The sequence below is a fragment of the Amblyomma mixtum genome, chromosome 4 (assembly GCF_055824585.1).
Source record: "Amblyomma mixtum isolate Tamu chromosome 4, ASM5582458v1, whole genome shotgun sequence".
In the NCBI taxonomy this organism is placed as follows: Eukaryota; Metazoa; Arthropoda; class Arachnida; order Ixodida; family Ixodidae; genus Amblyomma; species Amblyomma mixtum.
In genome coordinates this window covers 132172456-132316634 of record NC_143015.1, presented here as the reverse complement: position 1 = coordinate 132316634, position 144179 = coordinate 132172456, and the positions used below count along the sequence as shown (strand labels likewise).

At 48.1% G+C, this 144179-nt stretch overlaps 4 protein-coding genes across 4 annotated transcripts in view; 3 read left to right on the top strand and 1 right to left on the bottom strand.

The window, feature by feature from the left end:
* Positions 1-27521: 27521 nt before the first annotated feature.
* LOC149348252 (uncharacterized) lies at positions 27522-41038 on the top strand. Its single transcript, XM_089585776.1, has 3 exons — positions 27522-27677; positions 39080-39300; positions 40972-41038. Exons 1-3 carry the CDS (start codon positions 27561-27563, stop codon positions 41036-41038), a joined length of 405 nt encoding a protein of 134 aa, XP_089441902.1. The 5' UTR covers positions 27522-27560.
* Positions 41039-60134: 19096 nt separating this feature from the next.
* Positions 60135-74625, top strand: LOC149348251 (uncharacterized). Its single transcript, XM_089541711.1, has 8 exons — positions 60135-60309; positions 65850-65879; positions 66094-66111; positions 66997-67026; positions 67357-67370; positions 70104-70267; positions 73700-73797; positions 74564-74625. Exons 1-8 carry the CDS (start codon positions 60135-60137, stop codon positions 74623-74625), a joined length of 591 nt encoding a protein of 196 aa, XP_089397837.1.
* Positions 74626-76633: 2008 nt separating this feature from the next.
* On the bottom strand, positions 76634-123358 carry LOC149348250 (uncharacterized). The gene is made up of 11 exons (XM_089588033.1): positions 123194-123358; positions 120190-120396; positions 117790-117852; positions 116827-117028; positions 111279-111420; positions 103726-103823; positions 96679-96826; positions 90338-90517; positions 88479-88508; positions 85872-86018; positions 76634-76846 (listed from the first exon to the last, which is right to left on the bottom strand). Exons 1-11 carry the CDS (start codon positions 123264-123266, stop codon positions 76634-76636), a joined length of 1503 nt encoding a protein of 500 aa, XP_089444159.1. The 5' UTR covers positions 123267-123358.
* A 20401-nt stretch (positions 123359-143759) lies between these two features.
* Positions 143760-144179, top strand: part of LOC149348249 (uncharacterized) — a 20866-nt gene continuing 20446 nt past the window's right edge. Inside the window, exon 1 of the mRNA XM_089541709.1 lies at positions 143760-144174. Within this exon, the coding sequence (XP_089397835.1) occupies positions 143800-144174 (375 nt within the window). The 5' untranslated portion in view covers positions 143760-143799. The remainder of the gene's footprint in view (positions 144175-144179) is intronic.

Below are 144179 nucleotides of genomic sequence, written 5' to 3'. Positions count from 1 at the left end.
CTCCTGCGTTGTTGAGGTCGCCCACCGTCTTCAACAATAGCGACGTCGTGGTATTCACAGCAGTCTCCAGTTCAGCAACACCAGGTCCTGTAAAACTGCGCCAGTTAAACAACCCTGTACTCGCTACCTTGCTCTCACCCGCGGGGCTTGCTTTGGAGGCGCGACAGTCTCTTGAGCCGCTCGAGTGGTTGATGTTCTTTGCCCCCACACCCGCCGTGCTGGTCAGAGGGTCAGGCGGTCTGTTGGGCTGTGTCTGCTGGCACCATGGAAGCACAGTGGGAATAGCAGGTTTCTTCCTTGTTTACTGCATCTCGAACATCCATCTCCAAAGCATACCAATAAATAACGTTCCAAAACAAGGAACACCAACGGCAGGTTCTGATGTCGCCACAAGGTCAGATGACCTAGGTGGCCCATAACGCCAACGCCATATTTTGTGCGTAACGGGCCTTTAACGCTCTAGCATTGAATGTGATAGCCCCTTTTGGTTTGGTTTACGAGGGTTTAACGTCCCAAAGCAACTCAGACTATGAGGGACGCCGTAGTGAAGGGCTCCGGAAATTTAGGTCAACTGGGGTTCGTTAACGTGCACTGACATCGCACATTACATGGGCCTCTAGAATTTCGCCTCAATCGAAATTCTACCCCCGCTGCCGGGCTTAGGCGTAGAAGAGACATTTATGCAACGGCCTCTTAAGCCTTGCTCTCAACCTTTCATAGAATCGACATATGGAAAATTGGTGGTGCTCTCATACTGCATCGCTATGTTTAGAGACTAGCCGCGATTGTATATTTGCTTGAAAAGCATTGTTTCGGGTTCTGCGATCCTGACGCTATTGTACCGCCATTGTTTACGGACGGGCGTAGAAGACGAAGTTGCTCGAGTGCGAGACAGGATGCAGCTGGGCGCATTGCTCGCCGCCATCATTCTCAACTCCTCAGCGGTAACCCCAGCGTTTACAATGTCCGGGCCTACTCAGCATTAAATGTAGTGGTATCACTCCCAACGCTGCACCGTGCCACAGCAGAATCCAGAGGGTCGGTGTAGCTCCAAATGAAGAGTTAAAATTTCGTTTATAACGATATCTCAAAAATAATTCTAAAGGTCAGATTTTTCTCCTCCACATCGCATTAATTAACTCCACTAAAATTCAAACTTCCAAAAAAATTTCCCGCGTTTTCGAAACAGTAATGAACTACTTCCTATTCTCTCCCTGAACGGCTGGCATTAAGTTCGTACTCCCCTTTACGCTGGACACGAAGTAGTAAATTCCTTACAGTGACGATATCATTTGCCCACAGAGCTCTCAGTGAATGAAAGGCAGAAGACATCTAATACAAGAACTGCTTGCGACAATACAACGTACAAGAACATCATCTTTTATTCAAAACTTGTTCGCGCACTCGAAGCGAAGCGTGAATTTTCTCTTGACTGTTTTTGCTTTCTCAACCCATGTACAACGACCCGCAGAGCCAACTCTGTGATCAACTGATTAAAACGGTTCTAACTACTGCCCTTACTTTTCAAGACGAACAATTTGTTCTTAAGGACACATAGCCTTTCTGGAAATCACTTGACAGTTCATCTATTACGGAACAACGCTTTATCTTTTGAAAGACTACTGCACAAGGACCCTGAACATAAGGTTCGCTGAATGCCTAAACTAAGCTCTCTTCTTTTTTCTTAAGCGCCTAATGGCGAGGGCAACATATTCCGCCGATACTTGCTCTTTCGAAGTGTTTCTTCTTGAGGGCTCTAAGTGAGCGCAGGCGGTCCGGCCAAAACTTCCGTCGCTATCACGAGTTTATGTCAGCCGTTAGCTTGCGTAGCTGGGCTTGCGGCCTAAGGAACCGTAAAAAAAGAAGCCGCGTTTTCTAAACGACACGCACATTTAACGGACCAGGTTTTCCTTGATGACTCATGTTCAAGGTGGTCTCCCGTAAACACCAAAGTTATATCGCCACCACGATGCCTTTCTTAACATTCCTTCCAAAACCATTCATGCTTTAAAGAAGGGGCCTTTATGGAAACACTTAAAAATTTAGCCGTTTTTATAAGTACAAAAACTCCATTCTCAAACAACCTACAGCAACAATCGCTCTTTTCCAGCGGTTTCAAAGATATCAACTTGGCTTTCCCTCATTGAGGGCAGCGTTTATCCAAAAAAAAAATAAAGTTGTTGGATATTTATATCTCGACAACACTCCATATAGCGCGTTTAGGACTATATTCCAAAGATTCCATGCCCACGTATACGCCGGTCCACAACAGCATTGTCTACTGCTAAACCGCACAGATCAAAGGATCGGTTTTGGTTTTTTTGGGGGGGAAGGAAATAGCACAGTATTGATCTCACATATCTCTGTGGACACCTGAACCACGCCGTAAGGGAAGGGAGGAAGATGGGAGTGAAAGAAGAAAAAGAGAAGCAGGTGCCGTAGTGGAGGTCTCCGGAGTAATTTCGACCACCTGAGGATCTTTAACGGGCATTGACATCGCACAGCACACGGGCAACGTTTGCGTTCGGCCTCCATCGAAACGCGGCCGCCGCGGTCGGGTTCGAGCCCGGGTAGTACTCTGGCTCGGTAGACGAGCGCCTAAAGCACTGAGTCTCCACGGCGGGTACGAAAGGGCTATCTAGTTCTAAATAGCGTATTTTTTAAACAAAAACCAAACGCTGCAAGTTTTTCCTCTTGTGCTACGTCTTGACAAAACAAGTATTCTAATCTGCTGTCCCGAACTCCTGGCAATCTCATTTTGCATTTTTACGACTGGCGATATAAGGGTGACCGTATGTAAATGTTCCGCTGTGTAGTGTTCCAAATCTCTACAAAAGTTTGCCCGCTACAGTAGCAATTGTGTGGCTTCCGGGGCACACGGGGGTGGCAGGGAACCAGGAGGCCGACAGGATAGCTCGAGGATACATTACTTTTCGAGCATCCGACGAGACCACGGAACTCGCGCCAGCACCCTATGAATACTCGGCCATACTAGAAAACAACAGACACAGAAGAAGGGGATACCCCACGCCGCACAAATCGCTCAACAGAGAGGAAGCTGTCACTCGAAGACAATTAAAGACAGGTTCCTACCCAAATCTACATACACTATACAAAATGCACCCTACAATATACGCGGACAAATGTCCCTGGTGCGACGAAAAAGCCAATCTATATCACATTACATAGACCTGCCAAAACAATAGACGTGGTCCCCAAAATACAGCACCCGAGTGCAGAGCAATGGGAGACTCTCCAGCGGAGCCCTGGACTGAGAGCAACCGACGACTGATTAGAGGTGGACGACGTCGACAGAGAATACTCCTGGAAATACAACCGCGGAGAGAACGTCTCTGAAGATGCCCTAAAACCGCAGAAAAAGCACTACAGCAAAATAAAATTTTCCCTTCCTTCCTTCCTTCCTTCCTTCCTTCCTTCCTTCCTTCCTTCCTTCCTTCCTTCCTTCCTTCCTTCCTTCCTTCCTTCCTTCCTTCCTTCCTTCCTTCCTTCCTTCCTTCCTTCCTTCCTTCCTTCCTTCCTTCCTTCCAGGACTTTCGCGCTCTATTGGTGATCTGAAGGTTCCAGTTCGATGGCAGTCTCGGGAACCGTATTTTGATGCAGGTGAAATGCACAAACGGCGGTTTGCTTTGCAGTGTTCGTTCATGTTAAAGAAGCACAGAGAGTCCAAGTAAATCTCTAGCCCTCCGCTTCGACGTCCATCATGGCCTGAGACACGTTGTTACGTCACACGTCCAGATCAAGAGTTGACAAAACCATGCCAGAATAGTGGAATGACTAACTAAAACGTGGAGGTGTGCCTTATGCATTTATTATTTTATTTTGTATGTGATACAGAACATGCACACCATGTCACAATTTCTCATTGCGCAGTTCACATGATCTTGCCACTTTCGGAATCACAAATGCTTTTTGCCCGTCTCAGGAATTGAAAGACTGCTGGTTTTGCTTTTATCGCTCACGATACTGCAAACATAGGGCAACCCCATTTATTCCTCGACCTGGAATTTTTGAAAACTGCAATTGAGTTCCGACCGAATCTAAGAGGAAAAGATAGTTCAAGACATCTTAGTAAAGCATTTGTTCAGGCTACTTGGTTCATGAGAAGGCCAATATGAACATATCTTGGTGTTGTTTTTTAAGGTTTTAACGTTCCAAAGAGACTCAAGCTATGAGACACGCCGTAGTGAAGGGCTCCGGAAATTGCAACTTCCAGGGGTTCTTTAACCTACACTGACATCGCACAAAACACGGGCCTGTAGAATTTAGCCGCCATCGAAATTCTACTGCCGCGGCCGGCATCGAACCCGCGTCTTTTGGTGTCAACAGCCGAGCACCATAACCACCGCGGCGGCCCAATACGAGCATGACAGGACCAACGTTAGCAGAGTAGGCGCAGTTCCTCTCGTTTTTGCGTCTTTCCTGTCCGCGTTGCTCACTCCATGAGCTTATTGCTTTCAAAATGTTCACAGCCGAACTTATCATGTTTAGCTCTTCTAAACCGCACTTGCCCCCATTAAGCAGCGCTATGAAACCTACTTCTACATCCTAAGATTCAGCTCAACGATGAAGCTGACAAAACACGCAGAAAACGTAGGCAGCTTATGCGTCAAGAGAGAGGAACGCCATTTCGCAATTGTTTCTTTTTGGCTTCCAGCAGCGGCGTTCAGCCTGTAGAGTGCATTTATGCGAGATAAAAACAAGGAATGGAACCCTGTTTCTTTATACCAAAACGAATCAATCATTACAGCTCGTTCTTTTTTAGGCCTGGCGGCTCAGTTCTAGCCATATACAAAAGCTAACACGACAAAAAAAAAATCGCGCCTCGCTTTTTCTGCTTCTAGCCCCTGCACTTTTGTTCTCTCGCTGGCCGGTCTCGTATCAACGTCGCCTCCCTGTGCGGCGCTATCCTGACGTCCGCCTGACTCGCCCGCAGACGCCTGCTCCACACTCCCCTACCTTCTACTATCTTGGCCTTTCCTTAGCACAGTCGCTCAAAATCCTGGGCTTTGACCCAACGTGCCCTCGACGGAAAACAAAGGGCTACTCTAATGATCACCAGGACCTCCTTTGCGCGCTGCCCCTGTGTCTTGGCTGGTCAAAGGTTGGCCTCCTAGGTTGCTCTCGGGGCACAACCTGCCAAATCCATGCTCGCCATTTTATTGCGAAAGCAATACTACTTGCACTTTCACGCTTTTGCCGTGCCGCGGCGGTGACCACCATTGACCTTCATTTGACCTTGATTGCATTAGATTGGATTAGATTGGATTGGATTAAATTAGATTGTATGAGATTACATTAGATTAGATTAGATTAGATTGGATTGGAATGGATTGGATTGGATGAACTGGATGGGATTGGATTGGATGGATTGGTTTGGATTGGATTGTATAACCGATGCATCACCACAAGTCTAACCACAAGCACCACCACCAGCTACGCTACCAGCTGAACCACGGCGTAGGTACGGAAATTGCTTTCGCAATTACCGAGCTTAACCAAGCTAAGCCACAGCGAATTTCTTTTTTTTCGATCACAATGTCGACGCCAGATTTTCTGTGTAAAGGGGCCTTTAAAGCTTTCGCACTAAAAGTGTTGGCTTCTTTTATGTGACTTAGGCCTTGAAAAGACGTTTATGCAACGGCCTCGCGGACAACGTGAAAACGCCGTCCCGGACAACGGCGACGGCGACACCGCGAAACGCAGGAATGGGCGCCGAAGAGCTACACTCTAAAATAGTTCGAAAGGTCACATTTTATCCCTCCACATCACATTAGCTCCACTAAAGTTCAAACTCACAAAAAAGGCAGGCGCGTTTTTGTATCAGTAAAATTCAGGGGGCACTTTGACTGCCTAAAGTGCGTAGAGGCGAAAGCGTTTTCCCCACCACTTTCCCTGCTTCTGTGGCACTGGTGGCGTCACATACAATTGAGTACTAATTACTAAGTGATGACAAATCACTAATTAAATGTTAATTACTGATTAATGCCTGAATACTAATTAACTGCTAATTAATGACGCTTAAGCTTAGCCTTTACGAGTGGAACGCGACAGCGAGTTGTAGCGCTGCCAGGGAGTCTACGGAACGCCACCACCCGTTCGGCGCGATGCCTTGCCCTTTGAACGCAACGCTTTTTGAGGAAAGGAAATGGCGCTGTAATTCTCTGTAATTCTCTGTTCAGGTGTCCACCGAGATGGTGGACACCTGAACCGCACCGCAGAGGAAGGCAGGAAGTGGGAGTGAAAGAAGACAAAGAGGGCCCGTAATGAAGAAAATGAAAATTGTATTTGAGGAAAGGAAATACGCAGTAACTTTCTCACATATCTCGGTGAACACCCGTCAAAATTCAGGGGGGCCCCCTGCTGAACAAACTGATACGCGGCCGAAGCCGCGCTCGCCGAAGCGAGAACAGATATTTCCAGTCGATCCTTTTGACTTGAACCGCGCGTAAGGCGCGTAAGGCCCTTAAGGAAAATGAAATGAAATGAAAATTGATTTTAAGGAAGGAAATGCCTCTCTCTCATATCTTTGTGTACCCCCCCCCCCCCCGAAAGGAGTGACGTCACACGCTGCACAAATAAAAAAATAGAGAAAAGACAAGCAGTGCGTGAGGAACCTCTCATATCTTGGTGGACACCCGAACCGCGCCGTAAGGGAAGGAAAATGAAAAGAGAATTGGTTTTAAGGAAAGGAAACGAATCCTGCCTCTCTCATATCTCGGTGGATACCCGAACCGCGCCGTAACCTTAAGGAAAATGAAATGAAATGAAAATTGCTTTTAAGGAAAGCAAATGCCTGTCTCTCATATCTTGGTGTACACCCGAGAGGAATGCACGCCACAGTACATGTCTCTAAAGCAACCTTCTAAGACAGCCCGTATTCACTACACGCGCGGCTCCTCCTCCGCCTTGCCACAGCTTTTCGCTTCGAGATATCCAGGCTTAACCTTAGCTAAGCCGAAGTCAATTTTTTCAGTTCACGTTTAAATTCCTTGGACCCAGATCTGAAGCTCCGGCTTCCATCCGGCCTACCACGACGTGAAGAAGTGTGCTGTGTCGCCTCTGGCTTGGTGTAACTTTTACCAACCATTACTCTTTCTTGGTCGGCATGGCTGATAGCCCTGCATGGGCCATTTGCGGGCATGACGAGACTATATCGCACATTCTTTGTGACTGCCCTGCCTACAGCGCCGAATTAAGAGAAGTTTATTTGGACTCTCGATCAAAAAGGGACATCCGTCCGTCTACAAAAACAAAGATACATTGCGGCAACTGATGTCGCCCTATGCACACACACTCACAGGGAACGTAAGTGTCCAAAAACAAAAAGTGTCCAAGGAAGTTCTAGTGGGTCAATACGTGGGGGAAGCACGCCAGGTTGAAAACCGCACACAAAAACCCGCGCGCAAAAAACGCGCACGAACAACGCGCGAACAACGCGCACCACACACGCGCGCCACACAATATGGCAGGGGCCGCACCGTAACACGGCCCCTGCGTACGACGAAGAAGCGGGCAGACCAGCGCCGAAGGAACTGGTGCTTTTCCAGCGACACGAGGTCCACGCACGCCTGGGCGAACATGAGGCAGTCTCTCAGCCGTGCGCTGGAGCGTCTAGATTCACGCCCACTGATGGAAAGGAAGATTCTCGGCCACTGGCCGCGGCGATCGTCGGTGGTGGTGGTGGTGAAAACTTTTAATTACTGAAATAGAGTTTAGGAGCCACAGAGTTGCCCCGCTACATGGTCGGCGTCCCTAGTCCGGAACACCGCATGACAATGCCCCGTCTCTAGCCCGTTTCACCAGAGCCATTTGGGACTCAAGCGAGGAGCAGTTGAGAAGGGCAGTCTCCCATGCCTCTCTGGAAGGGGTAGGGGAAGGGGGGAGGTGGGGATTTTGAGTACGTGCCCACACCATGTGGAAGATGTCACAGGTCTCCCCACAGTGTGGGCATCGTCCATCCGTGTTAGGATCGTAATGCTTTAAGATTGCAGGACAGAATAGAGTACCTGTCTGCAGGCGCCTTAAAGTTCGCTCCTCCGTCTTACTCAGACCCTTTGCAGGGGCCGGGAAAAGGCGGTGGATGTCGCTATAATGCGTTATAATTTCCTTGAATCGCAGCAGCGGCAGGTTAGTCCCCGAGCCAGAAGAGCTGGGATGAGGAGCCCGGTGAGTAAGCGCTCGGGCAGCCGCGTCAGCGGCCTCATTACCTCGTAAGCCCTGGTGGCCAGGAGCCCAAATGATTATTTTGGGTGTTGGATCAGTGGCAGTCCGTCTTAGAATACAAGCAGCTAAGGGGGAGATCTCCCCTGCCAAGTAATGATCACCTGCTTTTCGGGAGTCCGTAATGATGATTCTCGAATTGGCGTGGGCGGCAGCAAGCGCTATCGCTACTTCCTCGGCTCGCATTGAATTCGGGGCTCGAAAAGAGAGTCCATCAACGTGCATTTCCTGGTGAACGACAGCGGCCGTGTAAAATCCCGTGGGCGATGGGCCTGCTACGTCTACATAATATACACCGGGTCAAGAGCCGTGTTGTCTCTCAAGAGCCCGAGCCCGCGCTTGTCGCCTGTTTACGTGCATGTCGGTGTACATGTTACGGGGTAGCATGGAGACCCAGAGCATATGGCGCCACAGTACTGGGGTACGCTCCGCCTCCTCCGGAGTGCAGTCGTGTTGGATGTGTAAGCGGTTTAGCAGACGGCGCCCAGGGGCCGTCTGCATGAGCCGCGTGTATTGGTTCACGAGGTGGGCCTCCCGCAGCTCCTGGTAGGAGTTTAGCAGCCCCAATGCCTTGAGTTTGGCATTAGAGGTAGCCACCGGGAGATCCAGGGCTCGCTTAGTTGCCTTGCGGATGACGGCGTCTATTCGCGCCTCGTCTTGCTTAGTAGTGCGGAGATAGGGCACGGCGTAGAGGATCCGGCTAGTCACGAAGGCATAGACGAGCCGAAGCGCGTCCCTGCCCCGCAGACCACCTCGCTTGTTGGAAACGCGGCGGATCATGCGCCCTACCTGTTTCCCTACTCTCTTGAGTTTCAGAATGGTGGAGTCCGGTCTGAGTCTGTGGTGAATGAAAAGGCCCAGAATACGGAGCACCTCCACCTCTCTAATAGGACCTCCTGACAGAGAGATGTGAATTGCTGTCCTATCCTTTGGGTTCGCTCTGACATGCAAAAGCTCTGATTTCGCTGGAGCACATTGGAGCCCACAGTCAATAGAATACGCATCGACTATGGAAACGGCCTGCTGAAGGCGGGCCTCCATGTCCCCAAGGCTCCCCTCAGTGGTCCAAATTGTAATGTCATCTGCATATAACGCGTGTTGAATGCCTTCCACCCGGGCGAGTTGGCTTGGGAGGCGCATCATAGCTATGTTGAACAGGAGCGGTGATAACACCGCTCCCTGAGGGGTACCCCGTGTTCCCATCATGTAAGGGCCGTATTCCTCGCCCTCAATCCGAAGAAAGGCCTGGCGATTAGTCAAGAAATCTCTTGCATACGCGTAGGCCCTAGCCCCACAATCGGTAGAACTCAAGTTGGCCAGGATGCATCCGTGTTTAACATTGTCAAAAGCCCCTTTCAGATCAAGGGCGAGGATGGCTTTGCCATTGTGTTGCATAGTTGTGGGTCGTATTACATCCCTGTGCAGCTGGAGAAGGACATCCTGTGCAGACATGTGGGGGCGAAACCCGAACATGGTGACTGCAAAGAAGCCCTTACTCTCCAGGTATGGAGAGAGGCGATCCCGAACCATCGTCTCCATAAGCTTGCCCGCACATGAGGTCAATGATATGGGCCTCAGGTTGTCCGTATTCGCGGCCTTACCTGTTTTAGGGATAAACGTCACAAGTGACGTTTTCCACTCGGGAGGGAGTGGACGCCCGTCCCAGATCTGGTTGATGTATTCTAATAAATGGAGGTAGGCTGAGTCCGGTAGGTTCGCCAACAGGTTCACAGTTATGTGATCCCGTCGCGGAGCCGTACCCCGGTGCATTTTTGCTAAGGCCGCCTTAAGGTCGTACAACTCAAAAGGGGCATCAAGTGTTTCGTTAGGCCTGCCAGAGTACATGTACTCAGGCCCAGGCGGGTCCTCCGTACGACAAAGATATCTGTCGCACAGAGTGTCCGCAAGTTGCGCCGTCGTACCTTGATACCCTTGCAGAGCCCGCCGGAGCTGCTTTTGCGTCTCCCCTCTCGTTTGAGAGGGGTCGATTAGACTGCGAAAGAGACGCCACGTCCCCTTCGAGCTCATCTGATGAGCTGCGGCGTCGCAGCGTGCTATCCAATTTGAATCTGAGAGTTCGGCAGCATACGCTGCAGCTTGCTCTGTGAGTTTGACTATGCGGTCGCGTAATTTGCGATTAGTTTTCTGCTTTTCCCACCGTTTAGTTAAGCTCCGGCGCGCCTCCCACAAATGCAGGAGATGGGTGTCCACTGCGGGGATCTCTTCGGTGGTTTGTAGTGTTGTGACGTGTTGTTTCTAAATTTTGTATATGTGGTTAGCCCACTCCGCGTAGCCGCCGGAAAATAGTACGGGAGGGATAGTGTGATTTCGGAATTTGTGCCAATCGGTCAGCTTGGCCTGACCCCATTTTTTGCGCGCTGCCTTCGCCATGAGTGTAATCCGGAGAAGGAGGTGATCGCTGCCTAGAGAATCTCCTAAGTTCTCCCAAGCAGCCGCTCTAGCATTTTTAAGGAGAGAAAGGTCTCGACACGTGTCGCGGGTTACCGAATTCCCCACTCGGGTGGGATACGCCGGGTCCGTGAGCAACGTGAGGCTGAGGGTGGAGATGAGCTCCGCCAGCTTACGTCCTCTTGCCTGTTCGAAGTGGTAGCCCCAATGAAGGCTGGGAGCATTGAAGTCTCCAACGATCACTAGAGGCTCTTTGGCTGCCATTTTTATCGCGCGAAGGAAGATTTCATTAAAAGTTACGCGCGGCTTACGCGGAGGGCAGTATATGTTGAGGATATGTATTGACGGGTCGCGGCGTCTGAGAGGCAGTACCCGGACCATTGTATATTCTTGCTCGGTACTCAAGTCTAAGTCGACCTGAACCCCGGTGTAAGCCTTATTCACCAGGATGCACGTAGAGGGGCCCCCCTGAAAGGTGCTGTAGCCTGATAATTTAGCGTCTATGCCGGGCTCCTGCAGGGCAACGAGTGCGGGCATGTCACCTAGGGACTGCAGGTAGAGCTGGAGGTGTGACCGTTTTTTCCAAGCCCTGAAACCCCTGCAGTTCCATTGGATGATTTGGAATTTTTCAAGGTTTTTATCATTCCTATTAGATGTGCTAGCCATCTTGTTCTATTTATTTACGGGGGAGCGGTCTAGCTCTGGCCGGGAGCCAGCGCAACCACAGCGAGGGGCCGCACCGACCCAACAGCTGCCGAGCCTGAACCGTGTTCCTTCGCTGCCTGGCGGGAGGCTGTCTTACCTTTGAGGTGAGGGGAATCGGAGCTAGTGGCGTTCTGAATTTGGGTGCTGACCCAGAGCTGCACGGCTTTAAGGACCGAGTCAGTGACCTGGGCCATAAGGTCGGGAAGTGCTTGCGTTAAAGCTGCCTTGAACATGTCCTGGAAGGACTCGCGGACTGCTGACATGATTTGATTCGGGAGGGCCGCCACTTGCTCCTCCAGTTGCTCGGTTTGGCGCTGCAGTGCCTCTAGGCCGGCGACGCGACCAGCTGATCCAACTACCGTGTCCCCGCTCTGCCGCGAGACGCTAGTGAGGCAAGATGTTACGGATGATCCGTCATCCTCGTCATCTGGCTCAGCTTCTTGCATTGGTTCGGATGACCCGGCCTGTTTGGGCTCTAATTCCTGAATTTTGCGCGCTAGAATTTGGTTCTGGCGCCTGAGCTCCTCTACCTGCTGCTGTAGGGCGGTTTCGGTAGGGGAGGGACGGGTAAGGGAGGGACGGGTAGGGGGCCCAGAGACTGCCCTACTCCAACTGCTCACCTGTGATTGGACGGGTGCCAAGGGCGGGAAGTCCCTGGCGTTGAGGACCGGGGGCACCGCCTGGGTTGCGGACTTGACAGGTTTCGATGTGCCGGGTTTGGCCTTGACTTCCTGATCGGCTGGCGCATTCTTGGCCTTGGGCGGAGGAGCCTGCTTGGGCCCCGTCTTTGTCTTCGGTTTCGATCCGGATGGGGAGCTCGGTTTGATGGCTTTCCGGAACCGCCCAGCACAGCCAGGAGCTCCGGTAGGGTGGCCGCCTCCGCAGATGAGGCAGCTCGGAACACAGTCATGTTCCGCTAGGCCGTCAGGAGTGGCATCGGGAACCTGGACTCCGCAGCGTTTGCAGCGTGCCGGCTGCGGTCGCGGGCACGCATCGGCCCGATGGCCCACTGTGCCACAGCGGTGGCATGCTGGCACTGTTTTCTTGTACAGGCGAACAGGGAGCCGTTCGTAGCTGTACAACACCGTCCGTGGCACCTTGGTCCCCGCGAAGGTGATCACCGCAACCGGGGTTCCCCCTAGCTTGCGCACAGACACCACATTTTGTTCCGCACTGAGTTTACTTTTAACGCTTTCAGACGTTTCGTCTGGCGAAAGTCACGACGCCTCGACAGAACGCACCGGAGAGTTTAGGGTGTCCCCGGAACGGTAGCTCGCGTTCCCCTACCGGCAGCACAATATCCCGGAGTAGCTTCTCCGCGGCGTCGACTGATTTCAGTGCACATACAAGGATGTTTTGGTCCCAAACGGGCCACACCTCAAGTCCAGCATTTGCGTCGGCCCCGAGGATGCTGCGGACTGCAGCGCCGGCTTGTCCAGGACCAAATGTTGCCTTGAGGTCGACCGTGTTTCTTGGTTTCAGCACCACAACGATGTCATCTTTTTCAATGTGCGGCGTGTTCTGCGGCCGCCACCGGAGTTGCTTGGAGTTCTTCGAGGCTGCGTTCAGCGCACTCCGGCCCTGCGTATGCGCAGAGCTAGCCGGTGCCTGTTGCTGGGTGGCACCAGCACCAGCGTCCCTTGATGCCGCTGCCGCGTTCTTCTTTCCGCGCCAGACGCGGACCATATCTTGTAGGTAGTCGTCCTCGATTGGTAGAGGATCTTCGCCTTGAGTCGTATCCGGTGACTTGATTTGGAGCCGCCAGAGCCGAGGGATCCCCGACCGGGGCCATCGCAGGCCCCGGCGCCGTTAGGCTTAGCACCACCGCGGCGTGACGAACGCTTCAAATGACCGAAAAGTGGTCAAAAATTGGCCCCACCTTAAAAAACGTGGTGTAGACGGGTGCCGCTGAGGTTCCTGGAGACGATAATACCAGGCTTGCAGGGAAAAAAGTTGGTGTATCGCAATTGATTGCGATTTGTCACGGAGCCGACGCTAGCGCCCCCCCGATCACCGGCGGTAAAGGCCTCCAATGCACTGCTCCACTGGCCGGCATGATAGGCTGTGACTTTAACGAACGCTGACTTTTCAATGTGACCAATTTTCTGCTACTCTCCTTTCTCTTTAATTTTTTTTTATCGCCTCACCCCTTTCCCCACGTGCAGGGTAGCAAACCGATTATCCTTCTGGTTAACCTCCCTGCGTTTCCTTTTTCTTCCTCCTCCTCCTCCTTCTGAGAAGTGTGTGACCAGCACAAAAAAATTGGCTGTGGTTTAGCTCTAGTTAACCCTAGTTGAATTGCGAAAGCAATTGAGCGCGTTTTCTCTTCCTCGCTTCGATCTTTCGTTGTTGCCTATTTTTCGCGCTCTCCATAACGACTAGAATCCACTGAGGCGAAGCGCATATATATGTAGACCGTTTACAGCGCGCAGTTCTTCCTCTTGACATTAGATGGCGCCACAGGTGCGCTCAGAACACGGCGCCATTACGGGCCTCGTAAGTCGCCGGCGTGTATGCTTCGACGCAGCAGTGGAAATGTCGCGAGTGGTTGCCGGATGTGTTCTTGTAACAAAGATTTGAAACGGCAGAGAACATACGTGCTGTGTTGTGGATTGCAAGAATTGCGACAGAGAGTTACAGGTGCGGGATGCGATCGTTTGCGAGCGTTACGGAACCGAAATGCACAAGGATGTAGTGCCCCCGTTCGCGTCGGTTCGCCATCCACCCTTTCCGAACGGGCGAGCGCAACAGACGTGTTCGCCAGCGCTAGACAGACAATATAGAAAGAAAGGTTTCGATCTTGGAAAATCCGTAGGTTAAGTGCACAACAGAGTCGCATGAACAAGCTGTTCCAACACCGAAACCGTCACTTCGTGCTTTAATTTGCTGTGCATTGTGTTGTGACCCCATTGTTCGTAAGTTAAGGTGTGTGACCATTCATAAAAGGAGCGCCCGAGGCCGAATTTGGAACAAAATAAAAAGACGACTTACGATCCTACATACCGCTACTGCATATTGTGCAGTGCATAGCCGTGTGAGCGGACAACGCTTACCGCCAGTCCATGTATTTCACGCTATCTTGGTGCTACTGTTGAACTTCGCTCCAAGTAGCGCCATTTTCGTGGAGCATAATCAGAATAAAGCATTTGCGTTACGGCTGCTGTGCTCGGTGGTTGTCACTTCCTCGCAGTCAGTGCGAGACAGAAGTGACTCCGGCTGATTCTTACAACCAACGAGACCTCGAGCATTTTCTTGTCCGCAAATCAAGCATGGAGCGTGCCACAATTTTATATGTGAGGCTGACATAATTGTGAACTTTGTGTGGTATGAACGCATTGCCATGCGGGTTATAACAATTGTAGCGTGAAATCCTTAGAAACGATTGCATGCAAGCTTGTGAAGGCTGCTTGATGCATGGTGATGCTTACATGATTAGGTAACCTTTCTGTGCTTATTTATTTTTGTCGCCTTCCTGTGTTTAGCAAACGAGCAAAAATGTTTTAGGTCTTCCTAAGCACCTTTAGCATGTTGTAAAAAAGCGCACGATGCTAATGTGAGGGTTTTAGGCCGGTGTCTTCCTGCATGTACACTATACGACAACGCCCTGTGCTGCCGCAGGAGCATTAAACCTTGCCATTTTAGATTATAACAAAAAAAAAAACAGTAACCAAAGCCTTCAACAGATGCAAAGACAAGCATTGAGGCGATGTTATACAGATGTTATACTGAAGCTTCAGCCTAACACTTGCGAACTATAGGACCAGTGAACATACAGCACGTTCTTATCTAAAGCTTTAAGGATCGAGCTTGTACATTTTCGAAATTCCGTCAAGCTGCATGCATCTAGTAAGATTTGATTTCGAGCTCCTTTCAATACTCAAGTGCTAAGAGGTGACGGAACTTAACTCGTCAATGTGGGCAGTGATCCTGGCCGTGGTGTCAGCAAGGTTCATCTTGGTTCTGCACAAAAGAAAACAAATCGAAATGAGGAAAGGGAAAAAATTTCAACTTTTCCTTAACCACCACTGGAAGCAGGGGCAAATGAAAAAACAGCAATCGAGATTAATTAGTAATCGGAGGCATGAAATTCTCCGCGCTCCGTCTCCACCCCTTCCGCACCCTCCATCGAGATTTGCCGAATACATCTTTTGCGGCGCCATTTTCAACCTCCATATTCGGGCATGCTAAACAATTGCACAACAGGCAACATATACGTTTATATGTACTTTTATCGTTTATTTAAGGAAATGAACAAACCATGTAGAGCCGAAAGAAGAAAGCAACTTCGTAATGCTAGGTGTTCGGACTGTTTTTGTCGGTGTGGCTCCTTTTCAGTGGAGCCTGTTTTCGGTGTACCTAACTCATGTCGAAGCTTTAGGCAGCAGGAGGACGCTACGAAGAGATGTATGTCTATTTTCATGATAAATGGCGTCTTGAAAGGACGTTTGTTAGTTTAGCTTTTGCCCGTGACGTATAAGCAGTTTTCTTTTTTCTGCGGCAGGCTTTCTTCTTTGCACAACGCTATTGTATATGCGGTTCAAATATTTGGAACCGCCTTTCTGAACGCGCATATTTTCGTCGCATCTGTGGGGGGCGTGGCGGCACTGCAGTTGAGGCCGCCTATAGGTCGATGCAGGGCTGCTCGCCGTCGAGTGCTGTGGAACGGTGCGCTTCGTCTGCTGTAACATATTACATGACTTTCACATGGAGAAGAGCTAGCGGCGGTGACGCTGTCGTGTGCTGTGGGAAGCTGACAGTGGGTGTGGGCGGCTCGCACATCTGCTCGTTGAGTTGCAGTGCAGTGAGTTTCTGAATAAACTCAGGCATTGCAGAGTATAGGGGTCAGCAATACAATGGCAGCGACGGTAAATCATTGCAAAGATCCCAACGGTGGATTCGGGCAAACTTTTGCAATTTTCGCGTAGCTCTCTTCCCCGAAGTATTGCAGGAGCTGCACTGAAGTCCAAATCCACTTTATTGTCCAACCTACAAGTTGGGGGTCCCCCAGGCAAAAAGCTGTCTCAGACAGCTTGACTGGGCCCTGGGGGCCTACAGGCAGCATCATGCAGTGGACCTCACAGCACTATAAAAATGAATATGAACATGGAAATGCAGTGCTTACATTTCCTAAAGAATTACACACACAACAGATATCAAGATGAATATGAACATGAAACTTACAAACAGCATATACAGGGTTTACACTTCCTGAAGAGGTATACAATAATATTTCAATATAATATATTTGATTTCAATACGTTTAAAAAGAAACAAACCAATGCATGCTAGCACATTATGATGCAAACAAAAGTTAAGGCAGCGTCATGCAGTGGACCTCACAGCACTATAAAATTGAATATGAACATGGAAACCGCACTTCCGGGAAAGTCTGTCAGCAGCACCACAATATTAAACTTTGTAGCAAATTATGAAAACAGAGACCCTGTGCTTTCAGAATGCAATGCAAGGCAAAATAAATTAATCAGAAAAAAAGCTTCTCCCGCGTGAATATTTGGTCCCGGTTTCAGTCCTAATTATATCTTAAGAGGTGCAGGACACCTCATACAGGTATATTATTAGAGGTGCAGCCTGACGGCGGTCAGTCTGACTTTTCATTTGAAAGTGGAGGTAAAGTATTAGTAGACTGATAAAAACAAAGGAATATAAAGTCGTGTGGAAAATGGATGAAAACTCGACGCCTCGCAACTGCCTCACTGAGCATGGCAGCGGAGGTTCTCGAAAGGAGGGGTGACGTACAGGTGCCTTCAGGAGTAAATTAAAGGCAATATTAACGAATAAAATTTATCACTGCCCCCCCCCCCCCCCCCCAATTCATGCATCCTTGAATACATATGTGCAACCTAATCGTGATTGTGCGAATGGCACTGTGCACCAACAAACATGGACCATTATGCTTTGTATTTAAAGAAATTAATTTTTTTTTTGACAAAGTCGCCTTCCATTTAATTTGACGGTGAGTGTACATGGTCGCGAAGGACCTCCTGGCTGCAGTTACTGTTGTACAGGCGGGATAAAAAGTGGAGAGACCACGGCTCCGACGGCAGGAGCGACTGCGGGGCCGCACCGCAGAGCTGCCATCCTGCGCCGCGTGCTCTCTGCGAGAGCTCCCACATTGTAGACAAACTACACCCGCACTCTGACGTGGATGCTTATCACACTTGATAAGATTCTAGCGTGGGTACTCTGCTGCCGACGGCTGCGATGAAGGGTAGCCGCGCATCGCAAAGAGCGCGTCCAGCACACGGGGCTGTGGTAAAACTGCGAATCGAGAGGACGGCAACGTGTCATCGAACCATTGCGCTCCTGAGTGCTAATAGCCGGTTTGATTTTAGCTGCACGGATGTACCGTATTTTCTCCAAACTGAGGAAAAAGTGATTTGTCTGTACCTCGAGTTGCCAACTCGTCTGCACGTTCTAGTAGCGTATTCCAGTCCGTGATACGGAAGAAGCGCCCCGCCGAGGTAGCTCAGTGGTCATGGAATTCGGCTGCTTACCCGAAAGGCGTGGATTAGATCCCGGCCGCGGCGGCTGAATTTCGATGGAGGCGAAATTCTAGAGGCCTGTGTACTCTGCGATGTCAGCGCACGTTAAAGAACCCCAGGTTGTCGAAATTTCCAGAGTCCTTCACTACGGCGTCCCTCATAGCATGAGTCGCTTTGGGACGTTAAACCCCCAAAAACCACTAAACCATACGGAAGAAGCTTTCTTTCTCCGCGAACCGGAAAGCGCGTTTCAAATCGACTTTCAATGTAATGGCCTTCTTCTGTACCTCTTTTTTATTGAAATAAACCGTTAAATTCAAGAGGGTAGGACTTTGGACAAATTGGGACATATGTTAAGGAAGGGAAGCGCGGCTTTGTTGAGGACACAAGATAATGGGCAGACGAGACGAGCTCTTTTGCAACATCCACTTTCGCACCACAATGGCAAGCGAGGTCTCAGCCTAGGTGAGGGAAAGGAAGGACAGGTCAGCTATCGCCACGCAGAATTCACGCAGCTGGACCTCCAACAAACCTGCCCGAAGTGAAGTGCCCGTAGCCATGGGGAGAGAGAGAGAGAGAAACTTTATTGTAACAGGAATTCAGGGCACGCCCCAGGGTCCCCGCACGACCCCACTGCACTCAAGTGTTTATGTTCCTAAGGTCCATAACACTGGCAGCTCGCGATTTCGATCGAACCAGGATATATGAGATTGACTGATGAAGAGGTCGATGAACGCGAATTTCTCGGCGTGCGCTCCGCTAAGGCGTTAAAGAAGAAGAAATTGAAGACTGAAGGGCACTATTTTACTTCGCTTTTTTCCCGCTTTTTTTTCCCCCTTGGCATTCACCACCGTACCTTGGCCAATCCCCCCGCGTGGGTATGTGCCATTTTTGTGTGGTGAAGAAGAAGAAGAAGAAGGGCACCACGGAACTCCCCGGGCATCCACTCTGCTTGGCGTTGAATTAATACTACTATGTTGCAGGTACGAATTCGTTCCATTTGCATACTCGTAAATTACAGAGCGAACGTCTTTAGGGACGGCAGATAATTCTGTGTTTCTCTATCTCCTTCTCGCACTGGCAGAACCAGGTCGGACTATTTCACGCTTAGCCTATGGGTGGCAAGTGGAGGCCAGGGTGAAATTCTTCATGGGATGCGACCGCGACGCCATATTTCGTCAAGTTAAACACTGAAGAAATATGTGGTGTAAATTCTCTGGCAGTGATTGCAGTTTTCGGGCTCTCGCTTTGCATGTCATACAATCTGAAATCTTGAACGGCCATGATTTCAAGATATGAAATAATCACAGGCGGCCAATCTGCTCGCGTTGCAAGCGTCGAGAGCTCGGCTCCGTATTGCTTCTCTCTTTAACACCGCCACCTCCCAAAATTCTTGCAAGAGGAGAAGCAGTATTAGTGACCAGTAAACTGTCTTACCTCGTGCCGTTATGTGTACCCATCCATCTTACGGAGGCATTGTGTACGCCGTGAGTTTGAGCCTTGCTTACGAGCCGAGATCCTCTTGTGCGCTCTGTGAGGATTATTTCTTAATCCCGTAAGCCTTGTCACCTTCCCTTCCACTGCCAGCATGATCCTTCTCTTGTCCCTTTTTTTTTTGAAAACTAAACATTTTGACCCATTTGCCTGTCTGGTTGGGTTTGATGACTTAGACCAAAAACTTTAATTTGAAATCCAATGTTTCGGAGCCGGCTCGGCTCCGCCTACAGGGGTGACTGGGGGCTGTAGCTAGCGTCTTTAACCCTTTCCGGTCAGGCGTAATTTCCCCACTGACTACAGTACCAGTCAGCATTCTTTTGAGCCTTCTAGCCCCTCGCAAAGAAAGTGAGTGCCAAGACATAAATTGGTGATAAAAATTTACTGGAACCATTTTTCTGGATCTGGGCTAGGACTTCAGCGGTACTTCTTTGAAGTGTGGAGCATCTCGAATCAATCTCCTGGATGAAGGCCAGGCTTCCTCACTCACGTCTTGCAAAATAATGGTGTCCCTTCTCCTTCCGTTTATCGCTCTGTCACTACAGACAGCGCAATCCTTGCTGCTGCGGCCTTCAAGCCTGCCTTCAAGTCATTAGAAAACATTCCGTAAAACATGCCTCCCGGAATGGAACTCATGCCGCGAGCTATTGACGCCAATTCAGGGCCTCGATACCACGTTCTCAAAAAATATTTTTCCAGCGGTATGGTGCTGTCATCACTCGAGAGAAAAGCCAATTGGCAGGATGCGACAAATCCAACCAGATGGCGCGCAAATTTACCTACAGAAATAGTAGTCAAATAGGAGACAAATATTAGGCCACGCCCGACATCTGACCGGACGGGTACTTTTCGGCTGTCGGGCGACGCCCAGCAGACGACCGGGAAGGGTTAAGTATGAATGGAGGGGAGCAGGAGGTCAAAAGAACGAAAGCTGTGATGCTAAAGGTGCGGGGGGAGGGGGGGGGGGGGGGGTTAAGGCTCTGAGTCACGTTGTCGGACTGTGAGGAGGTGGTCGCTGTCGATTTTTCTTCTTTGAGCTGCAGAGGGAAGTCCCTGTGCATGTACTGGGGGCAGTTTTCTCTTTGTGCGGGTGATGTTATTCGGGGTAGTTTGGATGTGCCAGGATTCCAGTAAGAGCCTTTAATCTGCCCTTCCTTTTCGTTGAGCATGTTACCGCTTCTCTATTGAACAGCCCGATGTCCTGTTTCCAGTAATATTCAAAGCAAATGCGCGGCACTCCATGGTCCTCACAGATACTGCAAGGGCTAACCTCAGGACGTCCATATGTTCTGCGATTTCCCAACGTTCAAACCTCCCTACCTACCCCCTGACAAAAATACCAGCTCTAAACCATATTTGCACATATATAAGGCAATCTGGCTTACTCCCTGACATCGAACATTCCAAGCAGATTATTGGAAGTAATGGAGAGTTCTTCGAAATTGCAAGCTGCGAACTCAGGGCCAGATCGAAACTGTTGCCTCTCTTACCTGTAGATTACTTTACGTCATCTACGTCTTGTCTCGCTTTCTGCTTATAACGTTAACAGTCTTATCTGCCCTCCTACGTTAGCAGAGTTATTTTATTTCCAGAAAAATCACTTCTGTAACTACCTCCCTATCCTTCCGTCCCACTTGGGGCACGTGTTTTAGGACGAAAGCCTTTAATGGCCCATGCTCGTGGTGTACGTCCGTGCTCACGGTGTCCATCCGTACTTGCGGTGTCCCTCCGTGCGCTGGGATCGTGCGAACTGCGGCCTCTCCTCCGCGCAGCGACGCAACCTCCTCCGAAATTTCCTTTTCTCAATTTTTTTTTTCATTACGGCCCCTCTTTATTTTCCTTCTTTCACTCCCACTTCCTCCCTTCCTCTACAAACGAATGACGGGTGTCCACCGAGATATGCGAGACAGTTACTGCGTAATTAATTACCTTTCCTCAAATACAATTTCCATTTTCTTCACTACGGCCCCTCTTTGACTTTATTCTTTCACTCCCACTTCCTCCCTTCCTGTACGGTGCGGTTGGGGTGTCCACCGCAACAGTTGCTAGGCAACGGCTCATACGGCCCCATCAACAACACAACAGCGCGATTCAGGCGTCCACTGACCGAGGGAGCCAGTTTGCACACTTCCTTTCCTTAAAATTATCGGAGTGTAGAACGTCAAAGCCAACGCCAATGAAAACAGTGAACGCCGAATGGGCAACGGCGACGGCGACGCCGCGAAACTGGCACCGAAGCGCTGCGCTCTCAAACAGTACAATAAAAAAAGCGACTGCAGACGCCAAAGACAATAAAAACCGCACATGCGGGAAGCCCGCCACGCGCCAAGCGGTTCGGGAAAGCAGCAGTGGGTTGACCACAAGGCTTTCGCCAAGCACACTTTAGAATTTCCAAAGCGTCTTCGGTAATTTATTATTGGATGATATTCCTCACGTACATGTTCCTAAAGAAATGTACGCTCTTTAGCATGTTTAAACAGGTTGCTCGTTAATGTTCCCAGTTAATATAGAAAGTTCATCAGTAAAACTCGCATTTCTTTGGCCACGTAAGGAGATATAGGGTTGTAAAATTTGTTTTGTTTAGAGCACGAGCAACGGGCTGGGGGTTTATGTTTGTTCACTGAGCAAAGTGCAAAACTTTACTAAAGGAACACTAGTCCTCTTCTCCAGACTGTTAAACAGACCAAGGGTTTCCTCCCATCCTTTATTCATGTTCATGGAAAACGTTCTCCCCTTCCCCACGATACCCTTTCCTCACTTTTAAGGGTAGTTACAAACTTCTAGCGCGAGGAGAAAAAAACTCTATTGCTCGAGCGTAAGTCAACAGAGCAGGCCAAACAGTGGAGAGGGATTGCACGCGGGACAGACTAAACACCTACAATGAAATCACGCTACACTATAGAGAGGAAAGGCTCACATATCCACCACCACACCACACCCTCACGAAGGAACAACAGACTATATGCAGGCAACTCCAGTCCAGAACGTTTCCTTCACCGGCCTATCTGGCACTAATACACCCGGATCAATACAAGCCCGAATGCTCTCTTTGTGGGGCTCCGAGAGCAAACTTTGAACACATACTCTTCATTTGCCGAGAACTCCAACCACCATCTCGCTGGAACCTCACAGACCTAGAAGGTTGGGAGATCGCGGTCTGTAGCTCCGAGCCGGCCTCACAGAAGAGGCTGGTGGAATGGGTGGAGAAGGTCGCCAGAAGTCATGCACTGATGGCCGCCAACCGGGATTAAGAACCAAGCCAACCAAACCTCCCCCACTTCCTTCCCTTACTTGGTTCATCAATAAAGTTTTTACCTACCTACCTAGTGATGAAATGTGAACGACAGACAACGGTTAGCATTTAAAAGCGCCTGATTTCAAACAAATAAGGCTAAGGGCCAACTATCCCGTCCATGTAAATAATCCTAAACCATATTTTTCCTATATCGTGTCCTTTTATGTCATGCGAAATCACAGCGCCCGTAATGCATTGCATATTACCTCGTTTATGTCTGTGTGTTTCATCGTTCTGCGCTGAAAGTGCGCTCCATGACCTACAATTGACTAGTCCATCAGCAGGCATTTTTTAGCTTTGCTCTCTCAGATCGCGACTTCTTAGTATATCTGATCTCTTCGCCACACTGGAAGTCGTCACTGAGGGATTGTTTCTCGCAGCCACCGCAGGGGGGTGGCACTAGCCGGAAAGGCCAACATGGCAGCCAGCCTCCGTCGAGAGAGAGAGAGAGAGAAAACTTTATTTACAAAGAAATTCGGGGCATGCCCCAGGGTCCCCGCACGACCCCACTGCACTCAAGTGTTTATGTTCCTGAGGTCCATAACACTGGCAGCACGGCCGGTGGCGATGGTCTGCACGGCCGGGTCCTCCAAGCGCAGCAGGGTCTCCCAGTCCTCCCAGGTCTTGAGGTTCTGTAGGTCCCGCGGGGGAGGGTCCGCCGGGCAGAGGGAAATGATGTGGAGGGAAGAAGCGAAGGGTTCTGGGCATAGGGCACATGCGGGAGTGGGAAAGGATGGATGATAGTGGGCTAGGGTAAGGGGTGAGGGGAGAGAGTGTGTCTGTAGTCTGCGCCAGAGTGTTGCGTGCTTGTTATCTAGGGAGGGGTGGGGCGGGGGGTAGAGCTGGCGTGAGGCTCTGTATGCCTGGGTCAGCTCACTGAATGTGTGCATGCGCTCCTTCGTGAATCCCCGATCCGAGGCCACCTGAGCCCGGTTTAAAGAACCTCGGGCTAAAAGGTTGGCAGCCTAGTTTCCGGGATTCCCGGAGTGCGCAGGCACCCATATCAGCTCCACATGCCTCCGTCGAGGAACCGCTCCTTGGAGGCTCTGCCCTCACCCAGAGTTGAGGTAATGCGAGACGACAAGACTCATGTCTTCCCAGAGCGGTAGCCATAGGAATGGTTTTGGGCGCTTAATATTAAGGCGGAAGCTTTTAATGCCTCATCGTTGTAAGCAGGAGTTGTCGACAGAAATGTCACGCTTTTCAATTGGTCGAAATGGTCGTGACGTTAGAGTGCGCGAATTTCAAACGGGGCCAATTGCACTTTGGCTAGTAACCATGCAACCAATTAAAGGGATAGTTTAGTGATGACCCAAATAAGTGGGACTGAGTTTAGTCAATGGCTTCATTAACCAATCAGCCTAATTAACCTTTCTAGTCACGCCAGATGAATAAATAAAACCATGTAGGAAATTGGTCGAGTTGGGGAATCGAACCAGGGTCTCCGGAGTGCGAGACGAACACGCAACCACTCCGCCATGCCAGCTCGATGCTTTGGAATGAACAAAGGCGCGTCTAGTGAATAGGACAAAAGCATTTGTTGGGCGAGTTGGTGTTTTCGATGATCCATAACTACAGCGCAAACGACAGGACAGAGATGAAGATGGTGTCCCTTCTTCATCTCTGTCCTGTCGTTTGCGCTGTAGTTATGGATTAGTGAATAGGGTGTCTTCGTTCACTTCCATCTTCCTCCCTTCCCGTTACGGCGAGGTTCAGGTGTCCACCGAGATATGCGAGAAACATTTCCTTTCCTCAAAAAATAGTTTACCGACGAGCAAGGCGTAGAGCCGAACGGGCGATGGAGTTCTGTGCTGTGGCAGCGTTCTAAGACGCTGTCGCGTTCAACTCCTAGAGGCGAAGCTTAACATCTTAACCACACATCAGGGACACAAGCAGCAACACTGCGTTTAAGGCTTTCTCCTAACCGCACTTTAGATCAACAAAGTGCCCCCATGAAGTTTTTGCTCAGCTTTACCAAATTACAGAGCCGCCGTTTGTCCAGAATCGCAACGGTGGCCCGGAGGTTTCAGTTTTCGCCATGCGCTCGGAAGGCCCAAGGTTCTATGCGCAATGCCTGCGGGTGCTCAGACAGTGGCGCATTGAAGCCGGCGTGCTGTTCAAATCCGCTGAAATTACCTCGCGCCTTTCCAAACCGAACATGGACGCATAAGTTGCGAATTATACATCTATGAGGCTTGCAGGCGTGCTCCCCTTTCCACTTTGGCGAGGAGGTGGTAACAGTAGCTTTACTGCGTCATTCGCTTCGCAACGTTGCCCTCTGTTGAGCCCACCTATATCAATATAGGCAAGCATAGGCGTGGTATTATTCGACGCACTCTCCATCGCCGTGACGAAGAGGCGGAATATAAAGAAATGCTCGCAAAAGCTAAGAAATTATTCGTTACCAAACTGAATGGCGACACTCTTCGCATCGTACGACGCCTCTAATACGGTCATCGCTTCTTAAAAAGAAACCTAAACAAAACTAATTTTTGTCAATGACTTCTTTTTGATTCCAGCGGTTTGTCCACCCATGCACCTCAGCGCCCTTTGTTTGGCACTCATTTGGGAGCCCCATTTTGAAAAACACTGTTTTATAACTTTTTCCTTCTTGATCTCAATCGTGTCGAAAAAAAAATTACCGAAGACATTTCGGAAGTTCTAAAGTGTGCTTGGCGAAAGCCTTGTGGTCAACCCACTGCCGCTTCTCCGAACCGCGGTATCACTGGGCCGCTACGGAGCCATGCGTCTCACTTAGTCGACTGCAACCAGACGTCTGGCGAAGGAGCGGCGGTGCAGCTGTTACCGCCGACGCGCGCGCTCGTTGTACCGCTGCTGCGTGACGTCACGGTTGCTATGCACAGCTGCGCCCCCCACCGGCGAACCGGTTGCTAAGGAGGGGAGGAGGTTGCACCGCCGCGCGGAGCAGAGGCCACAGTTAGCACGATTCCAGCGCACGGACGGACACCGCGAGCATGAGCCATTAAAGGCTTTCGCATTTAAAAAAAGTTGGTTCGTTTTATGGGGTTTAACGTCCCAAAGCGACTAAGGCTATGAGAGACGCCGTAGTGGAGGGCTCCGGAAATTTCGACCACCTGGGGTTTTTTAACATGCAGCACTGACATGCATTAAAAAAAAGTGAATGTAGAGAAAGAAACGGTCAACTAGAGGCTCATGTTCAGGCTGCTTCTTGTCGTTTTTTTTTTCTTTTTGACGTACATCAAATTCGTCATGCCCACTCACTCGGCAGTGTGCGTACCGGTTGACAACAGACCACAAACGAAACGCTACCCCGGCTGGCCCTAGCACCATAGGCACCGGCTTATTTAATTCTTTCAAAATGAACATGCCTGTTATCGAGTGAAAAAAATAATTCCGTACCAATAAATACGATCATTACAACGGCCAAATGCGCGTGTTGTCGCCAACAAATGGCGGTATGGGTGGGTATAGAGGAATAGATTGGCAGCTGGGTCGGGTTTCTGCAACTATAAGCGTGACTAGCAAACAACGGCGGATATACACACTTACGGACTAAAGAAGAGAGGGAGGCAATTCTTAGATATGAAAAAAACTGATTTTATTGCCGCGAGTTACGTTTTTATGTCCCTCGATTCCGAAGAAAACCCCCCGGGGGTGCAATGCAGGTTGGACCGAGTTTCGCAGACCTTGGGATTTCCCCGATCTTTGGCGCCACCTTCAAATGAATGAACTAATGCTATCAAAACAAAAAATCCATCCCTCAGCACGTCTGCAGATTCATTGGTTATCAGGAGTTCATTCTAGTTTACCATCTCATGTGCTTCTCCTTTTCTCCCGTATAAGGCTAGTTACAAACTTATAGCGCGAAAAGAAAATAGTTTTAATGAAAGAATGCGAAGGACCCCCAAAGCACGCGGCACAAAATCATTTAAAAGCACCTGATTTTAAAAAAAAAGGTTAAAAGCCATCTATCCAGTCCATGTAAATAATCCGAACCCATGTTTTTCCTATATCGTGTCCTTTTATGTATTACAAAATCGTAGCGCCCGTAATGCATTGCATATTACCTCGTTATGTCCCTGTGTTTCATCGCTTCGCGCTGAAAGTGCGCTTCATGGCCTGCAATTAAATAACTACTCCACCAGCAAGCATTTTTATGCGAAGCATACTACTTTAGCTACCAGTTCAGCCCTTCACCGTGGTTATGCGCCTCCAAATAACGTGATACATGACGTCACACCACGTGACACGATGACGTCACGACAGTGGAGAAACGGGGGCCCACCTCGCGCCGTCGCTGTGGTTGTGCGCCTCCAAATCACGTGATACATGACGTCACACCACGTGACACGACGTCACGACAGTGGAGAAACGGGGGCCCACCTCGCGCCGTCGCTGTGGTTGTGCGCCTCCAAATCACGTGATACATGACGTCACACCACGTGACACGATGACGTCACGGCAGTGGAGAAACGGGGGCCCACCTCGCGCCGTCGCTGTGGTTGTGCGCCTCCAAATCACGTGATACATGACGTCACACCACGTGACACGATGACGTCACGACAGTGGAGAAACGGGGGCCCACCTCGCGCCGTCGCTGTGGTTGTTCGCCTCCAAATCACGTGATACATGACGTCACACCACGTGACACGATGACGTCACGACAGTGGAGAAACGGGGGCCCACCTCGCGCCGTCGCTGTGGTTGTGCGCCTCCAAAATACGCGACACGATGATGCTTCGCATTCTCCAGGCTTAACCAAGTTAAGCCTCAGCCATTTTTACCTTTGCTCTCTCAGATCGCGACTTCTTATATATTTGGTCTTTTCGCCACGCTGGAAGTGGTCACTGTTGGATTATTTGTCGCAGCCACCGCAGCCACCGCAGGGGCAAGCCGGGGCTTTGTCCCCTCAAAGGAGCCCCATTACCTCCATGGGATCCACGGCAACCACCTCGCCTCACGGTGGCACTGGCCGGAAAGGCCAACACGGCAGCCAGCCCCCGTCGAGGAACCGCTCCTTGGAGGTTCTGCCCTCACCCAGAATCGAGGTAATGAGAGCCCACAAGACTCAAATCTTCCCAGAGCGGTAGCCATAGGAAATGTTCAGGGCGCTTAATGTTTGCTCAGCTGTATCGAATTTCAGAATACTGTTTGTTTAGTAATGTATAATACTTAAACGGTGGCCCAGTGGTTTGAGTTTTCGCCTCGCTTTCGGAAGGGCCAAAGTTCGATACCCAACGCTTGCAGATGCTCGCCTGTTTTTCAGTTGGTACGCGTTTTCTCTTGGCCTGGCATCCGGTTTATCTCAACTGTACGGCTCGGAGAAAACGGGTCTTCGACAGCGATTCATGTAGAAGAGAAACGCTTTAGCCAAAGCCATGTTTGACAAAACTAGAAGTTTTCCTTTCAGTTGGGTTAACACGTTTTGGCGGGCTAGTTGGTTAAGCATGTTGAATAAACAGCGGGAACGACGACAAGCACAAGAGACAAGGGAACGGACGACACTTCGCTGACTAAAAACTGAGGGTTTATTGTATGATCAGCAATGAACCCTCAGTTGTTAATCAGTGCTGTGTTAATCAGTGTGAAGCAGTTGTGATATGCACTCTACTGCATCCCTTTTAAGCTGTATTGACAAGGCGGACCGCGGCGCTGAGGGATGTACATGGTCTCGCGTCCCGGCGGAATTCCCTTTCCAGCGCCGCATTTACGCGCCAAGTCGGAAGCCGATGGGGACATCATTGTTACCAGAGAACAAACGAAGACGAAGAGCGCTGCGAACGGCAGCTTATCTTGATCGAGCTCCTGCTTTTTCAAAATAATTTGTGCTTCTGTGGCCTTCAAGGCAACCTCGCCGTCCCAGGCGATGGCGGATGACCCGCCGCCTCTGCTGCCTTCTGTGGTTAGCAGTGTGAACCGCACAGATCAACCTGGATGCAGTATGGATCTCCCCTCAGAGCTCCCGGGGTCGTCTAGTTTCTCCGACTCGGATGACATGGAGTTCGACGGTGGCTACACCGAGATTGTGAGTCGGCGCCTGAAGAGGAAGCTTTCCAAAACCCCGACTGAGTGTGGGCCCAGTGTGCGTACGAAGCGGGCTAACAAGTCCATTGTGACCACGAAGATGCCTAACCAACACAGTGTGAGCAAGAAGACTGCTAACGAGGCCAATGTAAGTGAGCAATCTCTCACACAATTTCATACATGCCTGTTGAGGATTTAGAGAATCTCAACTCCATCAACAGGCAGACTTTGACTCTTCTTCTTGAACGACTGGTTCCGGGCCAAGTCAAAGAAGTGCGTATTAATGCAAGAAGGAATATCCTCTCTGTTGATGTCTCTAGCCAGGCCACCCTGGAGAAGTTGAAGACCGTGTCTGTCCTTGGCAACATACGAGTCCGCTCGTTCTTCGCTCATGGACTTAACACTACTGCTGGTGTGATTTCTGACGTGGACATAGAGATCAAGGATATGGACTTGGTGCAACTGCTATCAAGTTCTGTTCACATAACTGACATCCACCGTTTCGGCCAATCACGGTGTGTCAAACTAGTGTTTGAGGGTACTACTTTACCATCCCATGTGAAAGTGGGTTTTGTGAGGCACCCAGTGCGTCCTTATGTGCCCCGACCGGTGCAGTGCCGAAAATGCCAGAAGATTGGACATGTACGTGCTGCGTGTACGAGCACTAAAGCATGTCCGCGTTGTGGTGGCGTGCACGAGGGACCTACATGTGCGATTGAGCCTCCAGTTTGTGCCAACTGCAAAGGTCCTCATGAGGCAACGTCTAGGGAATGTCCGAAGGTGAAAACAGAGATGAAGATCTTGAAGAAAATGGTGAGAGACCATTCTACTCACCGAGAAGCAGCAATCGCGGTACGTCGCTCCAGGAGGAGGACACGAAACCGGCAGAAGAAATTGAGCTCAGTAAATGACGTGTCAATACATCAGGAGGACCGAGACCACTCTGCCGCGCAGAAGCCACCGCCTCCAGCTCCGCAAGAGCCAAGACTGTCAACCACCCAGGAGGACTCCGCAGAGTGGCCACCTCTACCATCGCGTACTCTAAGCTCTGTGACACGTCCGCCTGTGCGTCCGCCGGATGTGTCTACAACAGATGATCAAATCAGGGCGATGCTGAAACAGCTGATAGTCACCTTACGGCTGATAATTGCTGGAGTGGACACGCCAATTGCTAAGGCTGCTGTCCAAATTTTAGACGCTATTGAACCGGTGCTTGCCACCCTTTAATAGCAGTCAAAAATTATGGCTCTACCGTCGTCAGCACCCTCACTACAGGAGAGAATCTCTCGATCGGCAGTATTACAATGGAATGCTCGAGGTCTGCGAGGCCGCCTAGCAGATTTTAGGCAGAGGATTTTCAAGTACCGATTTCCAGTGCTTGTAATATGTGAGCCTAATATCACATCTCCTTTTCGACTGTCTGGTTATGAAAGTTTCCTCTCTGAAGCGGCTGGGCATCTGAGCAAGGTACTACTATGCGTCCGTCGTGACCTCACTTACATTCGGCATCAAATTCCTGGGGGCAGTAGCAACGAGTATGTTGCAATCACTGTGACTCTGAATGGACGCACAATCTCTATTATAGGTGGCTACATACCACCAAGGGGTCGATTTGATGCCCTACGACTACAATCGCTACTCGACAGCGTTTCGGAGCCCCATATAATAGTAGGAGATTTCAATGCGCATCACCACGGCTGGGGAAGCGCCATTACGAACGTTCGAGGACGGGATATCGCCACGTTCATGGACAATGCAGGTCTTGTTTTGCTCAATGATGGCGCGCCGACATTTCTACGAGGGACTACCTACAGCAGCTGCCTGGACCTTGCATTTGTATCCAGGCGCCTCTCATCGTTCGCAACGTGGTGTGCTGATATTGAAACTTATGGAAGTGACCACATACCAACGTATGTGCAGCTACGATGGTTTCACCGTCTTCCAAATGCCAAAATACGTTGCACCGACTGGAGTGCTTTCCGCATTGCTCTAGAAGAAACCTGTGGTAACCTCGCTGATCCAACAGATGTGGAACAGCGTATTATTTCGGCCATGCAAGATACAACGCGCAACATCTCAGCGCCCAATTCCACAGCTCCAGTGGATGTGATCTACGCGCAGCTTCGGGCGATTCGTTGGCGCGCAGAAAGAAAATACCGGAGGACAAAGGATGTCTCGGATCTCCGGGCCTCTCGACGTGCCCAGAAGCAAATACAGCGCTATTTCGAGAACCTAGGCAAACAACGGTGGCGGTCATTCTGCAGCAGATTGGATCCCCGCAAACCACTCTCAAAAATCTGGCACGTCGTTCGAGCACTGCCGACATTTCCCCAGCAGAAACACCCTTTCCGTGCATTGGCACTTTATGAAAGACGGCAAGAACTAGAGGTGGCAGAGGATTTCTGTTCGAGAATTGCCGGAAGCGCTTCTTCACCTCGGCAGCATCGATGTGCTCCCCCCACGATGGACGATCGACTGGACATCCCCTTCACAATTCAAGAACTGAAAGCGGCTCTTTCTGCTTGTACGCATCCTTCGTCCCCAGGACCTGATGGAATAACATACAATGCGCTTCGTCATCTAGGCCCACAGGTAATGAAAGCCCTCTTAACATTGTTCAACCACTCTTGGGCATCTGCCACTGTTCCACAGCAGTGGAAAAGAAGCCGCATTGTGGCCTTGCTCAAACCAGGGAAATCGCCACTCGACTTAGCATCCTACAGACCAGTAGCTCTGGCAAGTTGTATTGGCAAGACGATGGAGCGTATGGTGCTAACCCGTCTAGAATGGTTCCTTGAAAAACGTGAACTGTACCCTTCCACAATGACGGGTTTCCGCAAAGGCTGGTCTGCCATCGACAGTGTAATTGATCTCGTGTCAACGGTAGAACATGAAAAACGCCGTCACAGGTTGACTGCTGCTCTTTTCCTCGACATCAAGGGCGCATTCGATAATGTTCAGCATGATGCAGTACTAAATGCACTCGATGAATGTGGCATAGGCGGACGTCTACATAATTGGATTGCAAGCTATTTGACAAACCGGACAGTCTACATGGAGACTCTTGAAGAAGACACAGCAGATCATCATGTTGCTTGTGGTGTTCCTCAGGGAGGAGTGCTTAGTCCAACGTTATTCAATCTCGTGCTCATTGGCCTTTTCAAACAACTGCCGAAGACTGTTTCGATATCCGCCTACGCAGACGATATTTGCATATGGACATCAAGTGTCACGCGTCCCCAAGTGCAAGCAAGATTGCAGCGTTCGGTTTCCATTACGTCTGCGTACTTGCGCCGTCAGGGGCTTGAACTTTCGCCAACTAAAAGCGTAGCATTGGCTTTCACACGCAAGTTAATGGCGTGGTATCCGGTCACAATCGACGGGCAAATTGTTCCATACGTAACACATCACAAATTCTTAGGTGTTACGATAGACCGTGACCTGTCCTGGACGAAGCACATTTCTGTGCTCAAGAAAAAGCTCGACAGCTTTGCAAGCATTGTGCGGTGTATGGCAGGAAAATGTTGGGGTCCCTCTGAGCGATCTTTACTACATGTGTACCAGGCGCTGGTAGTCGGTCTTCTCAGATACAGTGCACCCGTTCTCTCGGGAGTCAGACTATCAGGCCTGCATGTGCTTGAAAGCGCGCAGGCTCGTGCTTTAAGAGTATGCTTGGGTTTGCCATGTAAAACATCTACATGGGGCACATTTTATGAGGCCCGAGCCTGCCCAGCACGAATTTATTTTCAACAGGAGCCACTTCGTGTGCATTTGCGGCATCTGACCAGGCATCGTCATCACCCCCTGACCAACATTAGTGCGGCGCGTCCAGATGCAGCCTTTTCCAGAGCCCTTAGGATGCAGCGCAATGCGGTGCCTTCGAACTACGCGCCACACCAGATTGCGGAGGTGCCACTTTGGGCAGTACCAAAACCATCTATACGGACAACAATCCCAGGGATAACAAAGAAGACGCACATTCCAACAGTCGGACTGAAACAGCTGGCGCTGTCATACATTACATCTATGTATACTAACACCCAGCATGTTTTCGTGGACGGATCCGTGACGACCACTTCTTCAGCTGCAGCGGTGATAGTGCCAGGAAATGCCTCATGTCACCGTTTCAGGCTCATGCACAAAACGTCCTCTACGGCAACCGAATTGGCAGCCATACGAGAAGCCGTCCTTTATATTGGTCACCAGCCAGCGCAGCAATGGACTATATTCTGCGACTCGAGATCGGCATTGCAGGTCGTACAAACTTATCTAAAACCAAGGGCATGCGAGCAGCTGGTTCAACAAATTGTGGTTTTATTAGCCGAAGCTTTCCACCGCGGCCATATCATAAAGTTTCAATGGATACCGAGCCATTGCGGCATAGCGGGAAACGAGCGTGCTGACGCCGAGGCTCGGATGGCACATAGTGATGGTGCTTTCATTGAGATAGCCTTTTCTAGATCAGACATTGGAGCCTTGTTGGCGCATTTAATGCAAGCGGCAATGCAGTCGCACTGGCATGATTCGAGTCATCAACAGGACCGCGTCTGTATGCTTGACGCTGGCTCACGATTACATTTGCCATCTATGGTGGTGCGACGTCATGGGACTTCACTCCACCGGCTACGGCTTGGCGTTGCCTACACCAAACACTATTTTCACAAGATCGGCATCGAAAGTAGCCCAAATTGCGCACAGTGCCACACTCCAGAGACTATTGGACACCTTCTTTGCGAGTGCCCGAACTATACTGCTGAAAGAACAACATTGGAGGCGACCGTGAAACGACTGGACTCTCGCCCTCTCTCTGAGGAAACTCTTCTGGGCGCCAGGACGAGACGTTCTGATTGGTGCCGTGTGACAAAGGCCCTGCTCACCTTTTTGTGTGAAACAGGCCTGGATACTCGTCTGTGACCGCCTGTGCACAACCTACATGGTTAATGACATGTGTCGGTGTTTGTATTGCTGACACCAGTTTTATGAGTTTTATGTGCGTCTACTCACCGCGATGCGAGTGCCAGCCAGTGTGGTGTGTGTGGTGTGTGTGTGTGTAGACATCACCCGAGAAACTCATTGTATTATGCCATCATCAGCCTTCATTCGCACTTTCCTTTTCCTCCTCTTCCCTTTCCCCTGAGTGGAGTAGCAGGCCAGGGCCATGTTACCACCGGCCGACCTCTCCACCTTTCCCTCATTAAAATTCCTTTCTCTCTCTCTCATTGTTACCATTCGAACTACCTGCCAAAAAAGGCGACGCAGCCAAGCACTACCCACAGGACACAACTTGTCAGATGGTAAAAATACACGTAAAGCACTGCACGAAAGAACATGGACAAGAGTGAACACTCAACACAGGACAGGCGCTGACTCTCGACTGGCAGGCGGTTATGGCAGTAGGTTAACCAGGGTTATCTGAATCGTACTTAGTTGGTCGTTATAGAAAAGAGCCGAATGTAGGAGCAATACGATGAATCAGAGACTTTTGTTTTGTAGTGAATAGCTGTTCGAAAGCAACAGCTATAATAAAGTTCGATATTTTGTCAGCAGCGGCGCATTTTCCACTTTGCCCTGACTCGAAATTAGAGTATCGATGGAACATCAACGATACAGCAGCGGAAAGCAGGCACGTACTCGTAGGTATTACTTACTATTAAAGTTCGAAATCTTACAGTACGCTCGTTCGCCTGTGATCATCCCGCTTAGTATTTTACTCCGGTTCGCTGCTCTTGAGGGGCAAGATAGGAAGCTTAGGTCTCGTGCATTTCAATGCATTTTAGACTATGTCAAGAGAAATGCGGTTACTAAATATTAAGTATTGCTTGACTAGAACCCAGTTATAAGCTGGCATTAGTGATAATTATAGCTGAAGGCCACCTCGTGTCTGAAGTTTTTTAAACTCATTACTGCTCTAACGCGCACCTATATTTGAATTTAAAGCAAAACAGCGACAAGTAGAATCACAGGATATATCAGCGATTCATTTCAAGTCAAATCATCTCTAAATCAGATTCTAGTTAATTTCCAGGTGCCTACCCTCATGCGCTCTTGTCTTGGGGCTCAAATTTATTTAACAAAACACCTGTTCTAAGCACGCATTTCAATAAAAAAAAATGCACAGCAAACCTAGAAACACTGCAATAAGCAAACCAGCGTTTATTCTTGCTTATATTCGCTGTCAGAGTTCCAACTCTTTTCTGTTTTAAGATGAGCTACCCGAAACTTTAACTGCCAGTTAATAGCGCGCGTTTTTTAGTTTCCAAGTGTTAGTAAACGGGATAATTGATTGAAGTTTTGTTTCTGTGTCTATGCATCTCTCAAATAGTTTAGCGAGTGAACGCCAGTAGTTGTCTCGTAGTTTTCCTGGCTCGCACGAGATAATCTCGTTGATTCCTCGCACATGTCTGGGTTAGATTGTGAAAGAGCCTTTATTTCAGTAGATGTGTCGGCAATCCATCCCACTACGTCCGTGATGCTGGTGCGAAGAATGAATCACGTTCCTTAATATAAGCCCAGTCAGTCGTAGCCTTGGAAAAATCAAGCCACCACATCTGTACAGAGCATCGGAGGAGTCATACACCGAATCAGAGTAGTCTGATGACATCCAATGTGCACGTCTCAGGCGACGCTTTCATTTAACAAACGGCACAGAGAACTTGCTCTTTGACTGTGGGCGACTGACGCCCGCTATGCAGTCTCCGCACACGTGGGCCTACGACGTACTTGTCGCAAAGCTTAGGATTACTGGGTTTAACGTCCCAAAGCGACTAAGGCTATGAGAGACGCCGTAGTGGAGGGCTCCGGAAATTTCTACCACCTGGGGTTCTTTAACGTGCACTGACGTCGCACAGTACACGAGCCTCTGGAATTTCTCCTCCAAAGAAATTCAACCGCCGCGGCCGGGATCGAACCCGCGTCTTTCGGGTCAGCAGCCGCGAGCGTCATAACCACTGAGCCATCGTGGCGGCTGCTTGTCGCACAGCCCTCGCACCGACGTTTTCAATAGGGGAAAGTGAACATGAAACTCTTCGTCCGTTACAGCATTAGGCGGCTCCAATCGGTCATACTGACATTAGCAGCCGCTCGAAGCGAAGGTTCAAGCTACTGCTGATGCCGCCGCCATGACTCTCCCGCGTGAATTCATGAGTGTGGCCCGAGTTCGCGTGTCCACCAAATCCAGATTAACGCGAGGGCGTTAAAGGTACCGGTTAGATGAAAACCCGGAGTCGGCGTCGTTGTCACCGGTAAATCATGATTGGTCGAGGTGAAAAAAAAACGTCGCTCAAGGGGAATGGAACCGCTGACCTTTGTTTGGGTCGGGAGCCGAGCATTCTACGTCTGCAGCACTGAGGAACGTTAGTTTACTTCGGTTACTTGCGGCCTCGTACGAGCACCTCACAACAAAGAGTGGGCGAATTACATTATGAGAACAGCTAGTTATTTAGAGTCAGTGATTAGCATTACCAATCAATATTGACAGTAATTAGTAATAAAGCTGTATGTGAAGTATGCGACGGCTGGAGGCTAACGAAAAGGGTTAAACTTAAGGGCAGTGCAGCGAGCTACCCCAACAGAAGGCAAGCGTAGCAAGGGGCGGCAGAAAATGAGCTGGGGGGAATGGATAAAGAAGTTTGCGGGGACAGGGTGGCTGCAGTTGGAAGAGGACAAGGCTAATTGGAGAGATATGGGAGAGGCCTTTGTACTGCAGTGGGTGCAGACAGGCTGATGATAATGATGATGTGATGCCAACAAGCGTGTCGATGTCGGCGCGAGGGTGCGCCATGGATCCGCCGAGCGACCGTGGCGACCGTGACGTTCTCACGTCATACAGTTAAGGTGAGCTTGAGCGTTCCCCAGGTGTTTTCACGCCCCAGGAATGGCGTGCAGTTCTTATGCTTGCACACGCTACGGTTGGGCCACACCCAACTTGCTTTAAATCGAAATATAACAGGTTCAACCGACGTCCTCGCTGAAGAACCTGAGCATAACAATAGAAAGCACAGGACGCGTCGTCTGTCATTCATTTCTTATCTCGAATTGCGACAGTATGCACAGTATAACCTGCACTGCAACCACATATACTCCGTTTCATACATAGCTGTCAACGCTGCCAAAGGTACGGTAGTAGTCCGCTGCAAAAAACAAGCAAAATGTATCCGTCCGCCTCGCGTCGTGGCTGAGTGGTACGAAGCGCGCGCCTGTGTGTTCATTTTACAAAGGGCCTAGGTTCGGCTCCCGGCTCGGGTGGTTTTTTTCATTATTTTTTAATTTTTCTTAAAAGATTCATTAGGTAGAAACTCGCAACTGTCACTCTAATACCTACTTTGAAAAACACAGCGCTGTTTACTTGTCTCGAAGGGAAAAGGCAGTGTAGTGTACGGCATACATACGATGTAACTTGAGTTGGATGGCGTTGCCTGCAAAGCTGTCATATTTAACACTGCGAGAGCTAGATATGGTCACCTTGCTAGGTCGTTTTTGTGGTGATCTTATTCCAGTAGCGAGACCTTCCTTCTTGAACCTCGCAACTGTCCGAGGGCACACCCCGGTCATCTCGCCCACAGTTTCGAGAACTTCACGCACATTCTTCTCCGGGAAGCGCTTCCTTACGCTAAAGTAAACGTTGACAATAACCTGCTTGGAGTCTTTCGAAATTTTCGGAGACTTCAGCTTGGAGAACAGGCGAGCAGGAGATGTTTTTGAAGCCGCAGTGGGCGAAGAAAACAAGCCAGTAGGCGATAGCGGTGCCATTTTCGCATACTCGGAAACCGAAAGACGAAAGCAGACGACATCGCAGGCCGGCCTAGCTGCGAAAACCTGATACAGGAGGAGCCGAAAAAACCCAGAAAACTAAGGCACTCTGTTTTGTACAACATAAAAGAAAAAGCAATCTTTTTACAAAATAAAACACCATTATCATTATACTGCATTATCAACCAACATTTACTTTAATTTTGAGTTCATTACTCTTCTCACTTTCGACGCACTACATTACGATGCGGACGAGGAGCGCGAACAGGCGCCGCAGCCTTGCCTGCGTTGACAGCTATGTATGAAACGGAGTATAGAATACAGCAAAAACCTGGCGGCACTTACTGCAGCTGCTTGCGAAGCATTAGCCACGGATGACGACGATGAAGACGCAGTGGTCTGGTCGTGCACCGTTCTCCAACAGCATCATACAACAGAGCTCTGCCAGGTGTTATGGTCCTGCTGTGATTGAAAGAAGAAAAAGAATTGAGGAAAGAATGCGCCGCGTGTGCATAGCTGGCTTCAGGCTGTGGACAGACAGATAATGCATTTTAATATCGTCAGCTTTCACGCGTTCCGCGCTGTCTTCGTTCACTGACTGCCGTTGTTCAAACTCGCAGAAAACTCGGCGGGGCGCAGAACTCGGGGTATCCAGCATAGAAGCCCAGCACTGCTTTAAATATGTAGAACCAACCATACCGCCAGAGCGCATTGAATAATCGTGATGTCACCCATCAACGGTTGCGTCGCTGGAAATCATTGGTAAAGAAGACAGGCCAGAAAAAAAACAACCGGTCTGCGTTGCGCTGGTCTTTATGGAGCAATGACTTTCAAGGTCACAATGCGAAAAACACAGACCCTTTTTTGTTAAAACACGAATTTTTTTTAAGTGTCAGAACTTGTTTAAACGGTTTGCTTTTCTTCAAACAGTGTTAAAAACGTCAAAATAATTCGGACAGCGAATTTTTTCCCAGGGTAAAGCAAGGCTGTAATGAGATGCACTCAGGCAATTTTCATCAAAGGAACGTTTTTTCCCCTTAGTTGCGCGAGTTTTTTTTTAATCAAGACCGAAAACAACAAAAAGCTTTTCGTTGAGTTCGAAGCGTCTGCATGACTTTCATTCCTCGAGGACTAGGTTAACTAATTAATATTCATCATCACCATGATCATCATCAGCCTGACTACGCCCACTGTAGGGCAAAGGGCTATCCCATGTCTCTGCAATTAACCGTGTTCTTTGCCAGCTGCAACCAATTATCCCCGCAAACTTCTTAATCTCATTCGCCCACCTAACTTTCTGCCGCCCCCTCATACGCTTGCCTACACTTGGAATCCACTCCGTTACCGTTAAGGATCAACGGTTATCTTGCCTTCGCGATACATGCCCTGCTCAAGACGATTCCTTCCTCTTGATTTCGACCAGGATTAATATTATTTGCCTAAAAAACAGCCTCATTTAACATACCATTTAGCCCTCATTTTATTCCGTGCGAAGTTCAGAAAGGAAACCTCAACGGAACGCTGAAAATTTCGACCCCACACCCGTAAAAATTTCCTCTGTGAGAGATTGCGAAAGTAGCTTGCCACATTGCGAGAAAAATTTCAGTTTATTTCAATGTCATGGAATCGGTGTTTACGTTGGACCTGTTTAAAAAAGAGCGATGTTTTGCTTTTGCAGCCAACTGGGACGGCCTCGGCGGCGCAGATGGTTCTGCAGGCGCTTCTGGCTGCGCAGAGAAAGAAGGAAGAAGAACGGCAGCAGGTGAAGTTGCAGAAACAGCAGGAAAAGGAGAAACGAAAGGCTGAGAAGAAGAGTGCAGGAGAGGAGATTGAGCCGCCGGCGGAGTCACCTAGCGACCTGCTAAGTCCGGGCGACGTGTCTCCAGGTGAACGCAGACGGTGAGCTGGATTGCATTTGGAAACCCCGGCTCATGCAAAACAGAAAAAAAATTCGCTGTGGCTTAGCTTGGTTAAGCCCGGTAATTGCGAAAGTAATATCCGTACCTACGCCATGGTACAGCTGGTAGTGTAGCTGGTGGTGGTGCTTGTGGTTGGACTTGTGGTGATGCATCGGTTATACAATCCAATCCAATCCAATCCAAACCAATCCAATACAATCCAATCCATTCCAATTCAATCCACTGCAATCCAATCCAATCCACTCCTATCCAATGTAATCTAATCTAATGTAATCTAATGTAATCTAATCTAATATAATCTAATCCAATCCAATCCGATCCAGTCCAGTGCAGTCCATCCAATCTAATCTAATCCAATCTAATCCAATCAAGGTCAAATGAAGGTCAATGGTGGTCACCGCCGCGACACGGCAAAGGCGTGAAAGTGCAAGTAGTATTGCTTTCGCAATAAAAGATGGTTCGAGGCTCGCTGTTCAAGGTCAAGCAGTATTCAAAGATCGACGAAACCGGTGATTGGCGCCCGTGTACTACCCGCCGCGGTGGCTCAATGGTAAGGCGCTCGTCTATCGAGCCGGAGCACCCGGGTTCGAACCCGACCGCGCCGGCCGCGTTTCGATGGAGGCGAAACGGAAGAGGCGCCCGTGTGCTGTGCGATGTCAGTGCACGTTAAAGATCCCCAGGTGGTCGAAATTATACCGGAGACCTCCACTAAGGACCCTCTTTCTCTCTTTCTTCTTTCACTCCCACCTTCCTGCCTTCCCTTACGGCGCGGTTCAGGTGTCCGCCGAGATATGTGAGACAGATACTGCGCCGTTTCCTTGTCTACAACCCATGTCTACAACAGGACTCATCGAAGCAGAGAGAGAGTCGTGCTAAAGAAGCAGTCAAAGTCGGCAGTCTGTGTGTAGTTGTAATGTGTAGTCAAATAAAGTACTAGTACAGCACAAACAGTCTCGCAGTCAATGCCAAACATCCGCCAGGAAAGGTTTTCATCTTTCAGAAGTTTACAGAGCCAAAGAGCTCCCTGAATTTTTTTTATTAGGAATGCTTTTTTTCTGCTTTGATGATATTAATTGGAAGCTTAAGCAGTTTCCAAAATGAAGCAGCAAATGTGTAAAGTGTGTTGTCGATCTGTTTCACGGGTTAGGGATAAAAAATATAATGATATGCGAATCGACAAATGTCAAAACATTACTTTCGGTGCATAAGTGTAGCCTCATTATTCATACGAGTTCAATCATGCTGTAGCATGCCATTTCGTATCACTTGCAACAGACCTGCACTCTCTCCTACAAACAGGTAAACGATGGATAGAGGAAATGACATCAGAAAAAAAGTGTCGTCCTTGAAGGTGTCTAGTTTTTGCCGCTTCGAATCATTTTTTGGTTCAACATGCATCAAAACAAAGTGGCCGCGGGCATAAAAGTTGGCGCACACGGTATCGCAAATGCAGGCAATTTGTTTTGTCAGGACGTGGTGGTATGATATTGTCATTTTTTGACTAAGCGTACAATTAACAGTTTGTGAAGCCTCCGTACTGGCCACTACTGTTTTCCCCTGGTTAGAACCGTGCGAGTTGTTCGAATGTTCCGTTAGGTCAATATTGTGGGACTGAGTGTAACCATGTACACCCCACGCTTCTACTTTCTAGCCTTGCGGCCTACGTACCACTTCCAACGCAAGTATCAACGTTTTATTACTTCTATTGCCTTCGCTAATTGGGCAGCGAAATGATCACCTGGTTGTGTTTTGTGCCTACTAATCTGCGGGCACTGATGCGAAAATTGCACCTGCTAGAAAGCACGGAGTTAAACGCTCCTCACTTGCTGCCGACTATGATCTTGTTATTCAACTGTACCTATCAGGAAGCAGCCAATTTTTGTGTGTGTGGAAGGCGGGGGGTCACAGTCACTTCCAGTGGCCGCTGTCAACTATGTAGTAGGCAGGTACCACACCGGTCTTAAATATAGTCTCAAACCTAGTGACCCGTTTCGACCTCTACCTTCTAATATCGTTTTTTAAACACGGAATTTATGTTCATATTAATTAGTAAGGGGTTAATTTCTTGTAAACGGTCACAATACTCTGCCTTCCTCGCCTATGCGGCAAGAATTTCAGCCATCAACATCAAACCATAAGCAGCAAATTTTGCTATAGACGATGTGTCTCTACTGTGATGGTAGCTATGGCTGAATTAGTTTTTGAGGGAAATGAACAGTCACCGAAACCAAGGAACGTGTAAGAGAATGCTTTGTGGTATTGATCAATGAAAAGGAAGAGTAATGTAATCATTTCCCCCTATGTGGTAATTGATCAAAAAGCCGAAGAAAACAACAACCACTTGCTTCCAGTGGAGTCAGATTCCATTCAATACTCGTACCATACCAGCCCCTCATCTCTGTACATTTGTCCGCATACTATGTGCTGTAACTGCAACTCTAAACTGAAATCCTTGCCAAGAAGCTACAGTGCAGCATACACATCTGTAGCTGCACAATATGCAATTTAACCATCGCCCAATGCTCAGTGTATTGTTAAAATTAAGAGTTTGTAAACAGCGTCTTGAAGCTCCAGTCTTAGGAGAATATACCAGGTGTCCCAGCTAAATGTAACCAAGCTTTTAAAAAACACGATGTCCTAGCCGTCTGAAACCAAATGAGGGTTCTTTAGAGTCACCTGACCTAGTCTGCAGTATTTTTTTTCGTTCTTCAAGGTTGACTAATTAGTTAAGCTTAATTAACTAACTTTTTAATTATTGACTTGAGGAACAAAGTGTTAATGGAAAAGTTGTAGATTGCTTCGAGAAACAGCTTACTGAGACATTTGAAGCAAAGTAATATTTACGTAGAGTAGTTTTTTCCTGGCCTTTAACCATAATCCGCACAACAAGAAAAAGCTTCCACATGACAACTGTGCCACTTCCACGTCCCAAGACGCGCCTTAAAGAATAAAATCCGTTTTTTTTTTCTGAAGTCCTCTCCTCGGTGAGACTTTGCATCCACATTGGTACAGAGAAGTGAGCGAACAGCTGGTCACGTGATAACTTTCTTTTAAGGCCAATAAATGAAGCTACGTAAATCGTAACTTTACGGAAACAGCACTACTAGCGGTTTTTCGAGGCGATCTAAAACTTTTTCATTGACACTTTCTTTCTGAAGTCAATAATTAAAAAGTTAGCTAATTAAACTTAACTAATGAATCAACTTTGAAGAGGGAAAAATACTCAAGACTAGGCCACACGACTATGAACAACCCTCAATTGGTTTCACTGGACTAGGACACTTCGCCTTTTTTAAAAGTTTGTTTACATTTAGCTGGGACACCCGGTATGCGTGCTTCCGTTTCACTCTGCTGCCGTATGCTATTTCAGCGTTCGCTCTATTTACATGTTTGCGTTTGCTCGTGAGCAAAAAACTATCAGTCTCGCTTCTCGTGCAGGGAAAACGCCCCCGCTCGTGAGAGGTGGGTGGTGGCGCTGATGAGCCTGTTCCTACTGAGTCTGAGTCTCGTGCTCTTCGCCATACTCGTCTTGCTCGTCAGCCAAGACTGTAAGTGAACGAAACATCTCGGCCTGCACGTAAAGGTGCGAAAGCGGCTTTTCCTCTTCCGCAAGAAAATGATTGCCGTTGAAGTGTCGGCTGCGGAGGAAAGAATAGAACTAGCAGGGCAATGGACAACTTGGAGCCTTAATAAGCAAATATTAGAGAAAAGTATACAACAGCTGTATTTTACCGGTACTCACCTATGGGGCAGAAACGTGGAGGCTAACAAACAGGGTTCAGCTTAAGTTAAGGACAACGCAGCTATTTACGGAAAGAAAAATGATAGGTGTAACGTTAAGACATCGGAAGCGGAAGCAGTGGGTGAGGGAACAAACTCGGGTTAATGACATCCTAGTTGAAATCAAGAGGAAGAAATGGGCTTGGGCAGAGCATGTAATGCGAAAGCAAGATAACCGCTGGTCCTTAAGGGTAACGGAGTGGATTCCAAGAGAAGGCAAGCGAAGCAGGGGGCGCCAGAAAGCTAGATGGGCGGATGAGATTAAGAAATTTGCGGGGATAGCGTGGCCGCCACTGGCAAAGGGCAGGGTTAGTTGGAGAGACATGGGAGAGGCCTTTGCCCTGCAGTGGGCGTAGTCAGGCGGATGTTGTTGATAATGAAGATAGTGCGGGATAAGAGTCTATATTTCGGAATCGACAACTGCGCAGAAGAAAGGGGTGCGTATGCGCAAATAAAGCTGTGAAAATTAAACTGGCACGAACTGACGTTTATATTCAATCAAGGAGGCGACCATTTTTATGTTCATCGATGAACGAAAGTTAGAATATTGACCGAGTTTCAGAAACAAAGTTGGAATTCTAGTTAGAATCGAGCCTTGGGGCGCTGGTAACGGCTGGATATCCGATCGCTTGTCATAAAACGCTGCGTTGCAGCGTTGGCATAGCAGTTAAACAGCGGGTTCAGCATTTCGGTCTTGGAATCCCTGCATGTTCGGAATAATTTACTCCGGAGGCGTAATGCTGCAGCTCATAGGCATAAGTTGAAAGTGTTGTTTCGGTCAGGCATCAAACAACGTACTATGACAACAACAGGCCTCCCTTGTGGTCTCTAATTAACACACTTGAATTCGGCTTAAAGTCGACATCAAACCCGAGAAATAAGAGTCAAATGAGATGGTCAGGTATTTGCAAACAAACCGAACGCAAAAGCACCCAGCCGAAAGCAAACCGCTTACCACAGTAAAACCGCGTTATTGCAAAGAATTTCAGAAATTGCTATCATATTAACCACTTATTACTTGTACCACAGAACAACCATCACTTCTTGTTCTCCCACCAAGAACACGGAAATATCACTGCGCGGAAAAGCACCAAAAAAGGAATAAGTGCCGGCCGTGAGTGTGAAAGAGAATTTCATTTTATTGCTTGAATAAAAAAAGAAACCCAGATCGTTGGCCGAAGGGAAGCACTGCAGAAAAACGCTAGGTCGATATTTTGGTTTCCGCATTGATGGTATTCATAAAATCAGGACTGTTGCAATGATTCTTACAAAAACGTAGAAATTGACTTACATGTATACATGTCCGTTTTTTCCTTGCTAGTGTAATACGTCAGGTATAGCTATCTTGGAAAGAACTTTCTTATACTTTCATATGCACCAACTAGTTGGAAAAGAATTCTATCCGCCGGCATAATAAGCAGGTAATGCCTTTCCATCATGTAGTAGCGATACTTAGTAACTGTGCGGTTCTGTTGCCTTTTTCATGCTTTGCAGCATATCTACACCGGTTCTGTAAGTACCTGATCTTCACAAAGAACGCGGTTGTTCTAGGCTGGAGCATGAAAGGCGGTTTAATCTGCTCGCTTGTATAAAATGTGTGACAGCTGATTTGCATGGGGTCTCAAACAGCAAACATTTTGGGCTGGATCTAGCCCACCTATTTCGTCACAACTTCTACCCTGCATTACTATTAGATTTCTTAGCCGCGGTTTTTTAGTTTCAAACAATGATGCCTAGGTATTCTTTCTGCCTCAGTGGGCAAAAGGAGGGTTAGGCGAGTAGGAACACTCAGAATGTTTAGGGAACAAGCAGGCCACAGGTGTGTGGCGGTCAGTGGGAATGAGCCTCCTGACGGCAAGCGAAAGTCTTTAAAGCACTGAAAAAAAGTACGAAGGACTGCGTGCCTAAAAAGTAAGGGAATGTTTGCACCACTACTCTCCGCCCAGATTTATCACACAACGCAGATTAAATCAAGTACTAGAGATGTAAAAAGTAAACATGGGGTATTCACGGCACACGACCTGGTCACCTGGGTCACGATTCTAAATGGAACTGGCATGAAAAGTTGTTCGAATTTAGACTTATCAGCAACGAAAGTGTCTTCTGGTTTCGAGAAACCATCAACTCATTCAACCCGATCTATCACATACATATACATACATATATTTGGTATGCAGATATATATAAATTTATGGATACGAGGGGGTACCCAAAAGAAACCGGACTAAATTTTTTGGTCGGCAAAGCTTCTGCGGTACCGCATTTTGCCACTAGGAGCGCATAGAACGAACATTCCAGAGTCAGTAAGCCGAGTGCCGTCGTTGAAGGAGGTCAGACTAGTTTAGGCAGGCTTTTAGAGTGACGACTGTTTTGTGTGAATGTCGTTTTTGCAATGGCTGATTTTCGTGAACAGCTTGCGCCGGTGAAATTCTGATTTTTGCTCGGAAACAGTTGAATGGAAACTCTTGAAATATTAAGAAAGACGTACAAGGACGATGCTATAGGGACAACTCAAGTGTTCCTGAATCGAATCCTGAATCAAAGCAACAATCATGCCAATGGAAAACTTCAAATTCACCTCGCTTCAAGAAAGCTCGTCAGGTAAAACCAAACCTCAAAACAATACTGATTTGTTTTTTCGACGTGAGAGGAGTCGTCCATTGAGAATTTGGTCCGCAGGGTCAGACAGTTAGCCAGGCTTTCCACTTGGATGTTTTGAAAAGATTGGGCAACAGTGTGCGGTGGAAGCGGCCAGATTTGTGGCGGTCGGGTCACTGGTTTTTACATCATGGCAATGCCCCTGCTCACACAGCCCTGTCTCTACGACAATTTTGGACCAAAAATGGCATGACCCCTATTCCTCAACCCTCATACTCTCCCGACCTTGCCCCGTGCTACTTTCTTTGTTTCCTAGAATGAAAAAATAGGTGAATGGAAAGCGTTTCGCTGATGTTGCTGAGGTGAAGAAAAAAACGACTGTCAAGCATCACAAAAGATGAATTTAAACAATGTTTTGAAAAATGGAATGAAAGATTCGACAAGCGTATCATTGCAAGTGGGGAATACTTTGAAGGAGATTGAAGGTCTGTGCTTAAAATGTGAACAAATAAGTTCAAACAAAAATAAGTCCGGTTTCTTTTGGGTACCCCCTCGTATATATTCTATCCACAATATGAAAGATGTGCCGCACAAGGCTGCAGAAAGGAGCACAAGAGTATTTTCCCCCTCTTGTCTAATTCTTCATGCATGGATAGAAATCAGGGAGATGGGTGGAAGAGTGGTGACATCTGTCGGAGTAGCGGCCATATGTCATGCCCAGCCATGTAGTGGCAATGGAACATTAGTGACTACGAAACAGCAAAAATAAACTTAACATGTCATTTGTTTAATTGAAAAGATTTCGCTTGAAAGAATGATTTGAAGGAATGTTACGAGTAGGCGAGACACGTGCGAAAACACTGCCCCTTTTAAGCGGAGCTGTTGACAACTTGCATTGGGCTTATATCGAATAATGACTGCCTTCTAATAATAGACAAGCTACTTGCACTGGGAACGGAGGCTAATAAGCTAGAAAAGCCAGAAAATGAGCTACAGGTGTAGCCGCCCTGGCCGCTTCCTGTAAAATGTCTGATGATGTCAGCTGTTTGTTTTTAGAGCGTTACCTTGTGCTAAATCGTTCTTCAGTTTCGCGCAGTGTTCGGCGTTGGTTTCCGCAGCGTTACCTGCTACCAGCCTTGGTTGGCAGGAGGCGGGGGTCAGAATCCCCTTCTCCACTAAAGTGAGAGAGAGAGAAATGGACGGAAATGCACAGAGGTTAACCAGGCGATGCCCAGTAGGCTACCCTACACTTGGGGAGGGGAAGAAAGGGGAAAAAAGGAAAAAGAGTGGCAATGAAATGAGTTTTTTCAAGTGACCATCGACCACTATGTCAAGGGGACAGAGGGCGCGCACTAAAGTGAATTTAGCGCAAAAACGGGAGACAGAAGGAACAACAGATAACAAGAGCGCTACTAACAACTGAAGCTTTATTGCAGACAAGGAATAAATAGGATCCCTATTTATTGCCCCGTCTGCAATAAAGCTTCAGTTGTTAGTAGCACTCGTGTTGTTTGTTGTTCCTACTTGTCTCCCCTTTTTGCGATAAGTTCACTTCAATGGAAAACCGACTAGCCCAACATCATGTGCTTGCCCCCTATCTACGTTTAGGGGAGGGGAGAGAGAGAGAGACAACATAAAGGGAGGCTTCGGGAAGTGAAATGGAGAGAGGGTAATCAACATATCCACTTTCGGGTGACTGAACACCGTTGCTGTTGGAATAGTTCATGGGAAGCATTCACATCGAAAAAAAAGTGTCAATCATATCTGCACTGTAGTATAGTCGAAGAACACTAAGGCAGTATTAGCATAAGCATATTGTTATGCGGCGGCCAGCCGAAGGAATAGAGATGATGAAGGATGGTGATAAGACAATCTAATAGCTGCTGGCCTACCGCAGACACTCTACCCTGGGCTACTGCCCATTGCGTCATCCTCTAGTGCATGACTATGTATTAGACGACCTGGGCGTATTGACCTCCTGGCGTATTGACTACCTTGAGTATTGACTGGGCGAACCGTCGGCAACGTCGCAGAATGCAAAGAAAGGTGATTTTCATCTTTATAAAGCAAAATATCTTCCTTGCATTTAATACGGGGCATATTTTTAAAACTAGTGGTACAAATACAAAACCTTACAAAAACAGAAACTTAGGAGGATTTTGACTGATTTGATGTATATGCGACGTCTTAATCATCGATGATTTCAATTGCAGATGTCACTACTACAAAGAAGACCACACGTAAGTTCAGTAAGAATGAAGAAGGGTATGGAACAGGTGTTTGTCCTTGTCCAGGAGGTGAAAATTAGCGCGGCAGTACTCGTTCGCTGCTGCCGTGTAGGGTGGCAAACGTGTAACCGAACATCTATCGTTTGTAAGCATTCGTTTCCCTTTTTGTCTCTTGGAGCACAGCAACCACCATTGATTAACTAATTTTTATTATCACAATCTTTTGTTTTGGGATGGGCCTTGCATGAACTAAATGTGTGCGAGAAAGAACGCTTATCTAATCCGGAGAGCGCTTCGGTGGTCCCTAAAAGTTTGTTTCTCGTTTGGATATGTTTAGTTGGCATTACCATTGTTGCTGGTATTGTACAGCCCTGTCGTAAGTGGGGCAAAAAATAAGCCTCTGCGGAATACGTCCAATTTTGTCTTGGAGAGCCAACATTTATTTTTTTGAGTAGCGGAATGAAAGGTAAGCACGACCGTTTGAAGACTGGTGAATACGGGAGCAATCTGCAGGCCGTTCTCAGAGACAACTCTGCTTCAGGAGAATGAAGCCAGCAGAAGTACACATTCCACGCATTTCCTAGGTCACAAAAGGCAGGTAAAAATGTTACCTTTCATTATACTGTCATTTTGCGAGCAAAGTAGACTAAAGCTTTTCTTTTGCGTTTCAGATTTATTAGCATGGCATGAAGGAAGACACGGAAAAAAGGCCGAAGATTCTTGGTTAAAGATTTCAACATTTGAACAACGAACATGTTTTTTTTTCTTGCATAATAAGATTGCATTCGCTGTCAATTGTTTTCGCCTTAAAATACTTCCGTCACTCTTTTGATGCTGGGGATTGACCCTGCTTTGAAATGAATAAAATATTGCGTGAAATGTGCGTTTATTAAAGCAGATCGAAATATTTGAACGGTGAGCCTGCGTGCGCCCATGATGGCATCTGTTTCCTAATGGCGTGTACAAGGTGTGTAGTACATGAAATTTTTAGGCCTTCCCATTGCCGAGATGATTCTCTGTGGCCATCTTTACAGTAGTTCCTTCGCCGTAAATTCATTCTGCGAATACCTAAAATCATTGCTTCCAGTGCCTCTACTGATACCCTTTTTGCTGCTGCCTCTAGCGTTTTGAAAGTTACTCACTGCTAGTTTAAGTCGTTGAAGAGCAGATACTAATTAAACTATATGCTAAAACCATCTTCTGTGGCTGTTTTGAGTACGATGAGTGCACCGCCACAAAAGCGATTGTGTCATTTGGCCTAGCTCCAGACAGATTGTTAACGCTTGGCTTCGGAGGTGCATTGGTAGCCTTGATCTTTCCTTTTGGCCTTGCAGGCCACCCTCAGCTACACTGGAAATATGGTCTGAAATCACGCTTTGACAAGGACACCGCGCTTAGATGCTGGGTTTAATAAAGCAGATGCAGAGAAAAAGAGAAAAAAATCAACATTACCGAGGGATTAGCGCCGTTTCTCAGACGCGGTGCTGTAAATTTTGATGTCTCCCTTCCTAGGCCACAAGCTGACGCCACTATGGGCTCATGACGGTGTGCGCAATGTTCTTTTTCTAAACCGAATCGAGCAAAATTGCTTTTATTTGCTACCGAAAAGAATATGAAATGTGTAGTAAAAAAATTCAGGAGGGCGCTTTGTTGACCTTAAGTCGGTGGTGAGGCCATATGCGCGGTGTTGGTACGTCACTCAGTGTGGTTAAGATGTTATTAAGGCGAAAGCCTTTAATGCCTCATACTGTTGTGACCAAGACGTGTTAGCAAATGTGTCCGCGTTTCGGATGCATCCCTTATATGGGCATATGCCAAGCAATAGCCAATCGATACTTAATCGGGTGCAATCGAAATACATCCGAACATGATAGAGATTTCGTGATTATATCATTGTACTTAATGACTATATGACTAATTGGTAATTAGTACTAGTTAAGAAGCGGCATCGCGAAATTTCAAGTCATGCTTAACTATCATTAACCATCATTAGTAATTAGATGTTTCTACGCGTTTCATAGACATTGTGTCGAACATTCTGACAGTTCCATCACTTGACAGGTGAGTGACAGGACATGATGGATGGCATTAGAGAATGGTAAAGACCAATTAGTCTAATTAATCGTTCTATTCAGACCACATAAATAAAACCGAATAGGAAATTGGTAGAGTTGGGGAGTCGAACCAAGGTCCCCGGAGTGAGAGACGCTAACCACTCCGCCATGCCAGCTCGATGGTTTGGAATGAACAAAGGCGCGTCTAGCTGATACGGCGTCTTCTTTCACTCCCATATTCCTCCCTTCCCTTACGGCAAGGTTCAGGTGTCCACCGAGATATGCGGGACAGAAACACTTCCTTTCCTCAAAAACCAATTTACCGTCGCAAGGCGCACAGCCGCATGGGCGATGGCGTTCTATGGAATCCCTGACAGCGTTGCAAGACGCTGTCGCGTTCCACTCAGAGGTGAGGCTTAACATCTTAACCACACATCAGTGACACAAGCAGCAACACTGCTCTTAAGGCTTTCGCCTCACCGCACTATAGGTCAACAATGTGCCCCCCCTAAATTTTTATTGCGAAAGCAATACTACTCGCACTTTCAAGCCTTCGCGTGACCCGGCCGCAGTTACGTTTGACCTTTAGCGGAGTGAAAAATTCATGCAGTGGCACTTTGGCTCTCTAAAGTGCTGCAAGGCGAAAGCGTTTCCTGGCGCACTGTTTTGTTTTATTTACTTTGTTATTTTTCATATTTTGTTTCTTTTTATTTTTTATTCTTGCTCCTTTTCGTATTTTTATTGTTTTTATTTTTATTTTCATTTCTTATTTATATTTTGTTTTTATTCTTTTTTATTTTCATTTCCTCGACTTTATTTCTTTTGCTTTATTTATGAAGCCCATGCATTCACTAGATGCGCGTTTATTCATGCTGGAACCTCGAGCCTTCGTGGCGAAGTGGTAGCGTCTCTGTTTCAAATGCCAAAGGCACTGGTTTGATTCCCATCCTCGGCGCAGTTTCTTTTTAAGCAGTGACGCCGAAAGGCGAATTCTGCCGACGCGTCTGTTGACACGGCTGCCGACGCGTCTGCTAACGACAGTATGAGGCATTAAAGGCTTTCGCCTTAATATGGGCGACCAACTCGCTCCTTGAGATAGCCCGGCTGCAGTTACGCCGCGCAGCCCACCTGTGGCGCTACTGCCGCTGTGACGTCATACCAGCTGTAGATTATGGGCGACCAACTCGCTCCTTCAGAGAGCCCGGCTGCAGTTACAGTGTGTGTTTGCCGCGCTGCGCACCTGTGGCGCTACTGCCGCTGTGACGTCATACCAGCTGTAGATTGTTTTTTCTTTCTCTCAGTCGCAACAACATCAGAAACAAAATATATAAAAAATCACCGAACACGCTTTGAGTCGTCGAGCAGCGGCGGCCGGTAGCCGCGCGTGAACTGTAGACGCGGCGCACTGCGTTCCAAAGCGCTTTCAGTCGTCGCGCAGCGGCGGCCGGTAGCCGCGCGTGTACTGTAGACGCGGCGCACTGCGTTCCAAAACGCTTTAAGTCGTCGCGCAGCGGCGGCCGGTAGACACGCGTGAACTGTAGACGCGGCGCACTGCGTTCCGAAACGCTTTCAGTCGTCGCGCAGCGGCGGCCGGTAGCTACGCGTGAACTGGAGACGCGGCGCACTGCGTTCCAAAACGCTTTCAGTCGTCGCGCAGCGGCGGCCGGTAGACAGGCGTGAACTGTAGGCGCGGCGCACTGCGTTCCGAAACGCTTTCAGTCGTCGCGCAGCGGCGGCTGGTAGACACGCGTGAACTGCAGACGCTGGCGCACTGCGTTCCGAAACGCTTTCAGTCGTCGCGCAGCGGCGGCCGGTAGCCACGCGTGAACTGGAGATGCGGCGCACTGCGTTCCGAAACGCTTTCAGTCGTCGCGCAGCAGTGGCCGGTAGCCGCGCGTGAACTGTTGACGCGGCGCACTGCGTTCCAAAACGCTTTCAGTCGTCGCGCAGCAGTGGCCGGTAGCCGCGCGTGAACTGTTGACGCGGCGCACTGCGTTCCAAAACGCTTTCAGTCGTCGCGCAGCAGTGGCCGGTAGCCGCGCGGGAACTGTTGACGCGGCGCACTGCGTTCCAAAACGCTTTCAGTCGTCGCGCAGCAGTGGCCGGTAGCCGCGCGGGAACTGTTGACGCGGCGCACTGCGTTCCAAAACGCTTTCAGTCGTCGCGCAGCAGTGGCCGGTAGCCGCGCGTGAACTGTTGACGCGGCGCACTGCGTTCCAAAACGCTTTCAGTCGTCGCGCAGCAGTGGCCGGTAGCCGCGCGTGAACTGTTGACGCGGCGCACTGCGTTCCAAAACGCTTTCAGTCGTCGCGCAGCAGTGGCCGGTAGCCGCGCGTGAACTGTTGACGCGGCGCACTGCGTTCCAAAACGCTTTCAGTCGTCGCGCAGCAGTGGCCGGTAGCCGCGCGGGAACTGTTGACGCGGCGCACTGCGTTCCAAAACGCTTTCAGTCGTCGCGCAGCAGTGGCCGGTAGCCGCGCGGGAACTGTTGACGCGGCGCACTGCGTTCCAAAACGCTTTCAGTCGTCGCGCAGCAGTGGCCGGTAGCCGCGCGTGAACTGTTGACGCGGCGCACTGCGTTCCAAAACGCTTTCAGTCGTCGCGCAGCAGTGGCCGGTAGCCGCGCGTGAACTGTTGACGCGGCGCACTGCGTTCCAAAACGCTTTCAGTCGTCGCGCAGCAGTGGCCGGTAGCCGCGCGTGAACTGTTGACGCGGCGCACTGCGTTCCAAAACGCTTTCAGTCGTCGCGCAGCAGTGGCCGGTAGCCGCGCGGGAACTGTTGACGCGGCGCACTGCGTTCCAAAACGCTTTCAGTCGTCGCGCAGCAGTGGCCGGTAGCCGCGCGTGAACTGTTGACGCGGCGCACTGCGTTCCAAAACGCTTTCAGTCGTCGCGCAGCAGTGGCCGGTAGCCGCGCGTGAACTGTTGACGCGGCGCACTGCGTTCCAAAACGCTTTCAGTCGTCGCGCAGCAGTGGCCGGTAGCCGCGCGTGAACTGTTGACGCGGCGCACTGCGTTCCAAAACGCTTTAAGTCGTCGCGCAGCAGTGGCCGGTAGCCGCGCGGGAACTGTTGACGCGGCGCACTGCGTTCCAAAACGCTTTCAGTCGTCGCGCAGCGGCGGCTGGTAGACACGCGTGAACTGTTGACGCGGCGCACTGCGTTCCAAAACGCTTTCAGTCGTCGAGCAGCGGCAGCCGGTAGCCACGCGTCACCTGCAGACGCGGCTCACTGCGTTACTTCAGTTGGAGGCGCTGCGGTTTTGCTTTCGCAACCTACCAGGCTTAACCGAAGCTAAGGCCCCGCCAATTTTTTTAACCTTCGCCTGTGTGTGTGGAACGCGACAGCGTCTTGCAACGCTGCCAGGGAGTCCACAGAACGCCATCGCCCGTTCGGCTGTACGCCTTGCGCACGGCAAATTGGTTTTTGAGGAAAGGAAATGTATTTGTCTCGCATATCTCGGTGTACACCTGACCCTCGCCTACGTGAAGGGAGGAAGATGGGCGTGAACGAAGACACCGTATTCCCTAGACGTGCCTTTGTTCATTCGAAACCATCGAGCTGTCATGGCGGAGTGGTTAGCGTGCTCATCTCGCACTTCGGAGACCCTGGTTCGGTTCTCCAACTCAAAATTTCCATTCTCGGTTTTATTTATTTATTGTACTTGCAGCCCTTTAATTGCTTGCGTGGTCGCTAGCCAAAGTACAATTGGCCGCGTTTGAAATTCGCGCACTGTGACGTCACGACCATTTCGACCAATTGAAAAGCATGACATTTCTGTCAACTCCTGCTTACAACGATGAGGCATTAAAAGCTTGCGACTTAAGAGGAGTGAAGTGCCGTAGTGGTCTTCTCTAGGATAATTTCGACCACCTGAGTATCTTAACGTGCACTGACATCGTACAGTACACGGGCCTCTAGAGGAGAAATTCTAGAGGCCCGTGTACTCTACGATGTCAGTGCACGTTAAATAACCCCAGGAGGTCGAAATTTCCGGGGCCCTTCACTACGGCGCCCCTCATAGCCTGAGTCGCTTTGGGACGTTAAACCCCAGAAACCAAACCAAACCAAACCTTTAACGTGCGCTGACATCGTACAGCGCACGGGCGCCTTTCGCGTTTGAATTGGTTGATGTTTTAGAATTGAACAGGATTCAATACGATATCTTTTAGCATAGGTCTTCAAAATTAAAGCTTCCTGTCTCTAAACGCCAGAGACAGGCCACTAGTGATCCCATGTATGACGGCTAACCTCACTACAACAGGGACCCCGACATTACCCGTCATATCGTATTAACGCGAAAGCCTTTAATGCCTCATCGCTGTCGACAGAAGGCTGTCAGCAGAAGCTTGTCAGCAGAGGTGCCACGCTTTTGACGGGTGTCCACCGAGATATGTTAGACAGTTGCTGCGCAATTTCCTGTCCTCAAATACAATTTTCATTTTCTTCATTACGGCTCCTATTTCTCTTTCTTCTTTCACTCCCACTTCCGCCCTTCCTGTACGGTGGGGTTCAGGTGTCCACCGAGATTATTTATTTATTTATAAATACTGCTGTCTCTGAGGAGAGACATAGCAGGAGTGGGTGAATACATGAGTAAAAACAAATAACATGGGTAGCATAGAAATAGATAACACAGAAATATTAAAAACAGATCAATGGGTCAAATTGTCAGGCAACTGAAGAACAAACTCTTCAATTGGCAATGAACGAAGTGAGCCGTCCAATCCATTCCAAATTTCAACGGTTAGGGGGAAAAAAGAAAATTTAAAACAATCTATATTTGGTTTGAAGGGAACAATGTTTAATGGGTGGTTCCGTCGGGTTGCACGTGCGCTTGATGACACAAATGTGAAGGGTGCCTGAATGCCAGATGATGTGTGAACGATCTTGTGCAGCATAATGATGCGTTCACGTGTGCGCCTATGTTCTAAAGTTTGTAAAGATAAGCTGTGCATATGGGAAGAAGGTGAAAACTTGCGATCATAACGGCTGAAGATGAATCTTATTGCTTTTTTTTGAACTGATTCTAAACGGTCAATGTCGCGCGCGTAATGAGGGGACCAGACAATTGAGGCGTACTCCAGGATGGGTCGAACTAGTGATTTGTAAGCAGTTAATTTACATTCCTTCGTGGCATTTTTTAAGGTTCGTTTGAGATAACCAAGTTTGCGAAGTGCTTTCCCAGATATGTTATTTATGTGAGCATTCCATTTTAAGTTATGCGAAAATATAACGCCCAGGTATCTGAACTCGCTGACGTGGGTCAAGCAGTTACCGTTGTTACTGTAAGAGAAATGCAGCGGATTCTTTTTGTTACCAAAGGTCATTGCAACTGTTTTAGTGAAATTAATTTTCATTTGCCATGCATTACTCCATTCACAGAACAATGAAAACACTTTGTTTAGTTCCTGTTGATCATCGGCGTTAGCAACGTTGCGGTAGAGCACACAGTCATCGGCATATAGGCGTAACTTCACTGCGGTGTCGTTAGTAACATTAGCTACATCATTAATAAAAATTATAAAGAGTAGAGGCCCAAGCACCGACCCTTGGGGCACACCTGAAGTTACAGTGACTGACGATGACTGTGCATGGTTAAAAGTGACGAACTGGGATCATCTTAAGTGTAAGTAGTCGGTTATCCAGTCCAGTAACTTATTGCCGTTAAACATGGTGCGTAGTTTACGAAGAAGCTTATTATGGCAGACCATGTCAAATGCTTTGGAGTAATCTATAAATATTGCATCGATTTGATCACGGTTATTTAAAGCGGAAGCGATGTCGTGAGTAAATTCAATGAGCTGAGTGACAGTGGAAAAACCAGATCGAAAACCGTGCTGACAGTGTGACAGTAGATTATGGCAAGTTAAGAACTGAACAAGGTGCTTGTGAATAATGTGCTCAAGAAGCTTGCAGCAAGTGGAAATTAGGGAGATCGGTCGGTAATTACTAATTCGTTGTTTATCGCCAGATTTAAACACCGGGGTGACATTGGCAATTTTCCAAGCCCGGGGAACGGAGGATGTGTCCAGTGATTTGTTGAAAATCACTGTAAGGTAACGGGCACTCCATTCCGAGTACCTCTTTAAAAACATGTTAGGTATGGCGTCTGGTCCCGCACTTTTAGTTGTGTCAATTTTTACTAACAGATTGTGAACCCCAGGGTAACTTACTTCGAGGTTGGGTAACTGGTGTTCCGAGCTATGAATGAAGGGAGGATTGGTACCATCATCAAGATGAAAGACAGAGTGAAAGTAGCTATTGAAGGCTTCAGAAATGGTTACGGGATCAGTGCAAGGCTGCTCGTTGATAATGAAAGATACAGAGTCATGGGAAGAGGGTAATATTGTTTTCCAAAATTTCGACGGGTTCTCTTTCATGAATGTTGACAGTGTTGTGTTGAAGTAAAAGTGTTTAGCTTGTGTCATTTTTGTCTTTAGCTCCGACTTGAGTGAAAGTAGTAGTGAATCGCGGCTTTCGTTTCCTGGCCGGCTGCGCTTGCGCAAGCGCTTGATGCGTCTTATGAGATGAATGATGTCTTCTGTGTACCACGGATGCTTCAGGTTATGTTTCACACATTTTGTGGGGACGAAATGAAGCACACAGCTATGTACTAAATTATAAAACTGCTCTAACAAAGCATCAACACCACACGTTTCACTGTCTGTCACGAAATCTCCGAAAGACGACGCTAGCAGTTCAGTAATAGCGCGGTCGTTGGCACGGGTAAAATTTTTAACAATATTGAAATTCGGCTTATGGGGCTCACAAACCACATTAAATTGCATGAAAACACTCTTGTGATCTGACAGTCCGTCGACTACATCACACTGCAATCCGTATTGCAGCAACTGTTCATTAACAAAAACAAGGTCAAGAACTGAGTTTACTCGAGTTGGACATTCAACGACTTGTGTTAAATCATATGATATAGCCATATTAATTAGGGATTCACAAACAACCTTCTCACGACCTGTTGAAATTAACAACTTCCAATCGATACAAGGAGCATTGAAATCACCTGTAATGGTCATTTTATAGTTGTGGTGCCTGTGTTCCGCTATGTATTCTGTAATGTGCGAGAAAATATTTTCCGAACCGGGCGGACGGTACACAGCACCCACGACTGTCACGAAACCAGAAATGTTTAGCCGGCACCAAACAGACTCAGTATTCGGAAGTTCTGGCAATACAAAAATTTCAATGCCTTTTCTAATGAACAGAGCTACGCCCCCTCCTCTAGCAAACTGCCTGTCGTTTCTGATAACCGAGTAATCTGAAGGCAAAAATTCTACATCTGATATGGAGTTGTCCAACCATGTTTCTGTTACGCAAATAACTGACGGAGTGTAACATTCTACAAGCCAATTGAAATCTTCAATCTTATTAAGCAAGCTTCTAGCATTTAAGTTCAAAAGAGTCAGTTTCTGGTTTTCTTTCTGCTCATTTCTACCTTTCTGCTCATTAACGAGTCACTCTGTGTCCCTAGGCACTGCAGCACGTGCATCCTTGACAAGCCTTTTGGAAACATCATCCCAAGTGTAACGAACACTGTTGACTATCAGGGAATCGTATTGCAACCTATACTTATCTGCTTCTTTGCGGATATCAACCGAGTTGTCCCAGAGAGCCTTCCTAATGTGCCGTACACGCGCAGAAAAGTCTTCGCTAATGTGCGTATCAGATCCTTTCAGTTTTCTGGCGTTTTTAAGGATGGAAAGCTTGGTTCTAAAGTCTAGCAGTTTAAAAATGACAGGTCACGTCTTTTCAGTTGTTTGCTTGCCAAGCCTGTGACAGCGTTCAATACCTTCACATTGGATTCCAAGTTTGGAATACAGTAACTCCGATACAGAAGCCAATAGCCCCTCAGAAGTTTCATTTGATGGTTCCTTCAAGCCATAGATGATTAAGTTATTCCTACGGGATCGGTTTTCCAGGTCATCATTTTTGCGGTCAAGTTTGGCAATGACATCTTTAAGATTCTCAACAGTTATCTCAAGATCATGAACACGCTGAAGAGCGTCGTTAGCAGTTGAAGCCAACGCCTCTATGTGCGTAATACGCTGTTCAAAGGTAGCCATTCTAGAGTTGAGCGCGGAAAGCTCTGCGCTGATTCGTGCTTGTCCAGCTAGCAGCTCCGTTAGCATTTCCTCTGACTTTGGGCCTGGATTTGTCTCGACATCGCCGGACAGTTGCAAAAAAATTCTTAACGAATGCAACAGGCAAGAAAATATACACGCAAAGTGCTGAGGGTCTGGCAGCAGCAATAAGAAACGATTATCGCTCCTATAACATTTGAAAGCGTATTTGTGGCCTACCTGCAAAATGAAGCACACGTGTTTGCAAGAACCGTTCGCCATGCCGCTGCCAGACCCACTGAAGAGGATTGGCCGGTGTGTTGCTTTTATATCCCGTCGGGTCCGTGTCGATGACGTTCCGGGGTTGTGCCATGCGTGGTCGAGACAAGCGAGATCGACGGAAGATGAGGTTATGGTTGCATTGCCATCTATCGGTTGACAGCAGGAACTGAATGGAGGGCCCGTGAGCGTGCATTTTCCATGAAGGAAGCTTGAAGAAGAAGCATTGCTCAGGAAGTATGGTCCAGCGATGCTTGCGGCTATCTGCAAAATGAAGCACACGTGTTTGCAAGAACCGTTCGCCATGCCGCTGCCAGACCCACTGCCGAGAATTACTGCGCCATTTCCTTTCCTCAAAAAGCGTTGCGTTCAAAGGGCAAGGCATCGCGCCGAACGGGTGAAGCCGTTCCACGGACTCCCTGGCAGCGCTAGAAAACGCTGTCGCGTTCGACTCCTAAAGGCTTGGTGTATTGGGGCTTAACGTCCCAAAGCGATTCAGGCTATGAGGGACGCCGTCGTGAAGGGCTCCGGAAATTTCGACCTAGGGTTCTTTAACGTGCACTGACATCGCACTGTACACGGGCCTCTAGAACTTCGCCTTCATCGAAATTCAGCCGCCGCAGCCGGGATCGAACACGCGTGTTTCGGGTCAGCAGCCGAGCGCCGTTACTGAGCCAACGTGGCGGGGCGACTCCTAAAGGCGAAGCGTAAGCGTAATTAATCATAATTACTATTTAGTCATTAATCTGTAATTAATCATAAATTAGTAATTTGTCGTTACTTAGTAATTAGTACAGAATTATGTGTGACGTCATCACGTGCTGACGTCACCGTGCCACAGAGGCAGTCAAAATGGTGCGGGGAACGCTTTCGCCTCAACGCACTTTAGACAAAATGCCCCCTGAATTTTCGCTTCAGGCTATACATTTGTAACGTTCTAAATTCCTGCTGGTATTGTAACCAACATGATGTGAAAGTTGCTTCGCAGGCTGCTACCCAAGGCGCTAGGTAAAGATCATAGCCGTGGCCAGCTTCGTTCGCGCCTTCTTACTCGTCATTCTCGCACTGCTCGCTAACGTATGGCAGCTCTCGCTCTTCGTGAGCACCGGACGTCGACTGACGGCTCTAATATCCACCATGGGGATCAAGAGCACCGCGCTTTCCGTCTGCTGCTTCAACGCCGCCGCCTTCGCTCTCGGTAACGCGATTCTGGCCCGTGGACGTCCGGACGTACACCGCAAGCCACCACCATCCCTTGGGAGGTGGAAGGCGAGGGGAAGACATCCGGGCATCCAGACACTGTCTGGGCAAGTCGGCGCCGGCGCGTCTATCTGTTGTCGACCAGCCACACGCGCAGGGTCGCTTACCGGACGCGCGTTTCTTACGCGTAACCCGACGCAAACGCCTCGGCGTACCACATATAGACGCCGCCGCCTGCTGCGTAGAAGCGACCAGGAATACGTCACGCGCCCACCTGGCGATAGCTGCCGATGTGCGAGCGCGACCGACGAGTCGAAGGATTCACTTGGTGTAGTGCGCACTTGCGGAGGCGGCCTTGTCTTGAAACGTGAGGTACCATAGTTCCTGCTCTGTGTTAGGAAAAGTTTGTTCACCACTGGAGACATCAGTAAGCATCCTTGGGGGACTGCGCGAACGGATTCAGGCTGCAGTCAGGTGTTGCTCTGAGGAGAGCGTTCGTCTGAACATTGCCCTGCTGTGAAGGGGTGAAGACGCGCCAGTTCCGAAGAAGGTACTACGCCGTAGGCGACTGGTACTGCTAACCCATCTTCCGACATGTCGGCGCTGGTTCCGTTGGAAGACGTCGTGTTGGTGTCCGTGGCCCCGTGTCAAGTCGTGTGGGTACCGATCTGCTGCATTGAGTATACGCAGCTCAATTCCTACTCCCTCGCCATGGACGTTCCGCTCAGCGACTACGTCGCCTGGTCGCACAGCATGGAGTGGTACACTGGTAACCGGATGCCGCGGTACAACATCGCCTGGCCTGAGCTCACCGCTGGGAACGTCCAAGCCGTGACGACTCATCGAGAGTGCTGCTTGTGTCAACTTTCCGAAGCCCAGCGCACTAATGGAAACACCTCGAGAATGCCCCAGACTGACTCCGCGTCTAGCCAGAACGCTGCTACGCCACTGCGAAGCGCAACGGGCATCATGAATGAAGACAGTATCCGGGATCAAGCTACAAGAGGCGGCGATTTTTCATTTGCCCGCGCTCGTGATGCAAGACGATATTAACGCTACTCTGGAGTCACGTGTGTGCAGAGGTGCCAGCAGAAGTCGTCTTGATGATATTCTCTTTTCGATGTACCAGTTGTTTATAGCGCCCTGTTCGTATTTTACCCATGGTTGCTCACACATTTTCAACAGCGTCGCCTTTGCCTCGCGCGTTTGAAGCAACGTCGGCATCGCCGCTTTCTCAGAATGTGGAGGCTGTGGTTCGCTGGCGATGCCAGCCAGATGTTCATATTATCTTCTGACGTATTGGCCTTTAAAATCTTAGAAACATGGGTGTGTACAAGTTGCAATTACAGCATAAATAGCCAAGTAACATTGACGTTCGCTCCCTTCATGCGGTTTGATTCTTCGCAATTTTGCTGTAACTGCTCGTTCCTATCCATAAGCTACAGGTGCCATACAGAGTCAGTATTTTTTTTGTATTAGGGTTTTTAACTGTCAGACACTTTTGAGAACTGCAGGCCAGCTTTACTTCTTGTGAGGCAGGAGCGGCTTAAGCCGTGAGATGTCGTATGCTCGTCCTACATATAAAGTGAATAGTGTTAAAAAAAAAACGTGAAAGTGCTTATCAGGTACACGCATATTCTTTAGTAAATATAGGTGAGCTGTGATGTTGACGCCCCGTTTTGCTATCCGTTTCGCTGAACAAAAAGGGGGGGGGGTAGGAGAGGGGAGGGGGCAGTGGCTAAGAACTTAGACGCGGAAGAGAAATCTACATCATCTCACTGTCGCGTGTGAAGCAAATGACGGGCCCTGTTCAAGATTTGAATACATTTTTAAATCATTGTTGCTTTTTTGTTACCTCGTATGCGTGTTCGTTTTAATTTTTCCTCCCTTTAGTGTTACCACCATTCCAACCAGGCATTCTCCATTTTATATTTTTTCGCATTGCGTATTCAGTGCCAGCAATGCACATGTGTAAACCATTTTTAGACTTTCTTCTTTCACTCCCACCTTTCTCCCTTCCCTTACGGCGCGGTTCGGGTGTCCACCGAGATATGTGAGTCAGTTACTGCGCCGTTTCCTTTCCTCAAACCCAATTTTTATTTTATTTTTCGTTTGTGGGAAAGTTACTGCGATATATTGTTGTGCCTTACTTTGTTGCTGTTTGACTTTGTATCATGTTTTATGGTACCCTGCACTTGTTGATTATCTGCTTCAAGCTTTTTGCATTGTAATATTTGCAAACACCGCTCGTTGCTTTGTTAAAGCTAGCAGTATACTCTCACTGCACACTAGCATAACGAACTTTGGTTCCTTCAAACTGCGCTTTTGTAATTTTTTTTTGCTTTTTGCCTCAGGCAGCCACTTTGATTTGTACGATGAAAAGTAATAAAGCATTTAGACAAAAAAAATGCCCAGGCTTAGCTTAGTTAAGCCAAGAATGCGCTGCATATTGCGCGGTCTTTTTGCGCGAGGTATTGCTTGGCGGCACTCGATTTTCTCCGCAGCTTTTCCTCCGTGACGTATGGATGGATGGATCGATGGATGGATAGGAGCGCCCCCTTTGAAACGGGGCGATTGCAACCGCCACCATGCTCAGCCGTCCTTTCTTTTTCTTATTTTTTTCTTCTTTTCTTTCCTTTTTTTTTCCTTTTTATTTTATGTTTTTTCGTTCCTTTTTATTAACTTGGTTTGGTGGCGGCCCGGCCGCGCCCAAGGGCTGAACTGAGTGATTGCAATATGCTACGCATAAAAGGAGGAGTTCTCTCAAAGTAGGCGGCATCGGCGGCAGTGGTATAATATGGCGTTACAGAACGCTTCAGCGTTCGACTGCGGCACAAAAAATGGCTGAGGCTTAGCTAAGCTTAAGCCTAGTCAGATGCGAAGCATATTGATGGCTAGGCTTGGTAATACATGGCTTTCCTTCGTTGAATACTTACTCATTTTAATACAACCACTAGAAGTGTAGCAAGGATTGAGCACGCCGCTTAGCCAGACGTTCATCCCGCTCTTCATCGGTCTCTGTGGCACGCTGAAGCTTTCGCTTCTCGTTGAAATCAGCCCTGCTTCTAGGCGGCATCCCAACACCTGGCCGCCTCGTAAGTGTACGGAGAGCGAGGCAAGCTCAGCTTTATACCGCTGCTGTAGCGTCACGTGGTCAGCCGCCGCGCCTCTGATGTGGAGCCTCCACCGCCGCGGTCGACCGCGCGAGCCGGTAGCCCATCTCTCCTCTGCTGTGACGTCATGTTGTCACGTGGTGTCACGTGGTCACGCTAAAGGTCAATGGTAGCTCCACCGCCGCGCTCGACGGGCTGTAGTGTAGCTCTAGTAATATGCTTCGCATAAAAAAAATTACCCTGTGCCCCTTGGTTTCTGTGGCTGTTGGCTTCTGTCACAAGCTTTTTAAATGGTTGATATCCGCCATGGCTTACAGTTTCTTTGTGGGACAGTTTTTTTGTTTTCTAACCACGCTATTTTTACGAATTCTCAGAAGTGATCGCTTTAACACTCAATATAGGTATGTTCTCTTAGCTCTTCCAAATCCTTTCAACCTACGCTAAACTGTTGCACTCTCCCCGCACCGTTTACGGTTACTTTAGTTATATAATTGTTCAAGCCTGCTGCTGCACAATGGACTTATAGGTTTCAACCATGTACCCGACAATTTATTCTCTGTTACATAGCAGCGCTGTGCTGTCAGGAAAAAAAGTTACTTTCTGGCTCTGTTCTTAAATTGATTATCCCTCCTTCTTTGTGTCCGTGCAACACCTTGAAGACCTCTTGTAATCCTATAGTGATTAATTAACAGCGGTTTGGGATTGCGCATGTCTACATCACCAACTTGCTCATTATTCCATTCATCTTTGAGGAGACTTATAGTAGGTATTTACTCCTTCAAATATTTACCGCCATATTTACGAAGGCTGCGTGCGTCCTCTTAAGCAGTACTACTACGACGTGTTATGTTTCAACTTGCTTAACTTTTTTGATGCATGCGGAAAGCATGCTTGATTGTCTTGTTTTTGGATTGTCTTTTGCGAAGGCACCTGGCTTTTTTGCATCCTATGCTTATTACATCTGGTCTCTGTATTAATTGCTGCTGTATATACCTTTTAATCAATGGACTGTAAGCTATTCGTGCTATAATTTTCAGTTTTCAGTGGCGCCTTCAGCATACATTACTATTATGTTGCAATTGTCCCATGTTTCCGTTGTACTTGAAAAATCGAGGCGTGTTATGGAGAAATATGCAAGCTTTTCTAACCTGTAACATTTGCGTACTTCCTGTTTGGTTACCACCACGGCAATACGAGTTTCCCCTGGGCTGCAATGCTTGCAATAAAAGCAGTATTTTTACGGTTACTGTCCGATCATCGTTATAACTGCTGAAAAATAGGTTTTTACTCTATCCAATGTGCTAATAGTATTCATCTTTTTGTTTCTGATTGCGTAGATACATTTTTCCTGCATGCCATATTTTAGTTTTTTTGCTTTCTGCTTTTATTCGCGCTTTCCTTTTGTTTAAAACTTTTTCATAATAATGTTTCCATTGTCGCTATCTTTCCCAATTTTTAAATGATGTTGAGCTTCTTAGCCAGAACCTTTCTTATTTGGAAGATATTGGTACTGCCCAGTCTGGCTACATCATCTTCCTGAACGTTCGCTGCGTTTGTGAAACAAAAGAAGAAGATACCAAGCCATCCATGTGCCACCATGGGTAAGAGACCTGCGTTTTGAGAGAAATAACTGTATTAGACCTCCGTTCTTGTTAGGGGAAAAGAAAACTCCTGAGTGGAATGAACTCTCTAAATGAAAAATAAGAATTCATAGAAAATAGGCTTCGGTAATAATAACACAGCTGGACGAAATGCTATGTTCCAGCTTATTGTGATGGAGATACGCATCTGTACGTATATTTTAGAAGTAAAAAATGATAACTGAGAAGAGGGACGAATGATTAAATCTAGAAAACAGCTGGCACTGTCATTTATAGCCCCATAGAAAGACCAGGAGGACGCATTGCAGCGAAGGGTTCAGCGGTGCGGGCGTGTTCGGGGGGTGGTTTATCATCCTTTTTGTTTCCCTTAGAACCTGCAGCCAAAAACTGTCTGGTTCATTTTTGGGTGATCTGATGAGGTTTCATCAGCAGGCCTGAGTGGTCTGCCAAAAGGTGCCACTGATGCCACAACTACATAGCGGCATGGCTTGCCGGTCAGTAAACAATCTTGTTTCAACATTTAAAACGATCCAGAGCACCTTCTCAAAGTAAACTCCTCGCAAACACTGAAAACCCCATGACACTTAAAGCAGCCGCTTCTGTCTCCTGGCTCACTCAAGCGGCTAGTTAGGGCCATAGGTGGATGCTGGTGCCCGCCAGGTTTTTGTTTTCACGCGATTTTCTCTGCTATTGGGTCGTATGCTGTAGCCACTTTTGCTCATGGCAGCCGGTAATCACAGTATCACTAAGTCGGCTAGACATTGCACTTCGCCAGCCTGTCCCGATGGAAGTTCACTCCAGCGGCGTTCTCTCCTTCCTCACATGGAAGACCATGCGACGAATTCGCGGCAGTGCGCCACGCAATAGTTTTCGCCTGGAGAATTTCGCAGTAAAACTTCGCCCCTTGGAGGCCGGCCTTAATATGAAAATGATGACACACACCCTTAATTTTATGACGTTTTGACGAGCCCAGTACTGCTTGGGCTAGTTTGCACTCGGACAGTCCTTCCGCGCCCCACTTCACTTCCGCATGAGTTTCCATTTCGTAGTCCTCTGGACTACGCACCTGGATGTGCATTTAGAACCGCAGTCTTCTCAAAGCGAACTTCTCTTTACTTGTTGCGACTACTGTAGTGACGTTCTAAAGTTGCCACAGTGCTCTAAAGCTACATGACAATAGGGATGATCGTTGATTTGTCGGAGTATCAGGGAGACGGATGATACGAATGGGGTACAAGGCACCTTGCCAAAGAAGTGTACAAAGGGGTGAATTATGCAGTTATTAACAAAGGAGCGATGTCTGAAAAAACATAAAATGGATGACATGTCAAACTACAGTGCAGCAAGACGAAGAGGGAAAAGAGCAAGAGCTGCGCATTTTGCTGCGCATCTGAACCTTTGCTCAAGTAAAGCCAAAACAGCTCATCGCTCTAGTCTATCTGATTACATAACGGTGACGAACCAGGCGATGACGGTGCCTCACCTCAAGCCGGTTAAAGAAAACTTACGGAAGTGCATCAGCGCCTCGTGGCAGTAAATAACTAGGGAAATAATTTCCGCTCACAATAATCCCAATCCTGCTGTTGCTCTGGCAGCGTCGGAATTCACCGACACGTCCCGATTAAGTAAGCGCTATGTTTCATGTTCGCAATTCGTGCCTTCCTTTAATCGTCGCTGGTAACGCCGCCAGTTTTATTTCAAATGTGAATATACGCTGGCTTCATGTTTGGGGGCATCACTCTATCCCACTTTCACTTCCCTCATCCATGCCACAGGATGAGATGGCTACAGGGCCTTTCTTTTTCTCATATCTGCTTTTCCCGCGTTTTCCTCCTGCAGCAGCGATGTCGCAATCCGGTAAGCATTGTTTATTTTGAACACTCATGGCAGGCGTTAATGCTAAAGTTGACGTTTTTATGTAGTGACATTGTTATGTTGTTTTGTGTTATGTTTTATGTTTTATGTTATGTTTTATGTTATGTTATGTTATGTTATGTTATGTTATGTTATGTTATGTTATGTTATGTTATGGTGGAGAGAGGATGTCGTAGATGGTCCTTGGCGATCACAAAATGAACAAGGGAGGGGAAAACCTCAGGTTGCTTGAGCCAACGTTTCGACAAGGGGACTTGTCTTCGTCTGGGCAAAGCGTTCATCATTGGCAGGGATTAAATAGGGCCTTCGCTCCGAGGAGGAAGGCCCCGGCGGTGGACCTTCCCCACCCCCGGGGTGGGGCCCCACCCCCGGGGCCTCCTGCTGCTTCCCCACCCCCGGGGTGGGGCCCCACCCCCGGGGCCTTCCTCCTCGGAGCGAAGGCCCTATTTAATCCCTGCCAATGATGAACGCTTTGCCCAGACGAAGACAAGCCCCCTTGTCGAAACGTTGGCTCAAACAACCTGAGGTTTTCCCCTCCCTTGTTCATTTTTTGTTATGTTATGTTATGTTATGTTATGTTATGTTATGTTATGTTAGGTTATGTTATGTTATGTTATGTACAGGCCCTTCTTGCATGTCAAAAAATGCCTTCTTTGGACAAGTTCCGGTGACAGAATCTCTTAGTAAATATGATCGAAATCATTTTAAGTAGGCCATATACCATTTGAACCTAAGCCTATGTGCATGTGCGCTTATTAGTGAAAGCGCAGCGCTATAGTTAGCACTTTTTATCACTGATAGCATTATGACTGCATTCTAAACAAAACTTGAGTTCCGCATGCTTTAAAACTGTGGTTGTTATTACAGCATCGCAGCTCACGGATACTTCACGATTGAGTAAGCGGTCATTTTTTGTTTAGTCAAATTTTCTGACCTCATAGTGATTTCTATTTGCGTTTAAGTCTTTTTTTTTGCAAATAAATTCACTGGCTCCTTTTTTTGCTCGCAGCAACGACGTCGCAGTTCGGTAAGCACCTGTTATGCGAGCTTTCTTTCGCCACTACTGACGCCATCACGCCGGAGAAGTACTGCTTGCATCGCGATGAGCGTAATTTTGTAAGACGATGCTTTTAGTAAAGTGTAGTTTGTAAAACTGCTTACTTACTAAACTTATGTTATCCTCAGTACTCCTTGGCTTGCTGCTATTCTTTCTTCTTTTTTTTTCAGATACAACAAGCTTGGCAGTAAGACTGATTTTCTTCTTCTAGGCGCCTGTGTACCACTTGATTAAGATTTTTGTCTCGACTAATCCGTCCGTCGCACAATTGCGGAAGTGATGTTTCCCTCTAATTGAAACGCTCCGCGACGAAAATGGCAGATAGTGAACATTTGGATAGCTGGTGCAACACAACATAAGGACAGGTTGCACAAGAAAGCCAGCAGCAAGAGCTGGATCGCTTTTGTAACTCCTGCCCTCCCCATGCATTTATGTTAATTGCACCGTAACTTTAAAATTGCCCGTAAGTACGCGTGACCTGGTGCATTTTAGCCAGAATTTGATAACACATATCCTATAATAGATACCAGTGACGGGCAGTGCTCTCTGAAAACAAAGCCTGTCGCGGTCCAGCACGCTGGGAGACGTGTGGAACATGAAAGGCCAAGTTAGGAGGAGGGGGGGGGGGGCTACTTGAAAAAACAAAACAAAAAACGTTTAAGCGGGATTGCACAACTCAGTGCTCGAGGTACAGTCTCTATCGTCTTTTAAACCTAATCGAGGGTGGTACCAGTGCGTTCGTTATTCCCTCAGTCCCCAAGTGCTGGTTGCCAGCATGCGTTGCTAACTTCCACCCCTTTGCCTCTGCACTGTAAGAAGTCTGGCCCACGCTTCTTGCGACTACCTAAAATGAACTCAGTTGCTTTGCCACTTTCAATCAGGTAGGCGGATATAATCAAAAATCAATTAAAATGAAATGCATGCACTTTTTGCTGTGCTCGCGCATGGCTGCACAACGGCGACTAAAGGGGTAAAGCGCCACCGTCATCCTGAACATAAGGGAATACTGAAACAAAGACACGTACTCGTGTGGTCCACGTACACCACGTAGTTAAATTGTGCATATTAACGAGAACACCCGCACCTTAATCGCACAGATAATAGAGAGCTTTAGAACATGAGAAACCAGGGCTTGGAGCTTCAAAGAAAAAACGCACCCTTGTGACGTGGACGCGCGTACCGGTGACATTTAGAATCAAGGTTTTCTTCAGGCAGTGGCGCTATGCAGGTGACTTAGGTTTATTAACTTCAGCGTCATTATGGACAAGGAGAGAAATTTAAACAGTAAACGTAAACTTTTAAAGTGTTATTTTTTTCGTATACCGTCACTTTTCAGCAATACTAAATTCTCGTATATTAACCGAAACATTCACACCACGCAAGGAATGATTTGAGCTTTTTTGGATTACTTTACAATGGAGCGACATCTCAGCCTGAACATGCAATCCAAACTCCTGCAAATGAAATTATTTTCCGCTTTGTTTCAATCCACAGCCACAAAAAATAAAATTAACAAAAAAGCAACGTGTTACTGAACGTCATTTTTCGAGTTTTGACCAAAACCATTAAACTGAACCGGGTGTCATGTCTACTTGCCAACCAAATCATACGTGCCCACACTAAGCCCAGCAGGCGTGTAAATCCGGAAGATATGTGATAATTTGACACGCTTTATCGCAAAAATCTTCTGGTGGGCGCATCTTGAGACACAGCAAAAGTTTTGTGGGATTTACGTTTGCGTGAACGCGAAATAGCGTGGCGGAAACTACAAACGGCGCTGAGATAAGCTTCCCCCGCTTCGCCAGACACCGCCATGTTGCTGCAATGCAGGGCGATTTGGGGAACGCGCTGTTTCGGAGAGACTGTTCTTCACACGTTACCCATAAAACACATGGGGTGTCTTGGGTTTAACCATAGTCATCTTGACGCCCAAAACTTGCTGTACTCTAAAGCTCTCTCCTATTACGCCGGGGGAAGATGTGAACAGATAATTTGTTTATTACGATTTAGTTCGTCTACGCGTGAGGCGACTAGGTTTTTTGGCGACACATTCACACCAGGCAAGGAATGATTTAAGCTTTTTAGGATTACTTTTCAATGGAGCGCCATCTCAGCCTGAGCACGCGATCACAATTCTCGCAAATAAAATTATTTTCCGCTTTGTTTCAATCCACAACAATAAAAACATTGAATGAAAAGAAGGCAATGTGTTACTGAACGTCATTTTTGGAGTTTTGACCAAAACTACTCAACTGAACCTCCCGCGCTCTCGGAAGCCACGTCTACTTGCCAACCAAATGAAACGTGCCCACACTAAGCGTAGCAGGTATGTAAATCTGGAAGTTATGTAATAATATGGCACGCTTTATCGCAAAAATCTTATGGTGGGCGCATCTTCAGACAAAGGAAAAGTTTCGTGAGATTTACATTTGCCGTGAACGCGAAACAGCGTGGCGGAAACTACGAATCGGCGCTGAGACAAGCTTCCGCCGCTTCGCCAGACACCGCCATGTTGCTGCAACGAAAGGCGATTCGGGAAGAGCGCTATTTCGGAAAAATTGTTCTTCACACGTTAACCAAAACATTTGGCGCGTCTTAGGTTTAGCCATAGTCATATTGACGCCCAAAACTTGCTGTACTCTGAAGCTCTCTTCTATTACGCGCGGGGAAGATGTGAACACATAATTTTTTTATCACGATTTAGCGCCTCTACGCGTCAGGCGACTATAGTCGGATACAACATAAGTCTGGAGTAAAGCTCCGCCCAGTGTTAGCAACTGTTTATTTTTTAAGTTGCATCGTACTACGAAATTATATTCTCCCATTAACCTACCCATGCAAGCATTGAATAGGAGAGTAGAAACACGTTATTAGGCAATCCGGATTTGTGGAATGCGGCCACCTTAAATTCGTTCAGACAGATCAGTTTGCAATGGCGGGCCAGCCGATGGCCCTGCCTCAGTACTACCCACCGCCCGACCTCCTGACTGTGCAAGCCCATGTGGCCGGGGACATCCGCCATCTGGCCAGCGCCGCGCCGGTACTGGCCAGGATCGTCGAGGCACAGATCACGGCTGAGAGGTGCGTCTCTCCATAGTTGTTCTCTGCTTTACGTTAGAAAACGTCGAATAAGTGACCGGGCATCTCTCATCACCAGCGGTCCTAAAATGAGTTCGTGGATTTGCCCATAGATTACGTACTTAGCAGAGGTACGATGCAACTTCATCCTTCATGCTTTGGTCAGCCCTTAGCAGGTTACGAAATGGGTGCAGACACCCAATTTTGGCGTCATCTTTCTTCTTTGCAGTGATGCGTGAGCCATTTATATATATATAGATCACCATGTGGTATTCGCTTACGACCGCTAAATAATTGATATTTGAATTTTTCTCTCATGCTGTTTCCGTTTGAACAGCTTTGTGACAACAAAGTCAACAAATAAATCAAATCAAACAAAGTTTCGTACGGGTGACATGAGGCACGAAAGAGATGGAATATAATCACTGCTTCTACATTCGTTGCCATTCCGGCTCTTGTGGCAGGCTGGCTTTAACGTTACAGTGAATTAGAACGAGGAAGGGGCGATTATATCTGTTTTTCCATGTCTCGTTCGGACTTTGAAACTGAGACCGAAAGGACATGCAATAAATATAGCTATAAATTAGTTAGCGGTCATAGGCGGATACCACGTGCTAATCTATGTATACAAATGCCTTATAGAAAGTAAACATGCTTCACAAAAATTATGTGCATATAGTGTTTTAACTGAATACCGTAGTTGGCGTAACAGCCGCTTAATATTTCTGAACCCTTGAAATGACGCATTTTAAAAAAAGGACAATAAAAATTTCAATCTGGGCGAGTTGGTTCATAACTTGAGAGGGGTACGTACTTGCGCGAAAGACGGGACGAAAACAAGGAAACACAAACGACATGTACAATGCGCAACTTCCAACTAGTTTATTTCAATAAAAATTTGCGTGAGTAAGCTGCAGCTGAGAGTTCTGGCTTTAGCAGGCGACTGAGCTAAGGATGCACACTGTATGAAACGAAAAACTGAACATAGTTTTGTAGGTCATGCCCCTCGGAATGATCTGCACAACGTCTCTGAGGTTGCTTGGCTTGCTACTGACCGAAGAAAATAAAAAGAGAACCCTCCCACTCTGCCAGAGCTGCAGCAAGAATGTCCCAGTGGCTCATGGTTCCAACTCAATTGTGCAATCCACATTCGAAGCCGCGCTGTTGAGAGAATATAGGTCAGTAGATTTGGAGAACCGCAAACCTTTTCAGAAAAGTATTGATCTGAGGTAATGCTAAGGTTGGCTCTGCATGTCACCCTTCCCCTGAGTGCACGAAGTGCCAGGACAACGTATGCCTTGTGTCCCTTCAGGCAGGCTAGCGTTCGAAGTGTCGTGTAATGCGTACAAATACTATTTGGTGGTTTGAATGCTTAGATGACAGTTATCTCCTGAGGACAGAAACCGCATTAGAGTTTAGAGGGCCAATGACGGCAATAATGTAAATGTAAATTGAGGTAATTCGTTTCCGAGGAAAAACATTAATTCAAATGACATTTAATGGCCATCAGCTAGAACAGCGGAAATGAAGACAAATCAGTCTCATAGTAGAGGGAAACTTCTTAGTCGTGATGTATATATTCTTCCCTTTCCGTAATAAACTTCAGTTGAAGTCAGCGCTTATTTTACTAAGTCTCTCTTTTGCGTGTTTTTGCAGCGCTGTTGTAAATCATGAATATTTAGCAACTCTCCCAACTTTCTTCACACATTACACTCTTCCTTCTCTTTCTCTTTCCAATGCCTCCCATGCCAAGAATAGCCCAAGCATGGAGGGTAAAGATCAAAGTGAATCAGGAACTGTAAAAAATGTATGAATTAGTGCGTGCTACGTGGCACTGTTCTCTTGAAGAACGGCTTGACACTTCTGAGAATTAAAGCTGAAAGTGACTCCTGTCACCATTATTTACATGTATGTTCTCCTTCTTCGACAATGGATCCATGTACTGCAGGCGAGCGCGTAGTCGCTGCATCGAATTCCGGCCTTGAGGACCAATTGTACATACACAAGGGCACGAAGAAGTCGCTTCTCGTAGCGGACACGCACAAAAAAATTCTAGACGATCAATATGAATTAAAAATGGGCAGTGTTTCATCCACATAGCGAGTACTCAAAATCAGGAACAAAAAAAAAAGAAAAAAACTCACAGGGTATTCGAAATTTCGTAAAGCAAAACTAAGGGCAAGCTGTTTGCGGGGTTGAAACTCCTCCGTAATACCTCCACCAAGGCGTTACGGGGTAGTTCCGCTTGGGATTGCAGAGATCGGACACGGAAGACAGGGCTTTCAAACAACAAGCGTTTTCTGCAGGCACCAGTTGACACTGCTCGACCGTCGTCTTCTTCACAAACTCACGAGCTTCTTCTTCTTCCTTCCTTATGCGCATATCAGTGCATGCACCGCCTAATGTAACACTTTTATCACTTATTCGCTATTATTTGTCATCAGTGGTTGACTGTGTGTGACATCGTAACGTCCGCATTTGTGCTGCCGCTTTCCTCGGACCACTCAGCAATCAGCGTTACTTCATGCATGACGTTACTGAACGCTGACAGATCAGCCTGGCGCGGTGCTACGCCAACGCCAATTTCGCTGACGCGAGAAACGTGCCCTTAGGAAATTTCAGTGCAACATTTATAAATTGATTTTTTTTTTCTGTTCGTGCGAGCGAAGTACTTTATACAAAGCACGTTAGTTATTAAACGAGAATAGATTGTAAGCGAGACGGCAACTGACGCACGCGCTCTTGATTGGTTCATGCGAAGTTCTGATTTGTTACAGATAATCGGAGGGGTAAATATGTTTAGGAACATTTGGACCGCGGAGATGGATGTGCTAAAGGTTCACAACTCTCAGCTTCCATGTCTATGAGGCTGTAAACTGAACCCTGATGGAGCTAGCCCTTGCGTTGAGAGTCGAAGCTGGGCGTTGGAGGCATCGGCGACTGACGTCGACCAGTTGGTTTTATTCTTCACAGCTAAAAGGCGTCTCTAGGTTTTTGTTTTGATAGATACTAAAATCTTGTCAGTCCTGATTGATAATTGTAGCTGTCCCGTGCTCTTGCTATTTGTGCTGTTTATTATTGCGTATAAGCAACGTGGGCTGAAATTGGCCGTGTCGATCTGCAGCGCCATATCAAAGCCTAGCGAGAGGAGCAGGCATTTTTGGATCATCCGTAATGTTTTTTCAGTCCGCCTACCTACACAAATGAGCATCATCTTCCACGCTTTGTCTAGCCACCAATAGGCAAACAGCGTTATCGGCCGTACATGCAGTTATAATAGTTCCGAATGTGGTACCGCGTTTGTAGCTACTGAAGCGGCTCACATTTATGACCTCTAATTTCGGTCGCCCGCTGTTTTTAGCGTAAACAAATGCCGGCACACGACCGTTGTTTGCTTTTAACCTAATATAATGCAACCTCCATTTCTAACTGCAGAGAGGGCAGCGCTAGGCGAGAGTCGTGCTACCTGTGCGCACTGTGCACCTTGATGGCCATGGCGTTTGTCGTCACCGTCCTTGTTCTGACGTACATAGGTGAGATTCCCAAGCATGGCAATATGAAAAGAACCATGATAAAACTGGAACGCGGCGCGAGGGTGTCGCGCATAACAGTAGATTCCTTCGCTTTGTCAGACTGTGAACCTATAATAATGGCCACTCCATATTCCTAAATTCGCGTTGGTAACCGTCGGATTTGCTTCACAGTTTGGAAAAGGATGAAGTATACAGTGTGTAATAATAATCCTGTAACACTTTCGTTACAAATAAATGTTCACGAATACAGCTGAACCTCATTATAATGTAGTCGAAGAGTCCCGGTGATTACTTCGTTCGGTGAGTATTTCGATATAAACCATTTTTTTATAACGAGGTTCGACTAATATGGTTTAAAATAACTCCAAAGACAAGTGTAGCGAACAAAAAGAGTACGACTGAATGGATGTTTATACTGTGCATGATGATGACAACAGTCTGTATGAGTAAGCTTGAACAGAGTATCCACCTGGCCTCATAAGTGAACTCAAATAGCAGAGCTTTCGACTGATTATGATGAAAAATGTCTTTTAACATAAGTCTTTACGTAGACTTCTTTTTCGGGGAATAAGCTCTACCTGCTCGTCATTCAAGTAAGTGCGCTTGAATAGCGCTGTGTGGTCCTGATGGCGTGAGGACTCGTCTTCACTTCACCAGTTCTTTACGATGCAACTCGCCCCCATACATATGCAGTACGCATGCAACGGGTTTCTGTACCAACTAGGGCAGGCTTAACCAAAGCAAATCGATTCCGTTTGTGCCGCAGGCAGCCTGTTCACCTCCCCGCCGATTACTCGGGTCGTGTACGTCACGGAGACCGTCCTCTGATGTCGATCGAAGGAGCGGTGTGCCCCAGCAATGCTCCGACGGCACTGTTACGCGCCGCTGAAGTCTCGGCGGAGCGATGCGAGAAAAAACGACATGAGCACGTCCGCAAGAAACCAACGTGCATATATAAGCGACTGCGGATTTCATTAAAAACGAAAATGAGCAGACTGACTGTGACTGAATTCGATAATTGCGGACCTCAGATAAGCTGTCACTGTGCCCCCATTCACCGATTGCTGGTATTACTAATGTAGCCTTTTTTTATACATTCAGTGTGGTAGCACTATAAGGCGCATTTTCTGATTCGGTCATACGTAACCTATGTACAGGGATCGTCAAAAGTAAATGAAAGGCAATATTAACGAAAAAACTTAATCATTGCCCCCTCCAATTCATGCATCCTTGAATACACATGTACAGCCTAATTGTGACTGTGCGAATTGCACTGTGCACCAACAAACATGCACCATTATGCTTTATTTTCAGGAAAGTAAAAACAGCGCTAATTGTACACAAACCACACAAACCACACAGAAAGACGGACAGGACGGGCGCTTGTGTGGTTTGTGTACAATTAGCGCTGTTTTTCTTTCCTGACAACAATGTCACATCAACTAGCCCAGCAAAATGTGCTGTTAAATGAACCATTATGCTTTACATTAAAAGAAATCATTTTTTTTTGACGAAGTCGCCTTCCATTTGCTTTTGACCGCCAGTGAAGGTGGACCTTCACTTGGTGAAGGTCTGGTTGGAGGGTACACCAGCGTAGGCACTCAAGATAAATGCCTTCAGGGTAAAGGCTTCTATATACATGCATATATATCGTGTAGGGGCCAATTACAGTTCACTTTAACATCTCACAGCATTAAGCGTGAAACTATACCGACACAAAAGTTTTATTACTTGTGACGCTGAAGCCGCCTCGCGGCATAAAACATGTTGTCAGTAAGGAACGTTGCGAAAAATCGCAAAAATGCATGAAGTCCCAGAAACAAGTTGCAGTTGTCCTTGAACTGCTTTGTGAACAGATTTTGCTTCGTATAGGTTCTGTAATTTGTCGAGAAAATTTCCAATTCGCTGTTTGTCCTGTTGGGTACGTATAATAATCTCGACATTCATGGATGGCACGGCATATTACCCCGCAGTTGTTCCGATGTAAAAAAAATCGCGTGATAGCATGCACTATAGTCGTGAGAAGATTGCGCGGCAAAAGGCGCGCGTTCATTACGTGAGCGAGATAAAAAAAAACTTGACAGCCAAAGGAACGGGAAGGGGGGGGGGGGGGGGGCTCAGTTCTACAAGTGAGAAAATTAGTAGTAGTAGTCACTAAAGTTTTCCTAATAGCCTTATAATTTCTAGAGAAATCTGAGAGTTAGATGCAGTAAAAGGCGACTGCGCTGTTTAACGAGCATCTGGAGGGCCGTGAACACGCGGCATTGAGAGCCACTTATTTCTTTTGTCCATTACCCTTCTTCAAAACCAGATCATGTAATTTTACGATCACGGGGCACTTAGTTCGCTCCAATTACGTCGCAGACATCGATAATACCCCCTTCACACCGCTGCATCACTGCAAAAATGGTGTAAAAAGATTTACTAAATGCTGAAAACACTCAGGAGTCATTAGAGAGCAATAAAAAAATGCCTGCGGAGCCAAACTGAAAAGCCAACATATGCGCCATCCAAATGCATAGCTGCTGCACACTTTACGGCACCTTCTCCTTCACATGGCCGAGAGACCTCGACGGTGGAGTTGTCAAGTAGTGAACGCGCACTTCTGAACTGAGTGGGTAAGTGAAAGCGAGTGAGTGACTGCATTAAACCGTCCATTGTCCGCTTTGCTGCATGCGCTTGCTGCATTTCTGCAACGCGCGTGTATGGATGAGCAATCTGTGCTACGAATGGCATCCTACAGGGCTCACTTCGATTTCGGTAGACAATTTATTGCTCGTCACCTGGGCATGAACTCTCCGCGGCGCACCATTTGCGGACCTAAAGCCTACTTCTTCTACGGTGTCACCCGCAGGCAGAAATACAGGTCGGTGGGATCCCAGAACTCCTTGTACATGAAGTCACGGACCGCTCTAAGCATCCAGGCACGCTGAAAGGCCTTGAGCTTGAACGCTCTGCAGTCGACGTCGTGGGCGTCGTAGTCGAGGTCGGTCATGCCGAAGTTTACCTTCGTCTTCACATTTGTGTAGTTGACGAAAAAGTTGCACATCTGAAACGAAACACAACATCATGGGCTGTCACATATAAGACGAAGTTTGAAATTAAAGTATGAACTAACGAAGTTTGAAGAAGACGACTAGGATGACGATAAGCATAACGTGTATTAACCCAAGAATAAAGAAGATTAAGTATTTGGTGAGGTGGAAAGAGATGATTGGTGGAGAAGAGAAGACGTGACTATGACGACAAGGATTACGTGTACCAACGCCGAGGCTATAAAAGCGCAAGGGATTGCGTGGCACGGGGGTATCTGTTCTCGCTTCGGCGAACGTGGCTTCGGCCGCTTATCTTTTTTGAGCAGCGTCCGTTCAGGCGGACGCAGTTGTTGCTGCGATGCGCGTCTTTCCTTTCCTTTTTCTCTTTCCTCTGATCTTTGACTCTCCTCTATCTGCACGTGGCAGCGGTGGTGGCTCGGCTTGAGCCAGTAGGCAGGCCCGTGCAATTTCCTTTTCATCCTTCTCTCAGTCACAACAACACAACAACTGGCACGGGGGGAAGAACAAAGAAGCGGAGTTTCCCGCGGGTCAAGAACACCTCGGCTGTTAGAGAGCAGCGCCGGCTACTGCTCCGGTGATCTCGAGTTCTACGGCGTCGCACCGTAGTTTTCCTGCCGTTCCTAATCCCGTTCCGGGGAGTCAACAACTGACGCAACCACCTGCTACGACCAGGGGTGCCTCCAGCGCTGTTGCCACCCATCCGGGGGGTGGCCACAACAGCAACATCGCCAGCATCGCCTCCACGGGCACTTCGGCCGGAAGCTTGTACGACGCCGCCAACTACACCACCAGCGACGCCAACCTAAGCACTTCGAACGCCACCTCTACGCCGGCTACCTAGATGACAATGACTGGACCTATGCAACGCTTCCTCAGCACCGAGAGGCCTAACGGCCGAACCGGTACCCGGCACATCGGGGCCTCTGGCCACTGACGCCAGTATGGCTGCTGCGCAAATCTCCTGCCGAGGCTACGACCCCGAAAACATGCACTGGACAACGGTTAACCCAGCGGCAACCGAAGGCCCAGTTTCGGCAACGGTTACACCAGCGGCAACCGGAGGCCCAGATTCGGCAAGATTTCGCAGCGCCGCATTGAACGCAGTGCTGCGCCGAGCGCAAGACCAAGCCTTAACAGCAGTCACCCGCCCCGCGCGCGGCGGGCCGCAGTCGGCGACTGCTCACGAAGTGGAAACCGCCCGTTATTCCCAAGCCTGCTCCAGACGACTACGTCGTCGTCATCAAGCCCCGGACCCGCGTCTCGTTGTACGAGACTTTCCAGGAGACCGGCTACGGCCGGGCGTTCACGGCTCTCCTGGGCACGCAACCCGCAACAGACCTTACCATAATACCGGTAAGAGACCAAAACCTCATTGTTCAGACTGCGAAACCTGAGCTAGCCGACCGTATCATCGGCGAATTTGAACTAAATGGACCCGACGGGAGGGTCCCCTTTGTGGGGCACCTGCGCCAAGACGGCAAGGACGTCTGCTACGGCGTCATTACCGTCCGTAACTCTGAAACTACGGACTCGCTCCGTACTAGGCTCCAATGGCGCTACGGCAACATCGTGGAAGTGCGTAAATTTGGGGCATCCAACAAAGTGAGACTGACTTTCGCCGGAATAGAGAAGCCACGTTTCGTGCACTACGACTCGGAGCTTGTACAAGTTAGGCCTTACCAGCGAACCATTCCAGCCTGGCGACATTGGGGTGTGGTCGGCCACCGTGTGGACGCCTGCCCCGGCCAGAGGCTGGACCATTGTGGCCTGTGCGGACAGCAGGCTCTACTCGTTGAGGGGGTGCGGGCCCCACACCAGTGCAACACAAAGTGTTCAGTGTGCGGCGGGGCGCATGCCACGGGGGGCCCTGCGTGTACGGCTAAATATCGCGCTATCCAGCCCCCGCATGCCGAGCGCGGGCGTAAATCGAAGCGGAACCGACGCAGGCGTGGCAAGCGTCGCCCGGACAAGCTGAAGGCCAAGGCTGCCGACCAAGCCATGGACCAGCCTGTGAATTCCTCTACCGGGAGCCAGGGAAAACCTCCAGCTGCGCCACCGCCGCCTCAAGCCGGTGCAGCGAAGCCCCTCGGACCTCCCCAGAACGGCGGCTCCAAGACGTGGGCAAACGTTGTCACCTTTACGAAACACCTCACACGAAACACACAACCTCCGAAACACACAACCTCACCTTTACGAAACATATTCGCTATGCAGATTGGAGGAACACCTAGGAATCCCTCGGTAGCGACCACTGCATAATTACCACTACAATCCATACCAAGCCACTCACAAGACCACAGGCCAATGCAAAACTACCCGACTGGACCAAATTTAGGAGCAGCTACACCAATCCTCAATCGATAATGGACCAAGGATACTCAACGTGGTCCTAACACCTAGTATCCCACTTGAAATCAGTCGAGCAAAATGTTCAACTCTCAGAGGCGAGCCCGGCGGTGGATAACCACCTCCTCCACCTCTGGGAGGCACGACACAGCCTAGTCCGCCGCTGGCGTCGTCAAAAACACAATCGGAAACTCAAAATTCGCATCGCGGATATCACCCAACAGGTGGCACAATACGCGGCCCAACTCGCCGACTCCCACTGGGTGCACCGATGCAACACTGCAGCTCGGCAGATGTCGAGTCGGAGTACGTGGCGCCTCTTCCGCGCCCTTATTGATCCGGCACAAACCCGTACTGAGACGCAAAAAAAGCTTCAAAGGGCTATACATAACTTCACTGGAGACACGGCCAAACTGGCCGATGCGCTCCGCGACAAATATTTGAGTATACACCAGGATCCCCGTGGTCAGGCGTACTCGTATGCAGGTTCCGAGAACGCGGATTTGGATCAACTGTTCCAGCTCCATGACCTAAAAGCGGCCCTGGCTAAAATGAAGCGAGGTACAGCACCAGGCCGGGACAAGGTGACGGTAAAGCTTATTGCCAACCTCCCAGATCCCGCCTACGAAACTCTCCTCGATTACTTCAACACTATCTGGATTGGAAGCACACCACTCCCCATAGATTGGAAAACGGCACTAGTAACTCATTCCCAAGCCAGGTAAAGCCATTAACACCGACAACCTCCGGCCCATCTCCCTCACTTCGTGTGTGGGGAAGCTGATGGAGACTATGGTCCGCGACAGATTGTCGGCTTTCCTGGAACAGCAAAACATTTTCGCAGACACCATGTAAGGTTTCCGCCCACACCGGTCCGCACAAGATGTCCTGTTGCAACTTCACAAGGAGATTTTCGACCCCGTCGAGCACCCCAGCAATGATAAAGTAGTCGTCGCACTTGACCTGCGGGGGGCTTTCGACAATGTGACCCACGAGATCATCCTATCCCACTTGTCGCAAACAGACTGTGGGCGCAATACTTTCAATTATATCAAACAATTCCTTACAGATCGCCAATCCTATATCCGGCTGCAAGACACAGAATATGGCCCATATCAACTTGGCACACGAGGGACCCCACAGGGAGCTGTCCTCTCGCCATTACTATTTAATCTGGCCATGATGAAGCTCCCTACCCAGCTGGCAGAGGTCGCCGGTGTGCAGCACGCTCTGTATGCAGACGACATCACTCTCTGGGCAACACAACAATCGGTTGGAGACATCGAGACTAACCTGCAACAAGCGGCAGCTATTGTGGACGAATACGCTCGTCGCTGTGGTCTTGAATGCTCCCCGAGCAAATCGGAATTTGTGCACATACGCCCCAACTCAAAGTGCACAACCAAAATTGCCCTTTCCCTACTTAGCTGACCGATACCTGAACACGAGGAGATCCGGGTACTGGGGCTTTTCATTCATCATAGGCGTAAGATAGACACTACCCTAAACAAGCTACGTCAGGTGGGGGACCAGGTGGGTCGGATGCTCCGCCGGGTGTCCAATAAAAGGGGGGACTACGATGCAAAGTCGGATGCTCCCCCGGGTGTCCAATAAAAGGGGGGGACTACGATGCAAAGATGCCCTGCGGCTGGCCAATGCATTCGTGACCAGCCGGATTTTATATTCGGCTCCCAACCTCCACCTACGCAAATGCGATGAGAATGCCTTAGAAGTAGTTCTCCGCAAGATTTATAAGAGAGCGCTCGACTTCCCCATAACGACGTCCAACACGCGTCTCCTCGGTCTGGGGATGACCAACACCTTTGGGGAGTTACGAGAAGCTCATCTTAACAATCAATACTTGCGCCTAAGCAAAACACCTGCGGGGAGCCGCCTTCTGACCCGCTTACAAATATCCTACGCAACACATACAGAAGAACGGGTCCGCATCCCTGAAGCCTGGCGCTTTGCACTCCAGGTGCGACCCCTTCCGAAGAACATGACTGCAGACACCCATGATGGTCGCCGTCTCGCGCGGGCGGAGGCTATTTCTCAACAATATGGCCATAAGCCAGGTGTCTTCTATGTGGATGCGGCCGGCCCACACCATGGGGGTTGGTACACGGCGGCCGTCATCCACCATAACACTACAGTTCAGGGCCTTACTTTCCGTGCCCCAAACATTACATTTGCGGAAGAGATCACCATTGCACTGTCCGCCGCAGATCCAGAGTCCCGAGTCATTATTACGGACTCCAGGGGCGCCTGCCGCAATATTGAGCAAGGGTATATTCCAGACCGTGCTTTCAAAATTCTCCACGCATGCGAATACACAGGGTTTCCGACCCATCGTACCATCGTGTGTGCTCCGGCTCATGCGGGTCTTGAGGGGAACGAGGCAGCCGACGCTGCCGCCCGCGCGCTTACTCACCGGGCGTCGCCTCATCCGCAGCCTGATCCGGAATTCAATTTCAATCCGGCCATCACCTTTAAAGAGATCACCTCTCTTTATCAAAATTTTCATGGCCTCTATCCCCCTCCCTGTAAAGGCCTCACCAGGGTGGAGGAGCGCTGGCTTCTCCGCCTCTATACCAATACTGTACTGTGCCCGGCAGTACTTAAGCACTTCAATTCTTCTTTCTCGGGCGCGTGCCCACACTGTGAGGAGGAGTTTTCGGACACCTACCACATGGTGTGGGCATGCCCTTCCAATCCTGCCTACCCACCCCACCTCCACCCCACTCGAGAGGACTGGGAAGCTGCCCTGCGCGGCTGCTCCGAACTCCATGCCTAACAGGCATTGGTAGCTATAGCCCGGGCCGCTGCGGAAGCTACAGGGATCCCGGACTAGGGATCCCTCCTAGTGTTTGTAAGGGGCGGGCCCTTCCGGCTCGCCCCATCGACCTCTCACTGTAAATAGAAATAAAAGTTTTCCTCCTCCTCCTCAGCACCGATCCGTGAGCACGAACGCCGAACGCTAGTAGACTGGGTGTTCCCGGGCCGTGCGTGTTGGTAGTCTGCATTTTGTGTTGTGTTAGTTTTGTGTGCTAGTGTTTGTGTCGCGTAGGGTGTATTAAATGGGCGTGTATGTGGCTACACCTGTCGCCTACAGCATTCTTTCGGCCCGAGTGTTCTCGGGGGATCCGTGACATGGGCACAGCTTAGTCAGAAAGGACTCAAGAACACTCAGCGAGCTAAAAGGAAGTGAAAGCATGAAGAGAGCAGGAAGGTGAGACTCTTGGCAGCACAAGGCAAAGCGAACAATGGCTGGAGCGGGAGCCTCAGTTAGCTCACCCAACGTTTCCACAAAAGGAGTAGTCTTCGTCTGGGCAAAGCGCTAATCATTAAGGGGTTCACAGTGGCTCTTCACTCCGAGCAGGAAGTTACGGTGGGGTTAGGAATGTCTGATGTGGGAAGAGTGGTAGGATGGAGAGCAAGGAGTGGAAATCTGTTTTCCTGGCGTAAATGGCTTCCAAAGAGGATTAACCAGTTGATCTTAGAAACACTGCTTTATCACAGTTTTGCAGGTCAACAGCTAGAGAGCATTGCAAGACGCTGAGCGCATTGCTAAGCTTTAGAAAATGAAGCGGCTGAATACCACAGCCCGTAAAGCACCCAACAGCGAAGGGCGCCTAATGCGCTGCCAGGCTAAAGAAAAATTGTCGAGGCTTTGAAAGCAGCTAGGCAGGCCATTTATTCTACCCACCTCGACAGAAGGAAGCGAGCGATAGCGTGGGAAAGTATTGCGGTTAAGAAATGCGGCCAATATAGGCGTGTATAGGCTTACTAGAATGCTCTTTCTTTTTTCTGTAATGGGTTTCGTATTTACTTCTGCAGTCGAAAAAGAGATTCACTGATATTTTTTTTTGGAGCCACTTCTTATGTTCTAGCGATGAATTGCAGGAATACGTTGCATTTAAAGGGACACTGAGGAGAAATTGAAGTTGACTTGCATCGACAGAATACCAGCTCCTGATTACAAAAACGCCACTCATACTGACAACAAAGCTCTTGTAACGTAGAAAAGAGCAAGAACCAAAATACAGGTATCGCCGCCACAGGCCAAACTCGCAAGTACAAGCTTCATGACGTCATAGGACAAAACAGTGTTGCTAGAACCAATAGTTCTAGCAACACTAGGACACGAGAAGCTATAAATCACTGAGGCGCAGCAAATGCATGCGCAAATCTCCTTGACGTCGCCAGATGGCGCCACGTACCCGACAGCTACGCGCGCTCCTGCAGCGCCGGGACCAATCAGAGCCTGCTCACAGCTGTATGCGAGCTCCCGGTATTCCGCTAAAGGTAAACAAGGTACACGGTATGCTAAAGGTGTCTAGTTGTGAGAACTTCGTTGACAACTTCGAGAACGGGTTCTATTGTAACGCTGGCAAAACGCCGGTGCAAACGTAAACGAAGCGACGGCTCCAATATCCGATAGATGCCTTCAACGTGCGGCTGGCGGTAGCTTTCTTTTCGGCTGCTGCTGGGCCGCACTGCTGGCGGCCAAAAATCACGGAGTCTGCGTTACGTCATGTGCACGTCATGTTTCACGTTACTTAGTCCTGTGTCGTCATAGGAGAATCCCAAGTTTGAATCAGAGCGGCGGGAAAAACTTTTTCAACTTCGAATCCAAATTTCTTAGAAATAACTGCGTCTTTCGCTGCCGGCCAAGTGGCAACAAAGCCATTAAATGCCGAACTATCGGATTTTGCTATAAAAAAATATTAATAGAGCTCTCCTCAGTGTCTCTTTAATGTACTTGAGCTACCACGAGATAGGGTTATTACGAAGTATATGTCAGATGCGTTTTTTTACTCCAGGTGACATACGGCTAGGCTCAAAGCGGTGATCAAGAGAAGAACTAAGCCGTTGTATAGTTTCCATTGCGAATTTATCAATGCGTCACTGTTCGTAGTGGACCCGACGAGCTTATCTCAGCTTATTTACATTCTACTAATGACTTTGTGTCTCATTCTGCGGTACTGCGGCCCCTGCTCGGTCTCGACGTCATGCCTCATTACTTTTACTGCTTCATTGCCTACCCAAAATGGGGCACTGAGGGCCGGAAAAAAAGAACAGCACTCCATTCATGTCTTTAGTAAATATCAATTCCATGGCTTTTTCTGGCTATGTCCGGCCGGAAAATATGCATTTATCCACGAAAAAATTAGATGCAGGAAAGCAGTTTTTTTTCCTCCTTGTTGAATTAAATTCACCAAGTAATGACCAAGCAGTCCGCCGTAACTATCCTTTGGGTGTGAATAGCATTGCAGCCTAGACGCAGGGGTCCATTCCCAGGAAACTGTCTTGACATCATCATAGTGTGCTTGAGATAACAGTTGGCGATGATGACCCAGTATTTTATTCCTTGAACACCTCTTTTAACTTATGAAAGCTCCGTGTTAAGTTACAGCTTGTTCCTTTACTCCATTCAGAGAGGCCAACCTAAATTTGTACTCCAAGGTTGGCGCATTAGTGTGTTTTATTTTATTTTCAACGTCCGACTGTCACAGGTAGTGTGCAAGTTGGGCAAGGACCCGCAACCCTCGTTTTGATGTTTATCTATGTGAATTTCCGGGCAGGCTGATGGACGCGGCACGGCATGGGTACTTTCGAACGGACATCGCGCAGTCTGCACTTCAAGCACCTACCAGAGAATGGCGCTGTCCTATGGTAAAGTGCATAAGGGTGATATCGTTGTTGATGAATAGAGAAGCATAAAATTTACGTCATATTGACGCCAGGTTGAAGCTGCAGGACATGCTAGAACAGCACTATATTTAATGAACTTCGCACTACCCATAGGGGGACTTAATAGTTTGGTAGAAAAGGTACTGGACAGTAGGATGGATAGAGAAGGACGAAAAGAAAGATGAGTAGAGGAAGTTAGGGCAGTTGAAAGTAGTAGCAGCTATAGAACACGATGTTATGGTCACACGTTTGGGACAGGTGGCGCTGAATTACCCAACACCTCTGGTGATTTAAATGAACAGTCTGCCATCAATATGCAGGCAGGCCTCCTGCACTGCTGGGCACACTTCACACCTGCAAAGCGCTTTTGCTTCGTATCGGTGAATCCGAAACGCACTCAACACACCTGCGAATGTCGAGCATAGTTGTCTAGGAATCTGCTGCGCGCTTGTGTGTTCGTCATTGCTCAGGCGCTGTCTTCAGAATCAGCTTATTAGAATCAGTTTATACGAATAAAAAAAGAAAATGTAGGATGGGCAAATTTATACAGAAGGAGGTCCCGTAGACAGTGACTGCATTGGGACCTCCTAACTACTAGTAACCACGAGAAACTACGATGCGAAGGAAGCTGCCATTTACTTAAGGGTTCCCCCACCTGCCATAGTTAAATGGCTTGTGGCTGTTCTGGCAGACGCCCTTTACTTAAAGCAGCTCCACCTGCCCTAGTTAAAGAACAATGCAGCTGTTATCGGTGCAGCGCATGCGACGAGAAAAAGATAAGACAGCCACAGCATTTATGTCTAATGTCCCAATAATGTCCCGATAATGTCTAACCAGCATGTCCAAGCGTCCTCAATGCAGCTGTGCTGGTAGACGCCATTTACTTAAGGAAGTCCCGGCTAGCGTCGTAGGTAAAGAACCATATGGCCGTGCTGGTATATGCGAAAGTTTCCTGTGTTACATCCCGAACGGCGATACCTTGAAGCGATATGTTTCGGCTGTGTCCAGGGTGTACGAGCGTTCAATGCGCCGGCCCTTGTTGTAGGTGACCCACGTGGCGGCATTCTCCTGGAACTGCATGTTCCTGAGGTACTCGGCGTTCCCGGGGTCCGAGGCATTGCACAGCTGAGGGAGATATGGAAGGGCATGTAATTCAGGCTGTGGACGTACATGTGATGAACGCACGGTAGAGGATGAAGACAGAGCGTTGGATTGAATCGTGTCGTATTCCTGCATGGATCACCCTGTTACTGCACGTATTAACAGTATACGGCTACAAATGTAGTTAGCCTTATTCAATATCATCCGAGATAAATACGAGGGACAAGCCGACATAAGCTTATTTTGAGAAGGCCTTCGAAAATGATTTAAACGTCAAATGCCGAAAACATTCCGCCGAACGACTAGTGTTGCATATACTTTGGGGACGAGCACACGAAAGAACACTCGTGCTTATTTTTATATGAGTCTCCAAGTCTTCCATAGCAGGTTTGCCAGAGAAACACGTTCCTTAGGTGGACTACGCCACTTCAAGCCTTTGAAACAAGCGAAGCTGTCCTTCTTTGCAAGTAGCCGTGCAAATAGAGAGTGAACATACGTTCAGTTCCCCTCTATTAGACACGTTCAGATGGTCACACGGAGTAAACTTGCGCCCGCAGCGCTCACTGCGTTGCCGGGCCGAAGCGTACCTCCGGAAGATGTACAGAAGTAATGAAGTTTGGGCTAGTTGGAGTTTATACATAATACAGAAATCTGTCGCAGCGCGTACGAAACAGGGACAACAAGAGAGGACAAACACGCAGCGCTCGAACTGTCGTGTTTGTTCCCTCTTGTTGTCCCCGTTTCGTTCGCGCTGCGACAGATTTCTGTAGAAGATGTACACAGACTGTTGTCGGCGTTGTGAGCGAAAATCCGCGGATGAAACACCTAGGTGGGTCACCTCGATCACGTCTCATTATGCGTCATCACAACCTGCCCTGAGGATTCTGAGCAAAGTGGCCACCGAGGTAACTGGCAGTTAAAGTAACGATAGTTGACTCGGGAACAGCAACCTGGGTCTCAACAGTCACACCGATGACAACACTTGCCATATATGGGCAGTGGTGCATCGATTAACCGCTGCACCACTGCGTCAGGAGTGTTACGAGGACTCCCAAGGATCGACGAATGTAAAGTTGAGAATGAGCAATGCCGCTTATAGGGGCAGTAACTCATTATCGCTCTCCGAACAACTGGTATCCGTGAACACTGGATCTGAACACCGGAACAGAAGTGAAAATCGATGTTCTAGCGCACATCTGGCCTAGCTATGCAAATTGACCATCATTTCTTTAATTGCTCCACGGATTGACTTGGCGTCAGCAATGTTGATGGTTAGCGAGTAACAGTCTACGACGAGCGAACAGGTAATTTGGGGCGAGACAATGAAATTCTCAAAGAAAACAGCGCGCGAAAGTCTGGACCTAGAATAGGAGACACGCACACACACAGCGCTGTGCGTGTGCGTGTCTGCTATTCTCGGTCCTGTCTTCCGCGAGCTGTTTTTCGTGGAAATCATGTACCAACTGGCCCGGCAACTTTCCATAAATAGATAAAAATTGATTTCAGAGAAAATTCGGCATGCAAACCACATTTGAATCAAGATGCATAAGGGTGTTGTCACGAAGACCGGGTAATTTAATTTTTGTGCTGCTCTGGGCTTGCAGAACAGAAAAATGATCCCTAGAGTTAAGGCAATCTTGAGACGCACAGCGACAAACGTGCTAACTTCCCCGTTTATCATCAAGCAGCCTAGTGGAAGATGAGTGAAAAAAAAAAACAAGTATGGAGGCCACTTATGATTATTTACGTGCTTTGAATGTGAAAGCATTGTTTATAATTTAATTAATTTTTATTAATATTCATTCTAAAAGCATTGGCTGTGGCTTAGCATGGTTAAGCCCGGTAATTGCGAAAGCAATATCCGTACCTACGCCATGGTTCAGCTGGTAGTGTAGCTGTTGGTGGTGCTTGTGGTTAGACTTGTGGTGATGCATCGGTTATACAATCCATTCCAATCCAATCCAATCTAATCTAATGTAATATAATCTGTTCCAATCCAATGTAATCCAATCTAATCCAATCTAATCCAATCAATGTCAAATGAAGGTCAATGGTGGTCACCGCCGCGGCACGGCAAAGGCGTGAACGTGCAAGTAGTATTGCTTTCGCAATAAAATTTTTCTTTCGAACAAAGTTTCATTGATCTACATTATTTAGTTAATCAATTATCAGCAAAAACGATTCAACGATTCAATTGGCTGGACGGGGATATATTAAGCAGGCGGGAAAGCAACCACGGCGCCAAATTTGAAAAACCAAAATGGTTGATCGAGATAAAATAAGGTATAATCAGAGTAAATAAATCGATTAATTAAACCGTAAGATAATTAGGCTCGTTAAGTCGTTGAATTAATTAACAAACAAAAATAAAATGGTCAAGAGAGGCAGACAGAGGTGACGAGTGCCGAGGAGGCGTCAATGCTTTCACATAATGCTTTCACAATAACTCATTAACACTTCATGGCTGAGCGGGTGGCTACGTACCGCTCTCGGATCAAAAAAGTACCGGTGTTTCTGAAACAGAAATAGAGAGAAGAACGGAAGTGTCAGAAAAATAAAACAAAGATTTGCTCTAATGAGAAGAAAGTTGTTCAAGAAGCCATTTCTGATGTCCTTGCTTAAAGTGCTTAAGTGAGGTGAGACAAGGTTCAGTGAAATATTTACTTGAGAATAAAGGCGCGAGTATGGAACATTGGCCATGGTGACTTTCCCAAGTGTTGAATACAATGAATTTTAAACCGACAATACCCACCCTATCTTTACTACTAAGCAGGTTGCTATTTTAACAGTTTTTAAGAAAGTGTATCTTTCAGGCAAGAAAGCGAGCATAGAAAGAAAGTTCACTCTACTTTCTATGCGTGATTAAACAAGCTGGGAACTATGGTAACGTCTTATTGTGTAGCAAAAGGTAACACGCTGCAGGAAAGATATATTCGAAAAGACGCGAACTTAAAGCGACTGTATACCCAATTAGTATATACTAAGTTTTCCTAGAGCATATAAATTTGTTCTTATTTTTTTCCTGTGCTGAAAAATATCGCTTGATCGTAGCCTATGCTGTAATGATTTCTGCCGAGCATATTTTGTAGCATAAATCTGGGAGCAAGGTTGTGGCGCAATAGCTGCACCTGAAGAGGCCCACGAGAGCTCTGTCAGCGTAGTTAATGCAGCCTTTTCTCCTATATCCTCATGTAATGGCGGATAATCTAACTGGCTTAGCTAACCTATCCAACTCGCCGTAATGGCGGATAATCTGTCTTAGCTAACCTAGCTACCTCGCTTTGCTCTTTCACTGTCAAAAAGTAGCTCGACAACGCACAACCCGCCTACTCAAGAAGGCGTGCCTGTAGGGGGAATTCACATCCGTCACCGAATCTGCAATTTCGTGTCCGAGTTCTGTGCCGGGCACCGTTGTCGCGATAACTATCCCACGCCTGTACGTATATTCCCCGCAGTAATATGTAGGATATTCTATTTTTAGCGTCTGCAGCTCTCATCAGACAAAGGAGGAAGGGACAGAGCGCCATGTGTTCCTGTGCTCTTTGGGAGAAACACAAACAGCGCTTGAGTTACTGCCGGAATCGGTTGCGGAGCCAAACGCCGCTGGCGCAGCCCGTCCATACAAAGCTTCCTGGAAGTTGCAGTGGCAGTGACAATATCCCGTCTCTCGAGCACAACATGCTGCTGCAGTAACCCTGTGACGTCATCTGAGCACCCCTGAAGCCTGTCTGATAAAACCCATCCCCTTCCTCCGCCGCGCCGTCTGTGAGTATAGGCATGTATTGTGGTTGGACACTGTAGAGCGCACAAGGTGTATAGCCCGCTCATACCTGCACCCTCCGCCTTATATAACTGTCCTGCCCTTCATTGTCTTCAGTGTTTTAGCCTCATCACTGTTTTTGTGAAGGTGCTGTTACGTTGTCGAACAAGAATAAAGCGGCTCTAAGAAATTTGTTTTTTTCCTGTGACTTCTTCTGCTAGTTACTCGACGGAGACGGCTGCTAAGCCTGCTGCGTACAATCCAACTTCTACAACTGAACTATATTTTCTGAAGCGCGAAATGATCGCAGTGTTTGACCAACTGTGTTCAGCTGTGTGGTTGTGAAGAAAATCTAACACTTCGATATTTATCTCGTGTCCAAGTGGCTACGTTGGAGCTGATAATGCAACGTTTCGTGCCAACTTCTAGGGTTTTTCGTCCAAACTCATTTGCCTTGGTCGTAAGAGCGAGTTAGCTCGGTGCATAATAAAAAACATATTAGAGTGGGCCTAAAAACGTCTAACTGTAGCGTTGTGGGTTTTATCAGCAATGGAATCCTTCATGATTTGTCAAATCATCATACCGGGTCACGCGACGCATTAAAGAAAACGGCTGGCTGGTAGATGGCGTAGCGTCCCAGGTTGTCGTTGGGATTGTCCGGGTACAACATGCGCTCCGATGTGGCGCCAAAAGTCAGTAGAATGATGACTTCGGCCGCTATTCCCAGCCTGAGCAGGGAAAGGCTTTCCTCCGCAGCGTCCGCCTGAAGTAGAATATGTAAATTGGTTTTTTAGCAAGGGAAATGCGCAGTATCTAACATATCTCGTTGGACACGTGAACCGCGCCGCAAGGGAAGGGAGGAAGGTGTTAGTGAAAGAAGAATGAGAGCAGGAGATGCCGTAGTGGAGATCTCTGGAATAATTTCGACCACTTAGGGATATTTAACGTGCACTGACATCGCACAGCACACGGGTGGCTTTTGCGTTCCGCCGCCATCGAAACATGGCGGTCGCGGTTGGGTTCGAACCCGGGTACTCCGCTAGGCCGCCGCGGTGGCTCAGTGGTTATGGCGCTCGGCTGCTGACCCGAAAGACGCGCGTTCGATCCCGGCCGCGGCGGTTGAATTTCTTTGGAGGGGAAATTCTAGAGGCCCGTGTACTGTGCGATGTCAGTGCACGTTAAAGAACCCCAGGTGGTCGAAATTTCCGGAGCCCTCCACTACGGCGTCTCTCATAGCCTTAGTCGCTTTGGGACGTTAAACCTCAGAAACCAAACCAAACCAAACCTCCGGCTTGGTAGACGAGGGCCTTAACCACTCAGCCACCGCGCCGGGTCCACCTGAAGGCCAGAATGGTGTCGCGAAGCATAACGATTTACAAAGATAGACAAGATAGACAAGTTTGCTGATTGCGAAAGGAAGAGAATTACGAAAATATTGCAACGGGTCTGGGTAGCCTTCGGGCAACATAACAGTATGTTACCGAATAGTATTGTCACGGAAGTAGCGAGCACCACACAAAGTAAAAGGCAAGCGGACACAGAGTCAACGGCTGTTCTCAATGGAAAAGCACACTCGAAGAGCGCGCGCGTCTCTAACTTCTTTGTCTTTCTGACGCCACGTGAAACCACCAGGTGGCAATATAGAGCAGGTTCACAGATTTTGGCACTCGATATTAAAATCTGGGGCTTTACGATAGGCCCAATGGAAACGAAAATCCTAGGAAAGTGTTTTTTATTCACTACTCTATTATTTTTCAATTCTCAGGTACGGTTTATTGGATTTTAACGTCCCAAAGCGACTCAGGCCATGAGGGGCGCCGTAGTGAAGGTCTCCGGAAATTTCGACCACCTGGGGTTCTTTTAACGTGCACTGACATCGCACAGTAAACGGGCCTCTAGAATTTCTCCTCCAAAGAAATTCAGCCGCCGCGCCCGGGATCGAACCCGCGTCTTTCGGGCCAGCAGCCGAGCGACGTAACCACTGAGCCACCGCGGCGGAATTTTCAGTTCTCAGAAAATATCACTCATTTCTATGCAATGTGGATGCGGTATGAGTAAGATATTTGTAGTCCTCCGTTCTGCCCATCACGTCATTCACTCCTTGGCCTCCTTGGGCAAGATTACCACAGATGGCGCTTCCCGCAAAGTGAGCAATAGCTGTCGACGTTATTTAATGGCAGAAACACTCCTGAGAATAAAAACTCATCTTAAAAGTGATACTTGTCCACGGTATACTACTATTCCGACGCAAACCTGCAGGCCAACAGTGGAGTCTCCAGGTAATATTTCTGCCACTTTGTATGCCGTTGCTTTGGCTCACCAGATCAGAAATAAGTAACCAAGCCAAACGTTCTTTTCAAATAGCGAATCGCTCTTTCTTCCGAACGTGTTCCATGTAAACTCATCAAAAAAATTACGAGGAACTTTAGCGGCTAAAGTGGTGAAAGGCGAAAGCCTCAGTGCTGCATTCTGCTACGCGATTGTTCACTGCACATTTTGTTGGTGCATTAAATAACTGCCAATTAATGACGCTTAAGCTTCGCCTTTAGGAGTGCAACGTGACAGCGTGTTGTAGCGCTGCCACGGTGTCCAAGGAACGCCACCCCCCGTTCGCCGCGATGCGTTGCCCTTTGAACGCAACGCTTTTTGAGGAAAGGAAATGGGGCTGTAATTCTCTGTCGTCTCGGTGGACACCTTAACTGCGCTGTAAAGGAAGGGAGGAAGTGGCAGTGAAAGAAGAAAGAGGGGCCGTAATGAAGAAACTGAAAATTGTACTTGAGGAAAGAAAATTACGCATTAACTGTCTCGCATATCTCAGTAGACACTAGTCGAAAATTGTATTTGAGGAAAGGAGGTTGTGCAGTAACTGTCTCACATATTTCGGTGGACACCCGTCAAAATTCGCCCGCGGTCACGTCAGGACAATTTGTGCCAATCTGAAACGCGGACAAATACGCCTTGCTCGTAGGTAAATTGGTTTTTGAGGAAAGTAAATGTATCTGTGTCACATATCTCGGTGGACACCTAAACCTCGCCGTGACGGGAAGGGAGGAAGATGGGAGTGAACGAAGACACCGTATTCACTAGACGCACATTTGTTCATTCCAAACTATCGAGCTGGCATGGTGGTGGTGGTGGAAAACATTTATGTACAGGTATAATACAGGAGGTTATGCATGAGCTGACCCAGAGGGGGCCAGCCCTTACAAATACTAGGTGGAGGTCCCTAGTTCGGGACCCCAGTGGCATCCGCCGCCGCCCAGGCTCGCCCGACCAAGGCCCGTTGGGCCTGCAGGTCAGAGCAGCCGAGCAGGATCGCCTCCCAGTCCTCCCGGGTTGGGTTGGGGTGAGGGGGAATAGCAGGGTTGGAAGGACAGGCCCACACCATGTGGTAGATGTCCGAAGACTTCTCCGCACAGTGCGGACAGCTGCCTGAGAAAGAAGGGTCGAAGTGTTTCAGAGCTGCCGGGCACAGCAAAGTATTAGTATACAGGCGGAGCAGAAGCCGCTCCTCCGCCTTTGACAGACCTTTACACGGGCGGGGATAAAGACCATGGCCAGATTGATAGAGTAAAACGATGTCTTTGAAGGTGTAAGCTGGAATAAATTCGAGTTCCTGATCGTCAGGGTCGGAGGGGAATGTCCGGTGAGAGAGCGCGCGGGCGGCGGCGTCAGCTGCCTCATTTCCCTCAAGGCCCATGTGAGCGGGAGCCCAAACGATACGCCGGTGCGCGGGGTCACCGGTATAGACGCTGTTTTGAAGAATGCGGTAGGCTAGATACGGTACCCAGCCCTGCTCGACGTTCCGTCATGCCCCTCGCGAATCGGAAATAATTGTTTTTGAATTGGAATCAGATGCAGCCAACGCAATGGCGACCTCCTCCGCGTGTGTTATGTCACGGGCTCGGAAAGTAAGGCCGTTCACTGTTTTGGATTGGTGGATGACTGCGGCTGTGTACCATCCCCCATGGCATGGTGGGGGCCTGAGGCATCCACGTAGAATACGCCGGGTTTCGATCCATAGTGGCGGGCCAGGGCTTCCGCCCGTGCCAGGCGCCGGCCATTATGGTCCTCACGGTTCATGTTCGCGGGAAGAGGGCGCACGTGGAGGGCGCATCTCCACTGGGATGGAATACGTACGCGCTCTTCCATGAGAGTGGTATGTTGGATGTGTAGTCGGGCAAGGAGGCGGCGACCCGACGATGTCTTCGAGAGACGTGTGTATTGGTTAGTCAAGTGGGCTTCCCGGAGCTCCCGAAATGTGTTCACCATGCCTAGCCCCAGGAGGCGCTTGTTGGAGGTGGTCACGGGGAGGCCTAGAGTCCGCTTAATAATTTTGTGGAGGATGACTTCGAGTGAATCCTCGTCTGGCTTCCGCAGGTGGAGGTATGGAGTCGAATATAGAATTCGACTGGTTACAAATGCATGCGCCAGCCGCAAGGCGTCCTTACATCGTAACCCCCCGCGCTTGTTAGAAACCCGGCGGACCAAGCGGCCCACCTGGTCCCCCACCTGACGGAGTTTGGCCGATGTTGTTTCTGACCGTCTGTCTTGATGTATAAAGAGCCCCAGTACCCGGACTTCGATATTTTCAGGGATTGGACCTGTCTCGAGAGACAATGAAATTTTGGCTGTGCACTTTGGTGAGGGGCGTATGTGCAGAAATTCAGACTTTTGGGTGGAGCATTGGAGGCCGCAGCGGCGAGCATAACGGTCCACTATAGTCGCCGCCTCCTGCAGGTTAGCCTCAATGTCTGCAAGGGAACCCTGCGTGGCCCACAGGGTGATGTCATCAGCATACAGCGCATGCTGCACACCGGCGACAGCGTCCAGCTGGGCCGGTAGGCGCATCATAGCCAAATTGAATAAGAGGGGAGAGAGCACCGCGCCCTGGGGTGTACCCCGGGTTCCTAAATGAAAAGGGCCATGTTCTTTATCTTGGATCCGAATGTAAGATTGTCTGTCGGTTAAAAATTGCCGAATGTATTGAAAGGCATTTCTGCCGCAGTCAGTTTGAGAGAGGTGGGTGAGAATGATCTCGTGGGTAACGTTGTCGAATGCACCCTTCAAATCCAAGGCGAGTACGACCTTGTCATTGTGAGGGTATTCCACGGGGTCGAGGACAGCCCGATTGAGTTGTAGCAGGACATCTTGTGCAGATCTGTGTGGGCGAAACCCGAACATGGGGTCTGCGAAAAGGTGTTTGGATTCCATGAACTCGGACAACCTGTCACGTACCATCGTCTCCATGAGTTTGCCCACACAGGAAGTCAGAGAGATGGGGCGGAGGTTGTCCGTGTTGATATCCTTGCCAGCTTTAGGAATGAAGGTGACCAGGGCGGTCTTCCACTCGATGGGTAGTGGCACTTCCCCAAGCCAGATTGAGTTAATGTAATTCAATAAAGACAGGTATGCTGGGTCGGGGAGGTTGGCTAACAATTTGACTGTAATTTTGTCCCGACCCGGAGCGGTGCTACGTTTCATTTTTGCCAGGGCCGCCCTCAGGTCATGGAGCTGGAACGGTTGATCCAGCTCAACGTTCTCAGAACCTGCATAAGAGTACGCCGGCCCGCGGGAGTCCTGGGTGGTGCACAAGTACTGGTCCCGGAGCTTGTGCGCCAATGGATTTGTGTTGCCCTGAAAGCTGTGTATTGCTCTTTGGAGGTGTTTTTGAGTTGTAGCGTGCTCGACTCGCACTCCGGAGACCAGGGTTCGATTCCCAAGCTCGGCCAATTTCTTACTCGGTTTTATTTATTTATCTGCTCGGACTAGATTAGACTAATTGTTAAGTAAGCAATTAACTAAACTCAGTCAAACTTACTTGGAGCATCACTATACGATCCCTTTAATTGGCTGCATGGTTATTAGCCAAAAGTACAATTGGCCCCGTTTGAAATTCGCGCACTGTGACGTCACGACCGTTTCGACCAATTGAAAAGCGTGGCATTTCTGTCGACAGCTCCTGCTTACAACGATGAGGCATTAAAGACTTCCGCCTTAATAGGAACCAAGGAAGCGCTGGAATCCGGAAAGCTATTCCTTCTGCTCGAAAGCTTAACGAGGGCCTCGGTTCTGAGAGTTTTGACGCCATAGGTAGCATCAGAAGGTACCAACAGAGCTGGCACTTTCACCGTTCTATCACGAGTCGGCTGCCAAAGGCAGCATAAGAAGGCTCTAGCAGAGCCCCCATCACCGTTTTATTTATTTATTTTATTTCATACCGCAGATCATGTTACAGATCCAAGCAGAACACGAGTTGTGATGTCGTAGAAAGGAAAAGTGGGTTCTAGCAGAGCTCGCACCTTCACCGTTATATAACGTTCCACGTGAAACTATCTCTAATACAGGAGGTACTACGTCCTCTACTATAGACGGGAATGGCTCTGGTGAACGCTCAATCTTAGGTAACACGCAACATAAATAGCCCCGAAAGCAGAAGAGTGGACAACCGTCGCATAAAACAGTTGGTAGAGCCCCGGACGCGAAATTCAGGGTCGTGGGTTCGAATACCATCGGCGGTATGTGGTTGATTTTCCTTCTTTCTAATAAATTATCTTTAGCCATAAAAAGAGTACACTTTTCATTTGCTCTTCACTAACACCACACAAAGGAGATACATTAGTCTATATGCTTTTATTCGTTTCTTATATGACTGCTGCCTTCTTTCATGTGCTTACTGCTCAGGTTTTTCACTGCTTGATTATTTTGCTTCTCTAGTTACCTTAGGTACCGAATTTTTTATTTTTGTTAATTCATTCTTTCCTTTTTCTTGATTCTATCGTCCCCCCTCCCCTACCCACACACACACACACACTCAAAGGCAAACACGTGAACGTGAGAAATTGCAGTGTACCACGTTAGCTGCCTTGGGATTTAGGCGCATCAGGCATTCGTACATAAATGTGTACGCAATTACACACTCACCAAAGTACGGCCGTAATTAGCCCGATAATAACGGGTAATGGGCCGATAGAGGTTGATTGCCGGCAAAAGAGACCGATCCGTCAGATTTCTCGACGGTTCTAGCAGGTGTCCGCGGATGAGAAAGAGATCAGGTAGTATTCCTTTACTCCTGCATAGTGTAAAATGTTATAAGAAAAAGTACACTAACGCGTGGGCGGATGAACGAATAATCTCATAAATTATTCTGAAGCCCCATCATTGGAGCTACTCACTGTATAGTCTAAACTAAAGAATCAACGGTAGCTGCAGTAGCTTATGATGAAGCGGCTTGGTTGCACCTACTGCAGGAAGAAGTACTCTCCCACTCAACAGCAACCAGTACTGACTGGCACTAGCTGCGCCTGACCTATCCCCAGAAACCCCGCAGTATTAACTTTTCAGCAGACGGTGAGCTGACTGTTACTGTTCTGTGGCGCAAAAATAAATTTGTTCACGACAGGCACCAACTGTGCTTGTTTTTTGATCATGTAATCAATTAATGCCTACTTTGTTACTTCCTTGACGCTCCAAGATAAGTTTTCTTACATTACCGCACAATAAGAAGAGAAATAGCCCAAGACCGGAGGCTCCTGGCGTTACCGTTCAAGGACATTTGTTGGCAGGCAAAGCCAACATCATGTGCTCAAAGGCTAAATACTGTACATTTTCCTGGTGTGTGTGCTTGCACCCGACACCTTGAAGTGTTGCAGCAGCTTATGGTTTTCATTAACCCCCTCAGTGCATATCCATAATTCGTTATTCGCCTACTCCTCCGTCTAATGCCGAGCAGCCGTGAGAGTAAACAAATGAAATGACAACTGCAACCACCTGACCATCATTGGTACGCGATGTTCAGCAGCGACATCATCGTTTGCGGAAAGAATGAAAATCCCATTGCCTACTCACACTTCGCATACTTTCACTATCAAAGCCCAACCTTTACCATGTCACTGAAGCAGGAACTAGGCCTTCTACTAATAGACGAAGCACTAACTCCTGGTCGGTACTGATCGACATTCTCTTTACGGCCACAGTTATCTAGCATGCTACAGTTTCACTTGTGCACGTAACGTTTTTTTTCTGATTTCATAAATTGCAGACCAGGCATTGATGAAATTAAAACGTTCAAAATGTCTGCAGCAGTGACCTTTTATTTATTTATTTATTTCGAATACCCTCAGGGCCCGGGTCGGGCGTTACAGAGGGGAGTGGAATACTCAACATAATTAAGATAAAAGCACAGGCACATATATATATATATATATATATATATATATATATATATATATATATATATATATATATATATATATATATATATACATATATATACACATATATATAGGGGTGTCAAAAACAGTGCAAAAATAGTAAGGAACACCAGAAGGTAACAATAAACATCCAAGAATTCAATACAAGTACTACAAGTAAGGAACACCAAAATATAACTGTGGAACACAATACAAGTAGTAATACGGGGGTAAAAAATAAATAAACAGTGCGTAACGATTAATCAGGAACACCAAAATGAGCTTTTAAGGCATTTTTGAACAATGTAACATCAGTAATAGACACAAGATCTTCGGGAAGGTGGTTCCACTCTGTTATTGAGCGCGGGAGAAATGAATTATGAAAGGTATTCGTGTGGCATGCGAAAGATCCAATTTTATGACGGTGGTCCACGCGATGTGACACATAAGAGGGCCGGTGGAGTAAAAGATTGTGAAGTGTGTCGTGGTAGTATATTTTATGGAGCAAACAAAGTCGCTGTATCTGGCGTCTCAAGGAGAGTGGAGGTAGGTGTAATGTGTTTTTCATGTTAGTTGTGCTGGCAGTACGATGATAATTACTGAGAATGTAGCGAGCAGACCGATTCTGAAGAGCTTCGATGGTTGTTACCAGATGATCAAGGCCGGGATCCCATACAGAAGCAGCATACTCAAGCTTTGGACGGATAAGTGTTTTATAAAATTGTAATTTAAGAGATGAAGAAATGTTCGCAAAATTACGTTTCAGATAGCCTAGAGATCTGTTAGCGTTGCTAGTTATATAGTTGATGTGCTGTTCCCATGATAATTTGGATGAAAATAAGACGCCCAAGTATTTGTAAGATGTTACCTGTTCAAGCGGGGAATCCTGAAGAATATAAGAAGAAACATTAGAGTTAATTCGAGATACATGCATTAAGTTACACTTGTTAGAGTTAAGAGTCATTAACCAATCCTGACACCATGCAGTTACTGCGTTAAGGTCTGATTGCAGAATCTTTTCGTCATTAGGATTGGTTATTTCACGATAAATTACACAGTCATCTGCGAAAAGGCCAGCGCGAGATTGAATTTTGGTGGGTAAGTCATTTATGTAAATTAGAAAGAGCAAGGGAGCAAGAACGGAGCCTTGTGGCACGCCGGAATCAACGGGGACATAATTGGAGTCGATTTCGTTAATCGTTACGTATTGGGAGCGATTAGTAAGAAAACTTCTCAACCATGCAAAAACGTTGGGATCCAGGTTAAGTTGGTGTAATTTAAAGAGGAGTAGAGTGTGTGATACCTTGTCAAAAGCCTTAGAAAAGTCTAAAAATATGCAGTTGACAACACCGCCGTGGTCGAGGACGCTGTGAAGAAAGTGAGTGAAAGATGCCAGCTGCGTTTCACATGAATAATGTTTTCTGAAGCCATGTTGGGAACTATGAAAAAAAGATTGAGAATCAAGATGGGTAGCGATTTGGGATGATATGATATGCTCAAGAATTTTGCATGGAACACATGTCAAAGATATGGGGCGATAGTTTTTAACATCATGCTTGTCACCATTTTTATGTGTGGGAACCACCTTCCCTACCGCCCAATCATCAGGAACCAAGCCGGTGGATAAAGATTGGTCGAAAAGTTTTGTTAAGATGATAGATGAATAAAATTTGGTGTTTTTAAGGAATTTTGACGTGATACCATCAGGACCAGAAGCAGAAGAGAGCTTCAGGCAATCAATAATCTTTTCGACACCAGCTGGATTAACTGTGATGGGAGGCATTGGCGATAGCGGAGGTATGTCGAACAGAGGTTTAGGGACGTCTGCATGACTAGAGAACGATGCTGCAAAAAAATCGTTGAATGTAGAGGCACATTGTTCATCTGTTAACGGTAGACCATCACTGGAGTTAATAATCATCCTATCGCTTTCAGGGCCTTTTACTGTTCGCCAGAACTGTCGAGGATTTGAACGTAGCAGATTGGGGAGGGTGTGTTGAAAGAAATAGCGTTTGGATTCCCGTAAAGCGCGACTGTAACTAGCATTCGCGGTGCGATAGGCTTGCCATCGCTCTGATAGTTTTGAGGTTTTAGCTAGGCGGTATAAACGCTTCTTTTTATTGGCTAGTCTTCCGAGAGCTTTATTATACCATGGTGATTTGGTGCACTTAATTACTCGTATGGGGATGTGCTTGTTGATGAGCTCGGCTGTTTTGGTTTTGTACAAGTCCCAGTTTAATTGTAGGCTGCGACGTTCAAAATTTCTCAAAAATTCGTCACAAAAAGAAGATAATGCACGATTAATTTCGTCGTAATTTCCTCGGCTGTAATTCCTAACAATCTTCATTTTTTTTCCTGCTCGGGGGGCAGGGAATCCGAGCGTAAATTCAAGGAGTGAGTGGTCGCTAAGTCCTGGAAGAATGCTGAGGTTTGAAATTGATTCAGGGCATGTAGTTAAGATAAGGTCAAGAGTGTTTTCAGAATGACTAGTGCATCTTGTAGGCAGTGTGACGATTTGAGAAAAATGGAACGTTGAGCACAAGTTAATAAAAGATTTAGATTCTGAATCAGTAGGAAGACTACTGGGGCCATCCACGCCCCAGGAGATATTAGGGTAATTAAAATCACCCAAAAGAAAAATAGGAGAACCAGGATACCGAACACAGATTAGATTAATGACATCGTGTAGGTTGTTAATGAATTCGAGGTCTCTGGGTGGTGGACGATAACATACACCGACTGTGATCTTCCTGCCTTTTATGTTTAATAAAACCCACGTTATTTCTAGATTGCTTGTCACATGTATTGCGCATGAGGATATGTTATGGTCTACGGCAATTAGTACTCCGCCACCTGGCCTGCAATTTCTATCATTACGGTAAAAGTTGTAGCGTTTGTTACATTCTAAAATTTCATGGTCGCGTATTTTGCTTGAGAGCCATGTTTCTGTTAGTACTACTACGTGGGCTGCACAAGAATCAATAAATGAACTTAACTGTTCACGGTTTTTCAGGACACTTCGAATATTAGTATACACAACAGAAAGCTCATTAAAAGGTCCACGACCCCTCTGTGACCGCTAAGGTGATAAACTAGAAGGTTGGATGACGCCACTGGGAGAAGGGCTAGAGGATAGCGCAAGCTCAGCGACAGGTTTCTGGGTGGTCACAGCCTTGTTTAGTTGAGATTCAATGACGGTTTTCGTGGTAGGGTTGTAGGTGTAGCACTTCCCGTTCATGTGGAGCCTTTTATACTTCAACTGGTATGACGTGCTGCGAGTCTTGGCAAATTGTAAAAGCGTTTTTCTAGCTAGCCTAGTTGAGGGACAGAAGTCTTCGCCGACAGAAACCTTGTTCTTTTTTATCGTGTCTCGATTGGACAGAATTTGATCCTTAGTCTTGGAATGAACAAACTTGGCGATAATGGGCCTGCAAGAATTCTCTCATAAGAGTCTGTGAACACAGTTGCAGGAAGCATTTATTTAAAGGAGTATTGATAGAAAAATTTTGGTTGCGTGCTTTCTTCCTTGTAAAGACGTGTAAGGCTTTAGTATGCATGCGTCACCCCTTGGTATTCACGTAAGTACGATCGCTATCGTTCAAAATTAGGTTTCTCGCTCTCTGGCTGTTTCGGTTCCCATTCAAAAGCTGAACGATGTCTTCGGCGTCAGATTGCAGTATCGCTCATACGGCGTGAAAAAAAACTGCGGCATAACCTTAGTTGGTTACAACGCAATAGCCGGCTTGCCTCAAAAGCGAGATTCACATCTAGTGAAAAAGCAGCGACTGCATCGCAGTTTTCTTTTTCATGCCTTACAAGGCCTACTCCGAACTTCACGATTGTTCGGCCGCTGAAACCGAAACAGAATGAAAAAAAAAAGATTCAGTTTTTATTTATTTACCGGTGGTGGGCTTATACTATGTGGTGATACATGCTAGGCCTTACGGATCACCCCGGAAAAGAAAACATCAAGCCAAATTTGTTAGCACACTGCTTTAAGTACACTATTCTCCCAATTACAACATGTGAATGTAACGGATTTCCAGAATAAATTGAATTTGGAACTGCATTTTTGTAGCAAAAATTTGAGGACTTCTCAAATATTAGCCCTTTGCGCTATGTTTTATGTCAATACCTTTGTTATTACGTGAAATAAAGGTGCAAATATCTCAGCTATAAAAACATATGGTTTATATATATTTAGGTGTTATCTGTGCGTGCTGTCCTTGGAGCACCACCTTCCATTATAGCGGCAGACGTTGTAACGTCCATGTGACGTAAGCGCCACATAGGATGTGATGAAACTTTGAATAAGACTGGGCCTAATTTCGCTGTCGTTATTAATTAAATTGCTGAACGACCTTGCTTAATACGTAATTGCTAGCCAGCTGTTTCGTTCTGCATTCTGAGGACTGCAGGGTAATAGCAGCACGGACGAGACGTCTGAGCAAAAGAGAGCTGCTGTTTCTGAAAGGTAGCGACAATTAAGTTTAACCTCGTTATAACCAAATAATGGATATAACGAAGCAATGAAAATTCCTCTTGGAAGCTCGCTTAACACGGGCTATAACGAAGCTGCCACTGTAAAGAAGTAATTGCCGGGCTCGTTCAACCTTGTTATAACGACGTTTAGCGTAGGGGTTTCTCTGAGGAAAGGCGCAGTAACTGTCTCACTTCCAGGTGGTCACCCCAACAAAGAACGACAACATGCATGGTTAGAGAGATAGGCAGAAGGGTGAAGTAACCGTGCCAAGGATGCGTGAGTTGTTTTTCATTCTTTACGTCATCACTAGCTGGATGCCTGTATAAACCAGGTTGAAGTAGTCAACGCAGTTAGTCAGCACCTGTGTTTGCGTCCTTTTCTTCTCTCATCTGTGTTGCTACTGCGCTGTAGACAACATAAAGCTTAACGACGGCCTCTGTTATGGCAGTCTTGACGCCACAGGCCTACATGTAGCTTAAGAATGTACTCGCGTTGCTGCCTCCATCTCGGTTCGATCGCAATTCACGTGGGGCATGCGATATTACTGGACATGGCTATATCTGCCGATACAGCAGAAGGTGGCGCTGGCGAACACGTGTATGAGTGGGTTATAAGAACATTAATATCTTCTAAAGTAGAAGGTTGCAATGCCGTCATCGTTGCCCAGTTGGTGAAGAACCACACGCGACATGCGGAGGTCGTGGGTTCGGATCCCACCGGAGACAAAAGGTTACTTTTCTTCTCGTTTCTAATGAATAGTTTTCAATGTAAAAAATGTTACAATGCTGATTTTCTATTATCAACTTCATAAAAACACCTGTCCATACTCTTTCCTTGGTTTCAATGACAGTTGCCTTCACATTTGCGTCACAACGAGCCCCTAACTTCTTTGTCCTTGCTAACTAACACCTTAGCGTCACCTTCAGGGAATTGCATTTTGTATGCTTAGAAGGAGTTGTTTCAGGTGCCCACCATTGCGTTGTGTCATCGTTTATATGTCACGCCCACTTCACTGTCTTTGTGTGCTCGCAATTTACTTCTAATAATTGATTTTTTATTCATTTCTATTAGCCTTGCCACTTCATTTTCGCATTTCTGTTTGTCATTTGTTGTGTCCTTTCTGCTCTTTCAGGGTGCATGCCTTTCGTTTTTTGCTCTTAACAAGTATAATTCTGTTATGTGTGGCAGTTCATCGAGCGCTTGGTTCTTCCAGGGCACGGTTATAGATAGATCAACTGAAGGAATAGTATTATTATACATAAGCACGGGGAAGAAGTAATTTACACGTGATCTTACTTTGCTAAGCGGGCTAGTCGCTGATATCCTTCAAATTCCATCTCTTGAGGGACGAATACAGTCGTGCCGTCGCCTTTAAACACGTCAGCGATCACTGTCTGCGAAAGTAAGAAGAGATGAAGCATTGTTACACACACACACACACACACACACGCGCACGCACGCACACACACACACACACACACACACACACACACACACGCACGCACACACACACACACACATATATATATATATAGGTTGCGAAAGCGTGAAGTACTAGACTGCTTATAAGAATATATAGCGAAGTATACGCTTCGTTAAAGGAAACATATTGATTAAACTCGACGTTTCGATCGGAAGACCGATCTTCTTCAGGAGTCGAAGATCGGTCTTCCGATCGAAACGTCGAGTTTAATAAATATGTTTCCTTTAACGAAGCGTATACTTCGCTATATATATATATATATATATATATATATATATATATATATATATATATATATATATATATATATATATATATATATATATATATATATATATATATATATATATATTCCGACAAGCGGAAATACGTATTTGAGATACAGGATGAATGAATGACCACCTGTACACAGCTTTGGGGCGCTCACAATTGTAATTTTTCTCAGTTTTGGACCTCACCCAAAATCAAGAGCGCACAGACTACCTCAAGTTGAAGGGCTTTGTAGTCGGTAGTTTTCATTATATGGCATTCAATATCAAAAAGGATTGGAATGAGTTGTACGTCGACCATGACATACAGCAATCAAGGGTAACGGAAATAACATATCTGTTACAATGTTGCTTGTTCCAGACCATTGCTGGCTTAGTTAAGGTTAGGTTACGCTCGGCGTGACTGACCGGGTATGCTTCTGAAGTCGAACATGGCGACATGATTCCGCAATCCTACAAAAATAAGTACAATGGCTCTGCGATAGGCTGCGGCTTAGAGTGCACATTAGGTGCTTTAAGGTGCAGGGCGGCCTCGTGGCAAAGTTGAAGGACAGGAAAAGGCCCTGAGAAACTATCGCGCAAAGAAGAGTAGAAAATGAGTGATTTGAAATGTTTCTTGTTTACGGTATACGCCGGAAGGCATCAAACAAGACGCGCAGCAATTTCGATCCCTTAAACGGCAACTGTCACACTTACGCATCGTCGCTGCATGCGCCCCTCTCGGAAATGTATCTGGACTAGCGAAGACAACTGGCGCGCGGCACCGAGCTCAGAACGTTCCCGCGCCGGACGGCTATCTGTATGCTCGCGGTCGCGTCCGAGCTCCTGACCAAATATTGTCAAGAAAGCAATCCCTCAAGCCTCCCTGATAAGGTACAGGTCGGCCTCCTCCTAAATGACTCTGTGTGTGTTTGAACCCGAAAGATGCGTCATGGTGGTTCCCTCATCGTGGGTAGACGAAGGAATGGTCGGAAGTAAGCACTACTCCTGGCTAGTGCGAATCCGAAAACCTGATTCAGTCTACAAATTAGGTTTTCTACAAAAAAAAAACCCTTGCTGAAATGGTTTTATTTTATATCTTATACGAGAGGCTTAACATTCACTGGTATTCAGATAATTAAGGAATCTTGACAAAAACTTAGGCAAGGCAGCCACACAAGGTGCCCAAACCCCGCCTACCCACATCGGATACTCACGTCCACAGGGCAAACCACCTGGCTAACTTCCGCAAAGCGCTCCCTGTCCCAAGCCTACGCTCTGCCTCAGATGGCCATTACTCCGCACCAAATTCCGCATCAAAAAGTAGCTAGTCCAAGGAGCCACTTCGATGGGGTCTATGGACGGCGGCATTATTGGGCAGCGCACAATAAAAACTCGGCATTTCTCGCAATAATCTTTTGAAATGCAGTTCTCTTTCTTGCTCTTTAACCTCTTAATACAGTCTAACATCGTTATAACGAAACGGCTTATAGCGAAATAATGAATATAACGAAGGAATGACGATTCCTTTCGAAGCTCGGTCAACATGGGCTATAACGAAGATACAGCTATAGCGAAGTAATCGCCGGGCCCCTTCAACTTTGCTGTAACGAGGTTCAGCTGCCTATCTCTGTGACTTTTATATCTTTTATATATGCGTTTCTGTTATTCATTAATTTGACTGATTTCGCTTCAAGGCACTAGTGCGTTTAAAATATGAAAGTTTGTAGCTTTTACACTTTTTACGTTATCGACCGTAAGCGTCGCGATAGTTCGCGAACTCCCAAACGTTGGTCTAATTGTACCACGGCTTTTTCATTGATGAAAGCTATCAGAAGTTTCACAACTGGTAACATCACAGAGTTCTGCTGCCAACTAGGCCGCTGCCATCTTTCTCGCGAGATTTCTTTTTTGCTCCAGGGCCATTTTCACAAGATGAGGAAGCCTCTGGGGATTGTACGACAATTCGTCTGCTACCCAGAAAGAGAAGAGAGCATGAAGCACGGCACTGCGGCGTATTTTCACGACGCAGATTTTTCGAAGAAACTTGTTATTTTTAGTGTCGAACTTGAAAATTCGTTGCTTATTATTGCTTACTGGGATCACTGCCAACGAAGATGCCCACCAATCGTTGGTGAAAAAAAAAATACTTCAGGGGGTACATGAGCTCTGCGTTCTAGCGTTTCACGTGACAGCGTCAGTGGCTCCCTTCTGCGGTCTCTCCTCACATACAGTGATTGTTCTTTGTTAAAGTTCACAACTTTAACCCCAATTAACACAACACAGTTTCCATATTCTTGTCTTCAACTCTCCACTGCAGTTTACGCACATCAAGTCAAGGTGCCGACGCGGCCTAGTCGGTAGCGTGCCTGGCTGGCGCTGCTAGGGTTGTGGGCACGAATCCCGAGTGATATTTATGGAAAGCCTCTTTTCGATTATCTCCATTGCAGACATGCACGCGTTACGTCACGAGTGAAGCGGGGACTACGCGGGCTTTCCCTCCGAATGGGAGCCGTAACAGTGTCGTGTCAAAGCTGGCTGAAGACTCGCGGCCGCCAGCGAAACCGGCGCGATCCGCTCCCACGATGCACCAACTGAGCTTGTAAAGTGGGACGTGCGTGTTTGACAGCTGGCGCCATCTCTCGCTTGCACTTGTCACCAGCGTGAAATGCGCATGCGCACTAGAACTCCGCGGCTCTATCCGACGAGCGGAGCTCAGGAGAGGGCAGGGGAGAGGCGCCCAGCAGCACTAATCGCGAACAATGTGACGCCCCGAGCTCTTGGTAGCATCATCATCATCACCAACCTGACTACACCCACTGCAGGGCAAAGGCCTCTCCCATGTCTCTCCAATTAACCCTGTCCTTTGCTAGTTGCCGCCACTGTATCCCTGCAAATTTCTTAATCTCATCCGCCCACCTAACTTTCTGCCGTAACCTGCTACGTTTGCTTTCTCTTGGAATCCACTCCGTTACCCTTAAGGACCAGCGGTTATCTTGCCTTCGCATTACATGCCCTGCCCAAGCCCACTTCTTCCTCTTGATTTCAACTAGGATGTCATTAACCCGCGTTTGTTCCCTCACCCACTCCGCCCTCTTCCGATCTCTTAACGTTACACCTATCATTTTCCTTTCCATAGCTCGCTGCGTTGTTCTTAACTTAAGCTGAACCCTCTTTGTTAGTCTCCACGTTTCTGCCCCATAGGTGAGTACCGGTAGGATACAGCTGTTATATACTTTTCTCTTCATGGATATTGGTAAGCTACCATTCATGACCTGAGAGAACCTGCCATACGCGCTCCACCCCATTCTTATTCTTCTAGTTATTTCCCTCTCATGATCCGGATCTGCGGTCACTACCTGCCCTAAGTAGACATATTCTCTTACTACTTCTAGCACCTCGCTACCAATTGCGAACTGCTGCTCCCTTGCAAGGCTATTGAACATTACTTTGGTTTTCTGCATGTTAATTCTTAGCCCCACCGTTCTACTCTGCCTGTCTAGCTGATTGATCATGCTTTGGAGTTCTTGTCCTGAGTGGCTTAGCAAGGCAATGTCATCAGCGAATCGCAAATTACTCAGGTATTCTCCATTAACTCTTATCCCCAACTCTTCCCATTCCAGTCCCCGGAATACCTCCTGTAAGCAGGCAGTGAAGAGCATTGGCGAGATCGTGTCTCCCTGCCTGACACCTTTCCGTATTGGAATTTTATTGCTGACTTTATGCAGAACTATAGTAGCTGTGCAATCGTTATATATATCTTGCAATATTTTCACATAGCACTCTTCCACACCCCGATTCCGCAATGCCTGCATGACAGCTGAGGTTTCCACTGAGTCGAATGCTTTCTCGTAATAAATGAAGGCTATATATAGGGGTTGGTTATATTCTGCGCATTTCTCTATCACCTGATTGATAGTGTGAATGTGGTCTATTGTCAGTATCCTTAACGAAAGCCTGCCTGATCATTTGGTTGACTAAAGTCCAAGGTTGTCCTGATTCTATTAGCGATTACCTTAGTAAATACCTTGTAGGCAACGGACAATAAGCTGATCGGTCTGTAATTCTTCAAGTCCTTGACGTCTCCTTTCTTATGAATTAAGATAATGTTAGCGTTCTTCCAAGCTTCTGGTACTCTCGAGGTCACAAGGCATTGCGTATACAGGGTGGCTAGTTTTTGTAGCACAATCTCTCCTCCGTCCTTCAGCAAATCTGCTGTTACCTGATCCCCACCAGCTGCTTTCCCTCTTTGCATTGCTCCTAAGGCTTTCTTTACTTCCTCCTTCGTTACTGGCGGGATGTCCCATTGCTGTGCTCGAATGCCTCCCTCAGTAACTTGATGATTACATTCGCTACTGTATAGATTTGTGTAGAACTCTTCGGCTAATTCCACTATCTTATCCATACTGCTGATGACATTGCCCTGTTTGTCTTTTAGCGCATACATCTGGTTTTTACCTATGCCCAGTTTTCTCCTCACTGATTTTAGGCTACCTCCATTCCTTAGAGCATGCTCGACTTTCTCCATGTTAAACTTTCTTATGTCGGCTACCTGCGCTTAACTTAGCTCTGCTAGTTCTGTCCTGTCTGTGTAGTTAGACGTCCTCATGCTTTGACGTTTCTTAATCAGATCTTTAGACTCCTGAGATAGCTTGTTGGTATCCTGTCGAACCATCCTACCACCTACTCCTGCGGCGCACTCTGTAACGATAGCTGTAAGATTATCATTCATTGTTTCAACCCTACGGTCGTCTTCTTCAGTTAAAGCGGAAAATCTGTTTTGCAGCGACATTCTGAATTCCTCTACCTTCCCTCTTAATGCTAACTCGTTAATAGCCTTTCGATTCACCAGTTTCCTCCGTTCCCTCTTCAAATCTAAGCTAATACGAGACCTTACCATTCTGTGGTCGCTGCAACGGACCTTACCGAGGACATCCACGTCCTCTACGATGCCAGGGTGTGCACACAGTATGAAGTCTATTTCATTTTTAGTCTCACCGTTGGGGCTCTTCTACGTCCACTTCCTGTTTGCTCGTTTGCGGAAGAAGGTATTCATAATCCGTAAATTATTTCTATCTGCGAACTCTACTAATAACTCTCCCCTACTGTTCCTAGAACCTATGCCATAGTCACCTACCGCCTTGTGTCCAGCCTGCTTTTTACCTACCTTTGCATTAAAGTCGCCCATCAGTACAGTGTACTGTGATTTTACTTTGGTCATTGCCGATTCCACATCCTCATAGAAGCTTTCAACTATATGGTCATCATGGCTTGATGTAGGCGCTTAGGCCTGCACCACCTTCAGCTTGTACCTCTTATTAAGCCTAATTACGATAGCTGCCACTCTCTCGTTAATACTGTAAAACTCCTCGATGTTGCCAGCTATATCCTGATTTATGAGAAATCCCACACCTAGTTCTCGCCTATCTACTAATCCACGATAGCACAGTACATGTCCGCCCTTTAGTACTGTATACGCCTCATCTGTCCTCCTAACCTCACTAAGCCCTATGACATCCCATTTAATACTGGCTAATTCCTCCAGCAGCACTGCTAAGCTAGCCTCACTTGATAAGGTTCTTGCGTTAAACGTTGCCAGGTTCAGTTTCCAATGGCGGCCTGTCCGGAGCCAGAGATTCTTAGCACCCTCCGCTGCGTCACAGATCTGACCGCCGCCTTGGTCAGTTGCTCCGCAGCCGCTAGGGACTGAGGGCCGAGGGTTAATTGGTTTGTTCTTAGAAGGTTGTGGCCAAGTACTACACCAGGGTGGCCAAATCCTGTTCTGATGAGGAAGTGCGTTGTCGGCTCTGGTCACCGAAATCAGGCCGCACTCCAAGCCTGGTTATGCAATTCCATCGACACGCGGAGTTTTTTTTTTTATCCGGTGGAGAATTGCGTGGCACCGGGATTCGAACCCCGGTCCTCTTGCACGCGAGGCGGATGCTCTACCTCTGCGCCATCGCTGCTCCCGCTCTTGGTAGCGCTTGGCGCAAAAAGAAAAATTCAGGGGGCACTTTGGCTCTCTAAAGTGCTGCAAGGCGAAAGCCTTTCTGGGTGCACTGTTCGGCATTGACTGCGAGACTGTTCGTGCTGCACTAGTGCAATATTTGACCACACATTACAACTACACACCTTGACTGCTGACTTTGCTTCTTTAGCGCGACCCTCTCTCTGCTTCGACTTCGGTTGTATCCATGGCTCTGTTCGCAGTAATGAGGTACGTAATGTGGTCACCCACGGGCGCCTTACGCCCCTTTCGTAGTGGACGACAACTATTTTATTAGTTGTCGTGTTCTCCAAAAGGGGGCGTCAGGCATCCGTGGGTGATCTGATTACTTCGAATCCGCGCACTCTGACGTCATAACCATTTCGACCAACCGAAAAGAGTGACACTTCTGCTGACAGCCTTATGTCGACAACGAAGAGGCATTAAAGGCTTTCGCCTTAATAAGGCTACGGCCCGAGCTCATGGTAGAGCTTGGCCCAAAAAGTAAGCCGAGGGAGCATTGTGACGGTGGCCTGGTTGGAAAATGCTAAGCGAGGCCCATCGGGATATAATTGTAACGCCGATAAACAGGCAAATGCAGTTGAACAGCGTGGTAATGGGGTTAAAGGGGCCCTGCGATTACTTCTTTATAGCCGTAGCTTCGTTATAGCCAGTGTTGAACGAGCTTCCAAGAGCAGTAATCTTCAATCATTTGTTATATCCCATATTTGGTCATAAAGAGGTTCTACCGTCCCGCACTCATCTAACTCTAAGGAACGCTGCCAGTGATGGGCGAGCCAAGAGAGATAAGCTGGAGATTGAGCACTTTGGATGACCTAACACTTCCTAGAAAATACTATGGACTAGAGCTAATATGCAGGCTAGAAGATGAGTGGAGGACAGCAGATGGTGAGTAGTGACTTAGAGTGAAGGCGCAAATTTACACAGCGTTGTTCTTAACTGCGACCGTCTGGGATACGACAATGCTAGGCACGCCTTTTAGTAAATAAAAATATTTTCGGGAAAGTTAAGATCCTGCTAAGATAACTTCAGGAAAGCCATTGTCCCATATACGCTGCACTCGGAAGGCCAGGCCACGCGCTGGCGGCGTTGCCGGGAACTGCACACTCACCTTCGCAATCGTGAACGCTGCGGTAACCATGACATCCGTGTGTTTCCCCATTTCGGTGAACCCGAAATAATGCATCTTGCTCTCGTGCATCTTGTGCAATACGTTGACATTTAAGTCCCAATCATAGAAGTCGACAGGATCACTGCCAGAACGGTAGAAGGAAAATTACTTTCGCTCCTTTTTTACAGCTCAAGTCTACCACCGTTTATCAGTGGATGTACAGGGTCAATCACACTTAGCGGGAACACGGCTCTGCGTGGCCACGCACGCGCGGAATGCCACTGCTTCTAACGCGGTCATGAATCAATACAGAGTGGCGCACGAGAAGAGGGACCTTGACGTGGTGCTTCGTGCCATCTGCCCCTTTGCACGAGTTTGCTAGAGGCTTGGCCGTAATGGCGCTCCGCATGCGCGCAGCCACGCGAAGCCGTGTTCCCGCTAAGTGTGATTGACCCTGTACAGATTACAAATCGGTATGTACAGCAGTCATCCTTTATGCAATATGTGATGCATATCTGAAGGGCACAGGAATGCTAATAATGATGTTTTTTTACGTACTCTGCCCAGTATTAGAGTGCAACTTTACAACGTTGCAATCCTGTCGTTTTTGCCTGGGTGGTGGTGGTGGTGGTGGTGGTGAAAAACTAATATTCAAAGAGAGTTTGAGGGTCAAAAAAACCCTGCTGCACGGTCGGTATCCGTAGTCCGGGACGCCGCACGACGAGGCCCCGTCTCGCGCCCGCTTTACTAGAGCCCTTTGAGACTCCAGTGTGGAACAGTTGAGGAGGGCAGTCTCCCATGCCTCTCGGGTGGGGGTGGGGGATGGGGGAAGGTTAGGATTCTGATTACATGCCCACATCATGTGAAAGATATCGCAGATCTCTCCACAGTGCGGGCAGCGCCCATCTGTGTTCGGATCGAAGTGTTTTGCTATGGCAGGACAGAGAAGAGTTCCTGTCTGCAGGCGCCGGAGAGTTCGCTCCTCCGCCTTACTAAGCCCCTTGGCAGGTGCCGGGTAGAGACGATGGCTGTCACAATAATGAACTAGGATTTCGCGGAACCGCAGAAGCGGTTTATCAGCTTCTGAGCCAGGAGAGCTAGGATGAGGAGCCCGGTGTGTGAGCGCTCGGGCGGCCGCATCAGCGGCCTCATTGCCTCGTAGACCCTGGTGGCCAGGAGCCCAGATCACTTTTGTGCGAGTTGGATCGGCGAGAGTGCGTCTTAGAATTTGGGAGGCAAGAGGTGATTTCTCGCCTGCAAGATAATGTTCACAGGCCCGGCGAGAGTCTGTGATAACTGTTCTCGATTTCGGATCGGCGGCAGCGAGAGCTATTGCGACTTCCTCCGCTCGTGTTGAATTTGGGGCCCGAAAAGATAGCCCATCGACATTCATTCCCCGGTGGACTACAGCAGCCGTGAAGAATCCCGCGGGCGACGGCCCTGTGATGTCCACGTAGTAGACGCCCTCTTTATATCCATATTGCCTCTGAAGCGTGCGAACCCGCGCTTGTCGTCTGCCTTCATGTGAAGCTATGTCCATGTTACGCGGGAGCGGAGCGACCCAGAGCATGAGGCGCCACAGCACCGGGATGTTCTCCGTCCTCTCTGGTATGCACGTGTGTTGGATGTGTAAGCGGTTTAGCAGGCGGCGCCCAGGAACCGTCTGCGATATCCGCGTATATTGGTTCACGAGGTGGGCCTCCCGCAACTCCTGATAGGAGTTTAGCACTCCCAACGCCTTCAGTTGGAGCCTTCTCAAGCTGTACTGTACAGCTTTTTCTCCTGGCCCCTTCACCATGTATCTTTCCTTCCTTGGTGAAAACAAAACCGACCGACCGACCGACCGACCGACCGACCGACCGACCGACCGACCGACCGACCGACCGACCGACCGACCGACTGACCGACCGACCGACCGACCGACCGGCCGACCGACCGACCGACCGAGACCGACCGACCGAGACCGACCGACCGACCGACCGACCGACCGACCGACCGACCGACCGACCGACCGACCGACCGACCGACCGACCGACCGACCGACCGAGACCGACCGACCGACCGACCGACCGATTGATCGATTGATCGATTGATCGATTGATCGATTGATTGATTGATTTATTTATTGATTGATCGATTGATCGATTGACTGATGTGAATTCGCGTCGCGTTTGGAGCGGTCAATGGCGTATTCGTAAATTTACAATTTAGTGAAAAATTCTTTGTTCACCTCTTCCACGCGCATGATAACAGAGAGCTTATAACACAGTAAGTTGTGGGCGTCAAGATGCACATGTGGTAAACCCAAGACGCGAAATGCGTTTTAGAGCATATCTCTTTGGCGCCCGTTCCTGCGTTTCGCGGCGTCGCCGTTGCCCCTGGTAACCAGCTCCACAGCCGCGGCGGCGCGCTGCTCTAGATGCGCGCGCTCCTGACGCCATTTCTCCCGTAAGTTGGTGAACTGTGCGCCGCAAAGTTGGCCTACGGCTTGCTCGTAGTGGCTGTCTACTTCTCCCCTACCGCGCTCACCAAACACGTCGTGCACTTCCTGCGACTCGCGTCAACCGCCCATCGATTCACACCACTGTTAGCAGTGGGGGACTTTAATGTAGATATAAAGGCAAACAGGAATTTCTTACCACTTATGCAAGAGATCATCCCGTTCCTCTCGCTCGTAACGCCTCCCGCGGCTGTGACAACCTCGCGAAATACTTGCACAGACCTCGTCTTTGAGAACCAGGCATTGGTGCAGCAAGTTGAGCACATATGCATTTATTTCTCCGACCACAAACCTTCCTTAATGACAATCAAGAACTGTTAGTGGAGTGTTTCTTGAAGAAGGAATATGTGTGCAAAAATAACAAGTTGTTGGTAATTGCACATACATGTCTTGCACGAATTCTTTGCCTCAATCTATCGAAAAGCTGGAACAGCTGCTGAGCTGGGCTCGAATTTCGCACTAGGAAGTAACCTAATCTTGGGCAATTTTTTGGTTAACGTGCGACGAACACTGTTTTTCCGAAATAGCGCGCTCTACGAATCGTTTTACGTTGCCGAAACATGGCGGTGTCTGACGAAACAGTGGAAGCTTGTCTCATCACTGATTTCTAGATTCCAGTTCTAGTTTCTGTGTTCTAACGTCCCAAATCAACTATAGGCTGTGCGGGACGCCGTAGTGGAGGGCTCCGAATAATTTCGACAACCTGGCGTTCTTTTAGCGTGCAATGACATCGTTCAGTGCACGGGCCTCTTAACATTTCGCCGCCCTCGGAATGCGACCGCTGTGGCCGGGATGGAACCAGCGTCATTCGGGTCAGTAGCGGAGCACTAAAATCCTTGAGCCACTCCATGGAAACGAACAGGCCGATCAAGCCGCCAGCACTCTCTCTCCCCGAATTACTCCCTATTATTGGAAGCCTACTCCCAATCAGACAGTCTGGTCCTTACATTCAAATACATCACAGATTACTACAAGGATGAGCACCGGCGCTACCCGGCTCCTTGTAAGGGACCGGATCCCTCCTCATCAAAATTCTGACCAACACTGTGCTGTGCCCGGTGGTGCTTAAGCATTTCACCACATCCTTTCATGGCACGTGCCAGTTCTGCGGGGAGGTGGCCAACACCTTCCACGTGGGTTTGGGCGTGTCAACCAAACGCATCTACCCCTCAAACCCCACCCCCACAAGAGAGGACTGAGAGGCGGCCCTGCTCGGCTGTCAAGACGTAAGGACCAAAAGGCCTTGGTTCAAAGGATGCGGACTGCGTTGCTTGCCAGGGGGGCCCCGGAATAGGAGCTCCGCCTAGTATTTTGAGGAGAAAGGGGCCAATAGGTTTGGTTCGGTTTATGGGGTTTAACGTCCCAAAGCGACTAAGGCTATGAGAGACGCCGTAGTGGAGGGCTCCGGAAATTTCGACCACCTGGGGTGGTATTCTGCCGGTGTCGCCTTTTGCGACATGTCGCATTAGGGTGGGGCCTAAAAAAGTGCGTACAGTTGCTCGAAGAAACGCAAAACGCCGCCGGCACTTTCGTCGGCGGTGCTTTCATTCACTCCGAGAAGCGACAATTTGCCACTGCTGATTCACTAGCAGCAGTAGTTTCGTATCTTTGATAGCAAAAATATTTGCCATCACATGACGTGTAATGTTCAAAAAACATTCGCAAATTTAATATAAACTCGCTTTATTTCATTTAAGTCTATAAAACACCGCGAAAAAGCTCCAAATTTATTGTTGTTTCTTTCCGGACGGTTGTGCTAGGTTTCGGCTGCGTTTCGCGCAGTTGCAGACGGTAGCAGTGTAGCTGGAGGTCCCATTAGGCTTGCGCCCTCCAGAATCGAGAGCGTATCTCAAAAACTATAGCTGAATTGCAGCTTAAACTTTATCGTCGAAGCAAGGTAAGTCATAGCGAAAAGCAACAACACCAGTAGTTGCCGGTAAACATGCCGACCGGAATCGCAAGGACTGCTGAATTGGCTGAAGCGGGCGGCTCTCGCTTCGAAGGACACCGCCATGTTTTCACGCTAAGGGCGCAAAAGCCGCAACTGACGATTGCATTCGTATCCTAACGCTATTTCCCCATTAGCGTTCTGCGCATGCGCACTCTGGACCCGCTATTCCGCTATGCACGCAATTACGCAAAGCCCGCAATACTAAAACTCTCTAATGTTCAGTTGTAGGTTTGTAAAAGTCGTCACATTGCTTTAAATCCTCTTTGGCTCGTGCAGACACTGTTTCGTTGCACTAACGTGCATTAAAACGCCTTGAAGGGTGATGTAGATGCGAGCGCAAGCGCTGCCAAGGCCATCTCGTCGCAGCGGGCAACGTCTGTTTCGTCGTCTGTTTACGACGGTGCAAAGTCAGTTCGCATGGCGAGTGGCAGTCCGGCTCAGCAGACGGTAGCCACAGTGCTGTGCTCTTCGACAGCCGGTAACGCCGCCGACAAGATTCGTCGGCCAAGGCAAACTGGTCGCGGACACGCCACTCTTCTTCGCAACTCAAAAATCACGCAAGCAGAGTGGGCTCCATGGCGTCTAGTATCAATTTCGTAGCCCGTCGCCAGCGCGAATCGCTTCAGCGCATTCCGTTGTTCGACTAAGCGTAGTAAATTGGGGCGACGTCACGGTGACGTAGCAGGAAGGCGGATCCGTGTCGTCACGCCGCCGTCACCGCGGCTTGAGGCAATCAGCGAAGAGCGAATGCGACATGTCGCAAAAGGCGACACCGGGAGAATACCACCCCTGGGGTTCTTTAACGTACACTGACATCGCACAGTACACGGGCCTCTATAATTTCTCCTCCAAAGAAATTCAACCGCCGCGGCCGGGATCGAACCCGCGTCTTTCGGGTCAGCAGCCGAGCACCATAACCACTGAGCTGCCGCGGTGGCTCAGTGGCCAATAGGGTAGGGGCCAATAGGACCCTACCCAATCATTTCTAATTATTTAATGGTTGATTAATGTTTTTCACCACCACCAATGCGGCGGCTCGATTCTGGAAGAAAAAGACGGGGGCCGAATGATTAGCACAGTTAGCTGCTTCCACTTACTAAGAGCAGGCGACGATCCCGTACTTGGTCTTGACGTCGGTTTTGCTTCGACTGAAAAGGGTTTGGTGGTAGTCCGGGAGGTCCTTAAAACTAACAGCCACGTTGCAGCCTTCGTCGGCCACTATGAGGTCGCAGAGTCCGTCTGGCGTTGTCTCCACTAGTTTCCAGTGGTACATCTTCACATAGCAGACCAACAGACTGGCTGTAACGAAATAAAAACGAAAGAGTAGCTCTCAATGAACAGAAACACAGCTGTGTTCACAGCAGTACCTTGGCGTCGATTTACGGGCGAACCCGGTTGCCCTGGCGGAAAAAGAGGGGGCGTCTCGGGAACATATAGACAGGGCCAAGTGAAACTGATATCGCTCATGTGAATAGCCTCAATGGATGATAAGTAAATTTCGGTTTCGTTAGCAAGTTCTATTGTTTTTTCTTGCTTCTCTGATTGCCCTGCATTCGACTGCGTTGTACGTTGACGATGTACTTTTCTTGAGCATGTGCTCTTAATGTGCAACTCGTGCTATCGATCAGAACGGACCAGTATTGTCAAGGTTTTGGGATTAACTTCTCCGATGTCTATCTGTTGTTCTCAACATAAAGATGCTGATCTGGTTTGGTTTACTGGGGTTCAACATCTCCAAGCGACTCAGACTATGAGGGACGCCGTAGTGAAGGGCTCCGGAAATATTCGACCACCTAGGGTTCTTTAACGTCCACTGACATCGCACAGTACACGGGCCTCTAGAATTTCGCGTCCATCAAAATGCGACCGCAGCGGCCGGGAACGAGCCCACATTTTTCGGGTCAGCAGCCGAGCAACATAACCACTGAGCCACCGCGGCGGCCGCAACATATAAAGATGCATAATGATGCCAATTTAGAACTTCAGTACAGAAGCATTCACACTGCTGTTAAATTGGAGCTCAAAACGGAGGGTAATCAGTTAGCCCTGATTAAACTTACGTTTGACGGTGGCTCCCTTGTATGTCAGTTTGGTTCTCGTTGTCGTGGTGGGGGTAGGGGTGGCTGCAAAATCGGCAACACAGTCATGTCGAATCTGACGTACTTTCGTTAGGCTATTGTTAGTCTAACGGGTAGCCATAATAGAGAACAGCATTGCAACAAGTAAAATAGTGCCTTCAAGAAAATATATTGAGAAAAACACGTTCACAACCATACATTTAAAATGGAAATATTGAGATCGTTTCACCTGTCCTCAGCCAAGGTTTTCAAAAAAGTGATAGAACGCAGCGCGATGAAACCAGTGTCTTATTGATGGCCGTCATGTGGCTTCCCTTAGTTTTTGTTTTGTCTATTTTGGTTTAATATCTCGGTACCTAATAGGAATTATCTCAACTATCCTTTTATTCTTTTTAGGGCCAAGCCCGCATCGTTAAGGTGTATGACAGATCCAGAAACCTAGTTACTTGCGGCGTGACCCTCTTTCCCTGGTATCGATTTAAATGCCCACAAATATAGCAAAAAAAGAAAGGAACGACATAACAGCGCTCGCGCGCCAGCATATTGCTGCGCTTCCAACAGAGTTTTGAACGAGAGGAACCTGCGCGCTGACCGTGGCAAAGTTGCGCGCTTGCTTGGACGGGGTGGAAGACGATACAAATAAAGAAAGGGGATGCTACTTAGAGCAACACGACTTCACCGCTTTTCTTTCGTTCTTTGCTTTGACTGTCTGAAGGCTAAAAAAAAAAAAGCTCGGTCTGATTTTGCTCTCGGCGGCTTCCATACCATTTGTTCCGAACTAATTTGCTGAAGCACTTTGAAGACTATGCTGACGTGGTGTGGGCCGCACACTTCGAGACGGTCACCGCACAGGCTTCTTTCGTTCAAAACGCGTTCGGAACCGCTGAAATACGGTTGCGAAAAAGGGGATGACGTGCTTGGTACTTGGCGGGCCTCCTTTCAATGCAAGGAAGAAGAAGTGAGAATGCTCCAAAAACTGAATCGGCTGTTATTCAACTCCCTTTACGAGTAAACTAAAAGTTCTAGGGTGTCAAATGAAGATTTCAAAAGTTTGCATATTAATTCTTAGCGAATTGTCTTATTAGGAGCAACTTAAGAAATACAACCAAGAGCGCCAGAGGAAAGCCGACAGGACTCTCAGGTAAAGGTGAGGGTAGTGTGTTAGTCAGGACGACCGCGGGACAGCTCGCAAAGGAAACTCTATAGTGGGCTGACTCGCGCCCACAAACAACCGAATGACTTGGCGGCGGCCATAGCAACAAGCCTGCTCGGCGGTCGGCGAACAGAATACCCGTCGCTCTCGGCCGTGATTAATTTAAAACTGACAGTTACTCTCCAGATACAGCGTGCAAACTAACCATAACAGTCTCGAACAACTTAGAATCGTCCTCGCCTGGCCGCGATCATTAGAGATCCATCTGGTCACCCCTTGCATCACAAACGAAGCTGTAAAGCTGCCTGCCGGAAGCATTGGGGAATGAAGAAACAACGATATAAACTTTTGCGTCAGTACGTCGTTCGTTTCACCCAGTTGCGGTGTGCCAATTATTTTTAAGCTTTTACTGAACTTGCGTGGAACACGCTGTATATTAACACGTGTCGATTCACTTCCCGATCTCCAAGAGGCGACTGCACAGACGCTCAAAACTATGTGCCGAGGCAGTCTGCGGAAGAGCCATACGTTAAATCACAAAATCTCACGTTGTACAAGTTCTAAGTGAGTACGTGTATTGCGTCACGGCCATCATTGCACCACGCGCGCCTGTCGAAAGAAAGCAAGTGCATTTCTGCTATTGTTTCCGGGCATTTGCCGCCATTCCTTGGGTAAACGTCCACATGCGGGTACCAACACAATAAGCGAGAAAAGGAGTCTAGAGCAATGAAACTGTCACGTTAAACGCAAGCAATAAGGAAAGCGGTGATGCTGGCACTCATCTGTGCTCAGTGCGTACTTTAAATCGCTGATTCAAGAACAGTAAAAAGAGCTTGGTTTCATCTGGTTAACGCACACTCACAACACACAACTGGCAATGCATATTTGGGAACTCGGTGAGGCGACCAAAGGGAACGCCTCAGATTGCGTTCCAACCCAGCATTCGCAGTGTCCGTTCGTAATTGAAGCTGAAACGCGTTTCTTAGGTTTATTTGAATACAAAACGCCAAGCGCTTAAGACAAGAACATGGACAAAAAAGAACATATGAATATTAAATATGCGCTATGGATTTTCCTTTGTGTGCGTGTTCTTTACTCACGCTTCGTCTTTCCTTAAGTGTCAGGCGTTACGTACTGAGATGAACGTTTGCCCAGCCCGATTATTAGCCTCAAATTGTGCGATTAAAAAAAATAAATAAAAGCCATAAGTCGCTTAAAGATTCACTCACTCGATCCAGTGGAGGCAGTAGGTTGGTTGGGATCAGGTGCAGGGCTTCCTGAAGAATCCGGGATTACTGGGGAGGCATCGGTCGTGGTGGTATTGTCAGTAGTCGAAACATGGGGAAACGGAGGGCGATTGTCAGAAGAACCAGGAGTGTTGCCGCCTCCTCCTCCTCCTCCGTTGCTACCCTCGAGCGCAGGTTCCTCGTTTTCATCTGTGAACATCGGAGAGAAAGTGAAATGGAAAAGCGTACTAGATAGGGGGTTGGCAGCGGTTACGCCATATGTGCCCAGTTGTGAGTATGGAAGCAAAGATCACTTTCTGTGTGTGTGCGTGCGTGTGTGTGTGTGTGCGTGTGTGTGCGTGTGCGTGCGTGTGCGTGCGTGTGTGTGCGTGTGTGTGTGTGCGTGTGTGTGCGTGCGTGTGTGTGCGTGTGTGTGCGTGCGTGCGTGCGTGCGCGTGTGTGTGCGTGTGTGTGTCATTATTTTGAGTCTTCATTTAGGGGACCAGCGTGGTGTCAGTGGTCCTCGCTCTGATCTTCATTGATGTGAGGACGAACGCTCGCTAAGGTTGAAACAGCAAATTTATTTCAATTTAGAGAAAAACTAGCGCCACAGCATGTACACCACAAAAAAAAAAGAGAACGAGGACTGGACACAAGCGCTTGTCTCTCTTCCTCGTTCTTTTCTTGTGGTGTGCATGGTGTGGCCCTAGTTTTTCTCTAATTCAAGGATGTACCAACAAGCCCAAAATCACAACACAACTAGCGCATTTGTAATTCTAACGAGCCATAACTTTTGTTATAAGCGGGACCACTACAGCACTAACTTGTGGCCGACGCAGTGAGAGCGGGGTTTTACGTTAACAACGAGAAATGTTTAAAAGCAAGATAGTCTCCTCTGACTGCGATTCTCGCAGTTAGCAGGCTCTGATTTTAGACACTCACTGACGGTGTCTCCTGAGCAGTGATTGACGCGAACGCGAGCCAATTTCGGGGGCACGTTACGTAGACGTGGGGCCCCGTCCTTAAAAGGAGGCGCACACGTTGAGAAGTCTGTATAGTCAGTAAGCCAGTACGTTTTTTGGTTGCACAAGGTTAAGTTTAATAAAGTGCACTTTAAACGCAAACGAAATTTTAAAACAGCAACATCAAAGAAATGCAGAATTCTTGAGTGCGTGCCAGAACATCACTTAAAACTAAAGGAGGCGCTTGTAGCAACCATTCGTCACCCACCTGTTCATTTCTTTCGTTGGAGGTTCCAAGCACACGCAAAAAAAAATGGAGAGGACACTCACGCTCCGCCTTAATGGTATGATGCGATTGCGTTAATGAATTATTGCCCATATATGCGGAATTAGTCGCTCTCAACCGGATATTCATTGGTCCCCGCGAGTCCTTACACATCACTCCTTCCACTATGGTGCAGCCTTTAGGGGGCGCGCCACTGACCTGCCATAGCAGGCGCCGCCAGTGGTCGCGCTTGTGCGACCGAAGAATTCTTCTCGAGCGACCTCTGGCGATCAATAGTTAACAGCCACCTGCCACGGTGGTGAGTTTGCTCACCATCCGGTGGGCAGGTTCTGCTGACGCCACAAGGTCACGTGACCTAGGTGGCCCAGGTAGGTGGCTTCTCTGGCGGGTGACCTCCTGGGCCAGCCTACGTCACCCCATCTTTCGCTTAACGCCGACACTGACAACACCGACGCCAGACTTTCTGGGTAAAGAGGCCTTTAGCGCTCCTACGTTAAAAGACAACTTAAGCGTGCGAATATGAAAGCATTATTGTCCCTGGGTGCATTCTTCAAGCGTGATGTTTGTACATGCATTGAAGTTCTTTTCTACGAGTTTATGTATTTGCGCTTATGACACCACCCGGCACACCGTACGACGAATGATTGCATTACAGTTTTGATATGAAAGTCTGGGAAGGCATACAATTCCAGACTCACATGTCGTCGGTTCGAATCCTTGTGGCGAGCTAGCCTCTTCCATGACTGCAGCGCAACTAACGGGACAAGGAGAAGGACACAGGCAGGGACACAACACAGCGCTGTGTCCTTCTTGTTCCGTTCGTTGCGCAGTAGCCACGGAATATAGAAACCAAGTCGCCCAGCAACTTACCTTGTCAAGCTAGCCTTTAACTTCGCCATCACACTTGACTCGCTATACACAACGTGCAATCGTGTTGGATTACCGGGAACGTTGTAGGACAAACGTTTTGCGTCACAAATTTGTTACGAATGTCAGTAAAACTGGTGCCACATGGATGTCGGCCAGTGACAGCTATATATAGACGAACGACACCGATAGGATTGTCCGAAGTCGCGGTGCTCAGTTTGTTGTGCACGTCACGCGACCGCTTGAAGACGTCACGCTATTGTTCTTGCCATCGCTGGTGTTTTATACCATCTGCGAGTACAAACATACACACACACATGCCGCCGGCTTTTCTCGTAATGGGACAAGTAATGCTTTCGTATTTAAAAATAAACTGCGATGACACTTTGGCAACCAAAGTTTTAAGAGGCGAAAGCAGAGGAAACTATGCCGAGATGACTTCCGGTGGATGTGACATCACACCGTTCCCGTGGCTATACCGATACCCAAATTATATATCTTTCGGAGAGCTTAAGTGTTAATTACGCTTAATTACACATTTTTCCATCTAATTTGACACAAATTTGGCGTTTATCCGACCATTCCGAGATAATTTTCACAATGCCGTGACAACTTCCGGTGGATGTGACGTCACACCGTTCCCGTGGCTATATCGACGTCCGCGCTATTTCGACGCAATTTTTACATTTTTGCATATAATTAATTAATTAATCTAAAACCATCAAACTTAGATTCTAGGTTCATTTTTCCTCCTCTATCTGAGGCAACCATCGGTTTTTTTTCTATCTCTTTTAATTCCCGAGTTAAACGCGTGTGACACGCTTCGTTAACGGACGATAGTATGAGCCATTAAAGTCTTCCGCCTTAAAGGACATTTTCTTCAGCCGCTTACCTTGCTTTCCGTACTGGGTGAGGATCACAATGGCGCCCACGAGGAACACGAGCGTAACAAAAAGGCACAGCATAGACAGCCCCCAGACGAAACCACCGGACTGCTGCGAGTGCCCTCTGCAAAGCAGGCGCGACGCAAGTTTAGATGGCGACTTCACAGGATTTGCAGACGGGATACTTGGTTCATAGTTTCAGGAAGCATTATAGCGCATACAAAAGAAGAACCCGAAAGAGAAGAAGGACGCGAGGCAAATCTATGTCCCTTGTCCTTCGATTGCATCCTTGTCTTTAGCGCTGTAATGATTCCTGAAAATGAGATGATGACATCTCCGCTGAGTTAATGTTCTTAGCCAAGAGCGAAAGCAGAAGCCGCACTCCCCATCTACGCTGAGTCCACATTCTCACTTACCGCGGTGACAGCCAATATGTTAACACCTTTCGATGGCCAGCTGCTGCTCAGTGGAATGTTGAACGTACTATGCTGACCAAAATGACCTTTCGAATAGCGTGATTTAAACTGCTACTACGTTTTACGCTGTAACTGCATTTCTGCAACGTTTTTAAGATCATCCTGCAATGAAAAACGAAATAATTCTCGCTGAAGAAGGAAGAAGGTTCGTTGAAATAGTGAGCGTTTGACTGTATTTCTATTTTTGGGAAAGCTTCGGTGGCTGTACTTTGACGATGGACCACATGGTTAGAGCACAACTCTTCTTTGGGCTTTGCCAGCCTGGCAGTGCAGCCTGTCAGGTTATCGCGGAGGCCGTTATCATTAGCTGGAATGCAAGAACTCGCACCCATGGACAACTGAAATCACTGAGAGGGCAGCGAACTTGATGCTTTTCAAGACTAGCGATAAAAGTAGTGATAAAAAAAAATTGGGTGAAAATTTGCTTCTAGATACCGCTTTTGGTAGGTTTTATTGGCGGGGCAGAGTATAGGCAGTCACGCGCAGCCGAATTGGGCGTGTCTGTAGAGGGAAAGAAAAAGGGAACGCCTTCAAGAAGGTTTGAGTTGCGGAGGCTGTCAGCATGACGTCACGTACGAGTATTCTACTTAGAACGGAGCCTGTGGTCGACAGCAGTGAGAGCGGCGCTTTACGTTAGCAACGAGAAATGTTTAAAAGCAAGGTAACCTGCTCTGACTGCGATCATTCCGCTTAGCAGGCTCTGAGCTTAGACACTCACTGACGGTGTCTCCTGAGCAGTGACTGACGCGAACGCGAGTCAATTTCGGGGGCAAGTTACGAAGAACCTTCGCTCGGACAACGTATGTTCGGCTCTGACCTTGTGTAAAAAACCGTTCTCTCTTCCTTACAAGGAAAGAAAATAACTGTGTGAGACAGCCACCTGTCTGGCTTTAGGATAAATAAATCGCGGCTCTTGATAAGACGAGCTAAGACGTGCTCTTAGCTGCTGTCTAAGTACCTGAGTACCTTTTTGTGTCTTGCTTTAACGTCACAGCTTGAAGGGTACCGTTCAGCGGCAACCCTAGCGTAGTGGGCGTGTCGAGAAGATAAGGCGGCTCAGCTTGCACCAAAGTCACGTGACCTCCACCCCCCCCCCCTCCCCGCGATCTATGCATGTAAAGCAAAGAATGACTGACGCGTACATAAGCACAGACAGAATCTAGGCGACAGAGGAGTATTTACGCGAGCAGAATCTCAATCGCTATCGCATTGTAATCCTAAAGGTGGGTTAAGAGTTCTGTGATGGCGGAAGAAGGAACAGTGTCCATATCTGTGAAGTGATACGCAAAGAGGCCTCTAGGCCGCTGAAAGGACCCACTAAAGTTACCTCGCCATACCTTTAAGGAGAACTTAAGTACGCCCTCATTTTTTAAATCTTTGTCCGTTGATCCTGGTAACCTCACGCCTTGCAACTATATCAAATCCAATTCCGAGTCAGAGCTCGTGGTATATTTTCTTCGCCACTACTGTCGCGCTGGTGTTTGAATATGCACAAGCAATTTGACCGTGGCGCTATATTGCCGCCAGGTGTCCCCGGGCGGCGCCGAAAGGACGAAGAAGTGAGGAACTCGCGTGCTCTCGGAGCTGGCACTCTGCTCCTCTGTTGGCGGCTTGCGCCTAGCCTGTGTGATTAAGGACCCATCCGTGACATTTCTGGTGGAGTGCGCTGGGTACATCGCCCTGGAATATGTCGCACACCCCTCCTAACACCGAGGACCCCAGACCTCTCCCTATCGACACGCCAGTGCATCGGGTCAGTCGCGGCAATCTAGGACTGCCCCCTGAGCATAGGCTGTTGGAGACAACCTCGGCACCTGGCCGGCTGCCTCCTGAGCTCAGGCCATTTGACACTACCTCGGCGCCTGCCCCTCAACCAGTCATGTAAGGCGCCGCGTACTACACCCTCCAAAACCCACGGCTACCAAAATCTTTTCACGGGACTCAGCTGGAGGACGTGGAAGATTGGCTCCTCCAGTTTGAACGGGTCGCCGCATTTAACCAGTGGGATGACGCCGCCAAACTGAGGAACGTTTTCTTCAGCTTGGAGGACGGTGCTCGGACGTGGTACGAAAACCGTGAGGACGCTCTTTTGTCGTGGCATGAGTTCCGACGTCAATTGCTCGCCACGTATGTCAGCGCTGATCGTCGGGAGCGAGCTGAACGCGCCCTACAGTTCCGCATGCAGATGCCCAATGAAACGGTTACCATGTACGTCGAAGACATGACGCGTCTCTTCCGGCGGGCTGACCCAGCCATGTCGGAAGCCAAAAAGCTGCGCCACCTAATGCGTGGTGTGAAAGAACAGCTTTTCGCCGGCCTCGTGCGCAGCCCCCCAAGCACTGTTGCCGAGTTTCTAGCAGAGGCTGTCACGATGGAGCAGGTTCTCCGGCAGCGTTCCACCGCGTACGACCGGCCAGTCCTTGCTGCTTCTATAACGGAGCCTCTCCCGGCGTTCAACACCAATACCGACTTCCTCCGTGACATGATCCGCACTGTCGTCCGTGTGGAGCTGCAGAAGATCTGTGGTACGTCGCAGACCACGGCCAGCTCCTTTATGGGCGTTATCCGCGACGAGGTGCAGCAGGCTGTCAGGCCACAGTTACTACGCGGCGAACCACAGCCAGTACAGCCAGATTACTACCGCCCGACGTACGCTGAAGCTCTGCGACGCCCTACCCCGACTCCAGCGGCATTTACACAGCCTATCCAGACGGACTACTGCCGCCCGACGTATGCTGACGCTTTACGACGCCCTCCCCCAAATGCAACGGCGTTTGTTCAAGCCCATCACGACGTCCCGCTACCCTCCGTGCAGCCAGTGCAGCACATCCCGAGTGACCGACGATCCCTGCGCAGAGCGGACGTCTGGCGTGGCCCAGACCGACGACGTTTGTGTTTCCATTGTGGGGAGCCCGGTCACCTGTTCCGGCGGTGCCCATATCGTGAACTTGGCCTGCAGGGTTTTTCCCCCGATGCACCAAGACCCCGATTTGGTCAACGGCCCCCTGCGATTGAAGAGTACGTAACGCAGCAACCCCTGTGGTCCACGGCGCGCCGTCAGTCCCGATCGCCGTCCCCTCGCCGGTCATCATTTTCACCGAATCCGCAGAACTTTTCGCGAGCGACAGCGGACCGCTCGCCCAGTCCTCGCCGGGAAAACTGAAGACAGCGACCTCCGGGGGCGTGGTCGCTGGATATCGATGCTGTAAGGACCCCCTGACGACGCCGACATTCGATGATAGAGCTTTGTCGACGTCGACGACAGCCGGTGATCTAAAGGAGCGATTCTCACTCGACATACCCGTGCTTCTCGACGGTCACAGCATTAGCGCGTTGGTGGACACAGGAGCAGAGTTTTCAATTATTAGTGGCAAATTGGCAGCGCTTCTGAAGAAAGTCACGACTCCCTGCTCTGGCATGCAGATCCGGACGGCGGGGGGCCATATCATTACTCCGCTTGGACAGTGCACGGCTAGGGTCCAGATCATCGATTCGACGTTCGTAGTGAGCTGCCTGGTGCTCCGCGACTGTTCTCGTGACCTGATTTTGGGCGTAGATTTTCTCCGTGAGAATGGTGCCGTTATCGACCTGCGGAACAGAACCGTTACGTTTTCTAGAGCGAAAGCCGACGACACCTCCGATGTTCGTCAACGCAGCTCCACCCTTCGTATTTCCACTGAGAGTGTTTTGATCCCGCCGCGCGCCAGTGTTTTTGCAAGAGTTGAATGCGATGATAGGCTACGTGATGGACCTGCAGTCGCCGAGGGCAACCTTTCCTTGCTACTGACAGACGGCATTTGCTCAGCCCGAAGCCTTGTCCACCTCCATAACGGTCGGTCGGAGCTCCTGATTACTAATTTTACCAATGAACCTCGTCGCCTTTTCCGAGCTACTGCCATAGCGTGGGCCGACCAATTGGCAGATGTTACTGAGTGTTTTGCGTCCGCGGGCATGGTACAACCGGAGACGTCCCTGGATCGCATCGATATTAGCTCCGGGCTATCAGCGACTCAACAGCGCGACCTACGCGCCCTACTGCTTCAATACCAAACCTGCTTCGCATCCTCCTCGAAAGTGCGGCAAACGGCGGTCACAAAGCATCGAATCATCACTTCCGATGATGCTCGCCCCATACGACAGCAGCCGTACCGCATTTCCCCGAAGGAACGCGACGCCATCCAAACGCAGGTGAAGGAGATGCTTACAGACGGCATAATTCAGCCTTCTAAGAGCCCGTGGTCGTCGCCTGTTGTTCTGGTAAAGAAGAAGGATGGGACTTTGCGCTTTTGCGTCGATTACCGTAAGCTGAACGCCATAACGAAAAAGGACGTCTACCCGCTGCCTCGCATCGACGACTCACTCGACAGACTTCGCCGCGCCAAGTATTTTTCATCGATCGACCTAAAGAGCGGATATTGGCAGATTGAGGTTGATGAACGTGACCGCGAAAAAACTGCCTTCATCACCCCCGACGGCCTATATGAATTTAAGGTGTTGCCCTTCGGCCTTTGTTCAGCGCCTGCGACGTTTCAGCGCATGATGGACACTGTCCTGGCTGGCCTCAAATGGCAAACCTGTTTAGTTTATCTAGATGACGTGGTGGTGTTTTCAGAAACCTTCGACCAACACCTTGAACGACTGCGGACCGTGCTGGATGCCCTGCGGTTGGCCGACTTGACACTTAAACCCGAGAAGTGCCACTTTGGCTACAAAGAGCTCAAGTTTCTTGGCCATGTTGTGAGCGCCGACGGTGTAAAACCCGACCCCGAGAAAACAGCCGCCGTAGCCGAGTTTCCCCGTCCTACTACAAAGAAAGCGCTCAAGCGCTTCTTGGGTTTGTGCGCCTACTACCGCCGTTTTATCGCAGACTTCTCCAACATCGCTGAACCTTTGACCCGCTTAACGCGTGAAGATACACCGTTCGTCTGGACTGCCGCGCAAGACGCTGCTTTCACAAAGCTGCGACAACGGCTGCACACTACCCCTGTGCTTGCTCACTTTGATGAGGAGGCTGCTACCGAGATACACACCGACGCTAGCAAAATTGGGCTTGGTGCCGTCCTCGTTCAGCATCAAGAAGGCGTGGAACGTGTGATCGCGTATGCGAGTCGCACACTCTCGCGCTCCGAAATCAACTATTCCACCTCAGAAAATGAGTGCCTCGCCGTCATCTGGGCCACGATGAAATTTCAGCCCTATATCTACGGTCGCCCTTTCAAAGTCGTCACAGACCACCATTCCTTGTGCTGGCTGACCAATCTCCGGGACCCATCAGGCCGCCTGGCACGCTGGAGCCTTCGCCTTCAGGAATTTGATTATACAATTGTCTATAAGTCCGGACGTAAACACGAAGATGCCGACACGCTTTCGCGCGCACCCGTTGAGCAAGCTGATGACAGCGCAGAGGACGACCATCGTTTCCTAGGTGTGGTCAGCAGTTCGGACTTGGTGGCAAGGCAGCGTGCTGACGCTGACCTGCGGTCTGTCATGGATCACCTAGAGGGCCATGCTTCCAACGTACCTCGACCCTTTTCCCGCCACCTGTCCTCTTTTTGTAATCGCAATGGCGTACTCTACAAGAAAAACTCACGTAACGGTGACCGGACCTACCTCCTAGTCGTGCCATCAGACCTCCGCGACGACATCCTTTCAGCGTGTCATGATGAGCCCACATCTGGCCACTTGGGATTTGCACGCACGCTCGCCCGAGTGCGTCAGGCCTATTATTGGCCTAAACTTGCATCGACCATCCATCGCTACGTCAGAGGTGGCCGTCAGTGCCAGCGTCGTAAGTCGCCACCGCTAAAGCCTGCAGGTTTGCTCCATCCAATTGAACCACCTCGCACACCTTTTGACCAAGTCGGCATTGATCTTCTGGGCCCATTTCCTGTATCAGCATCTGGCAATAAGTGGATTATAGTTGCGACTCATTATTTGACGCGCTATGCGGAAACCAAGGCGGTGCCGCGCAGTACATCCTCGGAAATCGCGCATTTCTTCATACACCACATCGTTTTACGACACGGCGCCCCGTCTTCCGTAATCACCGACAGAGGCACTGCGTTTACTGCAGAGCTCTTGCACGAGGTGTTCCAGCTGAGTCACACGACCCACCGCAAGACTACTGCATACCACCCGCAGTCAAACGGGCTCACGGAGCGCCTCAACAAAACCTTAGCGGACATGCTCGCCATGTACGTCGATGTACAGCACAAGACCTGGGACGAGATCCTCCCATACGTGACGTTTGCCTATAACACGGCGCTTCAGGAAACGACTCGATTTACGCCGTTTCGCCTCATCTACGGGCGTGACGTACAGACAATGCTCGACGCCATGCTTCCGTGCGCCCCTGACGACCAGGAGCTCACGTCGGACGCCGAGGAGTTTACCCGGCACGCAGAGGAAGCCCGGCAACTGGCCCGTATGCACATCCGACGGCAGCAGGCCACGGATGCACAACGCTACAACCAACGACATCGACACGTAGAGTACCACCCCGACGACAAAGTTTGGGTATGGACCCCAGTACGTCGCCCAGGCCTGTCGGAGAAGCTCCTGAGCCGCTACTTTGGACCGTACACAGTGTTGCGCCGTATCACGGATGTGACGTATGAAGTCCTCCCCGATGGCACTCTACCGAGTTCGCGCCGTCGACCTCAGCCTGAGGTCGTGCACGTACTGCGCATGAAGCCTTACTGTACACAGTAAGGGACGTAGCCTCCTCCGCGTGTTCTTTTTATTAGTGCCTGCAGCCGTTGAGCGGCATGTGACCGTTTGTTCACTCAATGTGCGCCCACGTTTTTGCTTTCTTTTTTGGGGAGGGGGAATAATTCCGCCAGGTGTCCCCGGGCGGCGCCGAACGGACGAAGAAGTGAGGAACTCGCGTGCTCTCGGAGCTGGGACTCTGCTTCTCTGTTGGCGGCTTGCGCCTAGTCTGTGTGATTAAGGACCCATCCGTGACAATATTCTAGAGCTCAGGCCACATTCCACGCCAGCTATGTACTGCCAAATACACATCTTAAGTAAGACAGTAGCTAGAACATACGCCCCAGGCGTATATGTCTGAAACCTTCAGTCCAGCACCTGTGATCTTCTCAGTGCTCATTCAACCATTCAGATTTCTTTTCTTACCATCCGGCCGGCCCCAACTTTTCCCGCAGCCGTAAGCTTGGTTCTTAAAATTTTTTACCGAAATACGAGTTGCCTGTGGACGTTTCCTGTGCAGTGGCTTTATCCGAGCAGGATACGATACCATCTCTGGGATACAGGGAAGCTTAGGATGTGTTTTCGTCCCGTCATCTGAGTAGCGACGAAATACGATACTGCCTGCAGATTACGAAGGTACGGTTCTTCCTGTACCGAACTGCTATGAAAATAGTGTGGTTTACTCCTAACGGAATCGACCCAAATGTATTCAACAGCCGAGTTAGGCAGAATATAAGGGTGTTGATCTGTGCGACGACAAGCGCGCAGAGAAACACTGCCAGTAGTTGCTTTCGCAATTAGTCTTTGACTACATGTGCAGCGGTTACCCCGATAAGCGACTAATAATTTTATTAGCCTCATATCCCTACAGGCTAACTTTTGTGGCATTTCTAGCAACTGGTCGCTCTCGAATCGCCTCCGCCAACTGGATCCGAATCGACGGATGAAAAAAAATTTTCCGCCGCAGAGAACGAAAATCTTCTCCAGATTGATTAAAGAAGGCTGCCATAAAGCTTACCAATAACGAGAAAAGTAAGCTAGAGCAGCACTAAGGTTTGCTTATGAGGAAAGGCGCACTGCATTTTGGCAATGAAATTCCCGACGATGATTTCTTCACGCTTCGCAAATCATGCTTCACACTCTCACTACACGGTTGTCAGGTCTGACTCAAGACTTCTTTGCACACGGCACTGCCCTCCCGCCGGAGTGCGCACACGTCAGTGTAAAGTATGTGCGCAGCTCGCATTTGGCCCTAGCTCGACGGGCGCTTAACCGTTATCATGTGCTGCTGTGTCCTGTCTGGACCGCACAATGAGCAGCCTTATGCCGCTTTCTTCCGACGTCTTTGGTGCTTTTTTTTAGCGTGAGCTACACTGACCGAGGTCGAGGAGTTTCGCGTGGCTCCTGGGGAGCCGTGCTGCGCATGCGCGAGGAGCAAGTGACGTCACTACGCACAGCCGGCGTGCCTTGGTGACTGGGGCCGGGACCTCCACGATTAGAAGCAGGCGAAGAGGTCTTAATTCCTCGCGGCTTCTTCCGCCAGGGGGATGGCTTGTTGCTGTGAAGCAGGGGCCTCGCTCCGCAGCAGGGCTTCCCAGGTTTCTCTACAATTTATGTTTTCGTTAGCCCCTGGGAAGCTAGTGCATTCCCAGATTATGTGGTCGAGGGTCCCTCTCGCCCCACAGTGCTTGCACTTATCGTTTTCTTTATTCTAATCGCGGAGGTCCCGGCCCCCGTTACCAAGGCCTGCGTGCCGGGGACGGGGAGTAGGGGGCTTCCTTATCTGGCGGAAAATAAAGTTCTTATCATAATCATCATCATCTGGCGTGCCTCGCCTCGCGCGCTCGCTTTCCTTTCCTTAAAATGATCGGAGTATAAAACGTTGACAGCGCCAACGCCTCGGCGAGCGCGGCTTCGGCCGCTTATCTGTTTTTTTCAGCAGCGTCCGCTCCGGCGGACGCAGTTGTTGCTGCGACGCGCGTCTTTTCTTTCCTTTTTCTCTTTCCTCTGATCTTTTAACTCTCCTCTATCTGCACGTGACAGTGGTGGTGGCTTGGCTCGAGCCAGTAGGCAGGCCCGTGCAATTTCCTTTTCATCCTTCTCTCAGTCACAACAGCAACAACAACAACAACGCCAGTGAACACAATGAACGCTGGCGGCCTATGGCTTCAGCGCCGCGTTTCTGGCACAACGTTGTCAATGCCACCGCATGCAGCGCACATCTGTCACTACCGCCACTTAGCTTAAAGCATGGTTGAGGTGTCCACTGTTCCGAAAGGGCAGTTATGCGCCTTCTCTTCGATCCAGGTGTCCACTGAGAGGTGGGCACCTCGCCCTCACCTCACGCTACGCATATTCTGGCATTGCAGAGCAAAGCAACTGCCAATTTTTGCAGGCCCAGATTGAAATTTCAGTTTTCTGCGGAGAGGCAAACAAACTCTAGGTAGGCTGGTGGGGGTGAAACTGCCAATAGTGAAAAACGTGGTCGTGCACCTGTCAAGGCTACCTGTCATAACATGAAAAATTAGCTTTCCTTTAACATCATTTCAATTAACCTCTTTTTTGGTTTGGTTTGATTTGGTTTGGTTTACTTAGTAAAAAAACACGTTGCGGGGCTAGTTGGTTATGCATTTTCTTTTCTTAAAATTTAAGCAGCGCTAACTTTTTTTAAGACGAATACTCAGAGGACATGAATACACAGTGCCCGTCCTGTCATGTCCTCTGTGTATTCGACTTAAACGTTAGCGCTGCTTAAATTTGAAGAAAAGAAAATGGTTTGGTTTAGTTTATGGGGTTTAACATCCCAAAGTGACTACGGCTATGAGAGACGCCGCAGTGAAGAGCTCCAGAAATTTCGACCACCTGGGGTTCTTTAACGTGCACTGACATCGCACAATACATGGGCTCCTACAATTTCGCCTGCATCGAAATTCAACCGCCGCGGCCGAGATCGAACCCGCGCTTTCGGTTCAGCAACCGAGCACCATACCCCACTGTGCCCCCACGGCGGCTAACCTGTTTTTTCATCATCCCATCAAATTTTCGTATTTTTCGACGTTGTTTGCACGAGTTATCATGTTTATTGATGAAAAAATGTATAGACAGTCATACTGATTAAATTGTGCTTCTGAACGCGCAAGCGCTCTGAGAACAAAACACGGCAGTGAGTTGAGTTTACTTACTTTTCCTCAGCTGACAAAGAAAAAAGACGAAGTCTTTTGTGAGCAACTGAATTCATTATTTAATATGAAATATTTCGGAATAAACGTGATTTCCATGAGAGGAAATTTGTGTTCAGGATTCTGGTGCAAATCACATTAAGTGGTGTCACTCTCTGGTGCTTTGAAGTCCGCTTTGATACAAAGGTTCCTGGAACACCTGACAGAGGTTTCATAAAATGAATACGGCTTATTTTACTCATGTTTATTTGAAAGAGTTGTACAGTATACTCTTTCCTACGTTTGTGGTCAGAAGATTTGTTCGACATTACCAAATTTAACTTTGAACACACTTAAGAACAAATATTTTAAGTTTGGTGTTGTATTAGGCCACGAGTAAGATCGACAGGAACACCGACTCTGACTTGCCGCTACGCATTCGGCATACGCTGTTTTGCTACATGAATTCTCAATGCGCGTCCGAAGCTGCGCGCTGCGCTTTACTCTCTTTCTCTCTCCACTGCCCTTCGCTCCCGACACGGTTTACTTTTTGTACGAGCTTTCCCTTTACGCTAATCTCCTTGTAGAATTGTCCACACTGACGTGTGAAGTGGTGGTCCAGCTGGTGACACATTGCTACTAAAAGTTTAAGCACGGACACAATGACACAAGAGTACACAGCGCAAGTACTCTGCTGTCTGGCCTTGTGCCCGCGCTAAAACTTTTAGTAGCAATATGTCAACATCTCGACCACCACTCCTTATTTCACTGTGGATATTTGCGTAAGAAGGATAGCGAAAAGGGGAAAGCTTGTTGTGTACTGCCCTGTCTCTTCTTGTGTGCGCGTTAGAACTCTTTAAAAGGAACACAGCGATCCACCATCTGCTGACCGCCGCATAACAAAAAGATGTGAAGATCAGCTGCGCAGCAGATTCAGCCAACGCGGCATCGCAGTGCCATGAAGCACACAACGCATGCCCGCGATGGTAGAAATAAGAGGGAGAAAGCGTTCAGCTCTGAGCATCGCGGAGCCACCGGAGTAACGACACTATGGTCCCGTTCAACCAGAGCCGCAATCGAATCCGAGCGCCACCCAACGCATACCCTACCAAGATTTCTACGATGCAGTAAAACTGATCCTCTCTTATCAGCGGAGTCAGCGCTCCTGTCGGCCTTATTCGGCAAATTGGGTCATAATCCGGCGATTTCTTTCAAGAGGTACGATTGGTGGGTTACTGATTAGATGGCGTGTGCTGTGTCGATGTAAACAAAGCAAAATGAACAGACAAAAAACGAAGTTGCTAAATATATGAACGTTTCATGCAGCGTTCAAATGCAAGTAGTCTTTCACTGGTAACAAGAACTGCTAAAAATAAAAAGAAATGGCTTACTTCCAGTAGGCTCCACTAGAGGGTAAGAAGAAACACGCGTTATTAGAGTCGGGGCAGATTTACGGAAACAATACATTTTAGGCATCGACGAAAACAATACACGGTGCGAAGCTGCCGTACAACACGAGCCAAGCGATGGCACACACATGATGTCCGCACTGTTAACACCAGCAAGAAGAACTGAGTTTCCTTTAGGCACTGCTGCCGGTAACAGTCGAAATAAGCAGCATCCTGCCTTTTTGCGCAATTCGCTGCGCCCAAATTTTGGCATAAGTCGATTTTTTTCTTATTTCTATCTTAGCTTAGCTTGCATCTTAATTTATCTTATCTCACCGTATCATAGAGATACAAGCTTATCATAGCTTGTATCCCTAGCGCATGGCCTGCGGCCATGCTTGCACACCTCATGCCTTACTTGACAGTTGTAGGCACTGCTATTCGGTACAGGTCGTGTTCGATTTATGACGCTGAGAAAATCATTTTAAGCGATAGCTTAAGGGTCCAATATCGCATAAAAAGCGGTGCCGTCAGCGTTGGCCGTGAGTGAGAAATCCTGATTGGTTCAGAGGAACTGTCAAGGGAATTTCAAACATCCAACAACGCTTACGTTAAACGTGACGTTAGGCGTGTAATAAAAGGGATTAAAGGAAGACATATGTGAACTGGAGATCGCAGCATGTCTCGAATTATTTAAGTATAATTAAATTGCTTCGCTTAATGAAATATTTCAATAATTTCAAACTTCAGGTAGGATACACATTACTAAATAGTGCACTCAATGCAAGGTTGTACGGCTGGGGATTAATGGGGGTTTCGCTTGGTTTGGTTTATGGGGTTTAACGTCCCAAAGCGACTTAGGTTATGAGAGACGCCGTAGTGGAGGGCTCCGGAAATTTCGACCACCTGGGGTTCTTCAACGTGCACTGACATCGCACAGTACACGGGCCTCTAGAATTTCGCCTCCATCGAAATTCGAGCGCCGCGGCAGGGATCGAATCCTCGTCTTTCGGGTCAGCAGCCCAGCACAATGGGGGTTTATATGCCATGTGGCCTTTCACATGAAGAAGTGTCTTACGACTGTGTGCTAATCATAACTTTATTTTTACGGAGGACCAGGGCCCCTATCACGCCATACACAAGTCACAGCTGAAGTGTCTCACTAATTTTTTAGGGCGCTGTGTAGGGCGCATTGATTTTTAAATGGAGGAATACTTGTGAACTGATAGATAGTTGGCAATGGACGCGCGAATGTCTATCTTTCTGCTCAAAAAAGCTAAAAAAAGGTGACATGAATTGACTGCAACAATTTGAAAAAAAATCTGCAAACTTCTTCATATGACCCCCTAGCTTTCTTGCTAGGGACGGCAGGACACCTGCAGCTAACGATACCCGAAGTATTCCAGGCTCTTCTGGTTATGTGTTGCAGAAAGAGACGCGCATGCGTTGCGTCCAATGACGGTGTTAGCAGGCCTGAGTATGCTTCTAATAAAATTCATCTTAGAGAAGTAAAATAGGCACATTTGCTGCAGCGATGGTGAAATATGACCGCAAAAACTTACGCTGGGACACTTCGGATATATCTGAAAGGCAGTGAACCACAGGAAACGCCGAAATACATTGAGGAATGAGGACACTGTTGTGATTAAACTTAGCACGAGCACATGCTTGTCAGTCAAGGCCAGCTGGTGTAATTATCGTTTGCGGACGCCGTGTTCCTGGTAAATGGTCGAGTTTTTAAAGACGACAAACCACGACACCAATTCGGAGGTGAAGTGCCGCTTCTCTTTTTGAGCGGCACAAAGTTGCCAGCGTAGCTTTGTGACTATGAAGTGAACAGACCGAACAGTTTTCAGCATAACGGAGATTTATAGCCTCGAATAGTGACGTAGTTTACAGTGAATTAAAATTTTGTAGCTAGCGCCATGACTGCTGACACCATTTCTGTTGAGGAGACAAATCACTTGAACTCGCGCACTTTTCTGGCGGAAATGCGTCCAATGTGAGTGACCACACATTCTCGTCATTTTTTATATTCAAACCTTACATGGTCTTAATTACCTTAAAGATGGTTCAACTGATCATGTCCATGTGGCTTGACGAATAGCATAATTCAAGCATATTGGACAACGATTTTTCAGTCAACATAATCCCGTGAAATTCCAAAGGCGAGTCATTTTTGAGAGCATAAATTGGTATGACGATTAACATAAGTGGTCTGTCGTATGCGGCCACTTTACCTCCACGTTCTTTTCTGGATATGGCTATAATGTCGGAAGCCGGCAGAATCGCCCGTAAAACAGAATGCGGGCAGTGTCGTCTTATTGGCTCTTTGTAGTCACGTGACGTGCAAAAGCCCTACTTCAATCAATCAGTCAGTCAATCAATCAATCAATCAATCAATCAATCAATCAATCAATCAATCAATCAATCAATCAATCAATCAATCATTTTTATTTCTGCCACCAAAGTGACAGAGGAGCTGCAGTAAAAGCTGTCATAGAAAGCTTGACTGAGCCGCAGCCTCCTTATACCGGGCAGCAGTGACAGGCGACGTAAAAAAAAAACGGATTTTTAGTTTTTGCTTTTATAAATAGAAAAAGAAAATAGGACCAATAATTATTAGTTTCCCTTGGAGTTTGTCGCCTTTAGGTAGCCTTCTTAGATTCTTTGGGTTAGGTTTGATTGCCGGCTGGCAGCAGCTGTTTGTGCATCGTGTTCAGCCGGCAAGGCAGCTGGAAAACGAGAATGCCGACAGTTGCCGTTTCATTGGCTGTGTGTCGTGATGCGACCGGAATCAGCCAATGGGGTCAAACTGCTGGCAAAATTCCCTGTGGGCTACTTTGCCGGCTGGCGGCACAGTAGTCTCGTCCTTCCTTTGCAAGCTGAATGACCGTTGAACCTGAGCACGAGCACTGTCTAATGCCTTGCTCTTATTGTCAAACCCATAGTGACCAGCAGCACTACACGCCGGAATAAATATCGAAAGTGTAAAAGTAAAACTCACCGACCATGGCGAGAGATGTATTAGAAAGAAGCTGTAGGTTCGTTCAAAAGCCGTAGGGCAGAGATGTTAGGCCTGCAGTCAAACGGTCTCCCGCGTAGGCAGCCGTAGAGGAGTGAGCAGGACCCAATGCAGGGAGGGAGGCAGGAACGCACGGAGGTGGCTCGCTTGAGGATGTCGACTTGAGCGTCAGGAAGGCCAAGTCCTCAGCACAGCGCGGAGATCTCGTGAGTCAGAGCAGTGGTGCGCGAAATGAGGAAAGACGGATGATGATGATGATGATGTCCTCGGGCTGAATGGCACATACCCACGGCGGGGGATAGGCCAGGAAAGACGGGCGAGGAGCACGCTCACTTCGTCTTTGAGAGCAGCGCGGGGTCCTTGGATGATGACGATGATGATGTCCTTAGGCTTCAAAGCAGGACCTACTTTAACCTTATCTTTCACTCAGTAACAGCACCCATTAAACGGAAGAAGAATGATAGAAAGCTATACTGGACTGGCGAAGAAGGAAAGTCACTACTTTTTCTTTTCCATATTTTTTATTTTGTACAAAATCTAGCTCTACGTCCCAAATTATCAAAATACGCCGCTCCTTGCACATCATCATCATCATAAAGAAAACTCAGAACCCCAGCGCGTGCCAACGGAAACCGTTCCGAATCTCTCGGGCTGCGTTTGAAGGCTGCCATCACTGAACGCCGTCTCGGCTTGCGTTTTATTTGTGCGTGTTTTGAAACCTATCCGACAGGGAGAATGCCTCGCATCTTCTGGCTGTCTCGTTCGCCCTCTCCGTCAACACTCAGGTAAGAAAATGGCGGCACATTGAGATGTTAGTGGCCAAACTCTCGTTCTGTCATCGCTGCATGAATGGCAGGGTTCTTAAACCGTCAGGTGTTTTGTAACAACACGGTGTAGCAAATAACCAGCCACATTTTAGTGTGGTGTCTGCAGGAACTGATAAATAATAGCATAAATGACAAGCGCGATGGGTGACTTTAACCGACCTTGCTAAGAGTAAGAAATTACCGCAAATGGACAGACTGAGGAATAAGTTTGGCATCACATGTTTCGCTAATTTTTATACGATGAAACTTGTTACATGCGCAAAGCGCCTAGGGTAGAAGCAAGTGTAGACAATAGGAATGCACATCCTGCCACTGTGGTGTCTACCCTTCTATCGTCCTTTGTCTTTTAGCGCTGGCACCATTTCTAATTGTGTCCAAAGCTACAAACTAGCTCGGGTGTGTGCTGTTAGCGCGAAGTTTGCACTCGTGTTCATTTATTTTCTCACAGCGCTTGAACTGACGGGCCTTGCGCTTCTGCCTGATCACCCTGGGATTTGTTTGAGCTTTATGAATCACAGTATGAATGAAATGAAGCGGGCTTCACGATTTATGCGTGAATTGAGGGCGTTTTCTTTATTTGTTCGCAACTGGTGCCTGCCGTTATTGAGAATAGGATGAACTTTCAGCCTGAGAAAAGTTGTCTTATGAATGCTCTAAACATGTAATGAACCAATAAAACATTAGGTAATTATTGGCGCTTGAAATAAGCGTGTGCAGCTATACTTGCATGCTGGGTGCTATCTATTGTGTTGAAGTGGAAACAATAGCGCCCACACCTTCCAGGCGCAGACTGGAGGAAGAAGCAGCTTATTACTGCATGCGTTTTTTGATGATGGTGGGCTTTTTATTCCAGAGCAACTATTCCTGATCGAACTTGTAGTAGGACTATGGTGAAGTGAGAGGAAATCCTCAAGTCAAAAATAAATCTCTGCGAGCAGTCGTTTTACAGGGTAAAATAATTTTTTCAACGCTACAAAGCCGGGGCCGTTTCAGTCCCGTCGTTCATTGATTTCAGTTGTTTGCATTCAGGGCTTTCCATTTAGTTTTTTGTATATTTTTCAGTGACGAACACCACGGTGTTATGTTTCGTAACGGCTTTTCGGGTAGTTGGCATGCTTACAGCACATGCCTAGTGCGCCGAAATACCCACCTCTTTTCTAATTTAGAATAACTTGGACTAATCTAATCAACGCTATCTCAGCAGCTGACATTCTGAGCGCCAGATTCGCACGATTATTTTATAAATTTAGGATTTTAAAACGCTCAAAAGACGATGAAGAAGGCTGACAGAGAACAAACACCTCTCGGATCTGGAGTTTCAATGACAAATTCAATGAAAAATGCACCACCCAAAGCACAAAACAAAAACAATGGTCATTTGCACCCCACGAAAGCAAGTTGTTTGCTTTTCAACATTACGAGCTCGTTTTTACATGCTTCACTGGCCTTATTGATAGTGTAACTTTTAATGGTTTTTCTCCACAGCTTGTCACACATTGTTACCTTTCACAAAGTCGCTTGTACATACTCCTTTTACCTGTAGACACACTGCACATACGTTTGTCTTCCTGGCGCTTCTTGTTCATGAATGTGTACCAAACATATCAGTTATCCAGTTACGAAGTACTGTTCTAACACTGTATCATATCCTTATGTGGGCATAAAGCGTGCGTATTTTTATCTACCTCGCGTTGCTGTAGGCTAACGCGTGTCAGTGACGGTGGTCGTTTGTCCCTACAGCACGCTCAGCAAAATCTCCGAGCAACAGGTTCAGCGTGTCTACGACAGGAAAACTCAGCGCCACTGGAAGGAGATCTTCGCGTCTTTCATCCTCATCGCCAGTTTTGTCACAGTGATCGTTTTCATCATGGGACTCAACCTGAAAATGGTACGGGAGACTATTGCCTACGCGGAAATCCTGCTGAGTTCTTGCAGGAATCTTATGGCCGGGGAGGAATATTTCCCATTAGTCTGCTTTTCACTCTAGTTTTGACGCCACCATTTCTGCACTAGGCTGAGCGAAAGAAGGTCTTACTCTTTTAAAAAGAGGGGGGTTCAGTTTGCATGGGCTCGCAGTTGATACATGACCGTGTACGTAGCATGTAGAAATACGGGGTCTTCTGTCGGTGAAGGACGCCGGCAGTAATGTTTTTCTCGTTTTTTTATTTTTTATTTTTTTTATTCATGAAAATTTAGACCACACAGTGCCTTGGTGCAGAGGGCAAAAGGCGAAGATCAATCCGCCTGACTGGGCCCTAAGCACCACTCGAACACAACAGCAAGGGGCACATATATACACATACATAAACAATATAATGATCACAGTGTAAATGTTTGTGCAACACAACTTCCTAATAGAAACACATTATATTCTTATTAGCAGAGACAACGTCTAAAAAAAATCACAGGAAAGGACAGTGCAAGAGCATAAATAAAAAATATGTATGGAAACTAATAGTATACCTAGAAAAACAAAATAGAGAAAAAAACACAAAACAGAGCAGTGCAAGAGCAGATACAGATCCCACATATATATAGAAACTAACTGTGTACACAAAAAATAAAACAAATGTGCGATCAATAGAAAGGTGTAAGCAGAAAAAAAGAATTATAGTGCATTTTCCTGAAAATAAATTTTCGCCCGCTTACGAAAAGCAAAGAGAGAGGAAGATTTCTCCATAATATCAATTAAGTCGGGATGGGAGATCAAAAGGTTTGGGATTTGCCAGTTTAAAGACTGCCTACCATAGTTTGTTCTGTTTCTTGGTTTCTGTATTTTTGTGTGCCTGAATTCATATCGTGTTTGATCGGTCATGTATTTAGAAAAAAATTGTTGACGATTGGCAATGAGTTCCAAGAATGCCACCTGAGACAGTCGCTCATAATATAATGTTTGTATAGGTAGTATTTGGTTTTTGCTGAAGTAGGAGGATGTGGAGTCATATCTTGATAAATTTTCGATAAAGCGAATAGATTTCTTTTGCAATAAAAAAAGGCTTTCAAGATTTGCTTTTCCAGTGACTCCCCAGATAAGCAAACAATAACGCAACCTTGAATGAACTGCACTGAAATAAAGCTGGCGCCTTAGCCGCAGCGGTAGAAATGGGCGAAGCCTGTTGAGCATTCCAATGCATTGTGCTATGGTACGCTTAATGCGCTGAATATGTGGTGTCCAGAGGAGATTTTCGTGGAATTGTACGCCTAAGAATTTCACTTGCGTAACGCGCTCTAAAGGTCGAGACTGGAAAATTATCGGATTAGCGAGGTGAATTGGTCTGTTGCTAGAAGAGAATACAATATATTTGGTTTATATTTATAATAACTAGCCGAATTCTCACTTAGCAATACCATTTTCTCGTGTAAGTCCACTTCAGTTGTCAACAGCGACATCTCCCTTGCTATCACGACGACCTTCTACATGACCTAGGTAGGTGGCAAGCTCAGGTGTTTCGGTATCAAGTGTGCCCGCGATGACACTTTGGAAAATTGTGTTTTACAACCGATTTCAGTAATAGTCATCTCAGGCTTATTGCACAAACGCTCCTCGTTTTTTCTTCAGTCATCCGGAAAGAAACCATACAAAGGCAGCCGACAGAGAGGCCCATTCGGACTTCCTGAGACGACGACGCTTGACATCGCTGAAAATGGAGAAGAGGTGAGCACTTGTTTATACAAACTATAGTGCCTAGAGTATTCTAGGCACTATAATACAAACATACTAGCCTAACTTGAAATAGGACATCCTGTACGACTTCGACCTTTAGATCACCGCCATGTAAATGCTAGTCATGATATCAACTGAATTCAACTGTGCTTACCAACTGTGCTTACCAACTGTGCTTTATTGAAATATACAGTTGCCGCACAAAACATCCGACGCATGTGCATCTTCAACTACTTCGATGACACTCACACTGATGACAGTTTTCATGATCCTTATCTACCCTCTAGGTAGGCATGTTCCTTGTTCGTTAAACACAGAAATGTGTCACAGAGTTTTATTTATGATTGCTAACATGAAAGGCTTCTAAGCTTTCCCGGTCATATCTGGTCCTTGCCGTACCCAGAATGGTGAGGCGCTGGAATATTAGCACAGTTTTATTACACATTTTGCAGTTGCTGCAGTGAAGTGCCAAACGACAAATGCCCAAAACAAAAACATGCGCAGGGCGAAATATAGCTTTGTTGACATGTGATAACTGATAAAATTGCGCAGCCGCGGTTGGAGAAAGGCAGGTGAAACAGGAGATCAAAGGGAGCAGCAACCTCTCTCTTCCTGCATGCGTACACTGGAGGCTGTTGTCAGTGCTGGTAATGATGATCAGACATTAAGGCGGAAGCCTTTAATGCCTCGTCGTTGTAAGTAGCAGTTGTCGACAGAAATGTCACGCTTTTCAATTGGTCGAAACGGTCGTGACGTCACAGTGCGCGCATTTCAAACGGGGCAATTGTACTTTGGCTAGTAACCATGCAACCAATTGAAGGGATCGTATAGTGATGCTCCAAGTAAGTGGGACTGAGTTAATTGCTTTATTTACCCACAATTAGCCTAATTAACCTTTTTAAGCAGGCCAGATAAATAAATAAAACCGAGTAGGAAATCGGTCGAGTTGGGGAATCGAACCAGGGTCCCCGGAGTGCGAGACGAGCACGCTACCACTGCGCCATGCCAGCTCGATGGTTTGGAATGAACAAAAGCGTGTCTAGTGAATACGGTGTCTTCGTTCACTCCCATCTTCCTCCCTTCGCGTTACGGCGAAGTTCAGGTGTCCACCGAGATATGGGAGGCAGATAATTTCCTTTCCTCAAAAAACAACTTACCGACGAGCAAGGCGTAGAACCGAACGGGCGATGGCGTTCTGTGGACTCCCTGGCAGCGTTGCAAGACGCTGTCGCGTTTAAATCTTAGAGGCGAAGCTTAACACCTTAACAACACATCAGTGACACAAGCAGCAACACCGTGCTTAAGGCTTTCGCCTTACCGCACTTTAGGTCAACAAAGTGCCCCGCTGAATTTTTACGCTCACTAGAAATGTCGGCTCATATGACTCTTTTCTGCCGCTCACCTGCGCCGCAGACCGCGGATGTCACGGAAATGTCCACGGTCGAGGGAGAAGCCGAGACCTTCGAACCGAACGGCGGACCTGGCGAAGAAGAGCCGACACAGCCGCCACCATACCCCGATGATGAGTTTACCGAGGAACCGGAAAATGAGGGGGAGTATCGAGCACCGCGCCTCGGGCAGAACGGCAAGAATGGGGGAAATTGCAGGACTCCCCTGTGCCAGAGCCTCAAGCAGTGGTTCAAGAAGACGGTCGGCAAGCAGGCGGACCCCTGCAAAGAGCGTAACACGTTCATGTGCGACCCGGCGGTCCCGTTCCCTGGATTCAAGTCGCCACTGGCCAAGGTAGG

Coding starts and splice junctions, on each gene's coding strand:
- LOC149348252 (XM_089585776.1), top strand. CDS start 27,561: ATGGGATCCACGGCAACCACCTCGCCTCACGGTGGCACTGGCCGGAAA. Junction 27,678..39,079: donor TGCCCTCACCCAGAATCGAG/GTAATGAGAGCC, acceptor TTGCTTTTGCAG/CCAACTGGGACGGCCTCGGC. Junction 39,301..40,971: donor TCTCCAGGTGAACGCAGACG/GTGAGCTGGATT, acceptor TCTACTTTCTAG/CCTTGCGGCCTACGTACCAC.
- LOC149348251 (XM_089541711.1), top strand. CDS start 60,135: ATGTCGGCGCTGGTTCCGTTGGAAGACGTCGTGTTGGTGTCCGTGGCC. Junction 60,310..65,849: donor CAGCATGGAGTGGTACACTG/GTAACCGGATGC, acceptor TTGCTCTGGCAG/CGTCGGAATTCACCGACACG. Junction 73,798..74,563: donor CCTTGTTCTGACGTACATAG/GTGAGATTCCCA, acceptor TTTGTGCCGCAG/GCAGCCTGTTCACCTCCCCG.
- LOC149348250 (XM_089588033.1), bottom strand. CDS start 123,266: ATGCTGTGCCTTTTTGTTACGCTCGTGTTCCTCGTGGGCGCCATTGTG. Junction 111,421..116,826: donor GGGATCGTCGCCTGCTCTTA/GTAAGTGGAAGC, acceptor CCGTTCTGGCAG/TGATCCTGTCGACTTCTATG. Junction 103,824..111,278: donor CAGCGTTCACGATTGCGAAG/GTGAGTGTGCAG, acceptor TTACTTTCGCAG/ACAGTGATCGCTGACGTGTT.